The following is a 144,179-nucleotide window of genomic DNA, read 5'->3' as shown; positions in this document are numbered from 1 at the left end:
GGTATCAATTATAGACTCATAGAATCATTTTGGTTGGAAGAGACCCTCAGGATCATTGAGTCCAACCATAACTGAACTCTGGCACTAACCCATGTCCCTAAGAACCTCTTCTAAATGCCTTTTAAACCCCTCCAGGGATGGTGACCACACCACTGCCCTGGGCAGCCTGTTTCAATGCCGGACAGCCCTTTCTGGGAAGAATTTTTTCCTACTATCCAATCTAAACCTCCCCTGATGCAACTTGAGGCCATTTCCTCTTGTCTTATCACTTGCTATTTGGGAGAGAAGACCAACACCCTCCATAGTCCAACCTCCTTTCAGGCAGTTGTAGACAGCAAGAAGGTCTCTCCTCAGCCTCCTGTTCTCCAGGCTGAACAGCCCCAGTTCCCTTAACCACTCCTAATAAGACTTGTGCTCACTCTTTATTTTAGTTTCAGCTGTATTCGTATCTTTAAGCTAACCCTCTCCTCCTTTTTCTGGTGCCCAGAGAGATGCTCTTTCCCTCCCCTCTGGTTGCCAGGGTGACCGGGCATCCCTGACGCGGATGCTCCTGCCTTGGCTCCTCGCCATCCCTCTCCGAGACTGGAGCTCTGGCTTTCCCTCAGATGGGGAGGACTCCTGGTTGCTCTTCTGCCTGCTCAGGCAGCTTTTCTCCCTTCTAAACAGACCCGGCTTAGCAGCTGCTAAAAGGACAAGCGATTTCACATGCCTGCAGGGTGCGAACAGCCAAGCTTCTGAGTGAAGTGGAAGTCACCTTGTATTATTATTATTTTATTTTTTTTTTCCACTGATCCTTTTCCTTTAGCTGGAGTTCAGCCAGTTCTCAATCTCTTAATGTGGCTGTGATGATGAGAAAATGGACCCTAGAGTGGTACATATGCAGCAGAGGTAAAGCCTTTTTTATTTGTATTTCAGAATGGATAAATTCAATTCCCAGTGTTAATGACATTGGAAAACAGATCCTTGCAGTACTTGTAAGCACATTTGCACATAGAGATTTTGCCAAGCTTTAACTCAGAAATTAATAACCTTCAGGATAGGGCAACTTTGAATGCAGCTGTGGAATTACAAGTTGTTCAGAAACTTTATTGAAGGAATTTGCCTGTTTTCTGTCACTGAGCAAGCAGATGTTGTGTTATCTTTATGTTCAGCCTGAAGAGCCAAAATTTCAGATTCTGCATGTCTGTCCCAGGCTGCTGGTAAATATGGCCCCCTCACTTTCTTAGGTCAGCCAGGGAACTATTTTGAGTTACAAGTCAACGTAGAGTTGCAGTTTGCCTGGGTATGACTCAGCCACAACCAAAAAGTGGTGTTATTAGTCAATTAAGTTCTCAAAGTTGTTTGTCTAGCTCTAGCTAAAATGTTCTTTTGACATCCCAGTAAGAAAATCTTGGGTGTCGCAGGCTAAGGATTTAGGGATGGAAGAACTAGTGGTTCATATTCTATGCTTTTCCAGAAGGCATGAGTATTTTGTCTTGCACATTCCCCCATGTTTTCTCTGGCATAATTTTAAATGTTGCAGATAATAGGACTTTCAATATTTGATTCTGTGCTTCTGGGACACAGTGACAAAGTACATGAGACTGGTGCTGTAAGTGTAAATTATGCACTGTTTCTCATTATCTGGACAAATATGGTCTTTTGCTCAAGTTCATCCCTCATCCTCTCCCCTGCACTTTAAACGTTCCTACTTTTGAGCTTGTTTCAGTCTAATTTGTGTGCTTTTAAAGCAGTGATATACATGCAAATCTGTAAGTAGTAATGTCAGCTGTCTTTCATAGGAAATGCAGGAACAGCAACTACCAGATACACTTAGAACCCTCAACATGCTTCCCCCTCTAACATACGGTTAATTATTTTTAAAACACGCAACATATTCCATCTAGCTCAGCTCTGAAACATTTTGTCCTTGTTCTTTTGCATGAGAAGTATTTATAAAAGCTTTTTCTGCAGCGGTTGGGAAATTAAGGTAAAATGCATCCGGCTACTTCCATTAACAAAGTTAGTAGGAAGCACTTGCTGGAGCAGAGTTTCTAATGTTTTTATGTCTAGCTGTAAGAAGGATGTTCTATATTTGAAGCACTTCCTTGAAAGAAGCATTGGAACAGCGTTACAGTTTTTCCTGCCAAAAGTAATAGCTGTGGAAGGCTGCAAGAGCATCAGACTTAGTACTGAAAGGGAATAGTCTTCGTATGCAAATGTAAGTTAATATTCAAGGGTTTAAATGGAACAGGGAATTATCTTAAATTTCAGCCTTCTGTGCAGCCCTTAGTTTTATTAAAAGACATCAAATATCATAACATATTCCCACCATGACTGTGGTATTTTGAATTACTGCTTGAGCAATAAAATAAATACAGATTTTTGTATCGTGCATGCCATGCTGGGCTGTAAATTTAAAAATGGCTTTATTCATCACTATGCAATACTGTGAGGAGTGTCTTATCTTACAGCAGTGCTTGGGGCAGGGAGTTTATTTGACTTGGATATCCTCAACACTTTTAGAAGGGCAGTTTGCAAATGAAGTGGAGGATTCGTTAAAGAGATTAATGAAAAAGATTAATGAAGGTTTTTTGATAAATTTGGACATTACCACATCTGAAATAACTTTGCATTGTTAATTTCCTCTGTTTTATTATATTTCATCTGTTTTATTATTATCTTCACAATGATGTTATAGAGAAGATCCTTTGTGTATGAATCAGGTTTGATTTATTTGCCCTGAATGAATGTGTATGACTTACTTGAAAAAGACTTAAATGCAGTTAGCAGTTCAGCTGGTATTTGGAATTACACCTACAATATATACATACATATGTAGGCAAAATCAGAATTCTGTAAGCATAGAATTATGATTTTTGAAGGCGCTGCTTTAAGTATCAATATCTCTGAAATAGTCCCTGTATCTCATCCTTTAATCCTTATGCAACTATTGAAATGCAACAGTATTCTGGAGGGAAAATTAATGCCCATTTCTTCCTCTTTAAAGATTTGACTTTGTTAACACAAGGGAAGATATCCAGTTATATTTAAAAGTAAAGAAGCCAGAGGAAAATATTTATCTAGCTGATACATCCAAACGAGAGATTGTTTATAACTAGAGCACGTTGAAGAGAAAACTCCACACTATTTGAGAGTCTCAGTACGAACAAGTTAATAGGACTTAGACCAGCTTCTTAGACTGCTTCTTCATAAGGAAAAACAATGCTGCATTAGAGAGCTGCAGTATCTTTCCTGCCCAGAAGCTCTTTCCTGTATTTTAGCTGACGATAGTAAAATATTTTGTTCACGTTATTCTTGAGTATCTCTTTGATAGGAGTAATTTAAGCCATTCTTGCATTTTCTGTTACAGACCATTTCATTACCAGTGACAGTTTTGAACCTCATGCCTGTGCCTTTTCTCTATCTTTATCTTATTAACCATTTATGCCTAGCAAAATAAACAACTATCTTTTAATTCTGTAGTTAGACCAGTTAAAAAGGACTTACTTACCCTGTCTTCTTCAGCTCTTAAGTCTGGCATTGTGCTGACACAAAGGCTTATAGCTGTGGTGGCCACAAAGAGAATGGAGAGACAAGCAAAGACTTTGCCTGGGAGTCCCGACTGGGGATTTTCTACCATATCTCTGAGACTGTTCATAAACTGTCCAAATTTGGTTTTGTTGTCCAAGACACACGTAGCTTCTTTGCTCCTCCGAAGCTCCTCTTCTTTGCGTACCTCGGCCAACTCCTGCAGTTTCTGAAAGAGTTTTCGAAAGCAGCAGTTCTCCAGGTTGGATTCCTCAATGCCCCAGTATCTCAGCTCCTCCTGAAAAGACAAGGCACACATGTCTCGTAAGAGCATCAGCTTCCCTGCTGCTAGAAAGCTGACAATCATCCCAAAAGCATTGGGGTTCCTGTCAAAGAAGAACTCATGGGTGTCTTCATCATAATCGTCACACAGCTGAATTATTTCTTCATAGCTGCTGCAAAACTTAAGTTTGCTCAGTCTGGTCAGGGGAAATTCATCTAAAGTACTCCAAGGTAGCAGGTACTTGATGCCTCCAACGTTTATCATGATCTCTGTCTTTAGATCGACTGCAGAGACTTGATCTGGATGGTAAATCCTCCTGGCTCTTTGGTAGTGGACCCCTTTGGCAGAAGGGGTTTCAACGGAGACAGGGAAGAAGTGGCTCAAGGAATTACAAGAAGTGTAGCTAATATTACTATAGTCTTGGTCGCTGCCTCCGGAGAGAATAGGCATCTCTAAGAGTTCTCACTGGGACATCCGAAATGGCATCAGAGCAGGGTTATCTGGCAGCCGAAAGACAAAGGAAGGAGGAGAAAACATAGTAGAGGTTATTGCAAGTGAAAAGATGTCTCAGACTACTTTCCTAAATCACAACAATGATGAGTGCCTGATTTGTACGTTAAAAGTCATCTCTGTTCTTCTTCCCGAGATCTGCAGCCTGTGAATGCGATTTGCTTTGCAGCCTCATTGGTTGTCTGGCAACACACCGACACGGAGGAGAGTTAAAGCCTCATTCACAATTATTGCGAAGGGTCAGATGCCTGCAAATCCACATGTGAACAGATCACTCTCTTCCCTAAGAATCTCTCTCATTGTTAGATCATTGCATTTTCCCATGGTTGTCGCTTTGCTTTCTTATTTCTTTAAACCTTTAAATACATGGTAACGCAACTAAGCTGCTTAATAGTTATTAGAGTTCGGGTGGTCAATTACCTGCCATCAGCTCGATGCAAGGTTCCTAATTGCTTTAACTTGAATGCTCAAATTGCAATTCCTTTCACTGCACGCCTGTTTTGCTGCCTCGCGGGGGTACTGCGAGGATTAGCTAGCGGATATTTGTAAAATGCCTGAAGAGGTAAAGTGCTGTATAGATGACTATTCTTCTCAACCCGGTCTTACATCACTGCAAATTGCCGAGGAGATATGGGGAACGTTTGCCCACCTTGGAGAAAACTTTGTTGCACAAACAGAAAAAGTATTTTATCAGCTTGGGGATGGGGGGAAAGCAATTGAAAGACGCCCTCCTTTCCTTCCCCTGTTCAGGAACAACCCCCCTTTTTTGTTTGTAATATTTAAAGATTCAAAGGCATTTATGACCCCAAGTCAATGAACTGCAAAAATTGCACGGAAACTTCCCCAAAGTTACTCACCGCCGCGCCACGGGCAGCTGCCCGGTGCCTGGCTTCCCTGCAGCTGAGCTCCTCATGCCGCAAACTGCTCGCTGTCCTCAGAGTGACAGTCCAGCTGACGGACCTGGGGTTATTTTGCGGTATCGATTACATGAAAAATCCCTATTGCACTCTGGAGATCGCAGCCTCTTCCCTCTTTCTCTCCTTTCCTGGAAGTGGAGAATATTTGTATGTGTTCATGTAATGTGTTGTACTAATAGATCCTTTGCAAAGGAGACAGTGTCCTGAGTGGCAGCTCTTCTTCTGGACTCCTGGGGCTTCCCAGTGAAATGTGCTGAGAGCCGGTGGATCCTGCCCACTCCCTGTCTCTCCTCTCGTTTCCCTTGGGACTGTCAGTGTGGTCCTGGAAGAGGAGGGGAGAGAGAAGGGGGAAGGGCTTAGAAATAATCTCTCCAGCATCCCTCTGTCTATTCAGCAGGCAGCAACTGGGTAAGAACATGGAGTACAAGGACAGGCTCCGACTAATGAGGTTTAATAATAAGTAAATTCTGGCAAAGCTACTTAATAAAACAATTTCAATGTCTATTAACTCTTTCCGTTGTAGTCACACCACAGTTGCTTGCTCTGGAGATACCAGTCAGATTCCCCAGGAGCAGTTTCCATGTCCTGTGTCCCTCTAGAAACTGGGGTTTGCTTTCCCTTAGTGGGGAAGGAAGTTTGTTGGGTCCACGGATGCTGGGCCTCAGCATTCCTTTGCCTACAAGGGACGCACTTTCCTCCCGTAAAATAAAGGGTCTCTGGCTTGCAAATAATAGGTGCTGAACACTCTTTTTTTCCAGATCTGCACTGCTTTTCCAACAACCCAGAACTTTCTCCTCTCTTTTTTACAGGTGATGGGAAATCAAACATAACCCTTTTCTCATACTTGGCTGTAGAGGGGGTGAGCTTACTGTCTTGTTTTTGGGTCTGTACTGCCAGCAGGTTTTGGGGTGTGTCACTCTGAAATTAGGATTACAGGGATTTGACCCATTTTCTACTTGCTTGGACTCATTCAGGGGTTCAAGAAGCCCAAGGTTAGATCCTAGTGACAAGTGCACTCTGTGGTACCCCCAAAAGCAGTAAGGAACAGCTTGTGTCTGTACCCAGCATGGCTGCAAACCCCAAACCTGAATCCTGTTCCTAGAGAGGTGTGTGAATCTGTAGGGTTTACACATCCCACTGTGAGTACGAAGGTCGAGTGGAGAAGTGTTACAAGTTTAGATTGCAGATCTGCTTTTCTGCCCCCAGCACAGTGGGTAGAAGGTGCAGGTGATGCCTTTTGCTTGCACGATGCTACGTACCCTGTAATGTATGTGAGACTTGAGTGCGGCTGAACTGATGGTGTTGCAGCTGTTATTTGGTACTGGCACAACCCGGGGCAGGAATCCTTTGCTAATTGGACTTTTTGGCACGTCTCTCTTGCCCCACTTGGTGCCCAGAAGATTAACTTCTTATCAGGCTTCACCACTGGGGTTTTCATTCAAGTCCTAATTATGCCATCCACAGAGAAAAAGCAGATAGATGCCTGAAGGCAATGGAGTTCTGGAAGCATAGCTCAAAATCACTTAAATCCTACCACCTTTGTGCAAGATGCAGTTTGTTCTGCCTATCAGTCTTTCTTATGGATTATTTCTGTGAAGAAAAGCAAACTTATTCTAATTAACTTTGGGTGGATTGTTTCACAAAAGGCTAAAACCAATTAGCATTTCCTTCTTACCTTGTGGAGACCTTGTGTGGTGTTGTTAAAGATTATATATTTCTGAAACAAGCTGACAAGAAGGTGAATAAATCCAAAGCAATGAGTAAATATTGTACATAATTTAGTAATTTGAGTGCTATAGTTATTTATCAAGAAATACATATGTTCAGGACTTCAAATCTAGTACTAGATACTGTAATATTTGCTTTTTTGGAGATCTGCGGCTGTGTCTGTAGCTAGATCAGGACCTCATTGCCAGCTAGACCCATACAGGTATCTGTCAGTTCTTAAGAGTCATCTGTCTTCATAAATGAGGCAGGGAAAGGGTAGGAATATTTTTATCTTAATTTTATTAACAGGAGATGAAGGCACAGGAATGGAAAATAATTTGTCTGAGGGAGCCAGGCCCTAAACCCAGCTTTGAAGATCTTAAACCTGCAGCCCACGCCCAAAGTTGTCCTTCCACCCTGGCCAGTCTCTGTCTTCTGCTGTTCTGGGCCATACTGTTCTTAGAATCATAGAATGGTTTGGGTTGGAAAGGACCTTTAAAGGTCATCTAGTCCAACCCCCTGCAGTGAACAGGGACATCTTCAACTAGATCAGGTCACTGTTCTGTATTTCCCTTACAGTTCCTCTGTTTCCTAGATTTTTGGTAGATGATGGACGTGGGGGCTGCAGATGTTCTTCTGCTGAGAAACCTGAGGAGGGTGGACTTGGCTCTACTAGTTTGGTCACGTGTTTCTGGGTTGATCATGCACGACTTACCTGACAGTATTTCTCTGTCAGAACACTGAAAAAGAGCTGAGGATGAAACTCTGATTATATATGTATGGGCATGTCTATTTATTCACAACTAATAATGTCTATATATAATGGGCAATCTCACAAAGGGCAGACTGTACACTCTGAAATCGTATGGGCTTGCAGGTCTTCCAATCGTTCTGCCAGGAGCAGGCATGTAATTTAATAAAGGCACAATTGTCATTCTTCCTTCCTTCCCAACTGGGCTTTATGTAATGCTTAAATATAATATAAAGATAATTACTTTGCCTGACATCTATGTCAGAAGATGTTGGGTTTGTAAAGTCAGAAAGAAAACAAAAATGTAAATCAAAATAATTATTTAAGGAAATATGAATGCACTGAGAAAGAGGAGAAACAATAAGAACAAAATAAATTAATTTTAGAAACCTGTACTGTCTTCATTCTTTAGAAATGAGCCCAGTGCTGAACCTTCAGTTGGTGCAATTTCATCACAAAAATATTGGGTGTTGTTTCTTTTCTCCATTGAGTATACAGCCTTTGGGCTGCAGGGGGCTGATTCTTCTCTGAGCCTCAGCCCCTGTAGAGCCCTGACCTTTCCCAGGGTCTTCTTCCTGTTTGTGCCATGTGAACTCTTATGATAAAATAATTTTTCATTTGTTTAGAAAAGAATTGACGTGGGATTGAAAGGAGAATTTGAACACTCAAAAATTAGTTTAAATGCTTCCATTGTGTTCCCAGGTGGTTAACACTTCTGGAAGTAATTGGATTTTGATAGCTTTGTTACATGGAAATTCAACATATTTTCTTATCCTTATGTTACTCATTAGGCATAAAGAATAGCTTTCCCTTCTTTTCATAGTTTAATTATGACATTACACATTGCAAGGTAAACTTTCAGGATTTATGCCAATATTTTATTCAGTCCAGCTTCATGTTCCTGTTTATTTCCTCATAATTTGTCTTTATGGAGCAATAGAGATCCCCTTTCTTGCCAAATGCCTAGTTTGTGTGGATAATTAAATTGACAGTAAAGGGCGAGATTCACCTCTTCGTTATTCAGGTCTTTCCGAGTTGCAGCATTATTGATTCCAGTAGAATAATGCTGCCATTGCCTGGGAATATGTGGTAAATCAGGCAATGGGCGCCCTTGATTTGTTAAGCGCTTTTATGAAATATTGCTAGTTCATCCCAGCCCTCAGAAGCCCCAGTCGTGATCTGTGCCTCTGTTGTACCACAAATTGTCTTGGAAGACTGAGTCACATATTGTTGGCTGTGTTTTATTCTTTATTTCCATCCTTATCTTGGTAAAAGTTGTTTCTTTTTTCACTGTTGAGTTTGATGAAAGCCAAAAGTGGCCACTTCTCATTAGGTGAAATACCACTAAAGCAAATGAACTGTTTAGAGCATTTCTTTGCTACGGAAATGTAAAATAATGTTCATAATACATAATGCATACATTTCTGTGTCCTTTCACTCTTTTCCATGCTTGAAGACTGAGCCTAGGAATTAACTTAGATAAGTTTCCCAAAGCTTTCTGTGTTCATTTGCTTTGGGCTGCCTAGAAAATTATACCTGTTAATGGACAGTACTCAAGGAAACTAATTTCAAATGGATAATCATTCTGATGTCGATCCACGTGAATTTTACATAAGGGCTGAACCACTTATGTTTAAAAGGTTTTAGGGAATTAGAATATGTGGCATGGGCAGAAGAAAGAGCTGAGTGCTATTATCTCTCCGCCTAGCAAGAGACTGATGAAGTGAGATATACCCAAGTAATGTCAGTGTCATGCTTTAGAGGAGGACAGTCTCAAGTCTTTCATGACCTGTTCTGGAGAATAATTCTCTCCTGGTTGTGGTTCTGGTGATCAGTCTCATCCTGAGCACTACACACACATTGCGCATTTGACAAAGAAGTTTTTCTACCATCTCTGAGCAGTGGTCCATTCAGAGGTGCCAGGACTTTTTTATGGAAAACACATGTAACCTTCCCTTCCTTGAGTCCAAACCAAAGGGCACATCTGTGCGTGCACATCAGGAAAAAAAAAACAAAAAAAGGTTGGCATTTTTGACCTCATTGAGAACCTCACAACAGAGGGAATTAAAACAGAGTCCCTGGATATAATCAGCATGAGGCTGTTGCTGATAAATGTGAGTTTTCGTCAAGAGGACAAACTTCCATTATTCTCTCTTACTCTGCAGGCAGATTTGGATTGTGCATTTTGATTTTGCTATCAAAGTTAAAAACATCTTGACAGCATAAAACCTTTGGTGAGATGAAAATTGGAAATGATATAAAAATTTTTCTCAACGAGTGCTTTTCATTTCAAAATTCCAAAGCATTTATGAATCACGTCATTTAGATGACTTGTATTAAAAGAGTCATTTCAGTGATCCACCTCGGGATTACTGAAGCACTACAAATACCCAATTTATAGTATTGGATACAACTATACGCATATAACTTTGACTATTTCTAAAGACCCTCTGAAACCTAATATTTGCCATTTGAGTCTCTAGGATGTTTTGTTTTGGTTTTTTTACCAGTTTTATGCATTTCTGCTGTTGCTAACAAGAGATGTGCTTAAGAAAGAGAAACCTTTGCTTCAAGAGAAGCTGTCTGAAAGGTGTCTGCAAAGGGATAGGTAACTGTGAAATTGTGCCACCGTGTGATAGGGAAAAATAACACCTATTTCAGAATTTGAAGAGGGAAATGGGCAGAAGGTGGTGTTGCCAATTTCCTAGGAAGAAAAACTGAGGAAACACTTATTAATCAGATGTTTCAAGCACCACAAACACTGTTTTTTGGTGCTGAGAACGCTCACGTGGGGGATGTGCATGTCTATATGTACCCTTGATTTTGGAGATGACAGAGTAGTGGGTATCTCTCTGTTTACATGGACACACACGCGGCTGACTGTGCACACCGAAATGTCTGCAGTATTGAAAGAGAAAAGGTAACATTGTGGTTACAATCCAGAAGCTCTTCGTTTATCTCTTACTATTGTAAAATTCTTTCTTATCCCAACCATATTACTTCATATCTCTGTGCCTTGGTTTCCTTGTAATAAATCAAATAAATATAACTATCATGGTCTTGTAAGGAGAACTGTTTATGTTACTAAGATATGACAGCAAGGTGCCATTTGTGAAGCAGGACAGAAGGTATTAAAACATTGATCTTCAACTAACTATGCTGGAGAAGACTATTTTTTAGTAGGTTTAAAGTTACTAGTAAGACTGATTATCTAAGGTTATGTAGCTCAAGAATAAAACATAGCAATGCTTTTGGTTTTCAAACAGAAAGCAGAAACAGTGTTAAAATTACATTAGCTACTGTGACGAACTGCCAGATTAAAATGTGAATTGCCAAGCAGGTGAGGTGGGTTTGAATACTGAATGGTGTTGATATTTTTTTTTTTCCCCCCTCTGCTGTTAGGATTTATTTCTCAAATCATTTCAAACTTGCAAAGGAAGGTCTGAGAATTTTTTTTATAGTTGTTACCAGTGAGATTGATTACTTAATCTTGTTTGCCTAATACCATACTGTTCAAGTGAATTACCATGCAAATCCAGTTCTCCATTTATGATGCATTAAATGTCAAAGAAAGAATCATTCCGATTATATTTATTCCCAAATCTTGAAACCTTGTGTTAAAAAGCAATATACATAAAAGGCATTGTTGTGTATATAGTACCACCCAGTTGTTTAAAAGTCCTCTTAAGCTCTGATTAATAACTTAGCTAGTTCCTCATTGAGATTGTATCTGTTTTAATTGATGAAATGTTAGCCTTATTCAGGATGAAATAGAAAGATATTATGATTTGATCACGGAAGTATGAAACTAGTAGGAAGAGACTCTGTTCTTGCATTGCAGTCTCTGCAAATCCATGGGAAGATCCCAACCCCTGGATAACTGTTTCACTTTTCCCTTTGAGACAAGAGAAGTTTTCCTCTTTGTGCTGGTTCTGGGAGTCCCACCACCTGCTTGGGGGACAACTTTATGAGGCCAACACTGAATGTTTTTTAAAAGCACACCATCAGGTGGAAACCAGGCTCTTCTCTTCAACCCCCTCGTCAGACCCATTTTTCAACCCACCTGACAACACCTACTCTTTGCAGCTTCATATTTCAAAAGTCAATTAAGAGCTGCAGAGCCGTTTTCAAAAGTAAGCCCTTGGTTTGCCCTTTTCTCCCTGCAAACTTGTTCCCTGTTTGTTTGGGAATTCTCATTAGCAACCTGGGGACAGACCCCTCTTGGCACACAGGGCTGCAGAGCTCCAGTGCTGCAAAACCTCAAGTTCCTGACCTGCTCTTAAGAGGTTTTTGGCCACTTTTCCCTGATCTCTGGCTGCTTCATCAGCCCTTCATGTAGAGGAACTTCTGCATTGCTTTAAAATACACTAGAGACCTGGCTCAGCATGCAGTGGCATGAGGATGAGGAAGGTCCAAGTGCCCTTTGTGAGCTTCCCCATCTGGAGCCACCATTCTGGGCCAGTGTCCTATGCAAACTGGTCACTCTCTTCTCAATCTCTGGTGGCTGTTAGAGTCACCATCCATGGCGGGGCTTAACAGATATACAAATGAGGTTCTTAGGGACATGGTTTAGTCCTGGATTTAGGTTATGGTTGGACTCGATGATCTTAAGGATCTCTTCACGCTAAAATGATTCTATGATTCCCTACCTCCTCCAGTTCTACAAAGTCAGGAGGACTTATCAGCTACATGTGCTAAAATACTGGACGGGAATAATAATTGTTCACTGTAATCTTAAAATTATCAGCATACTGATTTGGAAAAGGTCTTAGGCTGCGTGGCAAAGCAATGAATGGATATGTGATTCACATTTATAACCAAGTTTTTGTTGTAAATGCTTCAAAGATGCATTAATTAATGATAAAATCATGGGAAATTTCTTGCAGGATAGATAAAGAAGGAGCTGGAGAGATTGGAGCAAATGGTAGGCATTGATGAAGTTAGGCTGAACCTGTGGAAAATCAGGCTAATATGTCCACTGTGGTGGACTAATCTAAAGAAAAACAGCTGTAAAGTAGGAAGAGAGATGAATGCAATGAAAAGCAAGTGTCTGGAAAGCAGAAATGCTCTTTGGTTTTATAATATGATGGGGTAGCATAAAACAAAACATAAAATTACTCCAGTCATGTAGTCTATCCAGAAAACTAATCAAAAGATGCCTGTAGAGATGTTATAAAAGATGATGCTATGGATCATGGATTAAATGGAAGTAGTGTTTTCTGTTCCTGTGGCTTTGGATTTCATTGTTTGAGAAAGTTTTGCAGAATTTGAAAGGAGTAGGGTTGGAAAAGTCATTTGAAGACATGAGTTTTGTCTTATGGAGAAAAAAATAAAATAAAAAATGAGAACTTCAAGTATTATCAGTGACTTGATAACCAACCATGGGGAAATATTGCTCTGAATGATTCAGGTAAAGACACAAAATTTCAGTTTGGATGCCTGGATATTCCCCCAGTGTTGGACCTCCCCATGCTGCAGAAAGATAAGTTGTGTGGGACCTCAGACACCCCCTGCTCTCTATTAAGCCATGCAAACACCAGTCAGAGCTTTTTTCACATCCACTGTTCTCATTTGTGCTTTAAAAACCTCTTGCTTGGAGCTCAAATGACAGATACTCCTGTTTCTGCAATGCTTTCTTCCTAGTCCCTTTCAATAATTTATATTCATCTACACCTCATTCCTCTGCTCCTTTTCATTGCTCCTTTGATAATTAAACAACAGGACATGAAAGGTATGTGAGATGCTGAGATATTACCCTGGCTCAAAATACACCTGACGTTTGAGTGAGGTAACTTAATTACCATTCGGTCTCTTATTGCTTGCCTGGGAAATAACCAGGCAGTTGTGTTACATATAAATGTGTGGCAGCCAGCGAGAGAGACAAGAGATTTTGAAGGCTCATTGTGGCTGTAATATTTCTTTATGTGTTGAAGTCAGAATTCCTGTAGTTCATTTTAACCATTTCATGTGGAAAAGCACAATAAACACGTCTCCATGCGCCCCTTTTCTAGAGGTAAGCAGAAATTATCATATTTTAAGTGTTTTTACCCTCAGTAAAAACTCCTTGGCTTAGACATGGGCTGCATGGTAATTTTACATTAGTGTTCACATTTTATTCACAGACTGTGCCCAGGACAAATTCTGTCTCCAAGATGTTGCTGTTCAGATCTTCCTTTTCTAACAGTGTTGTAGAAGGAATTAAGTAAAGGGCAACACTTGGCATAGATCCATCTCACTTAACGAAGGAGACCAATTTGAAATAAATTCATTCTAGGCTATTTATTTGACAGCAGAAAATAAGAAACTACTTGGGGCTTTGATAGAGTTCTCAGAAAGGCTGCCTCCTGTTGCTTGTCCTTCTATGGTAGATAGGAATCTGGCCAAAAGTGACTGTCTTTTGACCTGAATGACCTCAAATAGACAATGAAACTCAATGGATGAGTCCAAGCTTTGTGCGTGGGTGTCAATTTTCCTTCTACCAATATTTAATCTGCTGAAGGGATTAGAAATAGGAAAAGATTTTGATAAGAATGAAATTACCTGAATCGTCATAAGCTCATAAAGTAATATAGGCAGCAGAAATATCAGTAAGCTTTCCGTGATATCGTTCTTGATGGACTCCTTCAATTCCCTGGTTCCTATTCATATACCCAATGAGTTTTCATAACCCTGCACACATTGTCCTTTCACCAGCCTGTTTCCTCTCAGAGGTCATCTTGGTGTATCAGTCCATGTTGATGGAACAAGGCAATATAGTGCATTTATTTATTATTTTTTTTTAATTACTTATGTGACAGAACAGCATATTATTGCTTGTGTTCTCCAAGCACTGCTGATCACATGCTACTGCAAAATCTTCTAAAATCAGTGCAGATGTTTATTTCTTTCATCTGTAAACGCATCAGCAGATAAAACCAGGGAGAACACTTGAGGTGATGGGGTCTAAGCACAAGATTAGCACAGGGCATCAGTTGAAAGCACAATCTACTCTGAACAATGACTAAGGAAAAAACTGTGCTGCTCTTCTCAGCACCTCCCATTCCCTACTGGAACTCAGGCAGAACTGCTGCTGATACCAGCGATGCTGCTCTCCTCCAACTTTGGGGAAATAATCTTGAGCAGCTAAATCATCTTCCCTTTTATATATTGTCAACAGAACTGGTCACCAAGTTCAGGCAGAGTTCAGTGATGATCAAGAGCTAAAATGGACCCAAGGGCACGGAGGGCATAGCTTGGACTGTCAGTTCTTCATTACTGATGATATGAGAAGGAAAGAGCTGAAGCTGGTGGGAAAAAAATAAGACAGAAGTGGTAAAATGTTTTCCTGGTTCTAGGACTGAGACCTTGATTTTAATAAACAGCTTTGTGAAGCTTCATATTCCAACACATTTTGGCTGGCTGTATGGCTTTGGAAGGAATAGTAGATTCTGGAGTCACATTCTGGTACTGCTCATAATTAGTCTACTGTTACAGAAGTGTTGTTATTTTCATTTGAAATATAAATTAGGGGATGGTATCAGTTTAACTCAAATGAAGAAGTGTTTCAGGATGTTGGAATACCACCACCTCTGCACATCTACATTGCCCTGTACTTTCTGTGAGGTTTTTGCTGTATTACAACTCTGTGATTTCCAGTGAAACCCAGTGTTTTGTTACATGAATATTGTCTAGAAATCAGTGCTGGCTCTCTGGTATCTGAAACAAGATTGTTTTTGCTATTACTTGGTCATTAGTGGTTTTGCAGCAGAGCTTAAGAATCCAAGGAACAGAGTTGAACACTCTCTTGTTTGGTAAAAACACAGGACAAACAGATGGTGGTTGTCGCAGAAAGCTCACCCTTGAAATAGATGAAACAGCCTAAGCCAGGCACTGTGAGTTTATTTGGACTTCAGCATTGTATGAAAACATTTACCATTTTCAAGGCAAAATTTGGTCTCTGGTTTCACTGAGAAACTCTCAAGTGAGCCTCCACAATTGTCATTAACTGGCCAGTTGCCTGATACGTATAATTTAAGGTCCAAATCCTGTTCGCCTCAGTCCCAGGATTACTCTGTTCGTTTTAGTCATACTGAATGTTGTCCTGTTAATTGCAAGTAGAAAATGTTCATATGGACGTGACAAGCAAAATCTGTCAGCGCTTGTTCGAGAAAAAGAAGGACCATATGCTTGCAGGCCAAGGCCAAAGCTGAATGATTTAGACTCCAGTAAAGAAATGCTGAGCTGTAGAGCTTATGTCTGTAGAGAAGTGTTAGTATTACTTGTATCTTCAACTTTAAATTAACTTCAGGCTACAAGAGTCTTTGGCTGATATTAGCACATCTTAAGCTAATAAAACCTTTGAATTGTAGTCCCTTCCAGAATGTACTTGCAGTGGACTTAATTGGCTGATGTTTATATGTTTGAACTTCATCCTTTAATAATAAATTCCTCTGATAATTCTTTGCTTTTCTGAAGCTTTCTCCTCTTATATTCACACCATGGATCTCTCCTAGGGTGTCTTTACAGAAAGAGCGGATTGCACTTGTCTAGTCAGAAGCTACACACCTTTATAAAAGATTCAGTAGTCTTCAAAATACCTTGTTTTTAAAAGATTTTAATTTCATTACTTTTACAGCTCTAATAAAAAGTTACATGCAACACTGTGTTCAATAAGTGCTTTAGTTTTATGTGCCCAGTTTATGGAAGGTGGAGTGAATTTATTAAAAGGGTCAAACTCTTCTGGTTGGAGGTGCAATATGGAGATACAAGCATTCCCATATACTTGTATTTCCATTAAATTCAAGTTTTTAAAAATCAATTTTTAATTACTGATCCCAGGCATGACCAGAATACAGAAAGCTGATTTACTAATGGCCCTTTTAGTGTTGTTGGCATAGCAAAGTGCTTACGACCACCCCACCCAGCCCTACTCCTGAATTCAAGATTGTCCTTTGTCACGAGGTTGTGGGGGACATGTCACAACACCAGCAAATGTTTTCCTTCTTTTTCCAGACATACTCAGTTACGGTTAAGTTTGTTTAGGCTGACTTAAAGATGAAAATAGAACCTATCCATCCTTTTCATTTTACTAAGAGTTATATCATCTTTTAGTATGAATGTGGATTCTTCAAAAACACAGTCTCATGACTAACTCATCTGCCATGCTATATTCATGAGAGAGCCCCAAAAAGTGCCAGTTGGCTTATTATTAACATTCTTGTGACATTACTCAGAAAAAAAATTCCAAAGCAGTTTTTTTATTATTGTGTTTGATCATTTTTATGCAGAAACTATAAACTCAGTTGCCTCACAGTTCAATACCTAATTGACAGGAAAGTGATTTTATCACTATTCCTTGTAGCATTTCTTTCAAATTAAGACAATTCATTTATGGATAGATTAGATTTGAAAATACATGAGATGATTCCCATAGTTTCGTCTTCTTAAAGCAGTTCCATATTATGCAGTTTATTTGTCCTGTTCGACACATTCAAGGAGACCTGATTTTAATCCTTCAGCGCTTCATCTATGCCATAGTTTTCCCTTGTTACCTGAGAATATCAACATGTTTGGACCTAATCTCATTTTTGCTTCCCAAGGCTCCTGCTCTGCCAGGCTTGCACTTAAATGAAGATCTGACCCTTTGTGCTTTTGTTTCCAAGCTGTAGACTGCTGGTGTTTCCTCTCTCTCTAGATTTAAAGCCTTTGGGAGATGATCTATCTCTCTGTATGTGTCTGCACAAGACCTAGTATGTAAGGAGTAAGTTCTACTAAGAAACTCTAGGAGTTCCACAACAAAGAAATAAGAAGAAAATAAGTTTTGGAGGAAACTCTGTAATATTTATGAAATGGGGGGACTTGGTACCTCTGAACTTGTCCAGGACAGCAGTATGATAAACCAATTAAAGCAATATGCAGTTAGATGTAATGCAGTTTATTTGATTAAGGTCTTCTCTTGGGTCATGAGCAGCGAGAGAGCATCGCTAAAACCAGTGATGCGGTCATGGAAAGAATCATTCTGGGAGAGATGAGATTTAGAAGTCTGTTGTCAAAGAGCCCATCTCTTCAGGGGTATTGTGTTTGTTCTGAAATCAGTCTGTTTGGTGTTGTTTGCCTGGCAGATGATCTTGCTTGTCTTCTTGCCCTGTTGTCCCTCCTGTCTGCCTTTGTACCCCGAACAATGCTGAAACCCGAGGCCAGGGCGTCCTTCGCACCCTGTCAGCCGCTCGAGGTGTCAGATCACAGCCGCTCGCTTTGTGGGATTTGGTAACAGTCACAAAATACACCCAAAGACAACATTTGAAGAAGCATTTTGTTAGGAATGGAAGTATTTTTTCCTGCATTGGCAAGGATCAGTTATTTACTGAGAGAGGAACATGACAAATACTCACATTATGTCGTTTCAAAAGCATTTTATTTTCATGCAGTGTTTATGCAGAAGATGATAAATAAAGAACATTTCCTCACAGCCATTTTTGTATGGATCACTTTCATGCATGTTTTATAAGAATCGTTGTTTACGTCTACTGTGTCATGCTGCATGACTTGATTTTCTTACTTCTTATTACTTGTGTTGAACGTATTTGTATGCATGTGTAAATAAATACATACATGTGCACCTACTGTAGGACATAGACATGTCACAAATGATGAATGATATATCATACCTGGTTTTGAGAAGTTCAGGAGGCAAAATCACTGCTCTGACTCCTTTAAGAAATCTTTGGGCTCTCACGAGGCAGAAACGGGGATTTTCCTCTTTAGCATTTCTTCAGGATTGATTCGCAAAATGCAGAAATCAGTTTTTGCAGAACTTCTCAGCATTATATTTTCCTCTAAAGAGATTTAACATACGTCACAACATTTTCTATTTCATTATAATTGTTTTGAGAGAGTTAAGGCTTTTATTAGCTAGAGAAATCAGGGGGAAGTTATTTAAATAGCTGATGGATAATTCACACTGGTTTGTCTGGTGCCAGCAGTCAAAAGGGTTGTACTGACTGTGGACTCAAAGCTCACAAGCAGCACATTTTAGGCCCAGTCCTAATTTTGTCCTTTCAACTTCCATGTTCAGCAAAGAGTTCAAAGTTCCTTGCAAAAATTATGTCTGAACTTGGCTCATTTATACACACAAGCCACTGTAATTGGTGAGGCTGTGGCTTGCTACACTAATATTAATGTCACATTTACTAATTATCTTATGAAACAGGCAGATTAAGCAATCATATGGCCACACAGATGCAGAGCGCTGTCATGTGGGTGACATTGGCAGATTGTGCTCATAATAAGTGTTTTGTCTAAGGAAAGGTGAGGAAAGGCAGCAATGTAACATGGCTTCTCACCCTTTTTGCTTCTCTGTGTTAAGCATCTCTGGGGCAGTCTGTGGAAAGGTTTTGAAAACTGCATAGAGAGCACTAGTGACTGAACTAAGTGTGTAAAAGCTAAAGCTTATCTTTGGTAGAGAAGGAGGGAGAGATTGTTGTCTAGAAATGACATTCTTCCAGTCTAAGATGCTTGTCTGGATCCGTTATCACAGGATCCGACTGAAAATGAAAACTGAGATGTGGGGGATGGTTGGTGGATGATGGAATTACAATCCTAAAAGCTCACACTCCATTTCCATGCCCATTTGGAGGTGGCTGCTCTCTGTAGCTACTTGATTTCTGAAGTCCCCTGAGGAGATCAATGCTTTGCTTCTGCTTCTTTACCCCCTGCCAAAATCCAGTGGGGACCCAGCAAGAGATGCACCTTCCACATGCCTCTATACAGAGAATTTCTGGGTTCAAAACATGAAGTTCAAACCCATCACAAAGTGTAAGGGTGGGAATAATTCCGCCCCCATTTTTTTTGTGGTTATATTGATGCTAACCAGCTGTGTTGGGAGGCAAAGCCATGTCCAATGGTCTGGGTTCCGTAGGGTCACAGATGAACGTGTGGCTCCTTGCCATAGAGTTGCTTTTCGGGATGCTGCTTATCCCATCAGCTTTTTCAAAGATCAGTCTGTTGTTTGGCAAAAGCTGATTTCCTGCCTACGCCCTACTGATCAGAGCAAAGTCAGTTCCAGCAGACCGAATTAAGCAAAAGAGCAAAAAAGCTTCGTGTAGGCACGAATAGTGAGTGTGGCACCACAGGGCTGTGCAGAGAAAAAAAAATACAACCATATTCAAAGTGACTGTGTCTACATACATATCTTAGACAGTTGTATAAATGTGGTACTCTAAGCATTTCATAAAATACATGTATTTTAAATTGCTAAATATTTAGATTTAAGAGTTCATAATGAAATTTCCAAGAATCATATATCATGTTTATATAAAATCTTAAAAATGAAATGATCCCTGAAATGTCATAGCTTGAGGCAGTTTGCCGTCAGAGTTCAAATTCTGAGAACTGTATTTCTAAATGATTCTGGAAAATTACTTACTCTTGATTAATTCTTCCCTATGAGCTCTGAATTCTTGTTGCTGATCACAGCATGAGTAATAGCACAAATTTTTGGTATTGCAATGAAGTGACCTGGTGCTGTGGTTACAGCTGTATCAAGGTGAAGAAACCCTTGAAAATCTAAAAGATTAAAGTACTTCAGATGCCCCAGAATTGCAGAAAAGAGCATAGGAGAAAGAAATAAGGAATGAAAACTTGTATTCAAAGGCCTAATGTTGGACCAGAGCCTTTCAAATGTGACCTATATATTAATTCAGCATCATTCTTGTGGCTGGAAAAGAAAGAAATGCTCCATTTGTTTTGAATGTTTTGGGTTTACATTTGAAAGCCAAACTTTCAAGGTTAAAGTATCCTTTTATTTGCTTGGCTTTTTGTGTGTCTTTCTGTTTTCAGAGTCAGATAAACTTTATTGCTTTTGCTTTAATAACATATCTGGAAGATGTTTGCTCATGTGTTTTTTATATTCAGCATACTGACAAACATTTTTCTGTGGATTTGTGGATAATTCTGGCTCATATGTTTCTGGAAGACATAAAGACTGACCAGTAAAAACCAAGTGTGAGAGGGGATCTGAATGTCTCAGTTAATAAGTAGCTAAAGAGGTGAATTTGGACTCAATATAGTGGTTCTTAAACCATATTTAATGAAGTATTCCCTGTTGATAGGTTAATCCATCAAGACTTGAGAATATCCCTCTTTGTTGAGTGAGGGGCAATTCCCTTTATGACCAGATACTCCCTGATCTGACACCCCACATATTTTCTGAAGCCTGTTCCTTGGAAATTCCCATCCAGGAGGATTTTCTGTATCTGGGTTCCCCAGTAGCATCTGGTTTCAATGCCTTGTCTCTCACCTCTATCTCTCTTCTCTACTTTCTATGTATAAGTTGTCAAATAAAAAGGGAAAACTATCTCACCTGAGGATCTGTAGCTTTATATTTCAATAGGTCTACCTTGTAAAAACGCAAATGTGACTGGCCAGTTGCCTGTTTATGAGTTTAACTAATGCCTTCCATCTCCACACTTGGATTTGGATTCCAAGAAAGAAAAGTATGTGTTGTTAATAAAATACAGGAGGGCTCTGGCATATGACTGTGTTACCCCAAAGTCTGAAGAGCTCTAGAGTAAAATGTGGGTCTAAATTTTAAATCTAACTTTCAAGGTCTGTAAAATGAGCTGACCCTGACTTAGTTCTCTATACAGTGAGAAAGGTAATTTCTTATTGTCATGGTTTTGTAATATATTTATCTCTACTTCATAAGGAATGCTTTATCACTATTCAACTAAAGCTGTTATTTCCCAAATACTCACCTCTGTTTGCTGAACACACATTTTTTGCTGTTTAGCTTTTTATTTTTTTTTTTGCATATGTTAGAACTCTCTTTTTTCCTCCTTTTTTGTTGAATGTAGAAGTATCCAGGACAGCAGGGTGGAAGAATTTAAATATGTAGTATCATGAATATTTTAGTATCTTCAGGATTATTTTTGAGTCTGAAAAGAATGAAAAGGAACATGTACTTCTGCTCATCTCTTAGACTGTCATGAGCCTGGGTCTGGCAGCTACAGCCTCGATTAGCAAAATAATCACAGCATTTTAGAGATTATACTGTTAGGTGATGTTTGTTTGGGAGTTTTAGTCATGCAAGCCTTAGTGTCTAAGATTACGTGATAATGCATATGTCACATATGTGAATGTGTTACGTATAGCTGTATTTTTTAAAGCATTAGCCTGGTAAAGCCAATGCAAAACTTGTATTGACTTCAGGACCACTGAGAAACTGGAGGTGACTTTGTGGTGCTTTTGGATGGGTTTTCTTGGCTAGGGCACAGTCTCATTTTGTGCTTGTGTTCTTGCCATTTGTTGCCCCATCATCTCAAATGTGTGGAAGAAGATATTTCACTTTCCAGGTGTCGTTCCCACCACAGTTAGCAGAAGCCCAGGGCTTCACCAGGTTGAAGAGATGCTTTTTGGTGTGTTCCTCTTGCTCGGTCCCTACCAGGGACCTCTGGAAATGCTCTGAGCATGTCGTGGTCACCACACTAGCACCTGCAGGACCTTGTGCTGCAGATCCAGCACTGATCAGAACAAAAAACATTTTGAGGAATTTTAAAATATTCTCAGTTGTTTTTATTATGTGGCTTTTGTAGCTGTCTCTCTTTTAAGATTCTGGACAAATTTGTCACAGGTCTTAAATTTTAAAATAACTTCAGTAACTTCTTTAATAAAAAATGTGTCATCTGACATAACATTCTCTGATTCTGTGATTATCATTTTGAGGGCTAGAAGCAAGTTAATTACTGTGTAGTCCAGTAAAAAAAAAACCTCTGTTCATCTAAAGCGGTTTGTTCAACCAAAGGAGGACTGTAATATTGAGACACGTCAGAGACAGGTTGCTGTTCCAAGTGTGAATATTAGTCAAGCTGCTATCCTCCTAAGTGGATATTTCTTAGTGTTCAGAGGAGAAGAACACTTTCCTGGTGCATTTGTTCTGATTTATAGCCCTCAGAGATTTCTAGTGATGCTAGCGGTCCCAGGAGCAGCAGAATAATGAGCAAGGCAGAAGTTAATTAATTAAATTACTCTGTTTGACAAGTTCAGCAAACTGGTACAACTGTCACATCTCTCTTACAATAAGTGACATAATGAAAGTTTCTGGTCTGAAGTCAGAGTTCTGCTCAGCATTGCAGTCTGTATATGTGGTAGCTAGAATACTCTGCATTTACAATAAGTTAGGAATGCATTTTATTTCTTGTTGTTTTTTGTCTGAAATCAGGATAAGGGATTACATTTTTAACTGTTATTGTCTGCTTAAGGAAAGATCTGTGAAGGAAAAGGGAAAAGCAGATGTATGAGCAAACTCTAGCTATCTAAGCAGTTCTCTGCCATAATAAAATAGAAAAGCATTTGTTTCGATGGCAAGGAATAATAAGTGTTCCCAGGCATTCACGTGCAGTTCAGCATATCCACAGGCAACACTTACTGTAGTTTTTGAATGGAGGAGTCATGTGACTACAGTTTACTCCAAGTAGTATAATGAGTTACTAAGAAGTGTAATTGCATCTGATACCTGATTATGCCACTCTCTTACTGTCAACAGGATTCAGCAGAGCATGATTCAGCCATCACTTTTCCTCTCAAACACGTGGTATTCTTGCAACATACTAGAATTTAAATACTGACAATACAGAGAATGAGTGTCTCCCAGCATTAGCACTATTTCAGGCATCTATCCTGCTCTGTCCTCTGTGTGTACGTGAATACCAGAGAGAGTTTTGTAACCCGAGTGATCTATAACTTCTATTCTGATCTGTGTAACAGGGTGACAAAACTGATTCCATTGGTCTGGTGACAATCCCAGTAGATTGTGACCACCCAAAGCTTTCGCTCCTCTTGCTGCAGGTTTGCTCAGTGGTTTTCTCACTGCTATAGATCTCCCCTTGGATTTTATTGTGTCTACTCTTGTATTTTATCAAGGGTAAATAATGAAATTGTAGAAAGAAAGAAGCAGGTAGATCAAGAGTGCAGTGTCTGCTCCAGTGATGGGTTCCACATAAGAAATAATAGTTTATTTCTTTTTCTCCCTTCTTTGGATGTCTTTCTAAATTAATTGACATAATGGAGCAAAATGAAATACCTAGATTATACTTTCAGCCTAACGTGAATATCTCAGATGGACGGAACGAGGGGAATGTGGTAAATTTTGGAACACCAGCAGCCTGACAAGTACCCAGATCATAAGCTACACACTAGCAAAAAATACACATGCTGGGGAAGAAAGTGCATGTTTTTTTCATTAAGTGGAGGACAGTTTGACTGTGGAGGGTTATAAACATCAAGTGGGACTGAAAATTATTTGTGGATTTGAATAAGTAGGAGACAAGTCTAATTGTAAAGCATTTTAGTTTTAGACTGTCCTACGGACCTCTGAGTACCTAACAGTTTGCTTTTTCCACAACCATTTTTGTTAAGAGACCAAGGGAGGAGGTACTTAATGCTGCACTTTACATGAATTACTTTCTGGAGGAACACAGGAGTAGTTAACAGAACCCATATATCCCCTGTTGCTGGGTGAGAATCTCCTTGGGAGAAATGCTGTTGCCTTTGAGGAATTGCAAAATTACCTGTGCCCAGGGGGGGCTGCAGAAATCTTCTAGCTAAACTTGATACAGAGTAAGAAAAAAAAGGGAGGGAAAGAATTTCTACAGCCTTAAAGGCTTCAACTACTTCTATCCCATTTCTAACAGATCCTTGCATAAGCTGGTCCCCTTGCTGTCCATTCCCCCCACTCTTGCCCTAAAGGCAAACTGAGAATATCCCATGTTGATCCATTCCTGTGCTGCCAGTGCTGAACTCTGACAGCAGCAGGACAGTTGTTGGGTTTTTTTTTCTAATTTTCAAAGTCCCTTCTGCAATTCAAGCCTGTTCTTTCTTGCCCATTGACAGTGGATATGGAGAACTGCAAAGAGAACATCAGTCAGCAAAGTAATCTTGTGTAGCTTCAGGCTGTTCTAACTAATTTTAGTGTCTGGATTAAATATTCCCAGTTCCATTCTTTCCTTGTAAGTGATGTTTTCCAGCTCTCCTATCAGCTTTATTGCTCTCTTATTTCAAGAGATTTGCTGTAATATTCTTTACACCCCCAGGCTACAGTGTGTTTCTTTCCCCACAGACACCAACATAGTTCAGAGTGTTAAGATGGGAACTTGGGGTGTTTGCAGCCCCTTACTTATCAGTCTGATTGGGGAACCACAAAGCTAGAGCTTTACCCTGCACTTTCAGAAATAATGGAAATTTTGGTACCAACTCAGGAAAGGCTCAAACTCCTGAGGATGTTTGCATAGTATTTGCAGCAGCTCAGGCAACCCTGTTAATGTGCTGAGCCTGCAAGGCGCAGGGCTTGGCTTGCATGATGCTTTATTGCGGTTAGGAATAGATGTAATAATTTTTGAACGCGGAATAGCTGGCAGGAAAACACCTGGATTGTAAATGATCTTTATTAAATTAACCGACCCCAGTTCTGTCAAGGGTGTATGTTGTGGCTGTGTTTGGAAGCACTCTCAGGGGTGCTCTTACTTCTCACTTTCCCAGCCTCAAAGACGTTAACCTGCATATTGTTGCTGAGTATCGTGTATGGCAGACAACATAAAGCATCATTCATTCATTTCATATGTCAACACAACTCTAATGTGAGCACTGGAGGAAGATTTAGAGTCATCCTGTCTGGAAATATAGCAGAGGAACTGAACTATAAAGCTTTTCATTTATAGTGTACGATTTTTAGACTGAAAATGAGTTAAAACCAGCAGAAGACTTCAGAAATTAGAAACCAGGGTTTCATGCCAGTAACTTGTGTAGATGTTACTCTGCATCAAGGTGACTTAACACACATTTTAGTCCTGTTAGATTATTAAAAGAAATTGAACTAACATTTCAGATAGGAATGTTAATATGAGTTAGTTACTGCATTGCCCTGCTGCAGTACTTTATATTATCAATGGAACATATTTTTGAGTAATAAGATGTCATAATACCTCTGTTTTTTGCAGAAAAAAAGTTATTCTTTCCACCTATAAACATTGTACTGCCTCCAGCAGTATGTGGTATGACCAGTTCACATATAGAGTATGACATGGTTACCCAGAGAAAGCAAATACTTCAGTGAGCTGAAGATGTAAGTTAAATTCAAGGAGCATCAACGCCAAACACGATCCTGCCTTGCCAAATTTGGGGCACTCGATTACACAGATGCTTTTACACATGTAGCTCTGCATCTTTGCAAAGATCCCAACTGACCCCTCCTGTATGGACAGGGCAACAAACATCACAGCAGCAACTTTCTGTCTCATTCTTATTAAGTTTTAGGATATGAAAATTACCCAATGTGTGTGCTCTATCAGAGCACAGGTTATTCTTTCAATATCTCTATTTTGGGAATGGAGGCATTTTTATTTAATCATGGACTAAACCACTGCAGTGACATTTTTAGGTTTTCTTTCTGCAGAGGTGTTGAAAGGTTTTGTGAAAAACCTGTTACTGATCAGAGATGCTAAATCACAAAGCTAAGGCAGGGCTGAATTTATTTTTCTGTCATTTTTATTTCAATAATATGAAAGTTAGAAGAAAACTTGGCTCTAGGCCTGTATTTAATGAGAGGTACCAAGGCACTAAAATGTTGACAGCTGATTGCCTGTCTACATATTATTTTTGTATCACAGCTTTTCATCTACACATTCAGATGCAAGAAGCCCATAATATCTCTTTAAATATGTACTATCATTTGTTGCTACTTTTATAATACTACTTATATGTGTAGGGTCAATTGTTTATTTTGTCATGGAGCAGAATGTGTCCACTCATTGCCAATGCTGATCGAAATGTCCTTCAATATTTAATTAAAAATGTGATGCTATCGTAACCTGACTAGACCAGTGACTTTCATCCTTCTGTCATGTGCTGCATCGTGACTGTTTTCACATCTCTCCACAATTTCATCTCCATTTGAGGTATGAGCAGCAGTACACGTGGCAACCACAAATAGCCTGACTAACTTCCAGCAAAATGTCAGTCACCCAATAAAGCTAATATTAAAGCTAATAATAAAAAGCCCAGTAACTCACTTTTCCTGCAGTTTCTGTCTTACACGTCAGGAGAATGTACGTCCAAGGCTGTAGGACTGGCCATCTGTTCTGCTTACACAGCCCTGGTACTTGGGAGTGCTGAATTACTCAGATGTTCTACTTTTTATAGACATCTGGAACTGGTGGCCGTCTATTAAAAAAAAAATGCAACAGCATAGAAAAAATGAAATTGTGCTGAGTGCCCTCCCCATGGGATCGTGAGGAGTTGCAGAACCAGCATTTCCTGGTGCCATCAGCCTGCCTGGTGGTGTGATAAACATGCAGCATAGTCACTTGGGTATTTTTTATAAGAAAGAAAAGTTTTGTCTCAGAGTACACCTCGAGGCAGCTTCTCAACATTTCAGAGAAATTCAACATTATTTTTAATTGCGGGGAAATTAAATATAAAGCCAGAGGGGGTGACATCAAATTCATTTTTAATTTTTTTTTTATTTAACATGAGCTAAGAATCTCAGAACCAGCAACTGGCTAGACCTGAAACTTAAAGAAAGAGGGGAGAGCACCAAAGAGTAGAAAATGAAGTAGAAAATACTGCCTATGTGGGTTATTCTTCTGTATTGCTGCTGTGAAACCTTAAAGCATATATTCTATACAATGATGCTGCAAAGAAAATGCTATTTGCAGGCCAGGCAGGTAGTTTACACCTGTGGAGCTGATGATTTCTGGCTTTTTCCTTTATTTAGCAGCAATGGCTTTAGCTGGAACATTTTACACAAAGCTGCCCCCCATGAAAAGAACGTGAACACCTGGATAGTAACCCGAGAGACCTCAAGAAATGGGATTTTATGTTTCAGAATGGACATTTCTTCAGCTACATTTCTGTGCAGAGCCAATGCTTACATGGGAGCTCATGAACCTCAAGGATGTCAAATCACGTTTTATGAGTAACATTGCTTGTGAGGTCTGCTAAAATAATCATATTAGATGTTCATGTCCAATCTTTTCTCTAAATTACCATAATTTTATTGCTTCAGGTTTAAATATTAACTGTTGTAAAGTAATACAGGCTATCTCTACCTACTGCAGGATATTATTCCTAATAGTGTAAATTTGAAATGGCTCATCACTTGCTTTACTTAAGGAGGTGCTTGTTCACATATATATTAGATATTTGGTTGAGGTTTTTGGCTTTATTGTAGCAAAGTAGTTAAGTACAGGCTTAATTTTCATTATGTGAATTGTTTCTTGGGCTTTGTTGCTCCTGCCCATGTTTAAAACAAAACATTCGCTCCCATGCTTTGCTGGATCCGGGCTAAGGTGCCTTTGTAGAACCCTCAGTGAGCAAACCACAGATGGCGATTTGTGCCAGAATATACAGGTTTATTATTTAACATCTCAGATGGCTATTTAATTTGTTACCACTTTTGGCTGGAAAATTAGCTGTTAATGTAATCAAACGCCTGCTTTCTGTCAGGCCCAAGGCATTTATTTTCATTACTGTGGTTGCCTCAAACAAACCAGAGGACAAGTGTTGGAATTAGCATTGTTGGGGATCTGTGTGTCCATCTGGTGGGGCAGTTTGGAATAAATAATTTCTCCATTGTGGAAACAGGGTCTGATGCATCCTTAAGGATGAGGGATGCTTAATAATAGTCAGGGGAAAGTCACCTGAGTACCATAAGATTTAACTCAATTTAAAAAGATCTTAAGGGAGTGAGGAGTCCCAGAGGCACTGAAACCCGGTTTCCCTGGTTATAATTTTTGCTCTGTTTTCAGATGTTCGCAGTGTGTGTGTTTCTCAAGGCTCCTGTCCCGCACAGTCCTGGGTTGGATTGCCCACCTCTTGTTTCCCAGCACACGGCCGCAGGACTCCCATCCCTCCTGCTTTTTTCCTGGCTGCAGCTGCAGGGGTTTGAAAAACAAAAGCAGCTGGATGGACTGGGGGTGTTGCAGGGCACCTGCAGCTTGAGACAAAGGGGGACGATAAGGAAGACAGAAAATCAAAGGAAAATGAGTAAAATAAGAAGAGGAAGGGGAAAAAATCACATAGAGAAAATTAAGGGAAAAAAATGAATATTGTAAGTGTCTGAGGAAGCAGAAATCTTCATGCAACATCTTTTCTATAAGGCACTGAGTAAGGTATGGCTGATCAGGGAAGGAAAAACAGGACAAGGGAAAGAAAACCTATTAAAATATTTACTTCTTAGCTGGAAATGTAATTCAGTGACATTATTGTAAATAACCCAATTAAAAAGCATTAAAAAATTAGTTTGGATAGAAGCAAGGGAGAGATCAGCTGTTTGCCTAAGGGTGCAAAAGCCTGCAGTCATCCAAGTTCAACAAGGCAATGTTAAAAAACAGAAGACAAAATGCAGACAGGACACGGGAAAAAAAGGTAAATGTGAACACAAAGTCAGCGGTGGCTGGGAGAAAACATTTTCAAATGGTTTCTTTAGGGAACAGCGTGTATTGGGTGCCAAGTATCTGCCACACAGGCACTGACTTTGTCCTTTCCTGGAGGACACCAGGAGCCTGGGATTTGTCACCAGATATTAAGGTTCACACCTGTATCAGCATGTCCTAAACTGAAGATGAGTTGCCTTTTTTTATTTATTTTCTTCCATCCAAACATGGACAGACAGTTTTGCATTTTTCATCTAGAGCAATGACTAGAAGGCAGGGGCAGCTGATGTGAGGAATGCCGGTTTGTAAATGGGAACAGTAGAAGTATCTGCTCCTCTATTATTTCACACGCTTACCTAGAAGAGAGTGAGAGTTACTTCGGTAAATCCAATCTGTAACATATGTAAATAGACCTTCTTTTAAAAAGAATCAGCCTCTGAAAAAACAGCAGGAAAAATGTCCTCCTTCCACAACTGATGCCGCTCAACTACCACAGAAACACACAATAAGAGATGAAATAGAGACGAAACACATCCCTGTTGCCCTCTAAATCTTCCCATGAGACTCGTGCTAACTTTGCATTTCCTTTATCTCTGACCACAAAGATGAAAGAAGATTAAACCCGAGCTGGACAAGCCAAGGACTGTGTTAGAACAGGGATCAAGCTGTTTCGTGCCATAGTTCACTACCTTATTGCTATTTGTTGACATGTTCTGTGTAATTTAAGAAACCGCCTGGTTTCTCTGGCAGTAAAGTCATATGGGTGTCTGGGATTTTCTGTCCCATACTTGATTATTTCTTCTGTCTACACAGTAGGAGTCCAATCTGTCACTGGATTACATAAATTTACTTAGCAGAGAGATTTTAAGACTGAAAAACTGCGCGAGAACTATCTGCAGAAATCCTAAGGCCCTTAGGTCTGTGAAGGTGAAATTTTGTTGGGGAAGTTGAATAACATATTCTGCACAACACAGCCAATACACAAGAAACAAAACAGCGAAGGCAAGTGACTCGTTCCTTTCTCTCTTTTTCTATCATGTGTTTTATTTTTAACTCAATGTATAGGTAACAGGGATTTTTTTTTTTCAGACGACAATTTGCTGAGGAGTTTCTCTGGATTGTTTTTCTTTTTACAGTATAATGCACATTGTTATTTTTTTAGGTCTCTTATTGGCAAAAGTTTCTGGAAAATGAAAACACTGGTGTCCAGAATGAATGTTTGAGGCTGAACTAAAATGCTGAGGAAAATCTTTGGCCAGTTAGGGCAAAGGGTCTTCCATAACCCCAAAAGTAGTCTATGGTGCTACCTGTTGCACTTGCCTATGAGTTTCACTGGGATTGGAGCCTGACTGGGAAGGTCAGGAAATATCATTCATTCTCCAAATCCATAACATTTATAACAGCACAGCTGGATGCAGCCAGAAAAAAGCTTCTGATGGATCTTCTATAGTTTATTTTCTTTCACAGTAGACAAACAGGCAAGGAGACAATATGAACATACTGACATATTCAGCAGCTGGGGTTGCTATTACTTCATAGTATGGACTCACAGTCAGTCTTCCCTCATCCCCCTCTTAGCTTGGGAAAGTCAATTAGTTTCCTCCAAATATGTCCCCTATTGTCATGATCCTTTGGAGGACAAAGTGTAGCAAATAGCACAGATGTTTCTGGGATGACTCCACAGCCAAAGCTTCTCCAATTACACTCATATTTGTGTAGGTGGCTGTGAGTAACTCCATGGATATTTTGACCTACCAGGTGATGTGACGTCTTCCACTGAGCTCTGGCTTTGGTCCTGCTCTACCTCCGAGTCATTCTATGGATTTTCTTGTTCTTGAAGGTTGTTAGTAGAGGCACAGAAGATGGAAAGTGCAAGACCTTGGCAACAGATGGTGGCTTCTTCATTGTGATACACCCAGGAGTTTAGTGAAACTAAACTGGATGGTGATGCAGCAGATGTTTATGGCTATTTCTCATTTTAAATCAGATTACAGTGATGTAGTGATTCAGTCCATTAGAGATTGTTCTAAAGGATATTATACATGATAGCTCATTCAGACAGCACCGTAAGAAGTGTTGTGGCGTCTGCTTTCAGCCCTTCCCAAGCCAGACATGCTAAGCAGGCACTGATTGCACACCCATAATCTCTTACTGCATCTCATAATTGCTTGTTCCAGCCTTTGTTCAAATGCCATTAAATGTAAAGTATGGAAAACCGTTTTAGTTGACCTTTCTAAATTAACTAAATGTTTTAAAAAATGCATGAGTTAAAAAATTCTCCAGCTCTGTAATGTAGAGAGAATCAAGGATGAAGCTCACAGAGCAATCTTGTTGCTTTCAGCTGTGTGATTTGTGGTAGTTGGTACCTACATGCCATAGGTTTGAGATCTCTTGCAATCATTAAAACATGATAATAACAAAGCCTGAACTTTCATCCAGCAGCCCAGGATTTCTGAAAAAATATCTCAGGTTAATCATGTATAGAAAGGTTGAAGCACTGGTCTAGAAGGTCAAGAGATCAAAGGTTGATCTCCAGTCCTGCCAGCAGCCTTTGCTATATCTTTGCCCAAGTGCCACGAACTGTGATGTAGCTTTAAAAATATGGGTGAAAGTAAAATGAGGATTTTTCCCCAATTAGAGAGTCAAAATGAAAAAGAAAAAAAAAAATAATTGAGACCAAATTAAATCTAGTGGATGTAGTTAAATCACGACATGAACTATTTTCATCAGCTCTGCATGTCAAACCTCTACAGCAGCAGCGGGAGGTCGCTGCAGAAATACTTGGTAGGACAGAGAAGAAAAGAAGGTGTGAGGAACAGACGTGGTACAGGTGTAGTCAAGAAATCACAGAAATGTTTTCTGTTTTCAAATACAAAAGTGACACCCAGACACATACATTTCATTAATGCTTCTCTTAATGAAATCCCTTGGTTCTTACACTTCTCACAACCTATCAGGTGGGTGTTTTAAAGTAATGTATTTTAGAAAGGTTGTAAAGAAAAGATCCCACTTTCTTCTAGATTGAAACTTTCAAGAGTAACAGGAAAAGCCAAAAACATTACACTCAAAATGGGGACAGCTTTTGTCTCTGTAAACTTCTGATTTCCATAAAATTATGTAGCATTATTTTCCTTAATTAAACTATGAGGAATACTTAATATTTGTAAGATTCCTGGGTAGAAACATATGTCTGCTTCATTAAACAGATAACACAGCGGCTGCCCTCCACTGTTCCCTTTCTTCCCCTGGATATTGCACTGGTAACACAATGCCAAGCTATCGTAGTTCTCCCTGGCTCTTATTCAAGTTGTCTATTTTAATTCAGACACTATAATGCAGGCAACCCAGTCCACAGACCTACTGATTCCTCAAGAAACAGTCACCCTGAGAAATACTGCCTAAAATTAATAGAATTTTTCTTTTGGTAAATGACAAATTTTTGAAGTAATTTTTGGGCTTAGTTCTTCATTACTTTTAAGATCATTTTCGAAACAAGAAACTTCATGTTTTTCTAGATGGCATTAATTTTTCATTTCAGTATTTTGGATAATATCTCCAGCTTAAAAAATTCAAATGCTTCAAATAGGAACAAAATGTTTTCAAATTGCGGGAATGGAACTTTCAGCTGCACAGAACTGATGACAAGAAATCTGATTTCTGTTTCCTGAAGATTTTCAAAGTGTTGATAGATTGTCCATGAAACATTTCCAAAATCTTACAGTTCTTCAGGGAACAGGAAAAAATCTTCCCACTCAGTTCTTGTCGCAACGGAGGTATTTCATATTGAACTTTAAAAACACTGACAGATTTCTTCCTTCAGTCACAGGAAGGCAGTGTGAGTTTATATGTTTCAAAGAAAATGGATATTCTGGCAGACAACATTAATGTCTATGTGTGTGCCTTTCAAAATGCGGTTGTCATCCGATGCAGTTGCGCTGTGAATCACGTCCTGAGAAGTTATATAAGGTTTGGGCTACAATTAAAAAGTAGGGGTTTTTTCCAAGTAAAATTTGAATGTAGTGAAAAGCTACATCTATTGTTATTTGAGGTTTAGTTGCAACAATTACTGAAAAGCAGAACGCCCTAAAATTAGGAGCCTAGTTACCTGAGTTCAGTAGATTGTATTTATGAATGGATAAATATCAGTGGATGGTGGGGGAGTTTAGAGAACAACTTTTCTGGCCTAAATTTAGACAACACTTGATTCTGATGAGAACTAAGAAAGCTCCCCTGGGTTATGTAAGAAGAGGGAAGCGTCTCGCTGAATAATCCCGACGGATTATACAGTCCCAGTGAAATTCCAGCATTAGCCCCCAGCCAATAGCTTCACATCTGGAATCAGGAGCCCAAAATCAGATAGTGGGTGGCACTCATTAAAAATAGATCTGCTGAACAGTTAAGACGATTATTGGTCCTGATTTGCAGGATTTGACACGGGGAGCAGTCTGTCAGGCTATTTCTTCACTTGTCTGCACAAAAAGCTTCTCCAGGGCTTGGATGGAAATGGATTATGTGGCCAGATTTCTGTAGGGAGGGGAGGGGGAAGAATTTGGAGGAGGCAAGAAAAGACCTTCCCTCTGCTTGTCTGTATTTCTGCTCCCTTGGCACGGTGATGGTCGGAGCCAAAGCTGAGCACATAATCAGTCCTGCAGAGATTTATGAGGCTTAAACACCGTAGATGTAAATTATTAACATTATCTCCCTGCCTGTGAAAGCTTTGCAGCTGGATTTAAATTGAGTTTATTGGTATACCAGGTGTAACGGGAAATTTGCAGGTGTACAAAGAAATTTTCAGGTTTGTTTCTTGGACAATGAGGATGACTGAGGGGAAGAACTATCTGGATACATAAGACAGACTGAGAATAGTGGATGCAATTCATAGTTTGAAATGCGAAGTGTCAGCAGGACTGCCCGGTGTAATGGCTAGCTGAACAGAAATAAAACTGTGTGATAATCTGACTGTGAAACGCTGGTTTTGCTTGTTACTGCTGCTTCTTTATGCTTATTTGCAAAAGTGTTCTGTTTTGGAAGAAAGCACTAAAGAAATATTGCAGGGGAAGAATAGATTTCTATTCAGGAACAGGAAATTATTCACTTTTTGTGACTAAACATACAGATTGAATAACGACAGGTATTTATTTCCTAAAAATCCATTTCCCTTCATTTGCTGAGGCAATGATGGAACAAACCATTTCAAATAATGGGCACATTCAGAAAAATTACAACATGTGCCCACTACCAAGGAGGAAAAGTTTCATTCCTCAAAGAAATTACTACACGTAGTTTGCCCAGATCTTTCTGATTTAAATAGGCACAAGTGATTTCTCATTTAACTCCTGTTGTGTGCGTTAATCAATGGGAAATGAATATTCTGTTGAATCATTTCAGCACGGAACTTTCAACTGGCCATTAATTTAACTGCCGGACAATCAGACCTGTACCTCAGAAATGCAGATTCAGCCAGTTTATTTGGTAATTGTTTCATAAACAGTTCCTGCTGAATTTTGTTTTACCTGGGGTTGTGTCTTACAGTTCAGACTAACCCTTCAGCTCAAGCGGGTATTAAAAATGGACTTCTCTAATTGAGTTTTTAATGCTCCCATCTCTGCCTTGGAGAAAATGATTGAAGATGCTTTTCCACCTTCATTCGGATACTCTCTTCTGACTGGTGGGTGTTGCTCAAAAAGACCTCACCATTGACAACAGTTGATTCTCTATGGCAGAGGCAGGTGGATGTGACGGGGACCCACATCTCAGGAGCACTGATAATTAAAGAGAAACCAGCAAACCCAGTTACTGAAGCCATTCCGGGCAACAGCACTTGCTAAGCCTAATGGCTGCACCCAGCCTGCGATTTGGAGACAATCTCACTCAGTGCTTTCCCCTGTAAATAATAATAAGATACAATGGATCTGTGGGAATTAAGTTCTTAGGAGGCAGTGATGTCATCTCTGCAGATTCAGGGCACTATTCACTTGCTTTTGGGAAACATTTTATAGTTATATAATATTCCTCAATTCACGTTATGGGTCAGCTTTGTTCCATCAGGCTTTTCTCATTACTCTAATGACTTCTGTCCCCAGCTTCACAAGTTTATTTGAAATATGCAAATGGATTAAAAAAAAAAATAGAAAAAAAGAAAAAGCCAGGAAGCCAGCATCTTCTAAAGCACAACCATTGCTCACATGGAGATAAAGAACAGGGGCTGTTTAACTGTGGGCAGCTTATTTCTTATCTGCAGAAATATTAATGCCCTCCCTGTTATCTAATTCAGCATAATGTAAGGGGATTTAGTGCAGATTAAGAGACAAAGTGGGAGAAGGATTTATATTCTTTTGGCCCATACTTGTGTTCCCATGAGTTTTGGCATCACTTCCATTAGAAGAGGTGATTGCTCTCTGAGAAGTTAAAAAGAATTGGAAAGTAGAATCATGCTCTTACACTGGAGTGAAAAAGTCCTGCGGAAAAAAAAGCAGCAGCTGTTTAAGTTTCAGACTCCCCACCCTGCTGCTGGAGGGAAACATCTCTGTTTTCAGACCGTGATCCTGAGAAAAGGCCGGTACACCCACGGCACTTAATTTTTAACAGCTCTGTTCCTCTGCTTGGAACAGAAATAGGCTCTGCAGAGGTTCATTCCCTCCGAATCGTACAGCCTGGCCAGGCAGTGACAGAGTATAAACTATAATATAATATTATCCAATCCGTAAAATTATATATACAGCTCCGTAGGGTGCTCCAGGTTCTGGGAAAGAGAAAGGCTGTAATACATACAAGCTATATATTCAACATTCCCCGAGTGAATGGATTAAGGTTTATGAATATGTATGAATTTTATACAGGGAGAAACTTTATCTGTATACGGGGGTGCATTCTCAGAAGTATGTTTCTATTTGTCCTGAACAGTTTGATGTGATTTTGTGGTGTATCAAAGGATCAAATCCTCAAATTTACCTTTACAGCCAAGAATTCAGGGACGGTTGCGTACCAGACTGCTTCTTTCTAGTAACAGGAAATATTAGAATAATGTTTCTATGATTCTATTATTCTAATGTTTGCTTGGCTGCTCATCAGTCTCAGAGGGTAAAATATCACATTGTTTTCTGAAAGTTGCATATTTCCAGAAGCATTTTGAAGAAGTGAGATGAGTCTTTTCATTGCAAACTTATTCTTGATAAGTGTTTCTTAATCAGAAAAAGGCTTACATGAGGTCAACCACTATTCTGTGTCATTAGTGAGATTTCAGCTAACGCAAATAACAGACTTGTGTAAATTGTATGGGAGCCTGATTGTGTTAAATGCCCTCCACAGTTTTCTCTAGCATCACTGAGCATCTCAAATTGTGTGTAAAATGCAAAGTCGACTTCTTCTCCCCATGGATGTGACATTGGTAGGTATGCACAATTATACCTTGATGAGGATGAAAATATGATACCTTCAAGGCAAAATTAAAGCACTTGGCTATTTATGACATTGGATCTTACGGTTAGGCTGAATGTCATTGTTCATTTTGGTTTTAACTGAGTAAAAGCAGGCTAGAAACTCAATACTTCTTGTTTTAGGCTGTATAGTGAAATGAATGCTATCTTTCTACCCGCCCCCCCCCAGATACAGCAAAGGATGTTTGAAGGGCAGCAACAATCTTAAAATGTGAATTTTCTCTGAGAAAGGCTGCCCATACAGTTATCCCTCTGTATCCTGTTAGTGTCTGTCCTTCCTGGGACTGCAGCAGACTTCTGGCTATGGTTCGTTATCTCTGTCATTTGTGACCAGGGATAATGAAAATCAGCGGTTTTGAAGCAGGTTGGGGGGAAATCCATCCAAATCACTGGGTTTTACAGCCTACTCATTTTTATTGCTTATTATTCAAAGCAAAAGTAGTAATCCTCTGGGAAGTGAAATGGAAAATGGCCCTGGATAAAATAATATAGCTGTAGCGAGGCTGTTCACTCGTTTGCATTCACAAGTGGAATCTATTGTATATTGTAAAAGTGAAGGTTGTGGCCATTCTCTGGTCAGCTTAATCCAGACAGTGATCCCATAATCCGTGTTACATTTGCTGGCTTCCCCTTCTAATCACTTCAGAGTCGGCATGATTTCTTCCAAATGTTAATGAAAACCAGGGAGCACTTTACTCAGGAAAGAAAATGGAAATAAAATCCACATTTCCACCCATTATTATGGCTAGTGGCTGACTTCGGTTTTGCGTCGCAGTATTACATCCAGTCTTTGTTCTTTTTTGACCTGGAATATTAGAGGAGTTTGACGTGACCAAGAAAATTCTTGCTTAGGAAATCAAAGAAACAGTTTCCTATGGAATCCTCAAATATAAACAAACTTGGCTTGTGTTTTCTTTCCAATAAACATGAAAATTATGTGCCAGATTTCTGAACTTCCTCTGCTTCTCAGCCCACTTTCCCTCTTCTCCGAATGCGTCTTCTTGTGCTTATCCCATGTGCATCTTTCATACCAGCCCCACTCTGCTAGGATTTATTGCTTCCCTAGTGTGTGGACATCCCTGCACGGGATCCACTAAGTGGATTCTCACCAGAATCCCTCTTCTGGAACAACCACTGCTGTAACTCCAGTGTTATTGCAGCTCAGTGTCAGCAGATGGGTGAGATAAGTCTTCTGTTCATTTTCTAATACCCGGAGGTCCTCAGAGCAGAAGTCTGGCAAACTCAGTAAGAGAGGTGGGAATTCAGTGTTGTGATAAAGGAATATAAGGCTTCTGTGGGTCTTGTCTTGAGGCCAGAGACACATTTCTGGTGTGCTCAGAGCTGGGATTTTCTGAGGGGTGCTCATTTCCCAGGAGCACAACCTCATTTGATTCAGCTCAGGACACTGTTGGCAAGAAGTCTGTGTTCATTAACCTGATGGAAGAAAAGAGGTGTTTGCTTCTTAACTAATTTCCTCTTGATGTGTTTTTCATCTGAGGGCATGTTCATGGTTGACTGGTGGTTAATTTGTAATCTTCTGTAAAGTACCATATGTGAAATAATCTGACTTTCGTCGAATCTGAAATGAAAACCCTAAATCAGGCCTCTGTTTCAGTCATCTGCAGCAGGTTTCTTCAACACCACCTCACTTTAGTCCTTCCTGACTGAATTATGTGTGGAGACGCTGAGTTTAATTGTGTTATTCCTGGCAAAGAAGGGGGAAAAAAGCAGAGGAAAACTAGTTCTAACAATCCAATTTGTGAATTATAACTGTACACTCTAATCTAATCATGTTTCTCTTTCCCCAGATGTGGAGAATTTTTAGAGTGCCTCATTACCAACCACTAATTAAATCTAATGTGAAAGAAATGTTGGATGAAATCTTGCCAGTGTTGAAGTTTCTGGCAAAGTTCCCATTGACTTCAGTGGAACTCAAATTTTGCTTTTTGGGCAATGATCTTAAGATCATTGTAATTATTTATTATCTGGTAGCATTTGTGATCTCCAGTTAAAGCTCAGGCCTGGTAGCACTGGGCAGGTGAAGTGGCTGTTTGTTTTTTAGATCATTACACAAAATGTGACAAGCAGAAGGAGCTGTTGAATGCAACAGCAAGGCAAGGTGGGGAGAAGGAGCTGACCTCGAGACTAACAAAGTTTGTCGTAACAGTAAATAGTTTATTGGAAAATAAAGTATAGTGCTTTCCTTTTGCCATGGCTAAAATGTTCAGCAGTGCCTGGCTATAACCAAATGATCTATTCCTGGGGCCAGCCAGCCCTTGTTGAAGACAGAGTCTTTTAAGACTATGTGTTTGGGTCTGATGAAAAGAATTATCAGCCCCAAATGAGAAAGGCTCAGTGGTTCATACCAAAGCCAGACATCCCAGACAGTCATGGCTGGGGTTAAAAAATGTAGGTGTTATCCACCTCTGTGGATGTTATGACAGGAGAGGGGGCTCAGGCAGGAGGGATCACTAATACCATCTGTAACACATACAAGAATTGAGTAAAGAATGTGGGGTCTGGCTTGAAGGGTATGATCTGCTCAGACATCTCTAAGAGCTGCTGCAGTAGATGTGAAAATCCATTATATTGTACTCAGATCTGTGATGTTTACAACTGTGTCCTGGCTTGACTCCAACTTTCCTAATTCCTTCCTAAAACTAATTTAAATTCCTCACTGGTTTGTTTTTCTCTTCCCCGTAGCACTCCTTGATCTATGTAGTTCAATTAAAAGGCAGCATGAGGGCAGTATCTACAAGAAGTTTTTTATTTCTGCACTTAGTTGCAAACAGAAGTTCTCTAAATGCTCAGCTTCTAAAGCAACATATTTTCCACTTCTTTTTATTTCTCTCTCCTCTAAGCTGCTAAAACTTTGCTTTAAAACTGCAGTGTGGATCAAATGTCTGTCCAAATGCCTGCCTGGTGGTATGAACTGCATTTTCCATTAGTGACAGCTCACATGATGTGTCAGACTAATAGGGCAGATACAGAGCACATCAAATTTGGTTTCTTGTTTTTCCACTTTACTCAGAGCAGCACTGAGATGAAGGAGGTTTTTCTAGTTGTGTTTTACCTTTCTTTCAGCAGTTTTGGAGTAGACACCTTCTTGTTCATTCCATAAGATTAATTGCAAAAGAAAAATGATACAATAATGTATGTTTGCTGCCTTCGTTGGATTTTTGTGTAGAGGTTTCAATGTGTCCTTATCAGCTGCTCTGGTGTTGTACTTGAAGATGAAGGTCTCAGGCAGCATCTCCTTGCAGTTATGAGGTAACCTTGCAGAAGCAGGGAACCATTAGTTTGGAGAGTGGATGTCTTAGGCTAGGACTAAATTCAAGAATATTCTTGGAAAGCCCCTGACCAGCACCAAGGAGCTCGTAAAAGGGTATTTGTTTCCTTGGTGACATCTCCCACCAGTAGGTTTCTCTGAGATTTAGTAAATATTTCGTTTTGTACGAGCCCTTTCTGAAGTGCTTTTCCCGTATTTAGTGTACATCATGATTTTTTTTTTTTCCTATTAAGCTTTAAATATAATTGAGTGCTTATTTACGTCATCACTTGAAGGAATATGTGTGCCCTTAACCTGTCGTGCTTAGTCTGGCAAATTACAAACCTGTTCAGTGATTTCTTTTTATTTGTACCAATTGTATATATGTCTAAAGAAAGATTGCTTAACGTGACAGCACTTGAAACCCTCAACTGTGGAACATCACTGTGTGATGATCGGAAGAACAGCCCTTTAGTTTCAACCAAAGTGCGACTACTTCGTGACAAGGGGATACGGCTGTTGTAGAAATTTATCCTAAGTGGGTTTTTGTGATATTGTGTTAATGCAGTAGCTGTAACTGCAATAGGTGTAGTGTGTCTGGTTATCAGTGAAATATGGATAGATATTTCTTTTAGTTTAGGAGAGGTCATGCAATTTTCTGGGAGAAAGTCCTTTGTCTTAAGCAGTTCATAAATCCAGCTGATGTTAAGAGGTCCCTTAATGTCTGTGTACTGTCTTCTCAGTTGGATATTCAGTGGTAAAAGTGGCAATACATCAATATCAGGTTATACATTTAGAAGAGCCAATATGCGATAAAAATAAAAAATCCCATTGCCTTTCATCTGTCCCATTTTCTTCTGTAGAACATGTGGTTTATGTCTCAGGAGACAAATCTGAATCAGACCTTGTCAATGGGATGTGAAAGTCAGTGGAAAGCTTTTAGCTGACATTGATTAATGCTGTAAAAGGCAAAAAAACAGATGGTCTCCCAGGTACCTCATAGTGTCTGCACTATGAGTAGTGTCTGCACTATGAGTAGTGCAGCAAAATAGGAACCAATCTGTAGAGCTGAGTTGTGGCTACGGACCCAGATGTTGCTGAGGGCCCAGACATTATGTATCAAGCGCCACTTGGAAGCAGAGGTTCTCAGGTAGCTCAATCTCAGCTCGCATATCCAGATATTTTCACAAGTCATTACATGGGCAGCTGTATTCAAGCATCAAAGACTGTACATCTCCTTCCTCCTATTAAGAAAGCATCATACACGTCAACATAGAGTCACACAATCATTTTGGTTGGAAAAGACATTTAAGATGATTGAGTATCTTAATTAAAAAAAAATAATAATAATTAAAAAAAATAATCTGTATTTTGATTGGAACAGTTGCATTCTTAAAAAATGCCTAAGACACTCTTAAATGTCTCAGCAAAGGCATCTCCCAGTCTAATTCTAAAGCAGGTCTGAGTCCCAGGCCAGTCCCAGTTTGCAGTGCTGTACTTTCAGAAGGTGAAGGATCCTTGTATTCTGGAGCAAGGCTGTTTCTATTATGACATTTTGTGCACAGTAAAAACACTCATCCTTTCAAGTTAAATCAACTGTTGTAGCAAAATGGCTAACAGAATTGCAGTCAGATTCTCAATTGCCTTTAAAAGAAGAGAAAATGCTATGACATTTGAGGATGACACTAACAGCACCACTAAAATAAATTAAATGAATGTTATCTATTTTTCTGAGTGGCTTTTAGAGTCTTTAGAATGCTTTTTGGATTGTTACTGCCGAATATTATCAACAAAGTACCAAAAATCTATTTCCGTGTAATTCATCTTTTGCACTATTTGATAGGCCTGAAGTAATGGAAGAGTCAATAGTAGCTGGAAATGGAAGAAATGAAGCATCAGAAGAGATAGGTTGCTATCAAATAAGAAAGTAAACAAGTTTCTGAAATTAGAAAATGTGAGTTTGCAGCTGCCAGTACCTTACTCAAAGAGGTCTGATAATGCTGTGTGGGGTTGTAAGAGATTTATCCATAGCTATTAAGCTGCAAAGAGCTTGTGTAAATTGATTTAATTTCCAAACAAAATCAGACCTCACTCAAAATGAACACTATATTCATCCTCAAGTGGCAAATTTCTCCAGAAAGTTTGAGCCTTGACTTCCAGGCTCCCACTGCGGAAGCTTATGGTTTACACTTGCAGAAAGCAAGCCTGGCTTTAGGTTTAAGGCTGGAATCTCAGAGCAGGTGGATTTCAGGAAATTTAAGGATTTCTTTTAACCTTTGTTTAACAATCTGGGGTACTCTTTAAAAAACAAACAAAAAATCAACAGGAGAAAAATATGTATTTTGTTTTATGAACAAGATTAAAAGCTAGAGATGATGTAAATCATGAATAATTGTTTTGAGGAAGGGTTTGATTCTCCAGATGTGCTGTTCTCAGTCTCCAGTGGCAGAAAGTGAAATAACTTCAGTGGTTGCCTTTGACTAAAGAGAGTACACAAGCCCTTGCCCTTCTTCATTGGTCAGACTGTGACACCATGGAGGTACCACAGCATCCAGCATCCCTGCGATGCTGTAGGGCACATTTTGGTCTCTTCGGTTGGGCCTTTCATATATTCAACAGCAACACGATCAGGAGCTCAGGCTCTGAGCAACCTGGTCTGGGTGAAGATGTCCCTGCTCATGGCAGGGGCTGGACTGGATAAGTTTTGAAGGTCCCTTCCAACCTAAACTATTCTGTGATTCTATGAAACAGAGTCTAATGCTAAAATCCTGCCTCAGTTCACTAATCCAAGCTGCAGCAGCCATTCTCGCCCTGTTTTATACACAATGGTATAATGCAACATTTTTCAGCTTCTGATGAGGTCTCAGAAGTCCCCTGAATGAAGTCCCAGTGAGGGACGAACTCCAGCCCTTACAATCAAGGCAAAAGGGTCCCCCAAAAGATCCTGTTTGTGGAATCGCTGCATTACAATTAGCTCAGCTCAATCCCTTGGTGAGGAATTACAGGACCTTATTTGGAACATCTGTCAAAATAATTGCACCTCTCAGTAATTGTTATCTCTCTATTCCTTATTTTAAATGTATTTATTAATTAAATGCCTCCGCTTGTTTCAACATGGCCCTGAACTGAAATGAGCAGTGCATCATACCCGTTATCCTCTGAGCATATTGCTTTGAACTCGCACAGATGAGAAGGCTTTCTGTCTGCTCATCCTCTTTCTTTGTGCATTTTGTATTTCTTCACTTGTTCTTTCTCTGGAGAAGATACCTTAAGTTAAAAGGTTGAATGTTACCTGTTGTGTTGTAGGTGACAGGAAAGCACCAGTGCATCAGAGGATCAGAATTGCAGAGGTTTGGGCACATGAGGTGTCCAGAGGTTTGGAAACAGGTGGAGTTTGAACTCACACAGAGAAAAGACTGGGGTGAGTTAGGGAACAGGCAGATGAACAAAATCGAAATAATCTGCAAAGAAGCAGTAATTGAGGGATATTTTAATGCAGTAGTTTTAATGGCTTCCTATTTCCTGCAAGGGAAATGTGTAACTAATTAAGACTATGACATTCTTTTAACTCAATCAATAAAAAGTGCTTAATGGCATCAGAAGTATTTACTAAACATATATTTTTCTGATGGGGGGAGGGGAGACTTTGCAAATAAAACAGGAAAATGTCTAGTTATCCTCTCTCTGAATTCCAGATAAGGCTCTTGTTAACACTGATTAAGACTAGTGGCATTGATTTGTACTAGTGTCTGCAGTAGCAGGACTTCTTTGAGACTAGGAAATAATATTTGTTTTAAGGTGACAACTCATGTTTGAATCTAGTCAAGGGAATAAGTCTCATACCTCCAATACCAGATCTTGGAGAAGTGTGTGCTTACTAGCTCTGTTGCTCACTTGCATCATGAGAAGAGACCTCAAAATACTGCAGGACTGAGTGGGAGGATTGCTGGGATTCTCCGATGCTGTAAAACAAATAATCTGTTACTTATTTCTGCAGTGACATTTTATGTGAGGGCTGAATACAAAATTACAGAAAAAAATAATAATAAAAAAAAGGTAGTACGTAGTTCTGGAAGCCTGAGAATAAATAGTCCAAGAATTACAGCAGAGTCTAGGATTAAACTGGGATCGTCCCATTAAACACTCAGAACAACAGCTCTGTGAACCAGCCTCAATTACAGATGCATCATCCTGCCCCTTTGCAACCGGAATAACTCAGCATCATTTCTGTGCAGAGGAGCTGCTGCCTCACCTATCTTGTTCTGCTTTGGACAAGGAGATGCTTCTGTGCCACTTGTTGCCCTTGAGTACTGATAACGCCAATATCTCAGCGAGGAAATTGTTGTGACTTTGCAGAAGGAGGCAACTGTTTTCCACAGAGCCAGCAGAAAACAGGGCACTGCCGGTGTTTGCCCTCAGGACAGTCCCTGCTTTTGTGCAAAGCCGAGGAATTTGCTTGGTGTCTCATCGCATTGCAAGGCAAGTGTGCCAAGAATTTGACACGTACCCTTCACTGCTGGCCACGTCACATACCTCCCAGTAAATCTCATCATGTCTAGTGATGCAGAGTGGCAGGAGACCCTCGAGTGCATGTTTTGCTTAGTCTGCCCATTTAGCTTCGGTGCTCAGTGCTACCTGATTTGTGTCTGGTTTCCCAGCAGAATCCATTGTGTCCAATTGGAGATTATTCCAACTGTCACAACAGCGACCAAATCTGACAGCTCAGCTGAGCACTGAAGTAATGAGTTAAATAATGCACCTCGGAAAAGTTAATCCTTGAAAATCCGTTAGATGTATCTTGTTTTCCAGGTCAAAGCAGAACTATATTTAACCTTTTAGAGGAATTTAGGATTTTGGGGGTGGGGGACAAGCAAGGGACAGAGCAGTTATTCTGTGGAGTGTGCCATCTCATCTCACAGTGCAAAACAGATTTGTTCATATCATGGAAGACACAACAAAAATTGGATTTTGTTTCACTTCTCCCAGATCTTGTCCCAGCAGATGACAGCCAGACACAGAAATAAAACATAGTACCATATTGAAGAGAGATTAAATCCTGCTGCCAACAATTGGTTTCATTTTTCTAGTTATTGATTGCTGTCAAGGTCCTGTCTGGGGAAGGATACAGAATCCTGGTTTATGACAGCTCACGGAAACACCGAGTCTTCAAATTCTTGCTCTGAGCACATTTCAATCTTGTCACTTAAATTCTCCCACAAACACTGTTACTTTATTCCCGAGAACAAGTGGTCCAGGTAGGCACAAAGTGAAACCCTTTGTCCTGTGGGACAAGAAGGCTGATGGAGATGCCACGCTGGTCAGGGTGTGTCATGTGGAGTTCATGCTGCTGTGACCCCTTTGCGCAAGGAACAGCCCAGCATGTTCCATGCCTACAGCAGAGGCACTCCAAGCAGTTCAGAACCCTCAAAGCCAGCTTTTTTCTTTACTCTTTGATTTCAACAGCCACCTCAGAGAGCCACACAACTCGTCACCTCATTCTCTAAGCCCTTTGGATTTCCCTATGCCATATATAAGATACAGATGTGAATATAAAACCCATCCCATCCTCTCCCATCTGGAATCACTTCTGCTGAACCACTTCTCCTGGGAAGCCGAAAGAACCCATTTTCTTCAAGGAGGTGAAAGAAGTTGGCAGCAAACTACTCAGGCCAGTAGTTGTAGGAGTTTTGGGGGGTTGTCTCAAGCAGTCACAAGACAGCAAAAAAATTCCTGCATTCCCCAGTCCTTGCTCCGAGCCAACAGGCAGAGTCTCTTTACCAAGTGTAGGAGATCTTTCACAGATTGAAGCCCCATTCATTGTTTTCTTACATTTATGCCATTTTTCTCCATCTATTTCACACGCAGAGACACATGCAAGCCTTGTGTACAACTGTTCCTTTGATCTGTGCACCAAGAAGTCTCTATCAAGTCAGCTGCACATTTCTAAGGAGATTAAATTTGCCCTTGCGGTTCATCTGAAGTCTGGCAGTTCTCCTTTGTGTGTTTTGTGGTCCAGGATCCCAAACCAGCAAAACCCTGCAGCCCATCTGTAATTTTTAGCATATGAGCCCTCCTTCAATGGGACTTACTCATTTCAGGTTAGGCATATGCTTAAAGCCTTGTGCAAATGGAATGTTCTGCTTTTATACACTTATGAGTAACCTTCACCTGAAGATTACTGAGATGTTCTGGGCTTGTCATTTGATGTTTTTCTTGGGACTGCTTTAGAAAAGTGAAAAAAAGCCTGTAGTCTTCACATGAAGAGGTGGAGGCCCTTTGGTGTTTATGTGTGATGGAGACATAAGGACCTAAGGTAGTACATCAGTTCAAAAGGCAAGACAAGGACATAGCTCAGAGTTACTGAGAAAGTTGTAAGAAATTGTGTGTGGCACAGGATCTTTGGCTCCATGAGCCTACAGGTTCATTTTCTCATTCCATGGCTCAGCCTAAGTTTAAAGGAAGTTTTGCAGCCAAGAAAGGGACCTGAGGTGCAGGAAGGTGCAAGGACTTGAGGGAGAACATTACCAAGGTTTGAAGTGAGTTGAAGTTGTGGCTGCAAGCAAAAAAGATGGCTTTTCCCACCAGTAATTGGGGAAGGCCCATTTTGGGGATCTAACACCTACCCCTGGGTTCCAGGAAGCGACTTTACCATGAAAACAAGTCTAGATCTACCAGGCTCAGATCCCTCCCATAACTCACAACAGAAATGTGCTGTTCTCTTCCAGATCTGAGCTATTTGCCCATATGGCAAGGGAAAGAACTAGAGAGACCATGTGATGTTACCATCCAGTTGTCACCGTCATGAGACTCTGTTTATCAGCTGATTTGTCCAGACTTTTTCTTGATTGGAAAACGAAGCTGAAAGGCTTGACATGCCTGGTGAAATTGATGTCTTAGTACTTTTTTTTTTAATATAAAAATGCCTTTTTTTGCTTTGGTTTCCTATATTTAGCCAAGCATATCCTGCAAGCTGTGTTTGAGTGTCATTCACAGTTGAAAATGCTCTTGTGAGGTCAGTAGCCAAAGGCAGAAGGGAACCACCCTCAGTATTCTGCTGGGCTGTGCACATCCTCTCTCATCAATGGAAATATTCCCATTGTGCTGCACATCATTTGTCTGTTAAATGGCAAATGTCAAGATAAAAGATGATGAAAGGAGTATGCGCAAGAGGAAACTGAGCCTAGTTTTCCTCTCCTTTTGCAGTGCTTCACAGCTTTTTTTAAAGCTGAAACTTTTCAAAAATGTGTTTTCTCAGAATAAATTGCATGTTTATTTATGGTTTCTGATGAGAATCTAAGCCACTGATAGCTTTGATTTGCATATTCATTTGTTTTTTGCAAGAAAAATAGAGAGCGGTTGCTTGTGTGAATCTGAAATCTATTACAAGCATCCCAATTCTTGGGGAAGATACCTTATCTGAAAAATGAATTGCTCCTTCTAATCTTTTCAACCTACCAGCCTACCAGGAAAAAAGAAAAATAAAAATAAAAAAGAAAAGCTAGAAATCAGTTTGATTGAAATGGTACTGAGGAAAATATAAAGCGATGGGGGAAAATTCTGGTTGATGTTATTTGTGGGATCTGCAGCCTGGGAAAGCTGAGGGAGATAATCTTAAGTGGGCATTGTTTTATTTGGATCCTAAGACTGAGGATAAAGGGAGCTTTCTGCTAACGTAAAGATAGGAATGAGCAAGGAGTCTATATTATTTTGATGATGTTGATAAAGCCATTTTGAGTTCTTGTGCCAGTGACTTTAATTGCTGGAGTAGGACGGCCCAGAGGGCTCTGCTAATGCATTGCCTTCAACATCGATCCAGCCCTGATCCTTCAAAACCCAAAAGTAACCTCCCCATCATCTTTCTGTGCCTCCACCTCCGTATTTATTCCCTGTGCAGAAGTAAATGGCACTGTAGCTCTGAGGAACCAGGAGATTTGTGCGTGTTGCCATCGTGACTACGTTTGGTATTTAATCTTCAGCCCATAAAAGTTGCAACCCCTACTTCTAAAATCCACTCACAGAAGCTGAACTGATTGAGCCACGGCTGCTGCACATAGCTGGAAAGGAAGAGAGGCAAGTTGCCTTGTTTTTTCAACCCTTCCTCATAAACAGCCTTTGCTTTGATGTTTCAGATGGCCTTAACATCCATCAACAGTTACAGCCCTCAATAGCTTATTCAGTAAGCTGATGTTTGTAAATAAACTGGAGGTTTTAATCCAGCATAGCAAAAGGTCAGTTTGAAAAGGAGGGATGATTTACGCTTGGACTCTGTCTATTCTCTCACAGAACTGGGCAGCATCTCAGACTGTAAAAGTCCCAAACGTTGGTTTGCACAAAATTGGAAAAGATCGAATGAAGATGGTGGCACACTGCAGTGATATCAAGGAAGCAAAGTTGAGGAGGAATTTCTGGCAATTTGAGTTCTCTTTTTAATAAAGCATCTTTTGTAAACTACTCCCATGGTCTTTATTCACAAACCTTTCAAACTCTGGGAGCCCTCCTCATCCCCAGCTGTCTCTGCCTTTGCTCGGTGACCTCCACGTGGGATCTGGCTCCAGCACCAAATTCCCATTTTTCCTCAGTGATTCCCTGCAGAGGTGGGGTCACGGCAGCTGCCTTTGCTTTCCTGGAGCTACAAGCTCTTTGCTGACAGTTTTCTAGTTTTTGTGATCTCTGGAATTCATCACTTTCCGCACAAAACCAGCATCTGGACAGGAAACATGTCCTTGGTAGCTCGGCGTTGAAGGTCTGTGTTCACATAAATTGCAGATAACCACAATAAGCGACCCAGAGCTTTTCTCCAGGTCTAACACTGACGACAGGAAAGGGAAATCTCCCATAAATAACAGTTGTGCTTCTGAAAGTTTCTTAAGGAAACAGCCATGAACCTCCTTTGTTCTTCACATGGGACCTGCTGTCTCCCCAAAAACAAGTGAGGAAAAGGGAAATAGCAAACTTTCTTAAAACAAGCTATTTAGGAAAAAAAGGCTGCAGTTTGCAAGAAGCTGGTTCGTGAGCCCAGTGTTCTGCTGGCAAGTTCAGGAAGGTTTGCCTGGCTTCGTAAAGCAGCACAGGGCAGCTGAAGGAGCCATGAGCTCCCAGGTTTTATGCCAGCTATGTCTCCATAATGTCCTCAAAGCCCTTGCAACTGATGGTGCAACGGGTACCCAGGTCTGCCCCGTTGTTTCTTTATCCTTGTACGTCTGGCAGCAACCATTTCACTGCTGGTAGTGAATGGTGAGGAACAGCATAAAGCTGTTTTGCTCCCAGAAACTGCTGCAATCATGATTTACCCAGTTCTGAAGCACAGGAGCTGAAGGGCCAGATCCCAGCCACACCACAGACGCTGATGTTACAACACATCCCCAGAGCTTTCTTCTTTGTCAAAGAGGAAAATGCCCGAGTGTTGGCTGCTGAGCCCATTAAAAAATATAATAATTTTAAAAAATCATTATTTTAAGCAGTGGTTATTTCATTACTGTGGTAAAAGGGATTGTGGCCATTTAAAGGAGCATGATAAAGCCTGTAATATAATTAGATGATCCTGAAAAAGCAATACTGGAATTCAATCACTCTGAGCAATCCACATGTGCTTCCTGAGGGTAATCAATCCCTGGGTCAAAGGAAGCCCATTGTCCTCCATCCCCCAGGGTCTCCTTCTCCCACAGTGTACAAAGGGCTTTTTTGTCAGGACCAACAAATCAACTTCCCCAGCTTAGCTAAAGATAAGAAAACAATGCCTGAACTATCTGAACAATTTGTCTTTCTTTAGGCACTTTGCTTTTCTCTTTCTAGGTTTCACTGTTTCCCTGTTTTGGAAATTGCTGACGTACAACTGATAATACTTTCCCTGGGGTAAGACTCTGCTGATCTTTTTCACTGATTTTCACAGTTTTACACTGGTGTAAATCTGTGTTCAGCACAAAGTACTGAAGGGCAGCACTCCCATCCCTAATTATAGGGCTCATACGGAATTGACAAAAAGTTATTACAAGTACAAGCCAGCATCCAGGCTCCTCCTTTGGTGGCCCTAATGTAGAATTAGGCTTTTTATTGTCCTTTCCCACCTGTGCACTGTGAGATGTGATTTGTAAACACTGGCCCAGGATTCAGCATTCATTCATTAATTCTACCAAGAATGTTCTGTTTTGTAACCAGAAAATTGAATTACTTCCTCTAGTTAATTTCAGTACTTTCCACCTTTTAGCTGGGAAATTGAATTATCCTGGTTCCTTTTCTTTTTCCACTGTGTAGCAATGTGCAAATCTTCTTTGTTAAAACATATATGATGTCCTTCCAGCAGGTTAAATTCCACCTAGTTCATACCTGTCTGAGCTTGTTGAGGTTAATAGGAGGTAAAGCCAGAATTGAGTCAGTATCTTTCTTCTGTGCAAAGTCTCTGGGGCTCAGACAAACTGGGAGAAGTGAAGTGTCCAATTCAGTGAAGCTGCCATTAGTTAATGGTTCTTGGTTGCCATTGATGCAGTTTTTCTAAAGGGAAAACTTTCTATAAGAATCTCCCCAGCAGCAGTGAGAACCCCATTGGCACCCTCCAGAAACACGCAGCAGTCAGAAGAGATTAATGGCATTTCCCCAAGGCTTCCCAGTGGAATCAATGCTTGCTAATCTCTAGAAAATTACACTAACAAGCTCCAGGCCTGAACCGCAGGAGTTCGGTGCACCAGGCTCTGAAATCACGCACAGACCATTAATGTATCAAGGCTTTAATGAACCGGAAAATCTCTGCTAAGCAGAGGCCAGAGGGATGCTTTGAGGTTCCCACCTCTCCTAAGCTGGTCTTATGATAGACAGTCAACTCTGGATGCAAAAATGCTACTTTTGGGACTGATCCAGTTGATCCAGCCCCAAGTCCTCACAGGTACTTAAGCTTTGAAGTCCATACAAGTGATGATTAGCAGTTCTTGAAAAATCTTAAAGCTGCAAGTTCAGGAAAGACTACTGGTTGTTGGGCTAGAGATACTGTGTGTACTTTAAGGAAAAAAACATTTTTTCTCCTCTTTCAAACCAACAGGCAGAACTAGGAGGTGTAGCTGGCCAAAATGCAACTGCTAGAGAGGCTGCTGACTTGAAAAGAAATGAAATCTTGCTATAGCCTGCATTAAAAAAAAACAGTATTTTTTTCTATCAGTCATAGAATCTACTTATTTCCTGAGCAATGTTCTAATTTGCTTGATGCTTATGAGATTGCCTGTTTTCTAGCCAATTTCCTATTGGGCAGTCTGCAAGGTTGTCTAATCTCTAAAATAAATATGCATCTGTTTCCTTCATGGTCTATGACTTAAGGTAATTATACTCCTATTATACTCTTACACAACATAGCCTTGAGAAAATAAGAACAACCAGTGCTGCTTTTTTTTTTTTTTTCTTGAAAGACATTTTAATTTGCAATCCAAGAGGGATGCATGTTGGATTCTTTAAAAGAAACAGCCTGCAAACTTTTGTCCCAAATCCAGGGAAGAGGTGGGTGAGCCAGCTTCATGTCATTGCCATGGAGCAGGTGTTGGTGTCTTTGCAGAACTGGCACCCAAGGGACTCCTGATTTTAAACTTCTCCCGGCTGGTGCATCCCGGTCAATCCTGACGCACCAGCAGTTTGAGCTGCCCCGGGGCTGAATTTTCAATGGAAGGGAAAGTGACTAAAAAGCAGAAGGAAAAAGCAAGATATTGGGAAAAGGACAGAGTGCAGGAGGCAAGGTTTTGGAGCTAATCACATCACCCTGTGGAGACAGGCAAGGTATAATATTTTCTTTCACTTCCCCATATTTTGAAACACTTCCCTGCATATGTTGGCGCTGACAATGGATGGCCCATCAGAGGTTTTTGCAGAGCATCAATAGGTAGACTACAATGTCTCCTCATCAAGAAAGCCACATGAACCTGCATCTTTATGTGTGGTCCTTATATTTGCAGTAATTAAAATAACATAACATCTTTATGGTTTTTTTTTTCTTTGGGGTCAAGTATTTGACTCTTGAATCCCTAGGGGTCAGTTCCTCCCAAACAAAAGGCACTCGGTGTCTCTGCTGACCTAAGCTGGAGTCTCAGTTCCATTTTTGTTCTTAGATGTGGGGTTTTCTTCATCCCTATCAGCAGCCAGTTTTCATTCTGCAAACCCGGTCACTTAAAAGGCTCAAACAAAGCAACTTTCCCTTTCAGAGAAAAACAGCCAGACGTACATCTTAAGTATTTCTGTTTTCCAGAGCTCCTTAACCTCCGTGACCTCACTCCTCAGGTTTTAATAAGAAATCTTTTGTCATTTTTTTCATATTGCTGGTTCTGACATGGTGTAAGTATTAACTTAAGTTTGGCTCCATATTAAGAATGTTGCAGAACCAGCATTTTTTTAATGCAGTCCTTGAACAATTGGAAGGTTTCCTTGCATAAAATCCTCAATGAAAACTGTGTCTGAAGCCAATATTTGCTCCCCTGCAGAGTGTGAAACCCACAGATTTCAGCACAGATGCTGCAATCCCTGTGCTATGAGAATCAATAGCAGCTTCACTTGCAATGGGAACAGGATTTTGTCCTAAAATACAGTTGTCCCAGGGCAGTTTACCCAAGCTGAGGATTTGCTGCTAAGTGGGAAATTTAAAGCAGGAGGGACATAAATGTAAACCTTGACACTTGATAAAAAAATCAATTAGAAATAGTTTCAGGTTCTTTTTTCCCTGTTGTCAGTTTTCTGACATTACACTTCCCACATTTCTACTTTATAGGCTCAGGGTTTTGCTTTTCTCTGTTGTCTTCTGTAACATGCACCCAAACAGCAGAGTCAATCAGTCACACATGAGAATCAATCCCCAAATATTCCCATGCACGAAGACAAAGGCCAAGCACAAACGGATCAATATAGAGCTCTCTGATGAAGTTTGGTTTCTATAAACTAGAATTTGACTCATGCTCCCTGTCCTGGGTGGGATGGGGTGGGTTTGTTCTATGTTTCAGAGTGCCTGGACCCAGAGAAGCCCTTAGAGGTTGTAAACACCAGCTCTGCTCATCCTTGACTCTTGCAAATACTCATCTGCTGTCAACACTACTTTGCTGTCAACCATCACTGCTCATCTGGCCTTTCACTGTTCCCTTTCTACCAGTCCATGACCCTAGTGAAGATCAAAACTTGCAGACCTGGGAACACAGGATAACTGCAGCTCCAAGAATTAATCGTGCTTTGGGTTGGGGACCATCTTGTGTTCATTTTGTATGGTAGCTGGAATGACAAACTCTTGCTCTGCAGTGAGACCTCCCCAGCGTTACACTCATACTTGTAATGCCAGCAGATAAAACATTTTCCCAGGGATGCATTTTGGGCTGTACCTTGGTACTGCTATCCGTTAATTCTCAGCGTCCAGGCTGACTGAAACATAAAAACCATCTGCTTTATTTGAACTGTTTGTGTTAATGTTTTTCCTTGCCTCATTCCAGACCTAGTCGTAAAACCATCTCTCGGTTTTTCTTCTTTCCTTGAATAGGAGTTTCATCCCCTCTGAGGAGCAGCCGCGAATTCCAGGATTTGCCCTCGTCTCCAGACCTTGGGCTCCCAGCGCAGTGGGAGGGAGGCGGCGTGTGCCGTACAAGGACAAACAGCAGCAGCAATGGGGCCGATCCACCCCCACTTCGTTCGATGGAAAAGCTCCAGCTGGCTCCAGTGGGAGCTGGATCAGTCCCATACTGGGCCGGGTAATGATCTGGCCATTTAGCCTGGCATTTGTTAGAGCAGAGCAGCAGCAGAAGTGCAGACATGACTCGCGTCCCGAGATATGCAGGGCTTAGGCCAAGATTTCTTGTGGATCTGCAGGCTCAGTGGGGCTCCTTGGGGCTCTTTGTGTGGTTTTACCAGTAACCCCTCATCTTCTGGGCACCCGCTTGTCTCTCATCCACAAACTCCTCTTTCCATGGTGGCCCCAAACCCCTGATCTGGAAGGAACTAGTTTACAAAGCCCTCAGTCAAAAATATGCTGCTCATGTTTCAGAGAAACCAGGAATTATTCTTTACATCTGTTCTCCACTGAGTATGTAAATTTAAAACACTTTGAGCTGGTATATAATGAGGAGGAGGTGAAACCAGCTGAAATGTCTCTTGGTGAAATGGGTCACACATTCTCAGCCTTTCTATTTCAAATTCCCATTCCAGTCAAATAGAGTTGAAGTTCATAGGATGTTCTTTTTTTTTTTCTGAAAATTTGGAAACCGATGAAATATATCGGCATGTGGGTTCGTCATACACCTGGGAAACTGATTTTTACTAAGAGTGAGTATTACTACCTCAATTATATGTCATTAGGTGGTCACTTTATCCGTAGTGACAAGTTAGAATAATTACTCCCCTTTTGGGGGGAAAAGCCATTAGTTATTCCTGTGTTGGACAGAATTTTTCCATGTTTCCAGAAGCTGCTTTGTTTAATGAATCACTGTAGATGTATTGTGTCTAACGTGTTTGCTTATGCATTCCTGAGACTTCACATTTGTCCCAGCAGCCGCTTGCGAATTGCTGATTGCGACTCTCACCAGCAGGCTGCTCTTGCAAATACTCACTTGAAGGAAGCTGCATATATTCTCAGTTGTTATCTGTTCTAATCTCTTAGCAAACGCTATCAGGATGATACCATGTTATGTGTAAATCTAAGTTGATGTAGAGGAGGGAGAGCGTTTTCTTCCTAAGAGAGAGAGCAAGACTGGAGGAACTTGGCTGCTGTGCCAGATTATGTGTGACCTGTGTGTAAGTTGTGGCATTTCTGACCTAAATTCCAAAGTTTTCTCATGGATATAATGGTGCTTTCCTATAGCATAGGCTGAAGGAGTGTTTTATTAGTCTCCATTCACCCTTCACCTCCATTCACTTCTATTGATTCAAGCAACATTTAAATCTGTTCTCCTTGATAGTTCTCTGAGAATGAGGAGTTTGTAATAACTCACCATTATTGTATATAAACTGATTATCGAGATGTTTAAATATGTCAGTTTAGGTTAATGACAGCAGTGTGAAAAACAGCCTGTATGGGACTTCAAGACCACAGCTCCAAACAAGACGTCTCCCTCCTGGAGGCAGCTCAGCAATGAATCCCAAGCATTGGTTTGGAAGATCCCACTGCAGCCAAGTTTTGCAGCTTGCTTTGTCAGTGTTGACGCAGAGAATGAAGGGTCCTCTCCTCAAACAGTTGTTGGGAAGATGTTTGAAGGAGGCAGAAGTTTCTAGGAGCAGGACTACCCAGTGATCCAGCTGGTAATTATGCAATAAAGAGCTATGCAGAGGGTGCTAATTGTTACTCACCCTTTGGAACCTTACGTTAAAATTAATTGATATTTTGATTTGCAAAGGCTGCCTTGGATTTATGACTGACAACAAGCTGCCAAAGGAAAGAGCTAGAGGAATAGCAACCTAGATGGAGCTAGATAGGTTTTCTACAAAGCTAATTTGGGACAAGTATGTTTTCAGCCCTTGAGACAAAGCCAGGAGGCCTCACATCTGAGGGGCATCTGTCCAGAAATGAAGAGACACAACCAACACTCTGCTATTATATTTCAGTTAAGAGTCTGGAAAAGCTCAGCTCTAAATGCCATAACTTTCAGTCTGAAACAGCTGCTTAAATCTGCAGAGAAAAGTAAATCTGCCTGGCTGCAAACAGCATGTCCTGGTTTTCTTTGGCAGAAGTGTTGAGTTAATCGAGACAGAAAGTTTGTAATAACTGCAGGTTCTGCTGAAATTAAGCCCCAGATGAAAGAGGTTGTACAGCGTTTGTCTCCATTATCTATCATGAGAAGGATTTTCCCTCTCCAGATGCATATGTGCTCAGCAAAATATGGATGTGTGGCTTGCAAACCTCAGTCCCCAAAAATCCTCCAGCAGACTCATTGCTCCAACACTTGACTTTCAGCATCGTGATGCATCCTCCTTACAAGGACCCTTTCCATGCCCACAGCTGCTTCAAGGAGCCATGGGAAGTGTCCTTCAGTCATCACCTGGATTAGCTGTGCCACTTTGTCACTGAAGGACTTGACGGAATAAGACGTGCTTTGAATCCTCTGTCTCACTTAGTCCCAACACATGGACTTTAGTCTGAAGGGCAAAAATTGTCCCGGGGAAGAGGGGTTTACTCTGTGTGGAAGAAATGAAGTTCAGGGCACCCAAATGTATGTGGCCAATAAAGGAGTTGGTATTTAACCACACAAGAAGTTATGATTAAATTAATCCACTATTCTCCTTTTTGCAGCTCTTTGGGGGAATTAGATCAAGAAAGTAACAAAGGAATGCCACAGTCTGCCAATAATGTAATTAAGGAGTCAAGCCTCATCTGAGCTTTCTCTTGCCAAAGAGCTTGCCGGATGGAAGTTGGAAAAAAAAAATCAAATTCAAGACTTTAAAGAAAAGATGGAGAGGTATTGTGAAAAAGTATTTGAATATCCACCTACTCACTTCTTTAAGTTCCCTTAACACTCTGAGAATGCAGGAAATATGAATGATGAAATAATGCAGCTACTTCTGGGAAGGCCAGCCAGAAAAAAGGGATTTGTTAGGGCTGGTTACACTTAAGAATACATTAATGGTTTTGAAAGACAGGTAGTCTTGGAGGGGGATCTGAAACTCATGCCAAATCAACTGCAAATGTTTATCCCATACTATAAAAACATGCTACAAGAATGGTCCAAACAAACCAGATGTTCTAGTCTGGCCTGGACACTTCTCTAGTGTCCTGATAATAGTTTGGAGTGTCTTGGTTTTTCCTGCAAAACTTGAGCGTAAATCTGAATTCAAACTCTGGCAAGCCCTGTACCCACTCTGCAGGTATTAAGTAGCCTGTATTAGGAATGTTATGATGTTCATCCATTACTCTTTGAAGGGGCATGAACAAACAAGGAACGTGAGATTAAAGTTTATGTATATGTAAACACATATAATTATAGAGAAATATATACAAAATTTATAGAACATATATAGTGTTATATAATATTTAAGTAGAACATTGAACCAAAGCCAAAATAAATATTTTCCAGCATATAAAATTTGCGTGGTGAATGTTACAAAAGCAGCTGTGTCAGGCAGAGCTGTGAGTGTATTCTCATGAGGGTCAGAGGTGTGACCATCTTCTGTAGCCACAGTCAGCACTAATGACAAAACCCAGGTCCATCATACAGCCTGGGTTTTAGCCCTGCTTTTAATCTCTGCCTGGTGCTAATAGGGTGTTTAGAGAGTTTTTGTTTGTGCTCAGCTAATAACATCCAGATTGTTTTGCTGCACAAGTAGGGAAAGCCCATTGCTGAAGTCTCCGTGCAATATCCAAAACATTGACTTTGTAACAGAGATGTCACCATTTCTCATGCCTTTGTTCTCCCATAATGCAAACACCCTTCTCTGTTCTTCTTTCTCTGCCTTGTCCAAGTGTTTTACTGCGGCTGCATGACAGCAGAGCGAACTGAACGTGCAGTGAACTGAACGTGGCAGTGAACACAAAGCATCGGTTGCGGCTGCAGCCAAAGTACCTTCATGTTTCCCCTTTATGTTCGGAATGGGAAACACTCTAATAGGCAACATGTGTGGCAAAATGCAAGTTACTGTCATCCTGAAAATGAGTGGCTCACTGGAGGACAATAACTTTCTCATTTAAAGAGACTCTATTCAGATGGAAAGTTTTGTGCTGAGATAAAAGGTGGAAACTCTCCATGTGTCTTTCCCAGACTGCTGAACGATTCAGAAGGAATTCAGCTGGAATACTAAACCTTGCTGTTCAGGACCTCACACAGAGACACAAGGGGCAGAAACCCCTTCTATAACACTTTCAGCACCTTCAAAAAATTGCAGTTTGACTGCTAAGAGAAGTTCTGTGCCCAGCTGAGGAATGAAACTGGGCAAGATATAAGCTATGAGATGCACCCTCTTAATTAGGGGTATATACATCAAAAAAGGACACTGCCTGAGGTCTCTCATGTTTTCCCGACACACAAAGCTTGTAAAAGCTGTCCATCTGCCCAGGGGGCTTTTGGAGAGGGCTCAGCCCCAGGTGTTCAAGGGCATGTGTGCATGTCAGCAAGCAGTTTTTGGAACTTCCTTGCAGGAAGTTTTTGCTTTGCAATACCAGTTTTGCATCTCTTGGTTTCTGGTTTTGCAATGACATTTAATTGTATTTCATGCCCACGCCAAGAGAGGATTCAAAACAACGCCTAGGGAGCGTCCAAGGATGGAAGCCAGAGCCTGAGCTCCATCTGGGCACCAGAAGTTGGTGGTGAATGGGATCCAGCCCACTCAGAGCTGTTGGACAGGAGAGAGCCTGCATGACCCCTTCAGACCAGGTAGATGATGGAAACATATGTACTGACTTCCAGACACTCTGCTGAGGGACATAAAAGGGAACACTCCCAGATAAGCCCAGTCTGCAACAGCTCAAAATACTGCTGTCTATCTTCACCCAGCTTCAGATAAGACTTTTATCAAGAGGTCAAAGGCAAGTGGGATTTTCTATAGTGTGTTTAACCCTGGTCCTTGGATAAGAGAAGAAAAACTCTCTGCCTTCTCAGCAAACTGCTTAAGAGCAATGGGATGATACAGCAAATGTGACTCTCAGGCTCCAAAATCCTTGGATCTCTTCTAAGAAATTCTGAAACAACATTACTGACTGCAAGTCTTAATATCCCTAATGATGCTCCCTGTCCTGCCAGGTCACTGCCTGGTTGCTGGATCTGCAGGGTGCTGAGACTGTGCTGGGGTACAAGCACAGCTCCAGGTGCACATCACCCACTGTTCTGGACAGCACTGACATCCTCAGAGCTGACGTCAGGAGCTGAATTATTTTCAGAGCTCTGAAGACATTTTGCATTGTGCTTGGAGCTGGGAAATCACTCCATGTCCTTGCCAAAGTTCCCATTGCTTCAGAGCAGCCACAGCAAAGACTGGGGGAGTTCCCGTGTAATAGTGTGTGGGAAGGGGAGGTTAAAGGTTTCATAAAGGAAATCATATGAGAGCACAATGCTGATGGATATCTGGCACTTCATCTGCCTTGTTCAGTGTTTGCAGGTGCCACTGACAGGCACTTTATTTATTAAGCTGCTATTTCGGGATGTAGGCAGGACACTTTGTTATGGGAAACCATCTGTCTCTGCAGCTACAGGCAGGGAGATTTCAAACTCGGAGGGGTGCAACCCCCAAACCAAACGGCTTGGCCCTGGCCAAGTCTTTGTGGGTCTGTGCAGGGAATCAGCCACTGAATAACCCCCGTTTCAGTGTCACATGTAAAATTGTGAATTTTCCAGCAGTATGTGCCTTTTACATGGTTTTATTAGTGTCTGTGCTGACATGACTGCGTGGTCCCTTGCTCTGACTCATGCCTTACCATTGTACAAGAAAGATATTGTGTGTTCCATGCTTCTTTCAGACCCCCCAAAAACACAACTCTGCTTTTTTAGGGCCAGGACTCCCTGAGTGCAGTGTTGATGCCCCCAGGGAATTAAATCTGGCTATGCGGTGCAGAACAAGGTAAAGGGCTGCAGATTTGCTATAAAATCCCTGTGAATCCACAGACTTAACTCACCATGTCTTTCATTTTAGGGTGAAATCTGTCCTCTGAGGAGATTCCACTGAGGTTTCCAGCCCATGACTCGGCTTCTCTCGGCAGTCACAGTGTAACAGCTTCACAGTACATCCCCCTGCATCCAAAACATGCAGCAAACCCCACTGACTTGAGAGGGTAAAGGTCCCCACTCCAACCCAGCCCCTCCAACCTCCTCTCCCACCTCCCTGCGGGATACCAGCTGCTCACAGAGGCCTCTTTGCAGACAAAAGACTTAGGGACAAGAATGCCCCGGAGAGAACTGGCACAAGGCGGCATGTGGGCAAGGACCACAGCTCGGGTGGTCCCGCCCAGAGGAATTATTTGGGATTCCCAGTCGTTTCCTCGGAGCACACAGCGTCACAGCGGATGCACAGCTGCACGCTGCACCCCAAAGGCAAACCTCCCCCCCAGACTAAGTACCGTTCTGCCTCCTAATTAATACAATTTGATCATATATTTGAAGACTTCCTGCTAATATTTTTAGCGGGATGCAGCATTCATAAGAGTGCTTCTCTAATAACATTCATCTGTTTAATTTATATCTCATATGCAATAAAGCTAGTTAAAAGTAGAGACACTCCATATTCTTTTTATAGGCCTTTCCAAATGGTCAAGGGCCACTTAACATTGACCTCTGCCAGGCTTTGTGAGGGCTTGATGCCAGATGCTTAAAGAGAATCACCTGTCTGTGTTTCGAATTGCTTTTGATCTTTTATTTCATCCTATAAATTCCCAGTGGAGATCATTGGTAGCAAACATCTGGCACAGATACCACAGCCCACTTTTCCTGCTCAGAGAAGGAATGAATCCATACTGGAAACCCAGATTTGGTGTCTTCCTATAGGGCTGGCCATAAAATAACCCCCTGGGTGAGGGGATGTATCATGTGCACTGTGTCATCCCTGAAGAGATGCTGCAGTTTATTTTTGATTATCACACGAGTGGGCATAGGTAAGGGACTCCCTTCCTGCTGGTCCATGCAGTGAGCAATCCCAGTCACTGGCTGGGCTCTTAGGCAAGAAAAAAAAATTAAAAAATATAATATTGCTGCTTTAGGATATCCTACACAAAACACAGGTTAGAGAGGTGACCATACAGATAAAAGTGATGTCATCTGTCATTGCTGGGGAGCCCAAAACTTCCTATAGGTTTCCGTGAATTTCATGTGACACATATAGCTGAGGAAAGCTAAATCAGGGCTATAGTTTTTCTGTGCTCATATTCACAACAAAACCACTCTGGATTTACTTGGTTTTGCTGGTTTCCTAAACCTGAGTCTAAATCTGACTGGTAAGTCCCCAGTGCTGAGCATTAACAAGGCAGCTGAGAGGAGCAGGGAGGAGCTTGATCTTGTTTTATTTGTCACTGTGATCAGTGGAGTTGTTCTCCTGATGGACCTGACACCTAAGAAGCCCTGGGAAGTGTCTGTCACCCTTTTCTGATCCCAGCGCACACCTGCAGGTCTCCCCCAAGCCACAAAAACTCCTGTTCCCACAGTGGTACATCAGGCAAGACCCCTTGGATGGGCCACCAGCACCTGGATGTGCAGGAGATGTGGGAGGCAGAGCAGCTGTAACTGTCTTCCAGCTGGAAAATATAATCTCAATGATCTCCACCCTGCTTGACCCCAGAAAACCATCACCCTTTGCTATTGGCAGCAGAATGTGGAGAGGAAAGAGCAGGCCGGTAAGTGCCACAGATAAGGAATTGCAGCAACCCCTGGCATGAAGGTTCTGTGATTATATCAAGCTAAAATGAGTCACCTTGTGCTGCTGGAGTCATGTGCTCTGAGGAAATTCTCTCTTTGACATAAACTTTCCTTAAAAGTCAGATCTTTCCTCTGGGAAAGTGGAAATCTTGGCTTAGGCTGACCTACCTCACTTGGTTTTGGCTGGAGCAAGACATTTTTCCTTGGTTGTACAAACACCCCGTGACTTTCACTCAGAACCTCCCCAAGAACATTTTTTAAAAACATTATTTAATTCATTCTAATCAGGCAGCAAGAATCCTGGTTCCAGAAGTGATTTTTTTCTCCTAGCCCAATAAAATGCCCATCCTTTTATTCAGTTACATCTTCCTTGCTGTAACAAATGATGCTGAAGGTTTCACAGGTCCTGGGGAGATGCTCAAGTCTCAACCACATTCCCTCGCTATCATCTGACAGCAATTTATGTTACTGCAGAATTTGCCTTATTGAAACCATTTGTGGAATGGAAATTCACACAGATTCATGCACAGAAGACGACTCTTTGCTTAGCGATGATGTATGGAGCGATCTCATTTAACATCCTTGAAGGCAGCAGGAATTTTGTGCGAGAAACTGTACCACAAATCTTGAACCAGAAGAATCTTGACTTAGTGATGTACTGTGTATTCCCTGGACAAGCACAGAGAAAATAATCATTTTATTACGAGTGGAACAACTGTGCACACTGTGAACTTCCACTAGTAGAAAATTTGCTTGCTGCTTGGTTCATGCATGTTTTACACCTGGCCAGATGTGCTGGTTGGCATGTGGCTTTTCCCTTTAACGCTTTCCCTGGGCTGATCGCTCAGTGTGGATATAATTATATACGTTTCTATAGTTGTTGCTTTTCTCCAGCTGTCAGTCTAACTGCCTGCTCAATGCCCAAGATTTCAGACAAGCTGAAACTAAATTTAGCCAAGACATTATAATAATACAAGAATGTCTTATACTAGCATCACTAATTCCACTTTGCATAGGATATCCATACGGCAACTTGATCCAGATGTAGCCAGCACCAGAGGGAGTTGCTCCACTTAATGTAAATGACTGTGGTCCAACTGTTATGTCTAGATAAGATGTAGTTTAAGAGAAAGTAGCAGTTAATTTTCTCACTTTCTTGTAATAATAGCTTTTAAAACATCACACATCATCAAATACCTAGGATTTAAAGTCACTCAGAAATCTGCTTAGCAGTGAATTTTAGATTTCTAATTATTGCTGGTGGCTGTTTGCTGAAGATTTGTGCCTGATTCCTATAATTACTTCACAAGCTGCTAAGAATGCCTTATACTAATAGTTGGAGCCACAAACTTGCCACGAACTGCTTTGTTAAACAAGAAATTCTTCAGAAAGTTGAAGCTGCTTCTCTTGTTTTTTCTCTTTTTTTTTTTTTTGTCCTTTTTTTTCTTTTTAATTTTTTTTCTCCTTTTCTGAATGGGCCATTCAAAACTGTCCTTGATAAGACACGAACTGCTCTGTAGCAGGAGCAAGGAGCCTCCATAACTGAGTGGACTAAAGTCTCTCTTGGTTTAGGTGTGCACTGGGATCCAAGTGGAAGGAGAACATGGATATGAAATGGGGTCCTGCACTTGTCCTGTGATGACACAGCCCTGCCAGGGACTACCAAGAAGAAGACTATCCAGAAAAGGTGAGAAATAACATTCTTTCCAATGTTGCCATCTAAAGCTATTTTTATTAATGCTATTAAAATGTAAAATCCCTTGCCTACTTTCCAAGACAGACTGGAGGTAGAACATTGTGAGGAACGGAAATGAGTGGCATCAAGAATTTCCTATTGAGTGTGAGTACAGAGCCCTGGCTGAGGCTGAGCTGTTCCAACTCTAGCAGATGGAAGAAGGTCTAATTTCAGCAAATCACCCACCCTGTGCCTCAGTTTCCCCAGTTGATAGTAGGAATAACCCAGCCCAGGCATTGCATGCAGTGTTTTGGGAAGTTAAGGTGAGATGGTTGTGTGCAGGTGGCCTAAGTGTTATAACGCCAACATTCCTTTTTGTGTAAAGACCATGACCAGCTGTCGAGGTTTGGTCCTGCAGGAGAATTCTCATTTCTTTGGTATATAGTCCATGAACTGTAATGCACAGACCCTACTTTCTCCTGGGTAAACATCGAAGCCGTATATCTGCCGAAAGAAAGGCCAGTAAATGGTGTCTGAGGTAGCTATTAATCTTTAGAATTAGTCGCTCCAAGTCCGGATTGCAAGTATACGAAGCAAACAACAAAAATGAAATTAAATTAGGGAGATTTATCGTGAACAGTTGTTGTTTCACGCTGGTTTGGGTTCTAGCAAGAGGACAGACAAGTGAAATATCAGCACAAAGACATAAATTATGTAGGAATACTCTAAGAAAAAATCTTGTTTATTCTGAGCAGCCAGCCATGTCATTTGTCACCTTATGACACTGGAGTCAGGACATTTGTGGGAGCTCCTGGTTGTGCCTGAAAGGCACTTTATCAAGGTGCAGGTATTAATATTGCAACAAACAGGAGATTTGTTTTTAAAAGGAATTAGAAGCATCCTCTTGTGTCAGAAAAAGCTCTCTGAGCAATAACAAATAAAGCCACAAGCAGAAGTCTTATGGTAATGATATATTTCTCTCTGGATGTACTGAAGGCGGCTGAGCGTGCTTTTGATTAACTCTGGCACAGCTGCTGATTTCAGCTGACGTTATATTCAGCTCCTGTTGTTGTAGGAGCGATAACCTATGGATCAAGCTGTGCTGAAAGTTCTACAAACACAGAGCAATATATGGTCATTGCATCTGCCTCGAGATCCTCTCCAAGACGTTTGCGATCAGAGCTCTTTAGGAGTCCAGAAACTCAAGGCAGCCCCTTATATCATTGCAGCTGTGAAGGAGGGGACCTTTCCCAACTTAACTTTCCATTTTCTTTCCTCACTCTAGCCCCTGCTTGGCTTTTCTTACCAGCTGAATTCCCTGGCATGAACGAATATGTTGTGTTGCTAAGGGCTTTCCACAGCAGTAAAAATGTGGACAGGACTGTCCCAAACACAGTTACTGCTAGAAGCCCTATAAACCTCTCATCTCTAAACAAACTAAATGCATTCAGTTCAATACAGAGCTTCTAAAACCCACACCTCATTCATTCTTCAGGTTCACATCACCATATTCTGGCAAGCTTGGAGATGAAATCCTTTGGCTACCACCTACATGTGGCTATTGACACTTAGGCATGAATCAAAGTGACTTGCCACAGCTTTCTAATATAAGGAAGAATTAAAAGACTTTTTTTGCATTTGTCCACAAGGTCTTACACTCCTGTGCAGACACATTTTACAGCAGATATACAGTAAATCCAATGGTCTGTGTAAATGGAAGATACACAGGACTCAGTGTTTGTATCTCAACCAACTTTGTGGTTCCATTTTCTCCTTCATTCCACGTGGAGGCTGTATAAGTTGCTAGAGGAGGTATACATGGAGGATTATAAAATAAACAGCCCTCACATTTGGTTCAGGAAGCCCTGGACAACATTACTGAAGGTTGTGAAACTGTATGCATGCATACATATACATGTACAGGTATCTATACTCATCTATATGGAACAGCTGCCTTGTTCTCGTAGTTTTTCTTTGGCACCTGCCTCTGTCCCATCCCAGGCAGGATGCTGGGCTGCTTTCAGCCTGATTTCAGAAGTCCATTCTTGTCCTTCAGTCATGTCCATGTAGGTGTTTCACACCCCACATCCAACCTCTCTGTCTCTCCCATTGTCAGGCACAGGCTGACTCACGTCCCCTTCCTCACTTTCCGTTTGGTCTTGTAATTTCTAAACCACCTTCCTTCCCTATTCCCCACCCATGCGTATGAATTCCTTTTTCCTCAATGGCCACGTCTTCCTTGAAATCATTTGCAGAAAGATAACATCAACTTGGTTTAACTAAATCCCCTGCATGTTTATCACATCTTTAAATCATTTCCTTCGAGCAATCTTCGTATGAAGTTATCACTTTGTCAAAACGTGATCCATAACCACAGCTCAGGGCACAGTGGGAAGCACACAAGAGGGGAGCTGAGTAGTTTGGGGAGTTTGGGTGAGCTGTTTGCTGGAAGCTGCCAAGCCCACCCCTCCTAGACCTTCATTTCCCCCTGCGGCAGCTGTCATCTGATCCCACGCTTTGGCTTTGAATGGGGCTCTCTGAGGATGCCAGATGTTGGGAACAAAGGTCTAAAAATAATCTTTCCAAGTAATCTTCCCATCTATAATTCAATGAGAACATGTGCTTTGTGTGAACATGTGAGCTGAGAACCTGATCTAACTTTGAGTAAAGAAGTTCAACGGCAGCTCCTGGCTTCTGCTTGTGGGCTCTTTTTTATTTTTTTTCCCCTTTCCTTTCCCAGACACTGCGCGGCGAAAAGCGGCTCTCACCGGCGATCAGCCCTCACTCTCCCTCCTCCCCGTCTCCCTCCCACCCTGCCAAGACTCTGAATCGTCCGGATCCCAAAAGCCGGGCTCCTTATTTCATCTCTCCTTGGGAAAATGGAATCCAGGGCACTGTCAGAGATGCATTTCTGTAAAAAGATCTTCACCGCAGCCTTGTGTGTCTTAGTTTTGCTGCCAGATTCAGGCTGTGCAAGGACTCTCTGGAAACGCGCTCTACATCTGAAAATGACGGAGAAATATGATGTGAGTAAAGTGCGGTGGCGTGATTTTGGGGGAGCTGGGTCTGCTCACCGTGAAAGGGGAGTTTTCCTTACGTATGTGTATTGTTTTTAGAATAAGAATTATTTGAATCCGCAGGCTGTCTCTTTATAAAAGGGTTGCATTAAGTTTCCCAGCCTGTACGAAACTTTTGCCACCTAGCTGCTGTGATGGGAAGCGTGTAAAGCACGCTGGGGTCGGTGAGGGGACATGGGGACAGCAGCGGTCACTGCTTGTCCTAGAAGCTTCACAGGGCAGCAAGGGAAGCATGAATAAGGAAAGGGGAGTGCAAAACCTATATGTCTGAGGACAAACATAGTGAAGATAACGTTATTCATTGCTTAGAGCAGAGAGGAGGTTTCCCTGCCCAGTTCCTCCACTGCCTTTTGGGGTAATTTGGGGTAAATGTCTTCAACTCCTAGTGATAATGTGTGCTAGAGGGATGATGGCATTGCCTTGGGTTTTGTAAATCACTGGAGCAGAGACCTCCAGATCAGAGTAACGTGCCCATCGCACATTAAGCTACTTTCTTATCCTCAAGCCATCTCAAGTAAGAACAAACCAGAGAAGGGCAGGAGACTTGTAAGAAAACAGCACAGAGCTGCAGATTGTCCCCTGTGTACCCAGGGAGCACTTGCTGTTCCTGCCCAGTGTGTTAGAGGGGAAAAAAAAACATGTGGTTATTCACCAGTGGGGTACTGAGTGCAAACAACATTTCCAAATCTGCAGTGGTACTTAGGAGAGCACTGGAATTGAAACTGGAGCAGCAGAAAGTTACTGTGAGTAGAGAAAAGGATGGTGCTGGGTCTTGTTCTGGTGTCTGAGCCACACACCACTCTGTGGTAGAGACAACCATGGAGGAAATTTTTTTTTATTAAATAAAAAAAAGGAAAATAATTTGATAGCTTGACTTTCAGGACCTGGTGTTTAGAAAGAAAAAAAAAAATAATTTGAAATTTTGCCTTATTCCATTAAAGTGCCCTTAAAAGCCAGCACTGACCCAAGGTTTCTGCCCCCTGAATCTCTTGTGTGGAAGCCCCTGTTCTCTCATGCTCAGGTTTCTCAGGTCTCTCATGCTCATCTTCCAGCCACTGCATGTGCATAAGCAGCTCCTTGGTGTCAGGGAGGGATCCCTCCACCTGTTTCTGCAGCCACGTTTAAAAGCTTTTAATATAAAATGGATGCTTTTTTTGCCCCTGACATCTAGAGTGATGTTTGCGGACAGTGACGTTTGGTTTGTGCAATTGCTGACTCAGAAGCATGACACTTCTGTTGCTTGTGCTGAGTGAATTGAAATAGAGTGTTCTTGTCTCCTTGAAAGTTTGCAGAAAACATTGTGCTCATATTTGAAAGGCACCCCTGTATTTTACAAGAAATTTTCTTCATTGTAGCCTCCCTTGGGACAGGGTATCATTTAGTTTGCACTTTAATTAGAAAATGGTGACATGAAGAGCTACTGGAAAGTGTATTTATTAGTATGTTCTTTTGTCATATTTCAATACAAAGCTCAAATTTAATAGGAGCTATGAAGTAAGTGACCCGGAGAGATAGGACAAGAGTAGAACAGGAATTTACATGTTGATCTTCAGATAACATGCTTTGCAGAGGCACAGAGCCCAGTCCCCTGAAGATATATCCTCTTCTTTCAACCTGCAGTTCTTCAAAGGACTGTTTTTCCTGGCATTTGTGAATCCAGGTGCTACCAATCTGGCAGGCTCAGCTAGAATTGCTCATATTGACAGAAACATCTTATCTAGGGAAAACAGAAAATGCTTTTCCTTTTTCTTCTCAAAGCCTTGTAAGGAGAAAGGCGTCCGCTCTCCATCCTCTTATCCACCCAAAGTCTGTTTTGGCAGCTCCTCTTGTTTCCCAGAGAGAGGCTTTCTTGTCTACCAAATGCTGTATGTTCCCTGCAGTTTGAAAATCAGAGGCTGTGGGTGGGACAGCTGATTTGTGAGTCACTTGGAGAGGGGGGTGACAGATGGAGATGTTCACAGCAACGTGCAGCCCTACAGGAGATGGGCCAGAGACACCCCTGTGGGACCTCCAGAAGGACACGGGCAAGGTCTGTTGGAGGAAAAGGTGGTGAGGAGGAGGGAGTTTACCGTTTGAGTCCAAAAAATCTTGAGTCCACAGTAGGAGCAATTCATCCACCCAACTGCCGGCTGCAGAATTGACAAGCAGGTGTTTGTGAGGAACTGGGTTGAGCTCTGTCCAGGAGTTTTTCCATTCAGGACTCTGAGGAAGGGTGTTGGTTGGCAAGGAGGGGTCAAGTGGGAATGGAGAAGGGAGAAAGAGGAGAGGAAATACAATGAGAAGAAAAAACTGGCAGCACAGTGGGAATGGAGGAGCTGGGCTTCCAGCTCTTGGCAAATCCATATATTTCACAGCCAGAGGGACACTCCTCAGGTTTAGTGATTTCCAGCTGTTTTAGCAGGGCCTGTTAGGACAAGGCAAGGGGTGATGGTTTTAAACTGAAAGAGGGGAGATTCAGGCCGGATACGAGGAGGAAATTCGTAATAATGAGGATGGTGAGAGCCTGGCCCAGGTTGGCCAGAGAGGTGGTAGATGAACCATCCCTGGAGACATCCCAGGCCAGGCTGGACGGGGCTCTGAGCAACCTGAGCTGGTGAACATATCCCTGCTCATGGCAGGGCTGGCACTGGGGGAGCTTTGAAGGTCCCTTCCAACCCAAACTGTTCCATGATTCTGCAGCCCCTTTACAGGCTGGGACTGTTCCCCAGGGTCAGAAGGAGGGAGCTACCTGGGGATGCTCTTCAGTTCATTAGCAAGACACCCACATGTCTATTGAAAAAACCTGGGGCAGCCCTGATGTTATTCCAGCATCAACTGCAGGAAGCATTGTAGAAAAAAAAACAAAACAGCCTTCTTGTGAAGAATTCCAGAAATGAAGAATTCCTCGCAGCTGCTGTAATATTCTTCCAACAATGTACATACCCTCCAGCTAGCTGTCATAAATCAACACTGAGATACCCTTTTTTTCTACCAGATGAGCACATCTCCCATGGGAACTCTAATTGCTGTCGTGCATCTTCGTTGAGCCCACTCTACTTTTGCCACAATCTTCCAGTACTGCAGACATTAGAACTACTAATCCAGGGTAAAGAGCAGGAGAATATTATTCCTCTTGTTCTCGTCTTGTCATTCAGGTTATTCAACCCTCCTTTAGTCTGATATTTGCCACTTTTCAGAGGAAAGGTGTTTTATGGTCAGTGTCTGGAAATACCTGCCAGGGGCAAGACCTCGTGACCAGAGGCTGAGAATAAACCTCACGTGTGGTCTCGGAGGTGGCTGTGCTCAGTATGAACTGGCAGAGAATTGTGCTTTGACACAATCCCAGGGTCCAGTTTTAGACACAAATAATACAACGTATGTAGGTTTTTGTTGGAGGCAGACTGCATCCCACAGCTCCTATGGAAAGTATGGGTTGGGAGTGAGTGATTGCTTTCAGGTTTTTCCTCATCATCTTTACTGACCTCCAGGGTTGCTCAGCTGAACTCTGAACTTTTCCCCTTACTTTGATTCTGTGTATCTCTAAGAAAAATATTGTCATTAAAATGATTTAATAAGCCTCCATGGGAAACAGCACTTTGCCTCCTGCATTGTAAAAAAATTCCTGAAGAAATTTTGACCGCTGTCACAATCTGTAAAAATAATAAATCTGAGCTATGTTCAGAGCCAAACTGTGAATCCTGGGAGAGTTTTTAAAAAGACCTTGTAACCCATACCTGGAGACATCCTTAACCAGGCTATTTTGTGAATGAGGGAATCCTGTTTCCCACCAGGATTTTAACATACGTAAACCAGTGGTGATGGTTCTATTAGATCAAATTTGCCAGAAAATATTTTTGACCATGAGGTTTTGAAAGGAAGGGGTTCAGAGCAATAGGTGAAGAAATAAAATGGGCAGGGAGGTCATGAGGTACAAAGTTACTCAGCTAAAAATGTTATATTGTTCCCAAACGGAAATCTCAGTCATTGAGCCAACTGTTCATTGTAATTTTGGCTTTTTGGTTTCTGAATCATCTGTGAAGCAACTGCAGTAATTGTTCAGTGTGGGTTTTTTCATGTGTTCATTATTTGCAAGTATTATTTTGGTCACTACATTTCAGTCTGCAGCTAACATTTCACATAATAGAATAGTAAACTGTAAGCATCCAGGATGAATGCTCCCTCAAACAAGGAGACCTGTTAGGTGTTTGGAACTGTGTAGATTTACTGTTAGATGCCATCTTATATCCCAAAATTTACTTGGTCCAAGCATTATCTCTATTTAAAATCCAACAGCAGCAAAAAAAGTTGAATTTTAACTATATTCAGTTCAAAAGCACATTATTTCAAAGATGGTGTTTTTTCAGCTTTTTTGAGGAGTGGGATGATGCATTAAACTTACACCCTTCAACATGGAAAACATAATTCAAAATTATTATTATTGTTGGGTTTTTTTTTCTTCCAAACCTATATTGTGATTCAAACAGCTCAGCAATTAATGGGAAAACAACCTCATGGAAGTGGTTTTGAGGAGTTTCTTGTTTACTGGGTAGAAACAACTAAGGAAAAAGCAAAAGAAAATTGTTTCTTGATATTCAGACCAAGGCAGGCTCATTCTGGGAACATGGCAGGAGGCTGTTGTTTATGGAAATATTAGGAATTCTCAGTCTCTCACACACAGACACACACACATGTTATTTAACCAAGTATAGATATAACCAGGATATGGATTTTCCTTAATGCTCACCTTGTACCAGAAATTAAAACCTTTCATCATCTTGACTTTTCTTTATGCTTCTGCATTGACTGAAACTCCATCTCCACACAACCAGGCAGAGAGAAACTTTGCTGCTCTCTGTTTCCACCTACCTATGGCTCAAGGAACAGACAAAAGTGGTAAAAACCACCACTTTATCAATATGATTCTACACACGGCAGAACTTAGAATTAAAACTTCACATATCAGTAGTGCGTTATTTCTTTTGGTGTCCCTTGGGGTTGCCTTCATTCTCAGCATTGCAAATTGTCCCAAGGGAATGAAGATGACGTTGTTTTCACCATTAGTGATGATGAATTACTGTTCGGTCACACGTCACAGCAGAGTCCCCAGGGCAATGGATCTCCTGGGGCCTCTGCTGGGACATTTTTTGGTCGGTACATCTGGGGTCACGCTATTTCGCAAAGTCACACGTGCTGCACAGAAGCTGTTGGAAGGTTTCAGCAAGGAGGACGTAGCAGCATAGAGATAACGAGGGATATTTAGTCTCACCCCAAATTTCTCCATGGCTTGATGGTGAAATTTCCTGGAGACCCCTCAGGGACAGTTGCACCATGTTGTTTCTTGGAATAACAACTCCAGTTGTTCAGCACTGATTTCGAAACACAACAGCGATGGGCCAAGGATATACAGGACTTTTAAACTCAGAAGCCTGCTAGCTAGTGCATGGCAGTATTCACCTCATACATTTGCCTAGATGCTGAGCTCTTCTAAAACTACAAATCCAGAATCCATTTTTTCATTTGACTAGAGCTTATTAATGTGTGTTAATTAATCTGAGAACTGTTTGACCTTTGTGGGTACTTTATGCTGCTCTGGGGAGCTGAGCTCAAGCCCAGAGGTGAATAGTTTAGCCACAGGTGAGAAAGGAGTGGGCTTGGGTGATTCACCTCTCCCAAGGGAGTTGGCTTCTTGCTAAAATGCTGCCAGTGTGAATAATATCTAAATGCCGCCTCTTATAAACGTTTCTGGTAAAATCCGGTGCCTGTTAATCCACTTTAAATCTCCCCTGTCCCTTCGGTGTGCAATGAGCAGCTGGGTTCCTTGCTGCTGTAGTCAAACACGGCTGCATTTTCTTTGGGATTAAGCTGCCATCACCCACACAGGTCTCACCCAGATCATCTCATGTTCTAGAAATGGTCTCTAAGTTAACAACTCAGGATCCCACAGTGGGTAAGATCAAAAGACTTTGTACCACTTCCCTAGAAGTTCTGGTCCAGAAGAAGGTGATGAAGATAGAAGGAGCCTATTAAGGAGGTAGATGCTACCTGGGACATTAGTTCCAGGTCCCTTTGGGGACATAACCTTAAAGCAATGCAAGGTCATCATTTCCACTGCTTTACTATCAGAGTGTTTTGCTGTGCTCATCACAATGATACCTGGAGTCTTTTGTTTCCTAGACAAGTATAAAAGACTTTAAGGGATTTTTTTTTTACCATCTCATGGTCATTACAATAACGTTAATTATAAAATGAGCTGCACAGGGTAACTTGGTGGTTTAGTGTTTCCAAAGCAGTGTGCTAAGGTGATCATATAGCTCTGTCTTCAGTGAGCTAAACAGTTCACTCTCCTGCCTCATGAATACTTGAAAACCTCTTTGAAAATCCCTTTTCTGTTTCAACCGATGTTTGGTATCCACCTTATGCCAAACCTTTGTTTCCTTTTCTTTTCTTTGCAAGGATTATGAGTACCCTCTTCATTCTCACAGTTCCCACTACCAGAAGAACGACCGCTGCCCCCCGCCCCCCCAGACTTTGCCAGACCGAGCCTGCGAGGTGCCCAGCTGCCGCTCGGACTCCGAGTGCGAAAGGCACAAGCGCTGCTGCTACAATGGGTGCATCTACGCCTGCCTGGAGTCTGTGCAGCCACCGCCAGGTAGAGTGGACCCAGCGATCAAATTGTGGTGGAGAGAAGCAAGAAGAAATGATGGTGGTTATCCCCACGTGCTTTGGGTCTCAGGTGGGAGGCACGGGTTGGGTATGAGGTGAGGATAAAGCTTTGGTTCCACACTTTGGGTTGCTGAATCGAAAAATTACCTAAGGCCATCTGGTGTTGCAAGATTTTCACCAGTACCCATGGCAGAAATCACTCAAGGCCAGTTCTTTTCTTGGGATTATATATGCAGGAAAAGAAGTATTCCCAATCTGAATTAGAGCTCACAGAAGCCAGGCAGCTGTCTCATCTGATCCATGCCATGGGGTAGGAAACAACAGTGTCTTTGGCCTTTATGGCACCAGGTTCTTGGGGCCCTGGGTAACACCCATGGCTCTCTCACCACTGGGACACGAGCATGAACATAAGTATCTTCCTGAAAATTCAAATCCATCATTTGGGAGCCTGGCACCCTCATCACTGGCTGTTAGAGGAAATCTGTGATGTTCCATAACTGTGTGCCCTGTCACTGCTGCACTTTGACTCTGTGGTTTCTTGTTTCTGTCTTTTACAGTTTTAGACTGGTTGGTTCAGCCCAAACCCCGCTGGCTGGGAGGAAATGGGTGGCTTTTGGATGGCCCAGAGGAAGTCCTACAAGGTACAGTATGTTTTGCTGTCTTCTCTGCTGTAGCAGGAATTATACAAAGGCACTAAATAATATTTTCATCATACACAGGGCTTGCCAGGGATGTAGGGGTCCTGGGGCTGCTGGTATGTGTCTGGAGTTTCCATAGGAATAACACTGTCTGATGTTGGGGGCTAGTTTCTGGTGCAGTAAATCAGTTTATTTTTATGGATATGTCTTATCCAGCAGAGCACTAGGAATGCTCCAAGGAATTGGACTTGTATCCATTCTTGGAATAAGTAGAAATATACAAATTTTTTTTTAGAAAAAGGCTTTGTCAGCATACGCATATTTTCTGCCAGCTTCCTAATAGACTGTGGGTGGACTCGGATTAGGAGCTTTTTAAATCCAAAGTGGCCTCATCACCCAAATGCCTTGGGCTGGGGCTGTGGCGGCTTTGAACAAGAGCCCTGGCAAACTGCTGCAAAGTTGTGTCAAGCTGACGTGGAGCTTGGAACATCTAAGCTTGAAGACTGCTAATGAGATTGGGCTTCTCAGGTTAATTCCATGAGGAAAGATCTTTTAATTATTTTTTTCCAGTACCTCACATTGAAACAAGGAGGGAATGGGGAGGTGAGAAGTTTTCTTCTTAAGGCATTCCCAGGTGTATGCATGCCTGAAGTTCTTTATTTCTTCATGGAAAGGCTATTCAAGCTTTTGATCAGCTTTAGTCAGACACAGGTAGTGCCAATAAATTACCCTCTTTGGTCTTACACAGATGATATCAAACTCATCAAACCTTGACTCTCATCTATTATGGAAACTCCTAGTTCTTCAAGAGAAAATTCTTCCTCCAGCTCAATGCAGTTGCACTGCTAGAAATAAGATAAAATAGGTTCCTCCTCATCCATCCTTGTCATACTTATATTATTTCTTCTTATCTTAACACCTTCATCTCAGCTTGAGGGAGTAATTAGTGAAATAATAGTCATCAGTCATGACATGAGAATTACAGCAGAGGTCCCTGAAACTAAAATCCTGGCAAATGAAAGGGTGGAGTGTCCCTGCATAGTCTGTACTTTTAATGGACACAAACACTGCCTGTGGGTCCTGCTTTACTTTCTCATTCTGGTCCATGCTTGCTGGCTATCCAGGGTCATGGCGATTAAAGCCTCCGTTTGTAACAGGGGGTGGTTCTGCCTTACTCCACAGTGAGTCACAGCTGAAGTTTAAATTCATCAGTAATTAATGGGTGCGGAGCAAAGAACAAAGCAGCAAACTGCCAGCTTCCCGGTCATGTTTCCTGATTCCTCACCCAGCCCGAAACACTGGCTGGAACAGACCTACGGCTGCTTGAAGGGAAAAGCCACGTGAAGGGACCACCCATCATGGTGAGCATGGTGGCAGTGGTGATGTGTCCTCACCGCTCTCCAGCCCTCGCTCGGACCCTGCACAACAGCCCATGTTGTTGGGTGTTGTTCCAGGCGATCAGGCCGACCTGCACTCCTCATCTTGAGCTGGACACAACAGTTTTTGTGTCAGGTGTGAGCGGGATCACCTGCTTTGCCAGGCTTCTTTGGAGGTGTCAGCTCCTTGCGTGGGAAGTAGTCTGAGATCCTGTCTGGGAGAAGATGCAAGAGGTGGCTGTGTGGTAGTATTTGGGTTACCTGTGGGTGTTAAAGCCATGATTTATGACCTGCGGGCTTCTTTTGCAGCTGAGGCCTGTAGTACCACGGAGGATGGAGACGAGCCTCTGCATTGCCCCACAGGCTATGAATGCCACATCATCAACCCGGGCAACACGGCTGAAGGAATCCCCAACCGGGGCCAGTGCATCAAGCTCCGTGGAAATCCAGGTCAGTTGACTGGAGATCTCCCTTCCTTTCTTGTTCTGTCGTGCAAACACCAGGAAGGACGGTGCATTTTCACTGTTTTTGAAGGAGACTTGGTGGTACATCTGCTCCCAGTGGCTTCCTGGGTTTTCTGGGCAGCCCAAGTCCCAGGTAGTGTGTGACAGTCCCCACCCTGCAACACTCTCAAGTCTCTAATGTCCTTGGTGTTGGCTGAGCTATGTCCCCAAAGCATGGGATACGCTTCTTGTTTGCTCTCTGTCCTCTGGGATTGTGTAAGCAGAGCAGGTAGTAACCTGCATATGTCGTCATTACGCAGCACAAAAATTAGAAATATTTACATACTACTACACACTTAACTAAGGAATATGAGTTTCAAATTCCAGGCCTGACTTCTGATTTTGATTTCTGTATTGAAAACATGTTCACTTTATTCTGAAGACACATTTGCCCAATAAAGGTATTTATGTACACCAAGCTATTTTTCAGGAAAACTCATAACATGTCTGGGTAGGTGGAACTCCATTGAATAGCAGGACATGTATGTCTGTACTGGTCTACAAGTCATCTCAGTGTAGAGACATGAGATGTCTGTTTTTCCACTTAGTCACTGTAAAAGCCGGGGGAAGCAGCAAATCAGATCTCTGAACTGCTCCCATAAAATGCTAAGATTTTTTTTCCAGGGCTTTTTAATCATCTCTTGTATTCTTTATATATGTCTTCAACGACATCTGTAGTAACTAATGTAATGTATAGCTATGTGGCTATGACATGAGTTATTCCTAAGAGCTTAAATAATTATATAATTGTTAAAAGAAAAACCTAACTGGAACCTGAGTTATTTAAAACACTAATAGATGGTATGAAATTTTCACCAAATTTTCTCTCATTTGAGAAAGTCTGTGATTCCTTGCCTCATAGCCACTGAAAATAACAACATGCTAGTGGCCAGCAGTTAACCAATCTCAGGGAAAGCGAGTTGTATCCACATAGTTCAGTAATTTAAACAGTTTTATAAGAGGTTTATAGCAGCCAACACTACTTCAGCTACAGAGATCTTTTATGTTCTTCTTTGTGAGGTTATGATTCCCATATCCATAATTTCTCCGTGCTGTACACAGAAGGCTGGAGTTTAACACAAAGAATAAAGGCTGACTGGTTATGTTCTCATTATGTACCTTCTTTTTCAGATGGACGCAACCTGAGGCATAAGTATTACAAGGAGTATTTTGGTAAGCCACTGGTGTAAAGTGTTTGCTACTATGAAGCTTTATGGTTATCGCATTGCTTACAAGGAATTTGCTGAGTTTGAAATGAAGGTCTGTATGTGGCAAAAAGAGATTCTTCAACCTCAGCTCTCCGTGCCTTGGTCAAAAATCTTATTTTAAGGTTTGCAGTGCCCTGACTGTGGACTCTTGAGAATCAGCATCTCCAGCTGTGACACAGTGTGTTCAGTGGTGGACCCTTCTGCCAGGGGTTCCCACACAAGGCTTGAGAAACACTCACTCTGATAACCTTTTGTTATTTTTAAGTATATTTTTGGAGCTTTACTCATGGCCCAGGACTCCTTGCAGATGAACACAGAACTCTATCAAAAGCACAGGGTCTTTTGCCAAGAGCTTGTATTGTGGTATGTGATAAGAGATGCATCAGTCCCTTGTTTTTATCTGCAACCACAAGAGTTGTCAGGTCCCTTGCACAAATTGATAGATATGTGTCTCAAAGAAAGCAGGAGGATCTTCCAGAAAATCTCTTTTTTTGCGGCTTCAAAGCTCCTGGTTTCTGCTGACTCTTGGATGTAGAGGGGGACAGTCATATCTGATTGGAAGTGATATTCAGATATAACTAGACAACATCTTTGATATTATAAGATTTATGAACAGCCAAATTTGGCCAGTTTATCTGATAAAACTGTAAAAGATTTCCTTTCCTCCACCCAGTGGGCTGTCACAGCTCTCCAAGAGAACTGCTAACTAATGAGACCAGCAAAACTGTGCCACTTAGAGAATCTTGAGAAAACCTGTGCCACGGACTAACTTAAAATCTAACTTCGCTAATATTTGTTTTACAGGGAGCAATTCCAACAATGTGGTCGGCTACGTGAAAAACCAGCAGAAGCATTTAGGCTAATCGAAGGTGTGTCTGGGTAAGTATGCTCTGGAGGAAGGGAAAGCTGGGTGAAAATAGTTGGTGCTTAGAATACAATTATTTAAGGAAATGATTGTTTGAGGGTGAAATTATGTCTCGTCAAGATGCCAGTATAATGAAGTACCTTAAAACTATGTTCAGGTGCATACCTCAGGCTCCGTGAAACGCCCTTTGCTGACAAACAGACAGTGCTGTAAAAATATCCTGAGAACCTGCGGCACTGGAGATTGAGCTCTGCAAACTGTCCATGGAGAAGCTAATGTCTTTCACAACTCTTATTCTCCATCTCCCACATTTTATTCTGATATGACAAGATGCATCTGATTTCTTTGAGGAACCTTTGCCTTGTGGGTGTTTAGAGGATGAAGTTATTTTTCAGGATGAAAAATAAATGCTGCAAAACTTGGTGTGCCTTAGGACTTTAAACTTTCTGTTGAGAGGCTTCTTCTAACTCAGATGTAACTGCTCCTGCAAGACAAATTAAAAAGCTGGACTGAGTGAAATACGGGTCAGTCTTGCAAACACTTAGGCACATGGGTGATTTTGTGGGGTAACTTTATGTGTGTGAAAAGTTGAACACTGGGACCCACTCATGTGAGTATATGTCTGTGGCCAGAGCAAAGCCAACTGAAAAAGGTCCAATCATTTTATCAGGTTTTGAATTAGGCAAGAATGAAAATGTTTATTATACCAAAGGTTCTGTCCCGAGATGGTTTTCTCAGCACTTTCAGCTTCACTTGAGCTTAACTGGCAGTTAGGAAAACAAAGCAGTTCAGTGTCTTTTGTGTACCTACGTCAGGCTGACTGCTCACATTACACAGCTACATAAGGACAAGTTCTGTGCAAACATCCCAGGAAGGATAAATATTTTAATTCCTCTTTTTTTTGTTTGATTTTCACCCAGCTGGACCACTCTGTCAAGGAATGCTTTACCCAACAGTTTTCTCTTTTGGAAGATCTCTGGTCCCAAATCTCCACGCCCACGTCTCCAGCGTTACCCTGATCCCTGCCCATCGGTGATAAAAGACTTTGCTATTCCAGGAACAGGATGAGTTTAGATTTTAAGCCTACCAGGAGGGGCAGAAATGCGATCCCTGGAAGAAACCACACCGCTGATGAGCTGCCCTGCCACAAGTGAAATGCAAATACCTCCAAGCAGATCTCTAGAAGCCACAGCCCCTTTATCGGGCTGCTGAAATAGCGCACCCTTTATGTGCGTATTATGTGACCGGTTCAAATTTCATGACCGTGAACATAACTCAGTATTATAAAAATGAAGTGACGTCAGAGTTGTACCTAAATATCACATCTCAGTTGCGTTAAAATAGGCAAGACTCTAAGACTAAAGGAGGCCTCTGGATCAAATCCAGTGCCTGCCTATCTCAAAAAACTACTTTAAATATGCCTTTTCATAAGTTTGAAGAAGCCCAAAGGTTTCTTCTTTTCCTGTTTATACCTAGGGTTCACCAAGTTTGACATCCAGTCTACAAGCCTAAACCTGAAATCTTAAGAATTTGAGGAACTCTGATTGAGGAGCAAAACAGGTTTTAGAAATGTTGTTTATTTTTTTAAGTTACTTTCCTTTAGGTGCTCAGTCTGGTGAGCTGCAGATTGAGAGTTAATGATGGATTAGATTTCTTTCTGCAATATCTAAGCACACGCACATGCGTGCCAGTCTTTTTACGTTGTTGCTTTTAGCCAGCACAGTTAATACTCACAGAATGTAAATCTGTGTTTCTGTACCTGCAAAACCTCAGCAAGGGGACTGAAGTCTGGATTATTTGTTGAACATAAGAGAAAAGCAAAAGGAGGATGAATTTTTGTGATTAAAAGGCTTGTCTGGCAGATGGGCAACTGCTCTTAGGAAGTCCCGTACCTTTATGTTGGCTTCTATAAATCCCTAAGGTCGAGTTATTTGTATTTGGGCCTTACAGCTTCTTTTGCCTGTTTAGCATTATGAAATGGAAAACACATTTTGATTAATGTTTTCCTCTTCTGTGGCAGTCCTAAAGGGACAGTTGCATTTCATTTTGACAAATCTGCCAGAATTGCTAGGCAAAAGAAGCCACGTTTGTTCCCTTGTTTAGTACATGTCCCCATCTACATGCATAAAATTAGCATTTTAATACGCAGAGTTGTAGCGGTGCATATAAATACCCAATTCACAAATACAAGTGCCTGCTTCCACCCACAAACTATGGGATTTTTTTCCACTCACCAAATGGCTTAAGCCAGAGCTAAGATACCTATAGAACCCTTGATACTTTGCATATGACATTTGCAGCTGGAGAGATGAAAGATGCCAAACTGCTCTTCTGTTTCCTATGATAAACAGGGACACTCCTCGATGCTTCATCAAGCAGAGGAACAGATGAGCATTTTCCTAAGTATCTTCATCTGTTTAACTCCATTCACTTCTTTGTGCCTTTGTTCCAAGTTCAAGGTATGAAATGCAACTCCATGTTTGAACAGATCTATTTCTACAATTTTATCATATACGATTTTATGCAATGATATCTTAATTCCTGATGAGAGAGAGGAGTCCATCCATATTTTATCCTTCCAATTTCAGTTTAGGCCAGAAACTTGCTGCTTTGCTGTTGACGTTACTTGACAACTTAAAGCAACAAAGCTCATAATGAAAGTCTAAATGCAGCCTTGCTCCTTGGTGCTGCTCAGTGAGATGGACTGGGTTTTTACAGCATTACTTTTTGCAGAAAAATCAACTTCCGATTAAATGAGCAAAGCCCTTCAGTGATTACTGCTAAGCCCCAAAGAGTAAATTCCAAATTGTTCTACTTTAAAATAAAAGATTCCGTGCCTAAAAACCTGTGAGGATCTAGCTGAAAAATTTGTGTTGGGCATCAACAAATTTACAAGATTAAAACTTCAGATCACAACCTGATCTTGCAAAGCATCGAAAAATATGCTTAATGTGAGTGGACACATTCACTTCAGTGGCTGCTTTTTTATGGCTAATAAAGCACATACCTGCCCACCTTGCTGGATGGGATGCTAAAGATATATTCTACTTCCAAAAGGAATTTTTTAAAAAGAAAACTGACAAATTAATAATTTGTTGCTGAATTTCTGTTTACTTTGTGTTATCAAAGACATCACCCTTCCTCATGGTGCTATAATGCTTGGGGTTTTTTTTTAAGTTAATTCTTTTCAAGTTATTGATTATCAAACTCAGAGACAAAAGCCACAGGAGAGACTCAGCCAAATGCTGGTTTCAACCCTGACATCCATCACACCTTGAAAGGAAAACACAGACCAAAGAAGTTGTCTCCTTTCCAAAGACAAACGGCTTAACAACGGTCTTGTGAAGCGCAGTAGGAAATCACTAATGTTGGTTGGTTTTAAAATTCCTGTGTACACTTTAAAGCATGTTTGGTGCTATAATAAGTTTTCCATGTATCACTGTGTGCTAGCAATGCTCACGGCCTTCCGGATTCTTGAGCGCTGCCCCAGGCAGCCCCATCCCGGTTTGTGCCCCTGGTGCTTGGACATATACAGGTTCTGCCACTTTGGTGCTCAATAAAAAGTGACCAGGATATTTTTCAACTCTGCCTGTTTTCAGTTGTGTGTTCTTGACATACGCTTGGCTTCAAATTGTGAAAAACAGGACAAATCTTTTTAATTTTAGTTGTCGGGAGAGCTCAGAAAATATAGGTGCAGGGAGGCAAAAGTCAGACACCAAAACGCATCTGCCACCAGTGTGCACTTTCAGAGGGGCCACCTTTGTGGGTCAGATGCTTGCTCAGTTCGTGACACCTTCATTTCTGTTGCCTAAAGAGGAGCAGATGGACAGTGCTGTAAAGAGGATAGTGATGGTGACCTGAGTAGAAGGTAACCCTTCTATTTGACCAGGCATTTTCCTTGTTGATTCAGAGCTGGTTTTTGCTGCTGATTGGGTGGTTTCAGCTGCCAGCTCAGGTGGTTTGTGCTGCACATGATGCTGCTCAGGTGGTTTTGCAGGAGGCCAAGGCTTGTGCAAAAGGTGGACAAATAAACCAAGTCAGAGGCCAGCATTGGGCTGTGTCCACTGCAGGATACTGGAGCTGGAAGAAGAGCCTGGTGCTGGGAGATTGGGCTGCTGAGCACCACATTTCCAGGAACAGATGAGATTTCACCATCCAACCAGCTCCACCCACATTGGCCTTGCTCTACCTGCTTGTCATGACTGGGCAGGAGTCCTTCTGCTTCACTTCCCTTCTGCCTTGGAACTACAACAGAGGAGTCGCAGAGAGAGACACTGCCTGTAATTTAGCCAAGGAGAGGACAGCAGGGGGGTTTGTTGCTTTGGAAGGGTTTTTTCTGGGGTATGACACCAGCAAGCACTGGGTTCCAGGGTAGCCCTTCAGTCTAATGGTGAAGTGGTGAAGTTATCCTTGGCATCTCTTGAACTTCTCATCTGGCCTGTTTGGATGGGGAGATTATGGGATGTGTGTACATAACTCGTCCCTCCTGCTGTGAAGTGGCAGGTGGACTATGTACCTTGGCTTTCGAGAGAAGGATCTGTTTGGTGAACACCACAAAATTATGTTTTGATTTCAAGTTGTTTCCATGTTAACACAATCAAATATAGTTTCTGCTGATGGAGCTGGCTAATGTTTTTGGTGGAAAAAAGCATTGTGTGAGCTAAGGCATCATATGCAGGTGACACTGAAATGTTATCAGTGCATCCGCGACCTGGAACCAACAGATGGACAAATGGAAGAGATCTTCAAGAAGTCAAGGGGCTGCATTAAAACCACAGCCTGCATCTCTAGGTCAGCAATCTGCAGAAGTTGTAAAGGTAAGAATAATAATTAAAAACCAAAGCTGTGATTTTTGGCATGCCTAGTTCAGAGCTTCATTAAGCTTTATGGTGCAGAAGTATTTTGGTCGCCTTCAGGAAGCTGTTCCTTAGTTCCATGAGCACTGAAGAAACCCACGAGACTGAGACAATCCATTGAAGAGTCTTTGGAGACTGACAGCGTCTCTTTGCCCACTGCAGAGCAGGGATTTGTTCACGCAGGGGGGTGGTTACTTCTCCCACCTCACATGATCTATGCAGACTAGATTGTTCTCTGGAGCTGTTGTCAGGTGAACACTGGTTGTCTGTCCATGGCAAAAGGATTTATAGCACCATTGAGCGTCCTTTAAAGATGAATAAAAAAGCCATATTTTGCTGGTGAGTCTACAGAGGTAAGTCCTATTTCTTTCTATTATTTTCTCCTTCTTGTCACCTTTCTTTGTAGGCAAAGTAGCGAGAACCATGGGACATCTGGTGACACACCTAGGGACAGACCTAAGGATTTTACCTGCCCTTTACCTGTAGCATTGACAAGACAAACTGTGGCCGAAATCTTTGTTCTTTGCTTTTATAACCAGTAGCGGAGGATGTTCCGTCCAGGGGCCTGTGAAAAACCTGACCTGAAAGCAGAATATTTGGATTTTTGGGTAGCAGCAAATTCACTAAATTCTACCCATGCACCAGAGGTTTTTTCCCTCAAGGTGGCACAAGAGGAACAAAAGTGTGATGAGCCCTGGTTGTGGTGAGGGAAGCAGGTGAAGGAGCTGTGAGTGCTTTGCTGTATTCATCTTCATAGGAGCTATTTTCTAGTAAAAAAAAATAGTTTCCCAAATAACTTACTTAAAACTGGAGTCTGATCCTGAGCTTTATTAGCCAATTAAATAGGAAATACTATAAAGGTACCATAATTGGGCTGTGTGTTATTTTTTTATAGCACGAAAATTATGTCTTATACCAGAATGTAGAAATATAACTTGTATTACTGTTGTTTTCTTTACATTATAGCCTTAATTCAGTTTATTCCCAGCATTTTCTGAGCCATGAGATTGCAATATACTTGAATTTTCCATTTTATTTCTTAACAGGCAGAAATAAAAAGCAGCAAGAAAACGAAACTTCAGTCCATTCAGCAGTTTTGAAGAATGTGTGGCAAATAGTCAGCAACAACTGTGTTTTCTTTCTGCATTTATTCAATTTCATTGGTGCTCAAATGTAATTTCATGTTACAGGACTGAATGGACAGGAAGATGACAGATGTGGGCCATGGTCCTGAGCCCCAGCAAGACTGTTTCTCACGAGCTGTAGGTCTGCTGGATAATGAACCACAACACACCAATTACTGTGGTGCATTACTATGTTCATCAACCCCTATTTATCTCTTTCTATGTCTTGTTTGTCTTGGTATTTTTATCGTAGCCCTCACTGAGCCCTAACTAAGGCTGGGAGGGAGTCCCTCCACCTCAGCCCAGGATGTGGCATCTTGGCCTGTCTCCACATCACATAGATTCTGGATTTTGCCCTTCTCCAGGTTGTGTACACAGCGTGTACACGCGTTTCCACAAGCAGCGGCTTTGTGCCAAGAGGAAGAAGTTAAATTAAGAATCCGTCAGCGAGAGCCTATTGCTTAATTAGCCGGATTGTCAGTGGCACTTGGCTAACGAGACCCGCGCTGGGGACTGCATGTACATCCACATTGCAGACAATAGAGCCTCAGAAGGATGCCTGGGCTCCTGGCTGGCAGCACCTCCCCTTGGTGAGGTTGTGGGATGAGAAAAACAGCAACAAAACCAAAGAAATTATTTTCCTGCCTACCTAGAGAGGGAGAAGATGTTTTTCACCACTTTTCTATCAGAGACATGAACAACAATTCAGCACGATCCCACGGCTGTGACTGTTAGGAACATGCTCAGGTGAACAGAGGAATGTGTTTCCCTGCCAGGCAGCGCCTGCTTTGCTGGATCAGGATGTGGCAGAGCCAGCTGGCCACGCTCCATGTCCTTACAACAGCATGTGTGAGCTCGGAGGTGTTTTACCACGTAATTCCCATACGTTTTGATAAGGTGTAAATCCCTGTATACCTCTTGGAGCCTGGGCTGCCTTTGAGCCCTGGCTAAGCCCCTTATTTAAACCCTGGGCAGGGCCTGGATGGGAGCTGCCTGGAAAGCAGTGCCCGGCATCACCCCTGGCTGTTTTCCCAGGGGAAGGAGGGATGTTGCAGTGATGCAGGAACTTCCTTCATCTGCCTGACACATCCAGTTCGGGTCATTAAGAAAGCATTTCTCAATCAGGAGCTGAGGGAGTTAAGAAGCTCCAGCTGTGTTTTACGAGAACTCGGCTCCTTGCAGGGTATTTCCCAATCGCTCTGTTTTCTCCTCGGTCTGGAAAGAAGCCGTCCCTCCCCACCGCTCCAGTGGGATACAGGGTGTTACCTGTAGCCGCATGGTGCTGCTGGGGTGTCCCATGGGGCTCCTCACCTTTTGCTGGAGCTGGTAGGACCTGGGAGATGCGAACAGGCGACACTGAAGTGTTCCATGGGAAAACACCAGTTTGATGGAAGTTGGCCAGATTTTGGCTACCGTGGGCTGTCAGGTGAGAATCTGGGGTCTTGGCCCCATTGTAGCCCAGGTGTCACCACCGCTGCTGTTCCAGAGCTCTGACGTTGGCACCTGGATGCCCTAGGAGAAAACTATTCTCCTGCAGAAAATTGCACATATGTTTTTCTCTGGCTGGGAATGACGTTTATTTCCTCAATGCAATTTTTACTGTCAAAGGAGGATCTTAATCTCATAGTTTACACTTTAGACACAATTTAAGCCTAAGTGGATCCTGTAGTCACAATGCCTGGAGGAGGAGGTGGTTGTCCTGGTACAAACCAGAGCACGGTGCTCCCTGACAGGTGGCTCTAAATCTTCAGAAAGGATGTGACTGGTTAACTTTAGCCATGTATTGAGATCCACCATGAACAGCACTCCCCTCTAGTGTTCTCTTTTAATAAATGAGTGTCGCAAATTCACACATCACACGTCTCCCTGATGTAAATACTTATAAATACCAGCGTTATGCTGACTGCAGCATTTCTCAAGAAGGATTTCCCCAGCCTGGAAATTTACACACACGCTGGGCAGTATGCGTAACCTGTCCTGCCTCGGCAGAAAACCCTTCCCGAGCCTGCCCGAGATGTGGCACTCGCCAACGCTCCTCCCGCAATGACTTTTTCAGAGGGTGGAGGAAAACAGAGCTGCGAAACCTCAACCTGCTCTACAGGTGCCGGCTGTGCACACACGTAGCGGCCACCTCACTCATCCATCAGCCACGGCTGTACACAGGGACGGGCTTCCCTGGGTTTTGTGGGCGAAGCACTCGCGTCGCTGCTCCAAGGGTACACAGCCTCCCTCCCTCTGGCACCCGTGGCCAAAGGCGTGACTTGGCGGCAGGTAAACGCTGCCTGCCTCTGCCTGCAACCTGCCTGCAACCTGCCTGCAACCACAGCCCCGGCTGCCCGGGCAATTTGAGCCAGCGCTGCCAGCAGCGGGCGGCACCGGCCCCGTCCCGGTGGCCCCCAGGGACACTTCCCACCCCTGCGCTGCGAAGATGGTAGAAGGAGGTTTCACCAAACTCTTCCAGAAAAGGTCTTTTTTACATTTGGCGCAGAAATATCAGCCCCTTGGAAGCGGCGAGCAGGAAGAGAAGGTGAGGATTGCCTGTACCTCTTGCCTGGACCTGCTGAAATAGTTAGTGTAATTTGGGTTAAATTTGTCTGCTTTGTCCCACGGGTAACTTGATATTGCTGCTGCTGCTGCTGCACTCTCCTCTCTCTGCGCAACAGGGGACGACATTAACGATGTTTACCAGGCAGCGGGGTGAGATGTTTCTATGCGATACTCCCAGGACGTATAGCTCAGGCCAAAGTCCCGGTGTGCCTAGGAGGTTCAGAATTAACAAAACTCATAGCAAAGCGATGGTCGTGCAGGCCATGGGTGCTGTGTGAGGCTTGCACAAAATGCAAACGCTGTCTCAGCAGAAGGGCTCACCCTTTAAAGAACGAGGCTGACCCTGTCCTGGAGGTACCCACTATCACCAATGCCAGTCGCTTGTGGATGGGCTGTGATTCCTTGTCTGTCTGTCCCGTTGCTGCCATCATTACTGGTAACAAATGGTTGAGAAGAGCTTTAGCTCAGACCTGCAGACTCCACTTTGAAATAATGCTTTCTTTTGGTGAAAAATGCTGATGTATGAACACTGATTTTTCCCTTCCCTTTCCCTACCTCTCCTCAGTGCAAATGGAGTGGCCATCAGTGGTTTAGGTGTCACATTTGCTATTCTCTTTGGGTTTTGCCACAAACCCTTCAGGTCTGGGATTATCTTATTATCATGTTTGCCTAGCACAGGAATTTCCGTTGCTCAAGCCCCATTTTTTAATCCCGCACCACAGACTGGTTGGATGTGCTCCCACATAAACCTGGTTTGTCTAATTCATTCAGCTTGCAGGGTTAGCCCTTAGTCCCATCCCAATGAGCATCATCTGCACACTTAGAAATATTCATGTTCTTTTCTGTGACTGTCTGACGAAGGTCTTTTCTCAGATGTCATTTCAGCTGATCCTCCCCTCTCGTCTGAGTCTCGTCTTTCCAGTATGGGGGTTGTTCAGTGCTATGGAGAGAAAAAAACAAGATATTGAACTCTTACTCTGTGCACAATGCAGTGTGTCATGGGATGCTGCTCTAGACTATTTAAACATAGCTCAAAATCCCAGGAAAGGAACATCTTTGTGAGATTACAGCAAGTGTCTGTAATCTCACTTTGATGGGAAGCTGAGATTCCTGATCATACAGAGGCAGGAGGCCACTGGCAATTAGTCTGGCTTGTTCTTTGGCAATACCATTTCTGTTGTGCCAAATAAATAATTATACAAATTATGATACCAAATTTTCTTGAATTTTAGCTCTAGTCCATGCAGTGCAATACATTTGTAGCAGGGCAGGGAAATGACCAGCTTTCTGTTGCAGGTGTAGAAAGTAGGCAGCAATGCAAAACGGCAACAAAAACGTGGTAAATCAAGAACATATTCTCAGCTTATGGTTTAGGCTGGTAAATGACTCGGGATGGCATTTTGCTTCTTTATTTGAAAACAGAACACTTTCAGTGCTATAGATCTTAAATATTTTGGTCAAAGGGTTGTCCTGGGCCTTAATGGTGTGAGTGCATGTGATGTGATGGAACTTGAGCCAGAATAAATACACAAATTGTGGAGGAAAAACCTGTGCTGGTATCTGCGAGGTGATGTCCAGCTCGCAGGCTCTGGCAATGGTGTTACCTGGAGAGGACAGAACACTGAACTCTCACATCAAAGCACAAGCGCAGCCCCTGTCTGGAGTTTGCTGTGTACAATTTAATCGCTTTTTCTACAGTGGCTCATTCAGAATCACAGGGGATTTTTGTGGTACTGATTTGAGGTTTATGAAAACCGTGTGTTTCCTGCAGCAATCTGAAGAAAATCTAAAGATTTTTCTTCTGAGCATCCAAGCGTGTGTGTGTGTGTGTACCTGTGTGTCTATGTGTGTTTGAAAGTGAAAAAAAACCCTATGCACTGTGTGGGTCATGTCTCCTTTTTCTTTGCAAAGGGGTTTTAAGAGAATGGTTCGATTTATTTCTTTTAGTAAGGATGAAGAATATACAAGAAGAGGGATTCTGCTTAATGTTTTAAAGGGCTTCTTGTTAGACTAAATAACCCAGCCCACTTTTGACCAGATCATGATACACTAGCTGGTTCAAAGTCACCTGAGACAAGAGGAAAAAATATGCAAAACCTCAGTAAAGGCAGAAGGCAGGGGGAAATCCCGAGAACTGATCTTTTGAGCTCTTTGCCAGGGTATACAAAAAGGGCTATGTACTCTGCAGAAAGGCCCACGCTTTCTTCTTTCCTGCATGGGCTGCTCAGAGCAACAATTGACAGGTTGTTTTGGGGCGAGGGATGCGGAGGCAGCGGCGCAGGTACCGGCAGCGCTGCGGTGCTGGGCCAGGCTGCTGTGCAACTCCCACCCACCACCAGCTGCTTTTTACACCCTCCCCTATCTCCTGATCTTGCAAAGTAATACATAAACTACTATTTTTATTTTTTTTTTAACTTCTTCTTGCCCTGCTGTATGGAATTGCGCACTCTCATGCTTGAGTTATACCTAAAGGACAAAGGTTAAAAATGTAAATGCATAAATGTTGATAGCCAACATCTGTTTTACAACGTGAATAGAGGAATAACACACAAAGAGAGGTTGTTTTATGAAGAGCTTTGCTCAGGAGACCACCTGGCGTCACAGAGTGGGATGTGTCTAGGGGTGAAGGGGCTCAGTACCGCCAGCATTTTGCAGAGGAGGGAGACAGGGCTCCAGTGATGCATTTCCAACTTGTGCATTGCTGGAGCTGTTTATCTGGTAGGAAGAGCTGTGCTGTGTTCATCCAGGAGAAATCACTTCCAGGTGTAAGCTAATCAATGCAAATTAGCTGAACCCAATAAAGCTGTTCATTTCACAACAGCCCCTGATTGTAAGGAGCACAGAGCTGCCAGAATTTCTCTTGATCTGAAGCCGGTGCTGGCTGGGTACAGCTCTGCACATCTATAGGCTTTTGTCATTTGTTTCCTCCACGCCTTTTCAAAGGTAAATATTAGCAATAGAGCTGGGCCCTGGCTTCTTGGGAACTGTAGGCATGTTACCCTCGTGCCCCAGTCTCTTCCTGCCCTCCTGCTCCTTTAATTAAAATTTAAACTCCTTTGAGGCAATGCTGTGCCTTGATACCTGTGTGTACCACTGGCAGCACAGAGAAGCCTGTAAAAACCTCATTAATCAAATCAGCTCAGTAATGAACGTAAGTCATGTTTCTATATGTGGCAACCCAGTATTTCCTTCCCAGCAAGTCCTTCTGTCTCAGATGCATGAGTGGCTTTTGGTCTTGCAGGGTCTGGAAGTCAACAAAGTTATATGAAACTGATAAATTTGCACAAGTAGGATGCACAACCAGGAATAAATCATCAGTTTTAAACATGGAAGGATATTTTTGTTCCTTCTAGGGATATCTGTTAAGGAAATGCTGAAATAAGGGTGCTGCTTGGTGCTAGTAGACCTTGAAACAGGGGAGAAACAGTGCAGGTTCTTTGGGCAAAATGTGGTCACCAGCGTGAGGGACACATGAAAGCAGGAAAATCCTTGGAAATCCTGGGCAAATTACTGGGGTTTTGGAAAGCTGTGTTGTTCCTGGGGGCAAATGGATTCTAAAAGAGCACTGCTTATACCAAGGGATCACAGCAAACTCTTCTGCGTTTCTGCCAGGAGCAGGTCGATGCTGGTAACTCGTGTGTTACCTGCTGTGGGTCAGTAAACAGCGATAAAAAGAGGGCTGTAATGTACGAAAGTGGAAAAAGCCTTTTTATGGAGCAGGGCTTAGAGGTGCTCCTATCTCATCTTCTACGAGCTCTCCAGAGCCACGAGACAGAAACCAATTCTGCCAAAGAGGTTTTCTGCATTTATCTCAGGCTTTAGATTGTAAAACACTGGCTGTTCCTAATAACCTCCTGAATATTCATAGAAGGGCTAATTCTCCAAATACCACTTCAGATACCTCTGAAGTCCTTGAAACCCTGGCTGAGGTGTTGCTATGAGCCAGACCTGAATGTTTCCCCCAGCAAACACCCCAGGGTGCTGGTAGCGGAGAGCTGGTGCCAAATTCCTTGCTGAGCAAGAGGTGACTGCAGGGCTGAGCTCTCCCAGGATCGCTCTCTTAATGAACATGCACTCTTGTGCTTTATGAATGAAAGCAAATGGGAACAGATTTTTTCCTGTCCCTTGGGAAGGATGAGATTTCTGTCTCTGTACTTACCTGCAATAGCAGCCACATCTCCTCCAACGTGTGCCTGGCTGAGGTTTCAGGTGAGGCTGCTGCTCTGGAATGAGCATTCTGGAAAAGGAAATGAGGGATCTTGGAAGGAAGAGAGGTCGGGGTGCTGAGCCCCTGGGTGCTGGGAGCTCAGCACAGCCCTCAGGCTGCCTGGAAGGGGCAGGAAGGGTTTTGCCTGCTCAGAGACATTTGCAGAGCCAGTGGTGGAAGAAAAAAGTAGTGGAGATGAGAGCAGACTTCTTTTTCCCACTGGCTCAGAGTTTTTCCTAGCTCACCTTTTTTTGTTCATTTTTTATGTCTCTAACAAGGGAAAAAAGGGCTCTCCTTACTTAGTGCAGTGGGCTCTGGGACACTGGCATGGAAAAATGCTCATCTCGGGCAGGGTACTGTACATAGCAGAGCCTGGCACACTTTCCTGACCACAGCAATGGTGTGTGCTTCTCTTTTTTGGTAATCCAGCTCCTAATAGACTTTACTCCACTATAAGAATGTGCACCTGTCTTTGGGGCTGTAATAAGGATTAATTAATGAATGGCTGTGATTTAGGAAGTGTTTCAGCGGACTGTGGCAAGGTAAGGGAATGGGATTAAGGGAAGCAGCAAAGAGATGCTGGAATGGTTTTATTAACTGTGCTCTCACCTAACAACTGCTTTATCTCATTTACTCAGACCCATGAGGAGTGTGAGCTGAAAATAATTGAGCAGGAGAAGGAGGTGACAGTTCTGCTCCCAAAGGATGCGTGTAAATGCCATAAAGAAGAATTGGCCAAAGCTTTGAACGTAAGCAGATTTTATGGGTCTTTGTGAACGTAGCAACACAGTCTGTGTAACCTGAGTGTGGGAAGAAGGTGAACTGGGTTTTGGTTTCACATGCAAAGTCCTGGAGCACCCAATTCCTCTGCCTTTCTGTGGGATGAATCCTCGCCTTGGCTGTGCCTGAGGCTCAGCTTTGGGCATTTGTGCTTTGCTTTGTCCTGGAGGAGGATTCCACCAAAGTCAGCTGCAGGTGAAAGAACTCGATTGTCCAGCCTGGAACCCACAGCCCTGGCAGGGCTCTGCACAGTTCATCCCCTTCAGTTATCAGCAGCTCCTATGAAAACGTTGTGCAACTGCATACAGCGCTTTTCCCCTGCTTTTCATAGTGGGTTTCATTTCAGAGGCAAAACTCCTCACGTTTATGTGATTTGTTCTCAAAGGCTTGCTCGCAGCTGGAATTGTTAGATATTAATTCACCTCGCTGTCCCTACCCCAGGCAAACAGCGGAGCTGTAGCCATTGTCCTGGCAGGGACGTTTGCAGTGACAGGGACATTTGTGGTGGCAGGACCAGTTTGCCCCAGTCCCACTCCAGCATCCCCACAGCCCTGGCCAGGATGCAGCTGAGGGATGGACGGATACTGGGGGTCAGGAAGGAAACTCCAGTTACTGGGTCTGCACTGGAGTTTGCCCCTGAGAAAAGACACAACTGATGATATAACTCAAACTTAACCGCATGTTTGAAAAACAGATGAAAAAAAAGAAAGGCTGACTCCCACAACCAGGGAAAGCTATAATGCTTAGTGATATTTTGCTGTCTGACCTTGCAATTTTTTTTTTTTTAATCCAGGCAAAACAGATCTTATCCCTTCTTCATTTGTTCCCTTTGAATTTTGTCAGGCTATTCTTATTTATATTTTCTTTAACTGTACAGTGAAACCAGAAATCAATTGTTTACTATTTTACAATCCTAATTTGTTGTCTATTACATGGTTTCTCACTCGTGGAAACTTTTTAATTAACTCATGCTTACTTTATGGGTTCCTGTGATGGCTGGTGGTAACGTTTTATAGTTCAACAAAAATAAAGACCTAACCAGAAAAACAGTGGATAGAATTGTAGGTTTTTGTGGGGGGTGAAGGACGAACATCTTGCCCAGTCTACTTGCTGGTTTTTTAATATAACTTTACCTTAAGAAGTTTTCTAAAGCTATTCTGTAATATGTAATATTTGTTTTGGTTGGTTTATTTATTTGTTTTGTTTTATTTCCCTCTAGGTTGACTTACAAACTGGCCTCTCTGAGTTTTCTGTGCTACAGCGCAGGTTAAAACATGGATGGAACGAATTTTCAGTAGAGAATACAGAGCCAATATGGAAGAAATATCTAGACCAGGTAAGGATTTTTTCCACAGATTCTCATTTCCTGGCAAAAACCCCTGGCTGGCTTGGCCAAGCGTGTCTCTACATTGAAATATTCAGGGTTTCTAATTCCACAGATTCAGCCTCGGAACAAATTTTGCCCGCGATACAGAAACTGCTCCCCTGGGAAATCCATTGTGAGATTGAGATTGTGGGGTCATTTAATGTAAAGATAACACCTTAAAATAAAAAAAATAAACCTTTTTACCTCTACAAAGGCCACAGATCAGTGACCTGATTTCTGCAGCATATTTATTCCCTTCAGGGCAAGTGATAAACTCAGGAAAGCTTTGAGGAAAACCACTGGTAGCTGAAAGCCACTCTGATTTCAGTTACCCCACTGAAGAAAACATTTTCTTCTTGCTTAGCTAGATCATGAAGATTTTAGTTGCTTTGAAATACTTTCTTTATATTTTATGTGTTATCTCTTTTTTCCCCATGTGATCAATATTGTTTACATACTTTGTAGTCATCACTAAATCTCTTCAAGGATTCTTTTATTCTTAAAAAAAGTGAGATCGTGCCTTTTTTTTTTTTTTTTTCCTGTTCATCCTTAACAAGTGTTGGTTGGTTGGTTGGTTGTTTCCTACAGGGACACCAAACAAACTCCTTGGTGCATCTCTGATCCTTCCCCAACCTGTCGTTCTCTCTGGAAGAGCTGCTTGCCATCCCACACCGTTCCCAGCCGTGCACCTGAGCACTGTCCCTCAGCAGACACTTGATGTGGTTTCTTCCAGCTGCTATTTTTGTAAAACACCCTCTTCAGCCCAGTCTTTCTAAAGAGAAACGAAGGGGACTTTCACCTTTGGCTTCAGTAGGGAATAAATTTAAACCTTGACTTTCCTATCCTGTATCACCGTGCTCTTTTTACCCAAAACAGGCAGGTGTGTCTTTGCCTGGCTTAATTCCTTTACATTGATTCCCACATTAGCTAAACAGAGCTTTACCTTTCCCAGGTAGGAGAAAAGTCCTTAAAATCTATGCTTAAAATAGAAAAAAGTGAGGATTTGACTCCCGTAGTGCTGGGTACAGCGCAGAGTTTAGCAGATTAATTAAAGGAAAGAAAGAAAAGAGGATTTCTGGTTTCACATTCTAAAGATAATAAACTTTTTGTTTGTTCCCATTATGCCTCCAAGGAGCTTTTAGAGTCAGCCCTGCCCTGTGTGTCTGCAACGGTGAGACTTGCTTGTGCAAGCAGAGGGGAAGCTTGTGTCTCTTGGTGTGAGCCTCTGCCTCATCCGTCTGTCCCCTGCTGCTGTCTGTCCCTTGTATGGGTGCAAGACCCAGCTTCAGCCCAACCTCAGGTGCTGCACCTGCTCTGTCACTAGCAAGGAGGGTCCCTGCAACCAAACCTCATGTCTAATCCTTTCTGATGAGATCCAAGGCCATCTCAGCTTCAGCAACTTCATATTTAATTTGATACCGCAATTTGGTTTTATTTTTTTTCAGTTTAAAAATCCCCTCATTCTCTTGTTGCTGGCTTCTGCTTTGGTAAGCGTCATCACGAAAGAGTACGAGGACGCCGCAAGCATCGCCATGGTAGGTGGAACCTCTCCTGCACCCCAACCCTTCACTCTCAAAACCTGGGGTGCCCACATCTGTAACATCTCTTTGTCTGCAGGCCGTGCTCATCGTGGTCACCGTGGCCTTCATCCAGGTATGTCAACCAGAGCTCAGCTCCCCAGCCAGGGCTGTCATGAGCTCTCGTGTAACTTGGATTTCTTCTCCTTTCTCATTTAAAAGGAATATCGCTCAGAAAAATCTCTGGAAGAACTTAACAAGCTGGTGCCCCCTGAGTGCAACTGGTGAGGCATGACTGCGGTGGTGGGTTATAGCAGGGTTTGGGTTATGAGGGCAGAGCCGATCAGCAAAATAAAATTATTAATGCTTCAGGTTGTCATGCACGTAATGGGTCTCTGGAGGGTCAGCACCGGACATGGGTGCAGCTGTAAGTCACAGTGAAAGAGGATGAAATAACTCTGATTTTTAAAGTAGACACCCAGAGGAATTGAATAAGTGCTGGGAGACAGGAGGGTCCCAGAAATGCCCAACTCCACACTGCACATAAGGGTCCCCACAGCTTCTTGTGTGTCACTGATCCCCGTGCAGGAAAAACCTTACCTGTGTATTTTTTCAGCTTTAAGGTAGTTTTGCACCTGAGAATTGGCACAAAATGGCTCATGAGGGAGGTTTCATTGCCCATGCCTGCCTGTTGCTATATGTACAATCTGGGCACGGGCTCACCAGGTGTTTCGGTGCAGATCAGCCACAGTCACACCGATGCCCATGGAGCAGTTGTGGGGGGTATCAGATACAGCTGCCCTGACTGCTTTGATGTTTGCTATCAGTGCTTTAGATTATAGAAAACACTTTCCATATTTATGTCTTTGCAAGTCAGTTTCATCATGGCCAACACAAATAAGCTGCGCAGCTCAGAGAAACCTTGCACTGCAAAATCAGCGTGGGCTTTTCTTCTGCTCCAAAGTTCAGCCAGGCTTGGATTTTACAAATGCCACTGTTTGTTCTTCATTCATTTATTTATTATATGACATCATAAGCACCTAACCACTTGAAAGGCTGTACTTTTAATACAATATTAAAATGCCAGGGGTAATTCTAGCTTTAAAAAACACCTGCTTTTTAGGTTAAATAATCTGCATTTCATTATTTAAAGTGTGAGCCACAGAAAAAGGTCTTGTCACTCCTAGCTACTATAGAATTACCGTTTATATAATTCATTGCTGAAATGTAAGTCTTCCATAACTTGCCTGGCTGTTTATGAATTAAAGCTGAGTATGAAGTAAAACTGAGCCCAAAATCATCTCTCCTCATTGTTATGAAGATTTTACATTCTTATTTACATTGTAAGCTCTTAGGGGCAGGGCTCTTGCTTTCTTGCCAGTGACATTCCCAAGCCTGCAGAAGGAATAAAAACCTCACAGGCTGTTTTCCACTCTTCTTTTTCTGCTTGTCTCATGTAGCCTAAGGGAAGGAAAACTGCAGCATCTTCTAGCGCGAGAGCTTGTGCCTGGAGACATCATTTATCTGTCTGTTGGTGACAGGGTTCCTGCAGACCTCAGGCTCATAGAGGTAAATACAGCTACACATACAAGAACCTGTTTGAGAAATTTCTTGCCTTAATGATGCCAGGAATGCATCTTTTTAATTAGGTTACAGATCTGCTAGTGGATGAATCCAGTTTTACTGGAGAAGCTGAGCCTTGCAACAAGACTGACAGTGTATTGCTGGAAGCTGGAGACATCACCACACTGAGCAATGTTGTTTTCATGGGGACCCTGGTGCGATATGGGAAGGGAAAAGTGAGTCCTGTCAGCCTTGATCTTTTCCTCAATGTCAAGTACAGAATCTGTAGGGTTTTTTTCATCTTCCTCTGTCTTTTTTTTCCATCTTTTCAGGGTGTAGTTATTGGGACAGGTGAAAATTCACAGTTCGGAGAGGTGTTCAAAATGATGCAAGCTGAAGAGGTAAAGAAATCTCTGTGTGTCTCTGGAAATGTTGGATGTTCTGGATGAAAGTTTGTGAGAAAGAGCAGTTCCAAGAGTTAATGCACTCACTTCATTTCTCTGTCTGCTGCAAAATCCCTGTGTGACTGAGGGAAACCAAGGTGCTGTATCCAAAAAAGAAGGCTATAAGCAGGATTTAGGCTTCTAAATTCAGACTCATGATGCTCAGCTTGTGTTTAACTTGGTAGTCACCTAAACATAATGGTTTCTTCTTTCCCTTTCCCCCAATACTTTCCACTACGTTTATAAAATTTTACTTCTATACATGCCAAAATTTCGTGGGCCAGAGCTCTGAGCTAACACAAATGAGGGTCTAGAAACTAGTTAACTTTTGAGCCACCAACTCAAGAAATTGCAGAAAAGCAGAAGTAGAAATTTTTGGATAATGTATGTGCAAAATCTCTGGGACAGGGATGGGCATCCAGACTTTTTATCCCTGTCCCAGAGGATTTGCACACACATTATCCAGTCCTGGACTTGATCTCAAAGGTCCTTTCCAGATTTAGCCCTTGGTCTCACTCTATGCTGGCTCCCCAGCTGTAAATAAATAGAATTTGTCTCTTCTCACACTTTTTTGCCTGTCTTGTCTGTGCCCAACAGACACCAGTGGGGATTTGGAGTGGGTAAGCATGGGGGTATATCAGAGACCACAGTGATGATAACCAGGACTGTGTGGGTCACTCATTCTGACCTGACCATCATCTTCTCATCTCGCGTAACAAGCAAAGAAAAACAGCTATTTTCTAATATTTCCAGACTCCCAAAACACCTCTCCAGAAGAGCATGGACAGACTGGGAAAGCAACTGACTCTTTTCTCCTTTGGCATAATCGGTGAGTTGAACACCATGGCTGCTCAGGGCAGTGGTGGAGTCACCATCCCTGGAGATGTTTTTAAAGACATGTAGATGAGGTTCTTGGGGACACGGTTTAGAGGTGGACTTGGCAGTGTTGGGTTAATGGTTGGACTGAATGATCTTAAAGGTCTTTTCCAAGCAAAATTATTCTATGATTCTATGCTTGCATGGTCATGTGGGAAAGCCCTCTGTGCTCCAGGGCCACTTTTTCAAAAGTACTGGTTGATGTGGGTTACCTGGACCTTTGGGGTGCAATCAGAAACACCTCTGAAGGAAATATTTGGGGACCTCATTGCGTACTCAATTCTCCAACAGCTGAAGCAGGTTAGAGGTTTATTAATTTCTTGAAGTTTTGTTTAATCAGATGGTTTTCCCCCACCAGGTTTAATAATGCTCATTGGCTGGTTACAAGGAAAACATCTCCTCAGCATGTTCACAATTGGAGTTAGGTGAGGACTGGAGACCACCTTTCTCTTTGATTTCTAATGAAATGTGCCTCAGGGAATTCCCTGTTCATAACAATAGACATTTCATAAAAGATAACTTAAGTAAAACCCTCATAAATGCATATTGATCTTGCGCTGGTGAAATTAACATGAGCTTTACAACAGAGTACAGGAGGAAGAAAAAAGTTTGAGGGTTTATTCAGTTTTGGAAATTGGTATTTTGAAAATCTTCACTGACATTTCCATGTCACCCAGCTGCGAATGTACTTTCCTATCTGTACTATGAATTTAGTGGGAATATAGTAATAGCAAATATTAGCCTTTGCTGTTCTTACTAGATTTACATCTAAAGATAGGAATATATGTTTTCTGTGGTGTAAAAAGCATGCACAACCTCTTAATCAAACATAATAAACCATGTGGGTTTAGGAGTACCTATAAAACCTATTGCTTTGTGTTGTCATGGCTCTAAAATAAATCATTTCTTATTTAAAGAAGAAAAAGAAAAGGAGTTTTCTATGGAAACGAAAATAAAACCACAGCTGAGGAGATAACAGAGTAGTCATACTGCCTCAGTGCCCACCCTCCTGTCTCCTGGGGTGATGTAGTGGCAAAGAAAAGTGGTTAAGTCTGAGTTTTGGAGAGTAGCCTGTGGTTTAGAATGTCCTTCTTGGTTTCTTTTTGCACATTCCTAGAAGTGTTCAGAGTTACCCAGGCAATAACTAAGAGACAGATACAGACTGTGTCTGGATTTTCTACCACATCAGGTGTTCCAGGTTTTGATGTTGCTCTGATTTGGTGTGTGCAGCATGGGGACCTCTGGGGAGCCGATTCTGTCCCGCTGTAGTTTGTACCCACATGTAATAGAGAAAATGAGGGGCTGGGTGTGAGATGTGATGTCAAGAAATATTCAAGTTCCATCCTCAGATGGTTAAATAAATGAAATGAAATCCAACTCCTAGTCCTTACTTAGCCAGAAATTAATGCTCTTTGGCAATGCAAAGAAGGAAAGTAATTGCTCTGTCAAAATCATCCAGAAAAAGGCTGGAGGATTGGATGACTCCTGCTTTTGTATTTATACTGTGCCAGGACTCCCAGTGATTAGCACTGCACACTAATACACAGATACACACGTATAAACAGGAAAACTGCTCCCATGGAAATGACCCTTGGGCACATTTTGGTCGGTCCCTGTGTTTTGAGCTCTATGGTGAAGCTGTCGTGTCTCTGCTGTCCCAGCCTGGCAGTGGCCGCCATCCCAGAGGGCCTTCCCATCGTGGTCACCGTGACTCTGGTGCTGGGCGTTCTCCGGATGGCCAAGAAGAGGGTGATTGTGAAGAAGCTGCCCATAGTAGAAACCTTGGGTAAGGCTGCAAAGGGGCCACACAGCCAGGCTTCAAAATCTGAATAGAATAGCAATGGGCTGGCAGAGTGAGCCTCGCTCTGATTTAAAAAAAGAAAAATAATAATTTGGAATATGCTTACTGGGTCAGAGCAACCCACTCACACTTAAATACATTTTCTACCCTTTGTTTCTCACCCTTTTCTCTTATTTTGGTACTGATATTAACACAGGCAGGAAACAGGAATGGTTCTTCCACCTTCTCTTTTCTTCAAGTTTGCCTTGTCCTGAGGCCATTCTAATCCAGGCTTTGCTACTCTGACCTTGGTCAGTATGGCCATTGTATAGAGAAGACGTTGTGCATTTGGTACCACATTAAAAAATACATTTAATGCCAAGCCTGGCCCATGCAGTTGCACAAATCTGCTGCACAGCCAGATCCTTCAGCTAAAATCCAACGTCCTTGGAAATGCTGCTATTGTTTGAACCGCCCTTGTTTGTTCTGTGGTTAAGGAATCTTATCACCTGTATTTTATTGTATCTGCTGTGACCCAGGACATCTGAAATGGCCTTATCTCATGAAGAATTTCATTCTGGTAGGGCTGTGCCCAAATAGGCGTAACTGCCAGATGCCCGAGGACTCTGCAAGACAGTCTAAACACAGCAAAACCTGTTCTCTCCCACGCATTAAATGTGCCATGTCTGTAAAACTTCTGAAAAGGAAGAAAATAATCCTTCTTTTTTTATCTGATTCTTTCATTGTAAATAACTAAAAAATATTGAAGGTGATAGCTTTGCTCTGTGCTAATCCTTCAAAACTGTAATTCATTTAATTGAAGCCCAATCTGCTTTATTGGCTCCAGGCTTTTGTCTGGTGATCATCATGCTGACAGGGTCTGTGCCCAAGCTGTGTGGTCATCTCCAGAGCCAGGGAAGATATTCAGATATGGAAGGAAGCTGAAGCCTTTTTTGCATTAAAGTCATTTTTCCCCTTTTTGGAAACCACCCTGAATATGGTGACTCTGCCAATTCACCCCTTTGCTGTATTGTGGTGTAAATGGGCCCTGGAAGAAATGTCCTTTACTGAAGCAGAATTGTCACAAAGCAGAGCACAAGTGGGGCTGCTCCTCCTGCAGTTTTTTTTAAGGTGTTTTTAATAAGTCTTTAACACATCTACACTCGCAATTCGTCAGCAGGGCAGGGAAGGGCTGTTATTCCTGATATAGAGAGGCAAAGGGTTAAATGGCCCATCTGAGGAAGCATGTGACAGAGTGAGAATTTGATATGTCCTTTCAGAATACAACAGCTGTTCTGTTGTGTGATATTGCAGCTGGGAAACATTAATTGACTCCCAGGAGATCAGTACCTTTTCTGACTGCCCACCATATGATGCTCCACACAATGTGGCCCTCTCCTGACATTTCCTACCACATCTCACATCCAAATTATGTGCACAATACCCTGATGTGCACTCAAACCCTTTCCTTACAAGGCTCTGTTAGGAAATGCATCCATTTCTCAGTATTTTCTCCCTTTTCTCACTGGTACAGTTTGAGTAACATTAGGAAAACACTTTCTCCCTCTTCTGGGGCCCTGAAGCTCGTTGTTCAGTTGCATTATTTATTAGTTCTGATTAAAAACTTTCCTGCATCAGGTTGCTGCAATGTCATCTGCTCAGATAAGACGGGGACTCTGACAGCCAACGAGATGACGGTGACTCAGCTCGTGACCTCGGATGGGTTCCAGGCAGAGGTATGGCTGAGGCCATAACGCGGACTTTCCAGCAAGGCCAATTTGGTTTTAGTTCATCGAGGTCCAAACGAGGGCTCCTGAGCCAGTCCCAAACCAAGCAGTTTCTTGCACATCACCAGTTCCATTAAAGAGACTTTTGAGGTACTGGAGACAGGTAGAGGTGGGGCTGAGTGTACAAAAGCTGCTCAGATGCCATAAACAAAGATGTTCATTGACATCATCTGCTGTTCTCTGCAAACATTGTGGATGCTGATCCGCTTGGCTCATTTACTTGTGTGCAAAGTGGGTGAAGAATGCGAGCATGCAAAATGTAGGGCAGTGGAGACATGGCCAGTCATCAGCAGGGTAAAAACAGTGACCCCACTGCTACCAAAGGGCTGTATCTCTTGACTGAGCTGCAAGAGGTTTCTGAACTCAGGATGGACAAGTTCTTTATAAGACAAGCTGATTCTATTTGTTCCTATGCAGCTATTGTAATATAAACTTTCATTATCTGCAGCCTTTCCTATAAGAATTGTTTTGAGCTGGAAAGAATAATCCCAGTGTGACTTCAAAATCAGAACTTTGCCCAAGTGCAGCCCATAGTATACAGATGCAATATAGTCCTGCTGGCACTGGGAAATTTGCTTTTTCTGTCTCTCCCTTCCTCAGGTCAGTGGGGTGGGCTACAATGGAGATGGAAATGTTTATCTTCTGCCATCAAAGGAGATTCTTAAAGAATTTTCCAATGTCTCAGTTGGGAATCTAGTAGAGGTACGTATAAATTATGAACCAACTTTTCTTTGTTACATTCAGTTTCCATTTGCACAGATCACTTTGGGTAATGAGTGTGGAAAAAACAGCCACTTTTGTAACTCTAAAATGAACTGTCTTGTTTAAGAATTCTAGTGGAAATCTCTGAATAATTGTGATATAATACCTGAAGCTTATGGGCGAAAGGCAGCAATCGTAACACATGCAGGGAGAGACCAGAGGCAGAAGCTTAAAGTGTCAGTGACATTTTGGATAAAAAGACAGTTCTGGCAGAGGAGAGATCAATTAATTTTACCACATTAAGGTGTTTAATGTGGACAGATTATAGGCTTTTGCTAGCTACATAGTCAATTTATAAATGTCCTATGATGGTCTCTGGGTTTCATGTTAGCATTAAATAAAATCTTGCGCATTTAACTGTAAGCTAAAGTGGAGTCTGTGGGTAGTGAAATGATCTGAGCTGGAATCTCAAATGGAGATGAAGTCTGATTTCATCCACAGTGCTTGTTAGCAGCAGTAGTAGGAGAGATTAAGTTTTCATTTTCATGATTAATCAAGCTTGTTAGATATATGTAAGCTTTTGCTGTATGTTAATTTATCCAAAACATAATATTTTAACAAAATATTATTGTATCATATGTATTAAGGAGGTTTAGAAAGCATGAGGACTGATCTCAAGAGATGCTGCTATGGGGAATAGCACATCTCCTGGGATGTGACTGCTTTCATCCTCCAATATTCCATTATTTCATTTAAAGAGATGGAAAAACTATTAAATTAGTTATGAAAAAAAATAAACCATGTAAATATGTCCCTTTCTCTAGGCTGGTTGTGTAGTCAATAATGCCATTATCAGGAAAAACAGCGTGATGGGTCAGCCCACAGAAGGAGCTCTCATTGCCCTTGCGATGAAGGTAAGATTGTTAAGATTTAAAAGTTTCCAGAAACCAAAAAAGAAGAAGAAGAGCTGGAATTGTTAGGTCTGACAGCAGTGATCAGACATCTTTAAAGTCCCCAGACTGGTTTAAATCTTGTCTCTTCTCCCTAAGGTCATAGGTGTGCACCTCTACCATGCAAACCTCTTGTCATGGACAAACACTTTTCCTGAGCTTCTGTGCTAACAGCAATAATTGTTTTGTTAGGCCAGTTTCCTTAAATATGCTACATAATGGATTTATTTTGGGCTCGCACTGGACTGCCCTTTTCATATTTTCTGCACATATCAATTAAGAGTTCAGGAGGAAGACAAAGAGTGAAAAATGAGCAAAACTAGGCCATACTAGAAAGCACGGCAGAGGGTCATTCTCAATTTGGGTCATCTCCTAGCCTTTGCTTTTTTTCTACTCATGATTATGTAAACCAAGATGTTTTTATGAATATTGCATTCATGCTTACAGGCAGAAGGCTGTAAAATGCCTCAAGGTATCATCTAATCGATGTTACGCAGCCTGGTCCATGGACCTCAGGTGGGCTGTAAAGCACAGAAGGTGCCTGATTAAATGATGAACTTGCAAACATCTGTGCTTACCTCTTATTTGTAAAGCTTGTAACTATAACAGTGAAATCATGTGGTTTTGGGTTTTTTTGGTAAAACAGTGACATTTTACTTCCCCAGTTTTCCAAGTTGGGTGGCTGGGAAATAAGTAAAGTGGAGGAGCCTGAGCTTGGGCAGCAATAAATCTGCTTTCCCCATTGCTTGGCTGTAGGTTTAAGGGAAGGACCCGAACCTCCTTCAACCCAAAGCCCCCGAGACAACAGTGCAGCTCCCAAGTTCTTGCAAAGTCAACAGGGATCAAGCATCAAAATCCAGTTTAATTTATCCCATATCAGGCACCAAAAGGAAAAGGTGGATTTGAAGTATGAGTTTCACTCTCCCCCTGTTTTCTCTTGAGCTCTGTGGTATGTGACTGCCTGGAAGAACAGTCAACAGTCAATGTTTGTAATATGGAAAATATATACAAGCTTTGGCATTGTTGGGCATGACAGTGCTCTTTTTCTTTTACCTTGCTTTAGATGGAATTAGCTGACATAAAAGATATTTATGTAAGAAAGAAGGAAATTCCGTTTAGCTCTGAACAAAAGTGGATGGCTGTGAAATGCACGCTGAAAAACCAGGTAAAGCAAACAGTGGTGTTGGCTGGTTTCATGTTTCTAATCATGCTCCTCAACAATGGACATGGAACGGTATCTCTTTAGCAAATAATGTTTTCAGAAGTTAACTATGTCAGGAGAAAACTGAACAAACCTCAAAATTCCCAACTTGGGCGTAATTTTAGCTTATAAAGCTGTGTTTAAACAGGAGAAGATAATACTTTTTGTGTAGTGGTCTGAGCAGGAAAACAAAAGCCTTTCAGAGGTAATTGACAGGGGAAGAAAGATACGATGTCTGGAAGAAAATGTTGGCCATTTTTCCCTTAGTGGTTAAGGAGCTCATTTTGGCTGATATTGTACTTCCATTTAAAAGCTCACCAACATTTTCATTGCCATTCTGCCTGAGACAGCTGAACAAGAAAAATGGCAAGAGCAAAAATATCACATCTGATAAATAATACATGCACCTGGGCATTTTACAAACCAGGTAAAAGAGCAAACAAAAGATCCTTTTTGCCTAACATGTAAAGCCTTATGCATTATCAGTATTTTTAAAATGTCCTCTTTTCTTTTTTTTTTTTTTGTTTGATAAAGTATGTTATCTCCTTACTTTAAAGGACCAGGAAGATATTTACTTTATGAAAGGAGCATTTGAAGAAGTTCTCCAATATTGCACTCTGTATAACAGTGGTGGCATCTCGTTATCGCTCACACCCCAGCAGAAAGCCTTCTACCAGCAGGAGGAAAAACGAATGGGCTCCTCGGGTCTGCGTGGTCAGTCATTACTCTCTGTGTCCCTTAAGCTTAAGCCCTAATGCTTTCCTTGTCCGTTTTGGTTAGGATGGACAGTGCCTCGGTCCTCAGCATCACTTGTGTGATCTCTTCATAATACTTATGAGAGTTTGCCAAGGGCCATGTCTTTGGTCTGCTGGCTGCTTGCTTTCTGCTAATCTTTTTTTTTTTTTAATTATTTCTGGGTTTAAATAAGTGAGATTGAAAGGAGCACTGGAAATGGTGAATGTTTTTCTTGCAGGGAGCGTTGCGATTGCCTGGGATATGGTCTGAGTGTTGCATGGAAAAGCTTTGTGCAGAACCCAATCCAAGGATTCTTGGCTGCTCTGCCAAGTTTTGCTTTTGGAGAAGTTGTTTCAAGGGCAACGAAAGGGAAGTTTGAAAGGGATTCAGAACATGGATTTGGGCACTGAGATTTTTATTTGAAGTTTGGTTTAATTCTTTATTAGGACCAGGTCTAACGATCTCCTTTTGATCCTGACTGCATGTCAGTGCACAGACCACGCAAGTGTTTATATGCATGTCGTTTCCTTCATCGCTCAAACATCCTTTCAGAAATGTCTGACTTTCACGCAATAACAAAGACACCATCTCCTCTGCATGTTCCCAGGTTGTATGGAGATGAGAACAAGTTTTGGCAGTCAGGTCTGGAAGATGGTATAGTTAACATACATATTCTCCAGCCCTCTGTCTTGCGGTTGGTAATTCATGCACAGAGCTTGCTTTACCATATCTGAATCATCTGTTACTGTGAATGGCAAATTAGCACTCTGAAAAAACGTGATTAGTTCAGGCAGCTGCTGCGACCTTGTGATTCAATCATCAAAGCAACACTGACGCGAAGCCCTGGTAAAATATCCCCAAGTGATTTAAGAACGATTTAATGATATGGTTAGGCACCAAGAACAGAGACAAAACGTTCAGAGTCTTGATGTTTACACTATGGAAGTTTCATTGGTTTAGCTGAATTTACATTTCACATTTTTAGATTTTTAAAAAAGTTGTAAGTTGTTACAGAAGCGCTATTGTTTAACATAGTAGTTTAACAGTGTCTAACTTTGCTCTGTACCAGTTTAATCCACCTGCATTTAGGAAAGACTCGGTAGGCAGCTTTAAATTAGAAAGAGATAAACCCTGAGAGAAATGTGTGAAACAGAAATGCTCTGATTTAGATAAACTGGTATTATTTGAGTGGACCAAACTTTTGTGTCTATACAAGATCTGAATATAATGACTAATTATCTGATTTAAGTGACTTTTTCTGCTGAAAAACTGCAACTTAACATCTCCTCTAAATATTCATTTTAATGTATGGAAACGCATTATTAATAATTTAGTTTTTTCTTCTTTTTTTCCCCTCTGTTTCTAGTACTTGCTTTGGCTTCAGGTCCAGAACTTGGCAAACTAACATTTTTAGGTCTGGTTGGAATAATTGATCCCCCAAGGGCAGGAGTGAGAGAAGCTGTTCAAGTCCTTTTTGAATCTGGCGTATCGGTGAAGATGATCACTGGAGATGCTCTGGAAACTGCTGTGGCCATAGGTAGCAAACTTCACTTCTTTTCTGTGGGTCTATATTATGTCTGTCAGATGAGTCAAATGTTATGTCACCTAATAATCAACTTTATCATTCTTTTTGTGTGTGCAATAGAGGTTTTAAATGCCACTGAGTTCTTGCTTTTCCATTGAAACAAACCATGTTAAATGCAGTAATAGAGCAGCTATGACCTATGGGCCAAATTCCAGTAACTTAATTCCATTATTTTAATGCCAGAAATGGCAAAATCTCAGTGTAAGATCCTTAAATGAGGCAGATGGCATTGTTTGGTTTATAGACTCCACTAATATTTGGAGTGGGAGGATCTCTGCTTTTTGCGCTGGGTGCCCTGTCAGATGCTCCAGGTTCAGACATATTTCCCAGTAAATTCTTTAATTGCCACTTCTGTTCTTTTGAGTCAGGAAATAGTTGGTTTTTTTTCCAGAGCTGACGGGCAGATCTCATTTGGGCTTTTCTTTGCAGGACAGAATATTGGTCTCTGCAATGGGAAGGTGAAAGCCATGTCTGGGGAAGAGCTGGACCAATTGCCAGAGGCAGAGCTATCGTCCGCTGTCAAAAATGTAATGGTTTTGATTACAAAAACAAGGCCTATTTCCAATAGCATCCTTCTAATACAAGGTTGTATATATATTTTTTTTATTATTTTTCAGGTTTCCATTTTCTTCAGAACAAGTCCAAAGCACAAACTGAAAATCATAAAGGTACGAAGAGCCTCTCAAATCCATTGTATGCCTCACAAAAACAAGATATAAGGGGAGGGGTGGGTGCTCAGTCCTCTAGACCACCTGGCCTTCCAAGGCAGGATCAGCTCAAACTAAAGGACTGTAAAACCCAAGATAGAACATTGGCACTATTTACACTGAAGGTATTAGCATTTCTCTTGCAGATCTGGCCTGGGTCATTTGGAAGACGCTAGTGAGGTATTAGCAATAGTAAGATCAGGAGAATGATTTCTGAGGACTTTACTCCCCTCTTCTAACTCCTGCTGGAGTTGTGAGATTTCTTTACACTCCTGAAAATCCAGTCTCTTAATTCTTGGTCTAAGTTTTGTCCTCAGTGGGCTGCTGAGTCTGGCTTACCCTCAAAGTCACATACCCCGTTTCCCTGAAAATAAGACAGGGTCTTATATTAATTTTTGCTCCGAAAGATGCTTACTTTTTCACATGTGTAGCTGCTTGGACACTATTTAAATTGACTTTCTAATGACTGTAACTAGGGCTTATTTTTGGAGTAGGGCTTATATTTCGAGCATCCTCAAAAATCCTGAAAAATCATGCTAGAACTTATTTTTGGGGTAGGGTTTATTTTTGGGGAAATAGGGTAGCACTTCTTCTCTTTCAATTTTATGTGCAAATCCTGTGACTGTCAACTTAATTATCTTCTCTTGGCTTCAGAACTCTCATGTCTCCACTCTCACAGGCTTTGCAGAGGACTGGTGCTGTTGTGTCAATGACAGGAGATGGTGTTAATGACGCCGTGGCCCTTAAATCTGCCGATATCGGAATCGCAATGGGAAAAGCTGGTACAGATGTCAGCAAAGAGGCTGCCAACATGATCCTTGTGGACGATGACTTCTCCACAGTAATGTAGGTTTAGTGACTTTCTTGCTGTCAGACACTTTCTCACTTCAGCTGCTTTCTGGCTGTCCATTGGAACAAGTGTGCTGTGACTAGAAATAACACAAGACACAGGACATGGAACCCAACGGGCAGTAAGTGGAGATACCCAGTGTGGGTCTGGCTCGTTTTCAGCTGCATACATGGGAATGACTCTTTTTGTTTCCAGCAGTGGGGACAAAGCCACCTTTCATCTAAAACCCCTGGTTTCTCATTGCTGTAGCTAACCGGGGATTTGAAAGCGCCTTGAAGTCTGGGTAGGTCATAACTTGTGCTCTCTGCTTCATCCAAGAAGCTCAGAGGAGAGACATAATTTGCAATGCTCTGTTGGTTCGTAACAGAGAGAGTAGGCAGAGTGAGGATATAAATAGGTTCACATGCCTGCTTTGTGAGCCAAGACCTGGCCATACAAACCAGGCTTTTCAGATCTACTAGTCCTGATAAAGTAATTTTAACTGAGAAGCTGCATTGATGTACTCCTCAAGCTGAGTCTGAATTTCAACTGAAAGAAGGGCTAGAGAAGACAACTCGTCTTTTAAGTGTTACAGGGACCTAAACGTAAAATAGCGTGAGTGCTAGTTAATAAACTCTTCTCTCCCTTTCAGGAGTGCAATAGAAGAAGGAAAGGGAATATTTTACAACATAAAAAATTTTGTCCGATTCCAGTTGAGCACGTAAGTTCCTGTTTCCTTCAATTCCAATGAAAGAACCTTTTGGGTGAGGCCATGCAGAATAATGTCTTTTTTTGTCCTTTGTAGGAGCATTTCGGCTTTGAGCCTAATTACTCTGTCAACAGTGCTCAACCTACCAAATCCACTCAATGCTATGCAGATTTTATGGATCAACATCATCATGGACGGGCCACCAGCCCAGAGGTATGGAAGAATTAAATAAGCAAAATATTATTGGTTTTAATATGTCTGAATTTGGTTTAGGAACACAAGCTGTTATGATTTCTTATCCATGTGCCAATCATTTGGTGGTTAGATAAGACAAGTTGTGCTTTTGTTCCCTCAGTCCCTGCAAAAGCATTTACTTCAGGTTTACTTGAGGTTTTACTAATTCCTGTTTTATGCTGGAATCCCTTAATCATTCCAGTTTCTGAGAACGAATGGTCTTTTGTCTTGAGTGCACCACTGGCTAGTAGCCCTCCAGATCTGACTGCCAAGGGAACACTGGGTACCTAAGGGGGTATATGCCCCAAAATCACGAGACTTGGGAAGCTCATCCACCTGCTAATTACAGATACTGATAATTACAATTACTACTTCCAAAGCATGGAAGGGTTGTTGGCCACAATCTCACAGCTAGCTGTCCGTCTGGGATGGGCTACCGCTATGATACACCATGGTAGTCTAATAGATTATTTTCACAGCTTGTTATGTGAAAAAAAGAGCCTTGCCTTAAGTCTCGCTGGCAAATTTGGGGCCCTGCCAGAATACTGGTGTCTCTCATGCTGTACTTCAAATAATTTCATCCTCCAGATGCATCCTGGTCAATCTGCAGTACCATTTCAGGATGATCTGCATTGTCTAAACATGTCCCTGTGCTTCTCTTTGGGGCAGCTTGGGAGTTGAACCTGTTGATAAGGACACCATCAAGCAGCCACCCCGATGTGTCACTGACACTATACTCAGCAAATCGTTGATCCTGAAAATCTTCATGTCAGCTGTAATTATCATCAGTGGAACCCTCTTTGTCTTCTGGAAGGAGGTGAGGAAATCTGCCGTTCTATCTTGTTCTCCTCAGGGTGCAGAACAAAGTGAAGGGCAATTTCTGAAGTGCATGGGAAGGATGTTGTAAAATACATCCAGAGGGTTAAAAAAACAGCATCAGCTCCTACCTCTGCTTCTGGCATCTTGCGTTGCCTCCAATTTTCTATCTGAAATGGGAAAACTATTACTTGATATGGTACCAGTGCTTTAAGGTACTTTTCACCTCTAGACTTCCATAGAAGTAGAAATGCCAAGTACATTAGTACTATAGATTGCTGTTTGTAAATAAGGACTGTTCCTATAACAGTTTAAGTGACTTAATTTAGAATAGTCTTTCCTCATATTCCCCTTTAAAACATGGTTGATAAGATAATAAACTCAACAATTAGCAGAGAGAAATTAATGCTATCTCTAATAGATTTATTCCTTTGCTTTACTACACTTCAAATTGACTGAGGTCATTAAGGAGAATATTTAATTCACCCGTTGAACTGATGTATATTTGTAAGGCTTAACTGACCCCTGAATTTTGACATGTGCTTTCAGAATCCAAAAAGTGGCATAACTCCTCGAACCACAACAATGACTTTTACCTGTTTTGTGTTTTTTGACCTCTTCAATGCCCTGACGTGCCGCTCTCAGGTGAGATCGCTCTGTCAGCAAAACACTACCATTAGAATTCTAGTATTTTGCACAGGAAGGGTTTTTTTTTTTTAAATGTCATTTAAAGCAGCATGATCTTTATCTTCTTTATAAATAGTTGTCTGTCATAGTTCAACTGTAATTACACTTTCAATTATGTAGCTCTAAATTAGCATTCATGTAACTTCAAAAAGTGAAGAGTTTACATGCAAAGAAACAGTGTGACATTCAAGTACCAACAGGAGGGTGAGAAATGTTACTTTTCTTTTTTTTTTCTTTTTCTTATTTCTTTTTTTTTTTTCTCCCCTTCTCTAGACAAAGCTGATCTTTGAAATAGGGTTTTTTCGAAACCGCATGTTCTTGTATTCTGTGCTCGGGTCATTTTTGGGACAGCTGGCTGTTATATATGTCCCTCCTTTACAAAAAATCTTCCAGACAGAGAACTTAGCAGTGCTTGGTAAGTTGCAAAATAAACAACATATTTTTTCTTTAAAGCCACTTTAAAAAGCAGATGGGATTGCCAAACTGTTATATGATAGCTCCCAGCAGATTGCTGGTAGGGACAATCAATCAACAGCTCCCATACCTATACATATATATATATATATACACAAATAGTACTAGTATTTAACTATATTATCCTGCCCTAGGTTTTGAATTTTGATTTACCGCACATAAATGCATGTAAGTGCAGACATGCCAAGGTTTTCCACGAGCTCTGTGTGATGATATTTCTTTACATAAATCTATGTAGAACCATTGTGCAGTCAGTATATTTTGCAAAAGCGGGGTAAACGTTCCCCAGCTAAAGCACAATGCGCGTTTTACCATTTTAATCCAAGCAAACTCTACCACGCTGCTTTGTGTTGCATCTGCATCGGGCCCTTCGTTAGAAGCAGCGCTCGGTGATCCCAAATTATTGACATAGAGGTTACCACTCAAGTGGATGATTCCAGCAGCCTGTACGGCTACTCCTTGTTTACCGCCTTCATTTCTCTGATTTTACACCTGGCAAAAGCACAGCCAGGCCATGCTACGGAGTTACACCAGCACAAACATCACTTCGCTCTGTTTCCCCTCGGCAGACCTGCTGTTTCTCACCGGACTGGCTTCCTCCGTTTTCATCGTGTCCGAGCTCGTCAAACTCTGTGAGAAACGCTGCTGTGGAGCAAAGCACGCAAAGGGATGTTCTAACTGATGCAAAAGTCCCTCTAAGGATGCGCTTGGAACGGAGCCGTGATGCTGGATAATCCAAATGCACCGTTTTCTGACGCTGCGCATCCTTTTTGAAGATACTCAAGTGAATCTGTACCAACAATTCTTCCTGCTGTAGAGTTTGTTCCTTCTACACGGTCTACCTAAGCTGTCTGAGCTGCCTACAGAAAACTCTGGAGTGTCTCCTGTTTTAAACCAAGATCAGGTATATTTTTATAACATTGATCTATATGTCAAGAATGCTGTGACAGTCCCAGATAAAATAACGCAGTTTCATACCTGTACAGAAAAAGCTATTGTGCATAAATTCCAATTTTATTTATTTAAATCAAAATGATTTTTACTAATAAAATCTACATTTTTAAAATGTTACTGACGAGTGTATGAATGAAAGTCTTGATTTAGACCCGTCCTTTAATATTAAGTCAGAATGGAAAAGACCTCACTAGTAGTTCTTTTCCTAGAGTCAGTTATAGCGTTTCTAGATTCCCAGATATCCAGCCTCGATTCAGCCAGATGGTCAAGGAAGCTGTGGGGAGACATCACACAAAGTGTGAGGAGCTGAAGTGCCAAACCTTATTTATTTTATGTCAAAGAAAACCTGGCCATTGAAATATTTTTGGTGAAGAGTAGCTTTGTGCAACTCACCTGCCTCACATATACACTGCAAAGGTGGCTGCTCACCCTGATTTTTAAAAATCCGTGCAAAATGTTTCAGCCCTCAAAGAAAAGTCCCTGCCTTGTAATAGAAGGAAAATAAATTCTAGTTGCTTATTTTATGTGTAACTGCAGAATTCAACTGTCTCATGTCTGTATGTCTTCCGCTTCAAATATTTAGTATTCTTAGTGCCTAAGTGAAGAAAATCCCTGAGACTTATGGCGGGAGTTTGAGAATGTTAAAACAAAAGCATCACCCACTTACAGAGCATCAGGTACTTGCTGCCTATATAGCACTCCCTAATTTGAACCATTTAAAATACTTATCACAATACACAGAGAAGAAAATAATACAGAAGTATCAGTGTAATTGTTTTAATGCTTGCATTTGTTTCTGCGTGTTACAAACTTGGGAGACTATTTGGTTTATTTAAGCAAATACAAAGACATTAGCTCAGGCCTTTCACAGCATACTCTGTACTGGAACAAACAGCATATATGCCCCAATAATTAGTAGAGGCAGCATACAAAATTTACAGTTGAGTTCTAGGATGTCAGGCTGGATTGATTTCTTCATGCTCTCCTTTCAAGGCTAAATTCATATTCTTTAATAAATTTTTTTAAAATGGGATCTACATTAAGGCACAAGTGCAGATTATTCAGAATATTCAAATTCAGTTCTCAATGAAAAACACCATGTAGAGGAAAAAAAAAGAAATAATTTGAAGGAAGGCTACATGATGTGTAATCACAGTAATTTTATAGACTGTAACAGCATATTTTTTGCTCTAAGCTGCACAGAAGACGAACTGATGTCAGGACAAAGGGGACTTGACACAGTCCTGCTCCTTAGGAGGAGAAAGACTGACAATCATACAGACTAATAACCAAAAACTGCTGAGCTAGAAATTACAGTCCCTGGTAGAAATTAGGGTTATTTTTTTACACATAGAATTAGCAACGTCAAATAATTACTGAGAGTAATTAGAAAAAGTAGAAAAAGCCCTGAGTACAAGAGCCCTGACAAAACTGGTGCTGACTGGTGAACCCAACAAACCAGAGCAAACCCGAAATCCAACAGATACATTTCACATCGAGGGCATTTTTTTCCATAATACAGTAATGACTGTGTGGAAACAAAATGTACAGCAGCCTTCTTTAAACATGTTACAGACATAACATGATGATCTTTTTTTTACAAGATGCCTGCAGATACTGTTCCAAATTAACTGTGGATGCTTCTTTCTTAACCCTTCTTTACAGCCTGATCTTTTACTCGAGTCTCTAGTGAGGCTACTGAAGAAGTTACATTCCCTAAAGAACTTCTGCTGGAGGTTATGGCCCATTCTTAGGATAAATACATCTGAATGACTCCCAGTGGCTCTGTTCGTCTAAGCAATAGGCAAATTTCTGCAGGAATCTTTTAAATGAAATGCACTAAGGTGTAATGTGACATTATAAAACTGTCTACTTAGCGTTTTGTACATCTCACAGTCCATATAGAGTAACATGCTGAAAATATGACTTAGAAAACAAGACATTTAATGCTTCGACTGGAGCAATGCAAATTAATAGCATTCTTCATACAGAAACACATGGAGTATTCTATGTTTAGCAACGTAAAACATCATTACAATTTGCAAGCTTCACTGACTAATTCCATTGCATGCAAATAAATATGTACAGTTGAGGTATAAAAACCTTAATCAGTTTCTTGAACAGGCTTTAGATAAATACATATAAATTCTCCAAGTCAGTAAGCCGTAACGTCAAAAGCTACATCATCTGGTTTTAATTCTGTATGCAGATCTATCAGGAATGCTAGCAAATTCATATTCAGCTAGAACTTAGAGATGTCTAATGATTAGGTATTAAGTTAATTTTTCAGTTCTCCCCAAACCAAACCTTTCAGCCAGGATATTGTATTGCACCTAAATATTACATAAGTACAAGGCTTGAGCTTCATCCAAGAATGTAAATGTAAGGATTAAAAAATGAGGGAAAAATACCCTGCCCAAGGAACATTAACATCCAGGATTGACAAAAAAAAAAAACACAAAAAGGTTTTCATGTTACTGTGGTTCTTTCAGTTTTCTTTCAGTTGTCATCATCATCATCCTCTCCAGTAGGTTCTCGCAGACCTTCGCTGTGACGACTTCTTCCAGTCATTTCTAATAAGGCCTGAGCCTCAGGGTCTGCATCCAGGATAGTCTTCTTACCTTTTGTCTTCAAAACAGAAGAAAGTATAGTCAATTTAAAATGTCATTATGAATGAATCAATATCAGGTTAAAAGACAGCGACAGATTCAAAAGTCCACAAGTAACCTGGTTTGCAAGGTCGTCACAATGACGCATATGCACTTTCCAAGTAAAGCATTTAAGATTCACTGGGATACATCAAACAACTTTCATTGCAGTTACTCAAAATAGTCACAAAATTTTCCTAAGATGACAGTGAACTATTTCAAGTCCATTCAGGTTACAAGCCAGTCAGAACATCCTGGTTAACTTGACCTCAGCTTCAAGTGCAGATGTGGTTTTTTTTATAAAGAAGCGATTTGAGTGCAATTCAACATTGTTTGTAAACAATTTGTTCTGTTTCTATTTAGAGCTATGTGTCCTCTGAACAGACAGAGCACATGAATTTAGTATGAAAAGAAATAAACTAAAAACAAACAAGCCAACCCACAAACCACCACTAAAACAGGCAGACCAGATAGTTTAATAAGATAATAAATTACAGGGACAAAGGACACTGGAAAGAGGTCTCCTACTTATTCCCAGAAATAAACCAGGTGCACAAAGACTAGCATAAATCTATTGACATAAATTTACTGTAAAACTATAGTAAATTCAAAGTTACTGATAAATAAATACTTTCCTGAACTACAGAGAACTATGTATTTACTTTTGAGCTTCCAGTGCTTGCTTTGTGTTTTACAAATACTGGGTTTTAATGAACCCCTCCAAGGAGGTTCCTTGTGGAGACCATTCCTCAATATCAGACAAGCCTTTTGAAATTCAGAACAAAGTACGGCTCTTATGACTGTACCATTTCACAGCTCCTGATGTTATTTCTTGTTGACAGCCTCAATAATTCCACTAGTTTTGCCATTTACTTGCTACAAAATATATGGCATCACAGGACCAGTTAAAGAAAATATTCATTCCAATGGAGAGATAACATTTAATCAGAAAGCTGCCACTGCAAGTTTTGCGTTTGCATTTCCCGTTCCAATCAGGACACAATTTCACAGGTTTCAGGTTTGTTCACCTACCCCTGCACTTTCAGGGACGTCTCCCACTGCCCAAACTTCCATGGCATCCAGTGTAAAATCCTCTTTGGCTGCCAGCTGTGGGCTGTTGTAGGTGGTACATCGAGGTTTGGCTTTGCTGTGTCCCTTCCCGTAGTCACTGTCTATCCAGAGTCCGAAGTAACCGTGTTGTCCCCCCATCCCCTGAGAACAAAAGCCACACACTAAACACTTGCAGCACACACAAAGCAGTCTGAGCAAGTTTTGAAACCTAGAGTATAAATCACTATTTTCAATATCCATGCCACACTTCTATGGGTAGGTGGAAAAGGGTTTGCTGAGTGAACCTGGGCTTCCGTACCAAAATCCAGGATTCCTGAAGACCAGAATTTACCTGAGTGATACTGCCCTCCCTCTGTGCTTTACAGAATACCATCTGCAAGTAATTCAGCCAGAAATTTAGCTCACTGGCTTTCATTTATTGACTAATCTTTCCATTTTAAACAGGGTGAAAGTGCCCAGTTTTGCTGCCTCTTTTCCGTTTAAAAGTACCTACAGAAACAAATAATATAATGCTATTTGCTTTCTTTAGAGCAAGTTTACTCCAGACTACTGCAATTCTCAAAGTTATGGGCATATAATGCCACAAAACTGTACAGCACTTTCCAAAACAGGCAACGTGTTGTAGCTCTGTGGAAACTCCTCTGCATCTGGAGAGCTCATTTGTGGGCTTGAATAAAAGGAGCTTCTGCCATTGTCATTACACAGCAGCAGCCACCTACATGCAATTCTTTAATTCTGTCGGGCTTTCTCAGCCTTCCATAATTTAAAAAGCTGTTAGTGTAGCAGTGAGAATAGCCAGTGGAAGGATCTCTAATTACACAGATCAACCAGCTTGTGCTTCTTCAGTGATGTGGATACCTGCAGTCAGTTTTTCAGACAATAGAGACAACGGCCACAAAGGCTTCTGTGATAACCAGACTTGGCAAAAACATTTCTCCCCTGAACCTCCGTAAATCTAATCTACATAAAACCCACCTGCTAGAGTCAGACACAAATAAACTCTATGTTAGTTGATTCAGTACTTCACTATACATATCAACTGTAAAGAAAAGTATAGAGTCTAATCAGTATTGTAAGTGCTTATCCATGATTACCCATAGTTCACACTTTACACTGATGCTTTAATGCAAAAAACAGAAAAAAAAAAATCCTCCTACTAAAAGTGTGGCACAAATAGTGCAGAGAACAGATAAAAACTTCCTCAGAGAATAATAAGCGGAATAAATCTGCTCACAGTAATAGAAGCAAATAAAACAAAACACTTCCAAACACCAGCCATGAATTCAATTTCCATATTGTCATTTCTTAATACTTACAAGTCCATTTGGCATTGTTTGTTGGTGATGGTTCAAATACATGTAGTGGTCATTATACCCTGTGTATGTGTATACAGCAACAGAGGGGAAAATGGAAAACAGAAAGCACCTGTTGTCACCTGTAAACAGAAAAGTATCTGAGGTCAGACAACCAGCCAAGCAATAACTTGCCTACAAATAGGATAGGAAAAAAATATTGAAGAAGTGCAGCCGGATAAATCAAAGACAGCAGCTGCAATCTCAGAAAGCCAATACCTATCTCTCATCACGATCTAGACCTATTGTTTATTCTCAGTTAACTCTGTGCAAGGTCACAGAAATCAATGTGATTCTATGGCTGTGACCAGGGGCAGAGTCATAGGCATGACTAGTACATTATAATACAGTGTAAGGGTTCACCCATCACAGACTTGTGTTGTATCATCTAAAACCAGCCAACTGCTACACTCGTACAAACTGACACCCTTAGTTCTGACTATATTGGCATATGGATCAGTTTAGATTATTTAGAGCACAATTTTCATTATGCCGGGTTCGGTATTTAGAAAGACCCGTGGTATGATTGGCCAGTACGCTACATGTGTTATTCTAGCAGGAGAAAATACAAGTGTTGTGTAATCAATATAACCTAATATTATATTAACTAACTTGAGTGCTAATATCAAGTACTAAGTATAGGAATTGAATTTTTAATGTAGTAAAAGTGAGGATTCCCAGGAGCACAGATCATCCAGAGTCCATAATTTTTTTTCAGAAAGCCATCGCAGAAGTTCTTTCTGAAGAGTTACAAAAAAACCATTTCTTCTCCCCAGATGCTTCAAGGCAACAAAAAGTTTATCTTGTCCAAAGATACTGCTGGATTTTAAAAGGGAAACAAAGCCAGTGCAAAAATGTCAAGAGGCTTAACCTGGTGCTTGGCTCAGCTGTTCTGAGATGGAAGATTGCCATCTGCTGGACATCAATTTAAACTCTAATTCATCATCTATGCTGCATTTCCTTCATTTTCATTTTGTTTTCAACCTATGCAGCTACAGGGGTTGATAAGATTTCATTGAAAACTTGTTCCATGATAAGTAAGTCCAGCAATTTTAAAAGTCTTATCCAATAACAGACAAATTATAAACCTTAATCAGTAATACGCCCCACTGGTTACAAAGCAGAAAGAACTTGGCATGTGTATTTTTCAAAAATTAGTGTTATTTTTGCAACAGGAAAATACACTTGGAAGTATAAGAAATACTGTGTGTCACGAACATAAAATGACAGTATCCATTAAGTGGACAGAATAAATAATGTTTACCAGATCCATGAGATACTAGAAAAAGAGAAGTGAGTTTTACCTTGAAACTGTGGCTTCACCTCCCAGGAGTGAGATGCAAACCCACCAAAGATATAACCATCTGAGTCCTTTAAGACCACTATGCAAGGACCTTTGTTCACTATATGCGCACATAACTGTGAAAAGCTTTCTCCATGGAGCTTTGAAGAAAATAAAAGCTGCCACTTGTGCTGTAGCTCTGCAGACAGATGGGAGTTGATGTATATGATGGATGGGATGTCAAACAGACTCACAAGTCCTCTTCTCTTGATGCCTTTGCAGACTGGAAGCAGGTTGAGAATGTCTTTGGTTTGATCTGGGAGAGAATGCAGAACATGGAAGCCTTGCCTGATAACAACGCTGAGGAAAACTGAGATCTGTGGAACTCGGTACACCCAATCCTCAATGGCATTTTGATCAAAATGTGTCTCCATCAGCTGAGGACCCGCAGGTTTTGTCCCATCTAAATAATAAGATACACAGGAACAGTAGTTAATTCTCCCAGTATGGAAAATAATCAGTTGACTTTTAGGTGTAAACAGAATATTCCGTTATTTCAATGGACGTGAAACCGCATATGAAAGGAGCCAGTGACAGTAAAGTGTCAGCCGTATTAAGCAGATCTTAGAATCACAGAATGGTTTGGGCTGTCACAATTAAGGAACACGAACTCCCAGTTATAACTTGCGACATGTTCTTTCCAGGACAGTAACATCTATTATTACAACAGTGCAAAGATAAACCAACGCTTTGTAAAAGGACATGCAGTCATAAATACATGCACATGCATCTAAATGCCTGTCGTTTGCAAACCAGGTATTTGTAAAATAGACACGTTCTATGAAAAATAGTTTTGCATGTCAGCTTAAACTGCGACTTCAAACCAAAGCTCTCCTGAATTTAGAGGAGAAAGTTGGTAAGGTAAAATAAATAGAATTCCCCAGTCATTCGCAAAGCACTAGGTTTGAAATACTGGTCTCATCATTTAATTTCAAAGATGTGACCTGAAGAGAAAAATTCTTGTGAGATCATGAGCTCTCTGCTGTTCTGGGATACACGACATCAGTGCTGCTTACCTGCAAGCTTCAGTTCTGAAAGCAGCTGAGAAGCCAGAGCCTTTACGCCACTTGCAGAATCCCTGGTGTTCTCCAAATCCCAACCTTTCAGCTCCTTCCTGTAGTTCAGTACATGGACGACAGACATGATCAGATCCTCTGTGAACTGAAAAGGTTAAAACATTGTTTTGGCATTTCTTAAATAAAATTGCTAAGAGCTTCAAAGGATTTTCTGAAAATAAAGTCGAGTATTACTGATGCTGTACTAATTCCAATGGCAGAAGCATATTTTCTCAGAAGTAACAGAAATGCTCTTTCAGTGTCACAAGTCTTTAAAGGTATCCTTTTTCAAGATATTTTGCACATGTTACTTCAGAAAGTATCTCCATAAAATGTGGCATCAAAGAGGGAGGGGAGATCCAAATTTTGCAGTGGCGGGAGCTGACAGGAAATTACTGTTTTGTGAGAATCTGCTCTTCCACCTTGCAAGCTACGTATTTGATTCACACATCTCTGCTCCAGCTAAAGCTCTAGAAAGCATCTTGCTCACTTCCCAGAAGCACCAGCCACACCAAAGCCATTGCTGACTCTTAAATATAACCAGGCTCTGCACCCTTCGGTGACTCTGTAAACCACCAGACAAAAACCAGTCAGTGCCCTCCGCAAAATCCAGACCCTGATTCTCAAAGCAGGTGAGTCAGCAGGGAAAAGCCCGCAGCTGAAAGATAGCCTGGTTTGTCTACACTGTTTTTCCCAGATCAGAATTTAGTGGTAAAAGAGATTTTAAAAATACAAAATTCAGGAATCCCTGTGCTGAATCTTGCACTCTAAAAATTACCCAGCTCTGTTCTCTCACTGTCCCCCCAACACACTTTTAAGTGCCTGTTTACCTCTTGGATTTGTTTCCCCTTTACAGGCCCTTGTGTCTTGGAGATCATTCTCATTATTATGGTAATCTTTTCATCTGCATTCCCTTTTAAGAGGTTTGACATAAAAATTACAAACTGCTCCTTAGCAATGCGTTCACTCAGCCCGGATGATTTCCCAGTCAGGTCAATGCTTTTCATTCCATTGTATAACCGAACAGTCATTTGCTCTGGTATTGGCTCCCGCAGATAGTCCTGCAACGAGAAAAACGGCAAAGAACACATTTTACAAATGAAGAATAACTAATATATTCCAGTTAATCTGTGCTGAGATGTACTGCTGTGAATGAAGGATTGCAATAGCAAGTATCTACTATCAGCAACAAACTTATATCAAAGGACTGTTTTCCCAAGAGAAAAAAAAAACCTATTTTTATAGAATCTCCTTCCCAATCACTATTTAGCAATTTAAGTTGATACTGTTTTTCTACAAATGCCATGGACTTTTAAAAAAATGTAAAGTGTTAACAGAATATTAGCAAAGGATTTCCATATGTTAACTCCGTTGTAAAGGTTTACAACTCTGCCAATTCAACATTTAAAATTGTGTTTTAACTCTGCTTTTGATAGTGGAGCTCACAGATACTTAAAAACAAAGAGAAATTAAAGGTTTTTTCCATATCTCAGCTTTGGCCTCAAGACAATGCAGGCAATGTGTTTAACCCTATACGCACATGGAGAAACAATTCTCAGAAGTTTCCCTCTGCATAGCAACATCTAATTCAAGCACAGAACAAAAATGAGATCACCTGATTTTTATAAGGCATCCCTGATATTTCAACAGTCGAAATCAAAACTTGTTCATCCAAACTGCACGACTGGCCCTTTGAACTGAAATTGAACTGATATATTATACAGCATCATACATCAACAATGCTGTGGGAAAGATCTGACTCTGGATTCAAGAAACTTTCACAGTGTTCAAGATAATTATATGGTTTAAAAATAAATCATTTAAAATACATCCACACACTAAGAGATGATTACACAGTATCTTCACGGCACCAAGCACTGTCCATAAAACTAGACTTGACTCTGATATTGAGGAGTGTAACCCAGCGGGGATTATGCCAAAATCAACAGAGCTCCACCCACGTGCAAGCACTCCAGCTCTACTCAGTGGAGCTGCTACTACCAATCTATTGCTGGCTCAACATGGCTCCTGTTGGAGCCACTGGGGCCATTCCTATTCAATGTTAATGGCTGTTGCACTGCATATAGGGTGAGATCCAATATGCCAAGCTCTCTCATGCTTTTGTTGACGTCAGTGGTAAAACTCCCATTGATTTCAGTAGAAGCAGAATTAGTAGCCACAGTCTTGCACATCAGAGTGCTTCATTTTGAGGCAGGGATGGTCACAGGTGGTACAGCTGTCTTTTAGAGGCTTTCTGAAAGTGCTACATGATACTGAAGTGAGACAAGCAGCAGGGAACAATTAAAAACACTATTCTTGAGGGCTTTTTACTTCCCACTGCAGTATTACCCACCTATTCCATACCCACCACTAACTTCACTGCACTGTCTTGTTACAACTATTCCAATCAACAGACACAGGGTGCGAAAAAGGACTATAAAAAAGGAATCTTTAATAAATGTCTAACAGACTCACACCTCTGACAGTTTACAATCCTTGTCTTAAACGGCTCCAAGAAAGTATCTAGAGATACTGGCTCTACCTGCTTTCCAAGCTATGCAGGGCAGCCTGTTCTGGTCTAGAAGCCACGTGGTTTCCTTCTAGTAAAGCGCTGAGCCTAAGCAGAGTACATGAGGTTACGTTTGGGGCCTTGTCAACATCACCAGACTGTTGCTAGATCAAATCTGCCACATATCAGCCCAGCTCAGACATGAGCATAGACACCTACAGGGCAATAGTCCCTGCACTACAGGCAGCCTTTCGAAAGATTTTAATTTAAATTAGTAAACAAAAAGGCAGCAAGGGAAAAGACAAACGTTCAAACATTGCATTGATCTAGAGGTGAAGACAGAGAACTTCTTCCACGTCCCAGTCAACTAACAGACACCAAGGACCAGGTTCTTGGATGTATTACGGCTGAAAAGCTGAGCAGCAGCAGCACTGTTTCCAAACTGGTGATAGCTCATAAACGGCCCAGCTATAGAAAGGCTAAAGCTGGTCCGCATGCAGATGCATTGCTAAATACCTTAAAATAACCTGCTGCTTTCCTTGGGTTGTAATTTGATTCCATTAACTGTGTAACATATATAAAAATGAACTTTTAATACTACATTAATTTGGCCACTTGGTTCCTGCCTAACTGAAGTTACCAAGCATTGCAACAAATAACTTTCCTCTTCTTTCTTGATTAGAAAATGAATGCAAAGTTAATCAGAAAGCATAATGTATGTTAATTGCCTAAAACACGGAACTACACCTTAATCAAGCAAATTTGAGTTCTCTCTTTTTAATGCAAGTGAAAAGATTAGAGACAGTGATGTAATTGAGGGAGAGATACAACGAAATACAGATCAACTTTATGACAGCTTCTCAAGAAAATCTCTACACAATCACACACTATAGACTCTAGGGAGAAGAATATTCTTCCCATTTTTCAGGTGTCTGTACAAAATATTTTCACCCGTCCCAACTTAGTTCAGAATCAGGAAAGCTGTAAATTGACCTAACAGTGCAATTTAGGAGATAAACACCACACTGAAAGTCACTATGCATGTTAAGCTGTAAGAAAAAGTTAAATATCCATCCTGCCCCAAAATGTTAAGTATTAAATCCTTTAAAAGTAACCATTGCCACATCTTTAGATTCTTTCTGGAATTATGTTTAGTGCACCACATCCCAGATATATCAGGAATAATAAATTGTCTTGCCTGTAGTGCTGCCAGAGTGACAGTTTTCTTTGTAGCTTTGCCATTTTTTGCTCCAGCTGAGCCACTTGATCCTGATAAGGTATCAAATAATCCATCAATGTCAGACTGCTCCTCAGGAAGAAATCGGGAAAGGTGATTCTGATAGGCATTGCTTTCTGCATTCCCCATCTTTTCAACCTGAAGCAAAGGAAAAGGAATTTAAAAATAACAACAACAACAAAACAGTAAACACAAAAAAGGTATCACAATGGCCATGAAAAATATATCAAACAAGCTAACATACCAGTGGAAGTTTTACAAGAACAGCAAATTACCAGCCTTCAAGGAAACTATTAAAACTACTGTTTAGTCTCTGTACTCACTGAGACTTACTGAACTTGAAGAACATCCGTGAACAGTAACTATACTTTAAAAAATGATAGTCCACCAGCTCTTTGCTAAAACCACCCTGTCTACCAATTCAAACCTCATACAAGTCTTATAAAATGGAAAAACCAATATGATTGAATGATTAAATTAGCTTGTACAAAGTTAGCATGAGTCTGTCAGCCAGAATACATCAGTAACATGAAGGGAATAGCTGATTATGGATTATTTATGACATATTATGCCACATCCTTCTGAAGCATTAATGGACTGAAGCTCAGTCTGCCAATAATGTGGCATTAAAATACCATCACTGTAAAGTCTCTGACATGAGAATGTTTTTTATAAGGACACAGTACAAAAAAATCATTCAAAAAGCTGCCAAGAAACACAGTGACAAAAACATTTAGGAGGATGAACCAAGACATCTCAAAAACACAGGGCTTCACATGAAGTCAATAAATTGTTGAGAGCTGGTATCTGCAGCATTAAGGTTGGTGGGGGAGTACTTTGGGGTTTTGTTTGATTGTTTTTTTGTTTGTTTTACATATTTAATGGCACAACTATCATTTTTCTCACTGTCTCAGCATTCACCTGCATTGTGAAGATAATTTTTTAGTGTTATCTGGGCCACGGGCTCTGGTTTCTCCCTAGAGCAGCACAGCATGGACCCAACAGTGCCACAGCAGGGCCTGAAATCCCAAATTTTCACCATGACCACAGTGACAGTCAACCCTGTAAATAACCTTCCTATCCCTCTGGGGTAGCCACACGATGACAATATAAAAAATACAAGCAGAACGAAACACCCTTTTGTGGCTTTCTTTCCACATACTCCACATCATTTCAGGCCCGACTTTTGGTTCGGGATTCCCAGTTGCACAGAAATCTCCATCTGCAGCCAAGCCTGTCACACGGCCCTCCAGCAGCTTCAGAAGGGCTCTTTGTTTAACATAATCCAACCTTTCCGTCATTAACTGATGGTCAGTTTGATAAATAACTGCGCATAAGAGGCTGAGTTGGGGCTTCGTTACCTTCACTGAACAGTTCAGGCCCCAAAATCTTGTTTGCCTATGAGGAAGATGTGGATCGTGGGGTAAACACCGAAGGTGTAAGGAACATTTAACGAAGGAATGTTGTTTTTACAACTGATCTGGTACCTGACCCCAGTGGGGGAGAAGAACTGAGGGACATCAGACTATGAATCCTTAATGTAAAACACAGTCTCTTCAAACTAATCCCAGAGTGCAAACTGATTAGTGTATTTTAAAAGTTCAGCTAGGGGGAAGGGTAACCAAAGAGCCAGGAATCCATATTTTAAATAAATCAACAAGGGGAGGGGGTTGCTAGACGAATGAGATAGGTAAACTGAGGCATGGCTGGGTAGTCTGTAAACCCTGAAGTACCAACAGATGGGGAGCAGGGGGAGAATTTGTGGTCGGGGTTTCAAGGACATAAACAGGGGCTTTTTGCCTGCCTTTAGGTAGAACACCCGGTCTTGCAAAATGGTTAATAAAATATGCTTTGCTGGGTGATCCTGCCTGGGCCTATTATATTGGCAAGGTAATTGTTTCCTACAAGGAAGATGTGGATCGTGGGGTAAACACCAAAGGGTTAACAGAAACGGCTGTAACCTGGAAGACAAACTGTGGAGACATTATTAATTTTAGCGGCGAAACGCTTAGGAAAAGGGGTTTCTTGGCCGCTCTCAGCCCGGGGAAACACAAGCACAGGCGGGGCCAGGCGAGCTCTGTCCAGGGCCGCCGTTTGCCCGGTTTATTTCCCGGTATGCTCAGTCCCCTCCCTCCCATCCCCTTGGCAGCAGCCCTGGCATGTCCCTCCCCATCGCGACGACAAGGCAGAGCGTGAGGCCAGAGGCTCCGGTGCTTACCGGCAAGACCCCTCTCGCCCCCTGGATCGGCACTTGGATTTGTAACACCCGGGCCCGGCGCTGCAGGGCCGGCCGGCGGGGGCGGAGCGCGGCGGGGACGGCGCCCAGCGGTGCCCGCCCCTGGGGCGGTGGTTGGGGAGGGAGCGGCGGGAAGGGGAGAGGCGGCTGTGGAGGGAGGGGAGGAGGCGGCCTGCGAGCTCCTGAGCCAGGCGAGGCAAAGATACCTCTTCCCTGAGGAGCAGGGAATTGATCGTCTCCTTGTGCTCGGCGCTGGTGGGGCCGCACCTCAGAGACTGTGTTCAGTGTTGGGCCCCTCACGCCAAGAAAGCCCTTGAGGTGCTGGAGTGAGTTGAGAGAAGGGAACGGAGCTGGTGAGGAGCTGGAGCACAAGTGTGATGGGAGCTGCTGAGGGACCTGGGGGGTTCAGCTGGAGAACAGGAGCTGAGGGGAGACCTTCTGATCTCTGAACTGCCTGAAAGGAGGTTGTAGTGAGGAGAGGTCAGAGTCTTCTTATTGAGTAACAAGCGATAGGATGAGAGGAAATGGCCTCAGGTTGCACCAGGGGATGTTTAGGTTGGAAATGAGAAAAAAATTCTTCACAGAAAAGGTTGTGAACAGGCTGCCCAGGGCAGTGGTAGAGTCGCCATCCCTGGAAGGGTTTAAAAGATGAATAGATGAGGCTCTTAGGGACACGGTTTAGTGCTAGAGTTAGGTTACGGTTGGACTCAATCTTAAGGGTCTCTTCCAACCAAAATGATTCTGTCATTCTACGACCCTTCTCCCTGAGGGAACCTTTCTCTCTGAGACCACAAGGCCCTAAAACGTGGTTCCAAAAGGTGGTGAAAATTCAGAGTTGTAGCTGGGACAGACTGACCACCCTCAGCGGCCTTTGTCAGTGCTGAAGTGCCGGGGTGCCCGGTGCTGAAGCGGTTTTAAAAAGTGCCAGGCAGGTCCCAGAAAGGTCTGTGGGTGTAGGCATTGCTGGCTCTGGTTTGTGCTGGAAACAGCTGTTGGCTTTTGGGAAGGAAAAATGTGTGTGCCTGTGTGTAATGAATACACACACATACATGTCAATTTCAAGTCGGGGTCTGGTGAATTTCCATGGGAACAGGGAGTGAGTGAAGAGGAAACAGAAAAACTTGTCAATGAATAGGTTAAAATTCTCAATGAATAGGTTAAGCTCCTCAATGAATAGGTTAAACTTGTCAATGAGCGGGTTAAGCTTCGCAATGAATTCGTTAAAATTCTCAATGAATAGGTTAAGCTTCGCAATGAATTGGTTAAACTGGCTTGTGGCTGGCAAAATCACGCCAGTCTGCAGGCAGACAAGTAAAAATGCTGAGGGACAAGCGCAGGGTTACGGGACAGCGCTGAGGGAGCGGCCGTGCCTTCAGTCAGAGATGTAAATACTTAGGAGAAAAATTATAGCTTCAGTGGTTACAAAACTGGTCCCAGAACTCATATTTTCAGATCAACAACTTTCCATCTCAGTTGTGTTACTGCAGCAGCGCTCCCCTTGTACTTCCAGCTACAGGGTTTGATTTCTGTAATACATCAAGGCCTTTGCCTTCGTAGCAGTGACACTTTGTTTTAATGTGGTTCGTCTGACTCTGGTTGGTTTGTTTGCAGGCGCAGCTTGGTGTGAAGGCTAGAAAGCCAGGGGGAAGATACGCAGATTCCCAAAAAGCTGATGTTTGCGTCCCTGCAACCAGATACCATGGACCAGGTTAGCAGCTTTGATATTTAACTTTCAGTAATACTCTGATCAGTGTGTTTTCCATAGAAAGCATTTATGTTCTTTCATATGTGCAAAAGAAAGAAAATGAGCTGTACTAGCCATGGCAGAGCTCCCATTTTTTTCTCCCATTCTTTTGCACAAAGGAAAAATCCTGATAAAGTTCAAAAATATGCTTTTTTAAATTTTTTTTAAATCTTCATGATATGCAAAACTTCATAAAAACCTGTAGAATATTTTTCTTGTTGCCAGCTCAGAGTTAGAAACACATTGACCAGAATTCCAAGATGGTCACATTTGAATAAACAGATACTGATTCAGATTCGTTATGAGCATCATTAGAGCCACGGAATTCAACCAGCTTGTATCAGCAGGAGCAGGACAAGGTGGGTAAAGCCTGGGGAAATGAATGGGATGTCCATGTAGTGTGAACGCAAATTCAGCAAACCTCTGCTGGAAACTGCTTGAGACTTATTTGTCCACACGATGGCATCGTATGTTTAGAAAGTCAGATCTGGGGCCTGCCCTGCGTGCTCCAACACTGTTCAAAGCGCGTTTTGATTCCCATGTTTATAGGCTGCATGTGTGTAGAAGTAAAAGCTCTTATGAAAAATTAGCTTCATTCCTTGCCCATTAACTCTGCAAACATAATATGGACCACGAGGACAAAACTCTGTTCTTGGTGAAGCTCCTGGCCTGGGCTACGTAAACAGGTCCTGGAAAAAGTCTGCTGTGATGACTTGGTTTATATCAGTATTAATGAATATATGATGCCTGAGGAGAAATATGAAACATGCTGAATAAGAGAAGCAAAGATTTTAAATTTAAGTTAGGTTTTCTTTATTTTTAAAGGCTAGTATTTCTGTGGATGTATTGTTTCACATGCAATTGGATTATCTGGGGGGGTTTTTTAAGGCTTCCATTTCATACTGTAGCTTTGCCTGTAGGATGTTTTTCAGTCTGGAAATATAGGAGTAGAGATTCTGGTCTAACTGACCTTTTGCTGAGACTGCCGGCCAGCCAGCTAAGATTGACTGTCAGACTGGCTGCCCAGTATCATCTTCACAAACATATGGTGACTTCCTGACCTCTCTGTTAACTATTGAGCTCAGAACCAGTCAAAAGCTACTGAGGGGTAGCGGCCTTCCTTAGCTCCAAGGAGCCACTTTTGCAAAGAATGTGTGTGCTGCTTCACTGTCTTTAATTCGAGTCTTGCCCATTTGTAACAGAGGTGACTCTGCAAACTGAGGCTTTATTTGCCCCTGCCTGTCAATCTAAACAGAGCTTCCTGCTGCTGCTGGATGGGCTTTTGTCACTTGCCCGTAGCACAGGGCTGTAATCTGCAGGGTAGACTTACTCTTAAAGCCACAAGATGCTAACGCTAAATCACATAGATTATGCTCCTGCCGGGGAGGGAATTTCCAGGTCACAGGCTAACACCCTTTCATAGCCTTTTTGCACTGAGAGTGTAGAAAGTCAAGCTAGAAACCTGGTCCGTAAGGATAATAGTTTGCAACACTCTTTAAATGACTGGTCACTTCCTTGTGCTCAGATGCTCTAGCTGTACTAGTTTGGTGTCTCACTTTGTTTCTGCCAGTAAGAAAGAGAGAACACACTAAGAAGCCTTTTAAGGACATTGCAGATTAGACTTGTATATAAAAAAAAAAAGAGGAAGAAGGCACAAGAGGGTTCTGGAAACAATTGTGGCTAATTTTGTGAGCTACTGATAGATGTGTATTTCTTTGCAGAAGGAAAAAACCCACAAAGCCCCAAACTATTTTATTTAAAGCACTGTATACTTTTGACTTGCATAAAATGGACTAGGTTGTTTTATTAGTTTGCCAAGATTATAGAAAATCTAAATGGCCTTAGTTCTAGGTAATTCTAATAATGCACTGTTTCAGTTAAAGGACATTATTGCAAGGTAGCAACCTAGAATATAAATTATGGGCTGAGCAACTGTGTGTTTATATCAAGCACATCTGTCTTACTCAGGCTATCTTTAATTTTTTTTTTTCCTATCTTGACTTAGAGCAAAGAGAAATTTTGTGGCATTTTAGTTACACTATATTCCAGAATTCTGACCTTTGCAAAAGAGGTCAAACTCGACCTCGTGGAAACATCAGAGTTAAATTATAAAAGATCCTTGTTCATATTTTAGGGTCTAGTGAACACCAAAGTCATTGTACCTCTTCTTAATGCCGTTAGGCTCTGCGTTTCCTGTTTTGATTGTAGACTTGAATTTTTACAAGCCATCTACAGTCACAGAAAGAGAAATCCTGCAAAAATGTTGGTAATTTGATGAAACTACTTGTAGGCTGAGCCCACTGATCACCTTGTAGTGTGACCTCAGCACAAAATTCCTTTGACTTTAAAGGGTATAATCCAAACCTGCACTCTGATGCCCTTTTATATACGTATTATTCAGCTCTGCATTTAATTTGCTGCTGTGACAGCTGTAACCTTGAGGTTACTTACCTGATGTGTCTTCTGGTTTTTATGGGATTGCCATATATGGCTAAAAGAAAGAGTCTGACTGTAATCAGAACTGCGTCCTTAGGTAGTCACAAAGGAAGTTCTGGGTTTTGCAAGTCTCTGCACTTCCCTTTACAAAAACCTCTGCCTGCTAGTAACCAAATCCCTTCTATAAAAGGAGAAAGAAAGGGTGCAGTGAAGAGTTGAATCTGATTATGGGTAAAGATGGTAACATGCAGTATCTTAGAAAATGTACTTACAGTAGGATAAAAGCGTCCTGTCATAGCCTATTAACTGAAGGAAAGCATGTTGTCACCAAGATGCAGTCTCTGTCTAAAGCAAAACTGCAATGTCTGACTTTACTAAGCTAAATGGTAGTATGTCTTGCATGTATAGATCATAAAGATTACACTGGGCTGTGGACTAGATCCTGGTGACTGGAAGAAATGCAGGACCCATAGTGAGGGGAGAATATTAATTTCTTGCAGGCTGCCCGGCCTTGTCTTCCTTTCCATCCTGTATTATTCTATGATTCAGAGATGTTTCATGGGAAGATCTAGGGGCAATTATTACATGACTACATCACACAGTCAAAAGGTGGGATCATTTATGTGTGAAAACATTATAGGGCTTATGAATGGAGCACTAATGAAGGTCTGAGATGTCGACTATCCTGACTTATGGACTCCATAGTACTAAAAGAAATTAAAAACAAGCTCTCTGACATGAGGAGAAGAGATGCCTTTGTTGCTTCTACTTTGGGAGAATTTGGAGGAGGACGTCACTCTTTTGTTATCCAGATTTTCTTTATAAAAATCACTGCAAATAATCAGTTAGCCTAAATACATATATACTTTAACAATCAAAAATGTTGAATTAGGACCGACTTTATTGTTCTTAGAAGAGATTTACAGAAAGGAAAAGCTGGTTCCAATGTCTTTTACAAATCAGCTTGCTTTCAGTTTATTGAATATAGGAAGTGCAGGGCAACCGAAATATGAGAGAATATCGTTTGGGTCAGATGTTCACAAGATATATGCCTAGGCAGCATAGCTGTTTATATAGCTGCTCCTGCTGAGCTTACAATTGTGATTGTTCATGCAAACGAGAAATATGACTGTGCATCAAATTGGAAGAATATCCGTCTAATTCAGGCTGAGGGGGGATTCACTTGGCAGGGAGAATTTAGCCAGAAGGCTTGTCTGAAGTCCTGTCCACTTCTGCAGGTTGTGTGGTGAAACTATCAGGCCTTCACGTGCCCCAGGTTGTCAGGCTCGTGCTGCTCTGAAGCTGATACCAGTTGAAACTGGAGAGTTCCCAGTTGATCCAGTGATAAGACTAGCTGACAAGTTGTCCCAAACTCTGGCATTTCTCAGTTTTGGGGTGCTTATGTTGGCCATTTTAACATTCTTTTAATGTAGTTTGATATACAATACTTATTTTATAACAAGGCCTGTGGCTCAGGTTGGAGTATGAAATCTTATTACTTTAAGAAACCATCTGCTATAATCTTTGTATAAACTAGAGAAAATTTAACAGGGCAAATAAACCTTAACAAAGGGACCTTCTCCATGAAATATGCAATCTGTAATACTCAGAAACAGTACACAACCATATCTGGTTTTTTTCTGCTTAGCTCAGGCCTAGTTTGAATTAAATACACCAGATTATTTACTGCATTACCTAACTGGTTTGTATTGTTTGCAAAGGTTTGTAATCTGTGTTTAGTAAAACCTGTAGAGGAGCAGAGCAAGACTGTAACTGAATAAAGGAGTCAAATGGGAGAATTCCATCTCTGACTGAATATCAACAGCCCTTGTTTTTGTTTCTTTTTCGTTTGTTTTGCTTTTTAAACAGGCTGCTTTCCATGAAGAAATTTTAGAATTTGTTCAGGGTGTTTGTTCTAATAAGGAAGTTTTGTACAGAATCTGACAATTCATAACTTTAGCTGTTTCCATATATAGTACTTCTGGATGAAAAGCAGAGGATCCTTTTGCTCCAGATGGAAACAGAAGGTCTCATTTCCTCAAAGCACTGCATATATTTCATCTATTGCAGTTGTAACATGGGCAACACTTGGCACAGTAGCACTGTGGCCCAGATTTTTTGAACTGGACTCACGATGAGCTGTCACAATTGTGTTCTTATGGTCAGACTGTTGGGTCTACCGATCCAAAACCCTGGAAGTGTTAACATCAGCAAAGACAGTAAGATGAAAACACAGTGAAAAAAAAAGTAATCCAACTATTTCATAGCATTGTATCTGGCAAACAAAAAGTGTTTGAGTAGGAGATGGGAAAATCTCAGTAACATTCCCCTCACCCTTGTTCACCTCTTTAATGCACACAGACACTTTCTCCAAACAGTGGGAGAAAACCCTTACAAACATCTCAGATTTGTAGTTACTAGTGAAGGAGTCTTTTTCAGCAGGACAGCTGTGTTTTTTGGCAGCATACGCTATTTACACCCACTATGTAACAAGAAACCAGTGTTTTGTCATCTGTTGTATGGTGAACTCTCAGGTTTTGAAAAGAAGTGATGGAAACATGATCAGGGCTTGTGTGATTTTAAGAGCCATTAAGTAAACTAATAAATTTCTTGCCATTTTAGGGTGTTTGTGCAATTAGCATTGCACTGCTTTGATTGTTACTTGCAGCTTTTTTCCCCATATCACTAGCTTCTTCCCTACCACCTGGACTGTATTTTATCTATACATTTTGGTTTTGTGCAGTGCAATTTATTTTTCAATGCAGCTCATCTTTTTAACTGCTTCCCGTGTTTCCGTCCGGGTCAAATGGAGTGTGTCTATTAGAGTCTAAAGTCCTTGGCTTATCTTTCACTGAGTAAACACGTGCCCATGATGGGACAGTTATTGCCCACGGCGATACTGGCAAACCAGTGCAGATTATGGGAGCACCCAGTTGTTGCTGACTGCTCAGTGCTGGGATCTCTGCTCCGAGAGTGTGTGATACAAGGTGAGACACCAGATTCAAGTGAGAGAGATGAAGCTGTTCTTGCCTCATGCTTTTCCCAGAGGTCGCTGCCTCTGTGGCTGCAATGATAGCATGTACCCATGTCTTTGTACATCTCAGCACTGCCAGGTTACTCCATCAGTTAGGGTTTATTTGAGAACTTTGGGCTATAAAATCCAGGTTCTGGGGCATGTTCCTGTGTGGTCCTGCTGTCCTGGCTATAGGCTCCAGTAGGAAGGTGGGGCAGTAAATTGTATCCATCTCTGTGTTTATCCCATATGTGGGTAGTCCAGGAGCTTCACAAAACGAGTGTGGCCGATCTGTGTCTCATGGATACTTTCCAGAGCAGAACATACCAGCTTTCTCTTTGTTTTCTGTTTTCAAGTTGTACTTCACTACATATGGGTGAAACCATCATTAACAATAAATGGTCCTAAACTCTAAATCCAACTGTTTTCCACAGGACAATGAGCTGTCCTGAAGGTCAGGCTGGCTTTTTAAAGCTTGGGCCCTATTATGTATTACACAAACAAGAGAATAATGTACTTTTATAATGGATAAGGTACTGGTGAGATCAAGATGGTAACAGAGAGCTATGATAGCTTTGAAGAGCTGCCATGTAAGTCATCTGCTGTTAGAGCTGGCTCAGAGCGTGTGTCCCCAGACAGGGCTCAAGTTGCAGTTTAAAGCGGTGATTTCCAAGATTAAACAGGAGGTATGTCACAGATCAGAGTCCAAACCAACAAGCTCTGCCAGGCCTTGAGGTTGGACTCTCTGCTGGCAACCAATGTGGAGAAGAGGAAATTCAAGGTGTTTGGGGGAAAGAAGGTGAAGCAGTTAAATACTCTGTACAAATGGCTGGGAGCCATTGGGGAATCAAAGTAATCTCCTGAACTAAGAGGTGGGAAAACTCTGAGTGAAAAATAAAAAAATAACCCAACCCTTTCTTTTCCAAGGTCTGTCCTTGCCTTGCTGCATGGCCTCAGACAGGTTAGTTGTTCTCTTGTCTGTCTTTGTAGCTCCTGGAGTCATGCTGCCAGTGTGCTGTGGTGGAGATTGTCCATACAACTATTGAAAGAGCACAGGGCATAATGGCCCTGATTTTACTCAAGTGCCGTAGCAATACAACACAGGGAAAAAATTGCATTGTTGCTACAAGTACCCCTGGAACCACCTTTTATTCATCCTGCAGAAGGAATCCCCCCTCCCTTAGGTCCCTCCTTTCAGAGCCAGCACACCTGCCAAGCGCTGGAGTTACACACAATAAAACATGCTGCTTCCAGTGGCTTCAATTGCACCGAAAACCCCCTCACACTTTAAAGCAGCCACACAGCTGGCAGGAGCGTGAGGCCACCACCAAAACTGTGTGTTACAGACACTTTATGCCACTCAGGAAAAGCGGGCTGTTTCTATGGCTACTGCTACCTTTCACGCAAACATATGTACCGTTGGTTCTGATGAGATCATATGGGATTATATAAAATAATTACTCACGTACAGCTTTACACTGCATCATTTGTTGAGCTAGTAAATATATGACTTCCTATAATGAAGACATTTTCCACTTAATGCATTATTATAAATGGGTAGGATTTTCCTCATCTCTGATTTATAAATGCATCCAGTCTGGCCTCGAAAATCCTTGTTCTGGTTTCCATGACAACGAGTCTGATTTTTGAGGCTATTTCTTCCCCTAACTTCATGTTGGGTGGGAAAGAGTTGCTGTCCCCTTCCAGTAACAGTGTGATGGACAAGCAAAATGATTGCCTTGAAGGAAAAACTGCAGACCTGAAACCAGAAACTTCAGATGGTTTTTTGAAGCATGAATGAGAAACACATGAGAAGAATGAAACTGCAAACCTAGCGTGAGCGTAAATGGAATTTTTTGTACACAGAAAGGCAAGTGCAAATGTAACCCCAGGAAATATAGTCATATACCACACTGTGATGGACTTAAACTGATCTGGTCGCCCTGAAAAACACTATGCTGGCACATAGGACAAGAACCAAAGAGGATCCAGCTAGTCTGTTCATATGGTAACTTCATAGATGAGTTAATACTGAATGAACTTTATTGTTTGAAACAGACTCTCACTATCTATATTTTTTCCCTAAATAGATCCTATTTTCAGTAATGGACTGCTAGGTCTCTGTCTCATAGATCATTTGTGGATCAAGCATATTTCTTCAGTGTGAAACACTGCATTTGACACTGTGGGTGGCAAAGGCATCATAAATAAGCCACAGCTGCTTTGCAAAGATCTTTCTAGTGCTTTTTTGCATTTTTAACATTTCCAGGAAAAAAAGAAGATAGGCAGCTGCTGGCACTCTGTGGTACGAGTCGTTTAGTAGCTGCTGTTCTAAAGTGATAAAGAGGTGGTTTTTGCAAACTCCTCCAAAAATCCATGGACAGGGTCTTGGTTCCCTTTTCCTGCAGAGAAGACTCATGATGTACCTACATCTTTGTGGGTAATAAATACCTTCAAATATGCATTCCACTAAGGTTGCAGATGAAATGTTTTTCTTTTTCTTACCATAGAGTTCTTAATTTATGCGAATAAAAGACATGGAACCATAATATGTAAGGTATCATCGTATTATGGCATTATAATCCCATTTGCATTTGAGCTGGGAACAGCATGATAAATCATCTCACTGTTCCATAAACTAGTACAGGATTGCTCTAAGTGTTTAATCCAAATGCTGGAGTTTCCAGACCATCTTTTGGAGCAGAAGACCCAAGTGTAGGTTACATATTCTCCATTAAGAATGCAGGAATATCTCATTCTAGCCATACTGTTGTAACCTGTGCAAAGAGAGGTCATATCTGTAATTAATGTTAGAGGCTAATCTTTGAATCCTAAACAAAGAACACATAGGCCCTAAATATGCAATACCTAATGCATCTCATGGTGGGATGAGATTGCTGATCATACATACGCATCACTGAAAGCCGAGCACAGTTGAGAGGGAATCAATACCAGACACAACACAAAAGTGATTTAGTGATTGCCTTAAATAACCATGCACAGGTTTTCACTTTTGTCATGACTAAAACATGATGATCAGCCTTCTGTAACAGCAAGTCCCTTGGTGAGAATGAAGTCATAGCAGTACAATTTCTAGCCACACAGCCAACTAGAAACAATATAAACGTGCTTGTTTTCTGTGCCCTGCTGTTACATGGAGGGGATTAAAAAAGGGAGTCATTTGCTGGAAAACATACTGATCCTGTGGCAGTCGGATGACTCTTAAGAAAGCTCTTGCATTCTCTAAGGGCTGATTGTAAGAGCGGTGAGTGGTGAATTTGTGCTTTGATTGAAGCAAGGACACAGAAAGTAGACACAACTGAAAACAGGGAAACCTACACAGCTCCATATTGCACTTTCAACTTTTGCGATATCAACTTTTCCTTCTATAAATTGCGATCACACTTAGAACGCCTCTGTGGCATTGGAAAAGTCATGATTTGTACACATTTGGGTTTGTCTTCATTTCTCATGGTACATCTTCAAGCGATATTGCACCCCACAGAAATACTGTGCTGAATTTCTAAATTTTATTTGTGGCACTGTCTGAAAGCTCCTCCAAATAGTTGAGTCCTGCTTTTCGTGTAGCCCAGGGCAAATTTAGAGGAAATAAATGAAATTACATGAGTTAGTCATCCTTTAATAATAAAGCAGGGAGCTCTACATTAACAGCAGCCTGATAATACGCACTGCAGTGCTATCTCTAGTAAAGCTTTTTTCATCACTTGGAATTACTTTACGAGCTGTCATTTATTTGTTTGCTTTTTCTCAGCAGGAGAATTTACTGTCTGGTTGCTGAAGTGTCAATTATTCTTGTAAAATTGAAAAGTCCTGCCTTAGGATCACACACATAGAAGCTAACATAATTTGAGACACAATAAAAATTAATAAGATACCAACTATGTTAAGGCGTCTGTGACAGGTACTTTTTTGTGCTAGAGGATCACTCTTATGTTAGAAGAGCAGCAAAGAATGGGGTTAAAAAAAACAGCAGACTTGATTTAAGCCTGTAATTTTTTATTTTTGCAGGCTTCTGCTGTCAGACCATCTGCAGCTGTTGTCGGTCAACCGTTGATCTGACCTCTGTGAGGCAGAACCCCATTCTGTTCCCTAGCTGGTTGTTCAAGTCTTTTTATTCTAGCATTTAAATTGGATTTTATTCAATTTTATTTAAATCCATTGTATCAACACCTAATGAACAGAAGCCCTCCCACTCGGCTCTGTGGCACCCCATTGTATACCAGCATTTTATTCTTCTTTGTGTCCTATACATATTAATTTCCCTTAATCTTTCATGCTAATGTATGTTTCCCTTTCCCATTCTTTTTCTCTTCTTGATTATTATTAAATGCCTGGATGATACTTAAATGTCAGAAAAGCCCTGAGAAATGTCACATACTGGAGGAGAACACAATAGTTTATGTTTAAAAAGCCCTGAGCATGGTTGTATCTGCTTTTCAGGCTGTGGGGCTGTTCTAGCCGCCTCTCAGAAAAAAATAGATCTCTTGAGAGAAATAGCTTTATGTTGCTGATGGCGTTTTGATTTTGAACTTTGATACTGAAATTGGAGGTGCAGAAATAAATCCTGTCTTCTCTCTGGTTCATCTCTGCCCTGACATGATAATGGGTCACTTGGAAAATCAGCTGGTTTCATTTATTATTAATGCAAACACATGGCAAGAGCAATTTGGAGACTCACTGGATGTGTGTGGGTCTGTTACTGGAAATGGTAAGGGGGCAATTATCAATCTGAAAATAAATGGAGGTGGAAGCAGCAGAAGGCTTAGGTATAGCTGGAAGAATAAATAGATATTTTATTTTACAGTCAGATGCATATCTTAGGTTACATTAAAGTGAAAATTCCTAAAACAGGGCATGTAGTTCACATGAGTATTAGGTTTCTTGGCTGAACTGTGGTCTATGCAAATATGCATTTATAAACGTTCACAAGAATTTTGATACTCGCTGAGTGTATAGAAAAAGCAGTAAGCTGTTCACTATTAGGGAACTGTATACCTAGGCAAACAAGAATATAACTCTTGTCTATGCATTTTAGTAGCCTTCTTGTATATTTATGCTGAGTGGAGAAAATAGAAGTCTCGAGACCGTGGAATAAGAGCTGCTATATAACATGAGCACTATTTGAAGGTGACCTTTTATCTACACCACCCTAAGTAGACTAATGAAAAGCAATAGTTAGCATAGAAAAGGAACTGTATGAATTTGCCCTGAAGGGTGATACAATGGGAGGGTTATTCCTATGGATTCTCCCCCTGTTTGCAGCACAGATGCTCTGCGTCCTAACAGGAGCTTATGTTCTGATACATACAAATGGCTGAAAAAATCAAGAGCAGGAGTAGTTCTTTTTTTCTTTCTGCCAGGAGCTCTTTTTCTTTCTGTCTCCCCAAAGAAGACTTCGTTGACAAGCTTTGTGCACACATACACCATCTTATCTGAATGTCTTAAAGAGCAGCCCCTGAGCAAGCGGCATGTTCAGAGCCCCCGCCCCAGTCTGCGATGGATCGCCAAGGTCTACTGGCCTCCTCCAGATGTTGGCTGGATTCAGCTTCCAGGAGAGCGACCCCTTCTGATGCCACTGGCCCCATTGACAGCAGAGCCATCTGTGACACAGCTCCAGATCTGTCAACCCCGTTTTATTCTGCCTTTCCTAACCCCAGCGGCACTGAAGGGCAAGGCTGGAAAGGTCAACCACCGCCCCTGCCCCAGACCGCTAAGGACGGTTGGCGCAGGGGAGAAGAAAACACGAAGCGGCTTGTGCGATGCCACAGATTAATGAAACTCCAGACTGCCTGATGGAGCTTTTCCCACCGAGCGAAATATTAACTAAGGCAGTTGATTGCATTTTCATTTCTTGAGGCGGTGTGCAGCCCACACGTCGTGTCGTGTGTGATCACAAAGACACGTCTGCTGTAGCAATATTGTGTTATCTCACAGGTGCTTTGTGCTACATCTTGAGCTGTTGCAACTGATGTAAAAGGAAATGGAAATTCTTGCTCAGAAGACCTGCCTGACAAAGAAATAAATTCTTGTAAATTCGGTATCTGAAACTTAGGAAATTACAGTAGCTGCTGCTGAAAAAGATACTGTGATAAATCCCCATCCATCTGGAATGTTTCCGTAATCCACTACAGATTGCCAATTAATTGCACACTTAGTTCTATGTAATAAGGACGGATAATAGGCTGTATTAGTGTAAGTCTCCCAGAGGCAGTGGAAATACATCACAATATTCTTAAATAGCATATTTTTATTAAAGCAGTGCCTGCAAGCTTCTGTCTGGTACTAGAAACCTACTGCGCTAGGAACTGAAAGGCCAGATTTGCAGCACATAGTCCTATTTATTGAAGCACTTAATTGCTTACTTCAAGTACCAGTTTAAATAAACTGATCTAATCTATTTTCTAATTAAATGTGGGAAATTATAGTGTGGCTGGTTGGGACACAAAGTTTTTAAATCATCTTTGAGAGCAGGAGGAACTGTAAATAGTCTGTCTTATGCTGCTCAGATTAAAATGAGACGTGAGTCACGAAAAGATACCTTTGAACCATGGCATGTGAAATAACTAGGATTTTGCACACATAAATCACAGATTTTTTGCCAATTTATGGAGACTGTTTTGTGGCCAGTTTGGATAAAATTTCTATTAAACCAGATACATAATGGGAAGATGTAATCTTTAGAAATGTATATTTCATTTCATTTGGATTAATTAAGTTTTTCTGTTCACATATGTGAATGTGTTTGTAAAATAAATATACATTATAAACGCATATTTACACACTCGTGCACGCTGTATTTATACGTTGGATAGATATAATCTTTTTTCTTTGCTGTGTTGATGGATTACTTTCAAAACAGATACACCAAGTTCTCAGCCATATGAATTATTTGTGTCACACTGAAGTCCTGGCCCTTTATAGCACCCACATAGTTATGGGCCTGTGCTGTATAACCAAATGTTATATATATAGCTAACTGTTATATAGATAGCCAACTGTTATATAGGTAGCCAACTATATAACCAGGTGTTTGTGTTTCTCATGTACATTTGCTGAAATGTATTGTTCTGAAGAAACTTTATTGTTTTGATGCTACAACTAAGTAATAACAAGAACTGGTGAATCTTTTAGTATGTGTGTGTAGATCTGCTATGTATTTAACAAACAGAATTCTTTCCCCACCTCCACAAACACACTCTTGTAAATCTAAATCAAAGCCCATTCCGGACATTTCATTTTAAGTGGTTTCATCTTCCTGTAATTACCAAGCCACGTGAGGAGCAGCTAAACAATAGTCTGCACAACACTGGAGATGAAATAAAGATAGCCTCTAATTAATTCCATCTAGGTTATAATTAATTTTGACTGAGTTGCTCAGGACAATATCCTTAAGTCTCACAGACTTCTATATAGGGGACTGATCACCAGCTGCTGCTCGTTGATTTTTAAAGCAGATGGGGCTGTTTCCAGCTATTGCTTAAAAGGAAATGATGAGGATGAGGGTGGAGAGGGATTGATTTGCTTTAGGCAGGCCCTGGGGTAAGGCTGCTAGAAGGAAAGTAGCTTGTGACAATGTCTTTTAAAGGTTTTGGAGACATTCTGTTGCAATTTGTATTTAAATTTATAAGAACCCCTTTTTGCTTTATTAAGAGAAAGTAAAAAATCTGTGATAAGATGCTATGTCACTAAATATTTCGTTGTATGCTGTATGTTAAACCTGCTTTGGGTCATGGTGATGCTAAAGGCAACAATGAATACGAATGTTCCTGGTGTTTGTCATTTTGTAGAAACAAAATATGAAAAATATTTATTGGAGTGTTATCCTAGTTCTGTCTGTCAATGTAGAATTGTTCTCTGCTTCATTATGCAGGAAGCTTTGGTGAATAATTCATTAAAACTAATTTATATGAGAAATTCTGCCACTTCCTTTGTTTGCTGACAAATTGCAGAATTCTCAGATGGATTTGTTGTTAGAAATTTTTCATAAATTTCTGGAATAAATAAATCCCAGCTTGCTCGTAGGCTGTGCTCATTGGGAGTAATGGGTGTATAAACTGACAGTGTGGCAGTTTATCGAATCTCTCTCAGTATTTAGATTTCTTGATTGGATTGCTTGTGGAACTAGCTAATACCCAGTGTGTTCTTAGTTATGCATTTAGATGTATAACTTGGTGAAAACCAAGGTTGGATATTTGCTTTCTCCAATTATCTCTAGTAAAACACTTATGCAAAAAGAAAGCAGATATGTGACAACTCTCAAGATAAAACTTTCTAAGCTGAGAACCAGCTTGCTAGCAGTTTCCAGCCTCCCTGGACAACAGAAATAAATTGTCTTCTGAGATAATAATGTACTGAAGCAGCAGAGCTATGATTTTTAGCCTAATGCCTGTCCCCAGTAGAGTGTGTGAGTAATTCAGTCCTTTGTTTAAAATGAAAGATTCTTAAGTGACTCACACATTTGTTCCTTTTCTTCAAAGGATTCTTCCATGCTGGCAAGATCTCCCATGGCAAGTTCTAGAGAAAGTTCAAGGAAGATCTACAGTTTTGACAGTTTGCACTGCTGACTTCTGGCTTATTAAGGTATGTTGTTAAATTACCCAGAATTCTTCATTATCTACTCCGGGACTGCATGACAGGACCAGAAATCCCTTTCCATGTACTAACACACTGGCAGACTTTGCCAGTGACTCATAACTGAACAGGCACAGGAGGTCTCTACTTTTCCAGCAATTCTAAGATATTTCCTCATTAAACTCTTTAGCAGAAAGAGGAGGAATCTCTGAAATCCCTACCTGAGAGTTTTCAGAGCTAACATACACCTTTCGATTAGGCTGGGATGGAAAAATCTTAGTTAGAGGGCTTTATGTATATGTTTTAAGATGTTCTAAATGTTGTCCTGTTGAGAAAGAATTGTCTGCATGTGCTTGTTCTGGTTCAAGGCATTTGGTAGCACTCTCAAGATGAAATCTTCTGAGGCTGAGGGCACAAGCAGCTTTCCACAACTACCCATCATCAGTGTTAATACCAAATTCTGCCTAAGGCACAGTAATGTGATTTCTGTAGTGATTTTATTACTTGAATGGCTTTATTCAGTGGTAATGCCAGATTACTGTATTCCTGCCCTTCTAATTCCTTCTTCCATTTTCACTTGTCCCTGCTTTTGTCCTATGCTCAGTTTTGTCGAAAGAACTTGTTATACAGCAAAGTGGATCAGGGAACTGATCCAGCTTAAAAATCACCTGATTTTAAAGCCAGATCAGGTTGCTGGTGGGTTCACATTGAGGCCTCTTGGGCATCTATGAGGAAGAAAAGGGTGATATTACCATGAGCTGGTGATGTGTCGTGAAGTCTTTAGCCACCTAAATCCAGTCTGAGGGATGTGTTTGTGATGTTGGCTGAGCTTTTTGTACTGACCAGGGGAAAAAAATACTGCAACTCGTCTGAAAGCTTTGTTAATGTCTGGCTAAGAGGCCAGTCACAAAAAGGAAGCACAACCCTGAGATCAGTCTAACAAGGGCTGTTTGGTAGGAAGGTGCAGCTCTGTCTAGAGAAGCAATTTCTATTTTATGGAGAGAGGATGTGTGAACTCTGTCCACCCACCTTATTTTCATCTACCTTCCTGCTCTTTTGGGCTCTGACCTAATTTGTAGCAATGCCAAGTGTGTGTGATGCTGGGAGAGGAGTCTGGGAGCATCTCTTCTCAGAAATAGATTGTGTGATTTTATTGTGGGTTGACTTGTGCTTTAAGTTTGGTAAGGGACTCTCAGTTTGCACTGTTGTACCGGGATACTTGGTGCATATTGGACTCAGTGGGTTATGGATCTGACTTGGGGCCTCTGTAGTACCACTAACAGAGACTTGCTCCCTCGAAGGTTCTTAATCTGTCTCATAAAACCCTAGTTTTGAGGCAGTGATTCCTTTCTGCCATCCTTTGGGAACAGTTTCTACACTGAGCAAGTTCTTTCATTGTTGAGTAACAATTCCTATCTCATTCTCATGTTTCTAAACAGTATTTGCTCTTTGTTGCTTGTACTTCTATACTTTCAAGATGTTATCTGCTAATATGAAATAATTTTTTCCAGATTCTAATGTAGGAAACAAACAAATCTCAGTGTAATTCTGGCTACTATTTCCTACTTATCCTCTCCTTTCTAGACTTCATCTTCATGGTCAGTGTTGCAGCGTGGCCTCCACAAGCTGTAGTACCTCAAATTCAGTGGATGTCATGAGGGATCCAACAGAATTCTCCACTTTTAAGCTGGACCCCATCACAAAAGGCACTGGTTCAGATGTGAGAATGGCTTGTTCTGGAGTGGTTATGAGACCCCTCCATCAGCTTGCTGCCTGTCCTGCTCCTACCTTGGAAATTCTCACGGAAACTCTGGGCTCAGTCAAAATGGTTCTTAGGGGAATAGTAATAATTGACAAGAATAAAGATGCTTCAGTTTCTCGTCCTGTAAAGATAAGTTTTCAGGACTTGGGTCATAATCCTCCAAGATGATATTAGTGTGGATAATAGCAAGAGATGATTAGCTTTCTGACTTTTTCTTTTGGGAGCCAGGGAGAAGTGTTGGAGGAGAAACTGAGGCATACTGAAGCAAACAAGCTTGCCAGAGATGTTGTAGCCAGCTAGGAGGAGGCTAGTAGAACTGGGCGATAGAATCATGTCTCTGAATATCTTGCTTAGCTTTTTTTATTTTTTTTTTCCCAACCTCTATTCTGTTTGTGGAGCCTTGTTTAATAAATTTAGCAAGACAATGAGCTTGCTTTTTAGTTCCCTTCTCAGTCCCTTCAGAGTAATCTACAGACCTCTAGTGCTTTATGCACTACAGTTTAAAAATTCACCAAGCAATCTCGTATCCTGTTCTCTGACTTTGCTTTACTCTCCTTTCAACTATATCTCAGAAATGATTGCAACAGAAATAAGCAAAGCATGTGTCTCTAAAAACAGTTTAGTATTTGTGAGTTTCAAAAGTATATGGCCTGATTGCAGATGATTCTTCTGTAGCCAAGATCTTCACCAGCTCATAAGTTTACTATCTTTTTGTGATGTATTTCTGAGGTATGCAAAATAGATTCGTCTTTTCCCTGTGAATTTGTTTTTGTCATGGCTTCCAGTTAGTCTTGAAAAGGAACTTAGTCTGATCTTGAGAGATAAATGTAGACAGGAGAACTAAACAGCTGCTCCTGGTTTCCACACATCTCTGTATTTGTGCTTACTCTGCTTTTTGCAATCAGTGCCTCAATGTTTGTTAGTTCCCTCTTGGACACATAAAATGATACCAGGATGTCTTTTCAAGTTGCAGACACAGAAACCAAAGGCCTTTATATGGTGTCTCAGTTGTGTCTCCTTTGTCCACTTCAAACAGTGTTTTTTTTAAATATAAGAAGCTTACTTAACCCAGGCTTTAAAGCTATTTTTATCCAGTACAAAATATGCGTGGAGAGAAGGCATTTGGAGATAGAGGACAGCGCCGTTTGCTTTTCCTCAAGGTCTCGTTTCTGCTTGGGAGAGGAGAAACTATTTTCTGGAAAACCTAGATAATATTCAGATATACTGCACACTTACACTGTTTGGCTCAACTCTTTGAGGGACAAAAAGGCAGATTTGTTTGCAAAAGCCCACTGGTGTAGTGAACTTAAATCAACTGTAATTCCATTGCTCTGGATGGCACCAATTTCTACTGAGACTATGGATCATTACCTCTGAGATCTTATTGAGTCCTATCAAATACATGTGGTGATTTCTCCTTCCCAAACCACTGTTTGTAATAATAAATAAGAGCCCTCCTGTGTTCACCTCACTGATTAGGTACCAAAATTGCCACTATTGTAATAATATAAAATATAGGATCTTTTTAAAATGCAGATCCATAGCACAGTTTAGAGGTCAGCAGACCCTTTGTGCTTCAGGTCCCCTATATATATATTGGAACTGTTTATGTAGGTGCCAGGGAGGCGGGGGTGAGCTTTGCAGGATTAAAAATACTGGTGCAAAGATGACTGGTACAATTTTGCAGGTTTTACAAGAGCAGCCATGTCACTATGAGAAGACAGCTTCATTCCACCTTAAATGGAGAGGCACGTCTGCTGCCATTGTGAGCTTTTAATCACTCCAATTACAGTGCTTTTCCCATCCTGACAGCTGGTGTGCACAGGAGTCCCTTGTTAAGGTTTGCAGGAGAGGTGCATTTTATCTTTTTTCAGTCAAGTAAATGACCAGAGCACCGAGCACAGTCCCAACACCACCCAGCAATTTGCTCAGCTGGAGAGTTTGAGGATTTCACACAGCAGATGTTTAACGCAGTGCCCACTATAATGTGCACAATAACCACTCTTCCAGAGTACACAGGAACACAAAGCATTCTGAATTTAGGGGGTTATTAAAAAGCCACTACGCCAGATCTAACAGTAAACAAGAGCTCCTTTAAAAAAAAAAAAACCAAAAAACAAAACCTGTTATTGTAGCTGGGTGTTTAGCAACACAGGCTATTTGGCTTTAGAGTCAAAAGTGGGTAAACTCTATGGTAACAGAATAAAAATGCATGTGAATCTATAGAAGAAAACATATTCTGCAGTCCATGTAAAAAACTGGTGTTGTCTCAAGTGTTATGAGAAGTTCTAGTCTCAGCATCGCTCTTTTGCAGCTTCTCCTGAATGGCCACTCGATGCTGGCTCCTCAAGGAAGATTATGGTGGGGTTTTGGCTAAAGGAGATGAGCTCTTTCCCCTTCTGAGCATCACTACAAGTTCTGGCATTTTCACTGAGAATGGTACTTCCCAAGCACTTGATGAACAAAGAGACAAAATCCAGTTCCAGGTTGCACTGAGAGTTTTCACAGCAGTTGTAGTTTGCCTGTTTGATGTTTATATCTCAAATCCTGTTGCTCTTTTACAAATTGAGTACCAAACTGAAGAATGGCTGTGACAGACCCTTCACGAGGCCTGTCATGACTTGTGATGGGTCAAAGATTTAGTAACCAGCTAAAGACCAGAGAGCAAGTTTGGAATGTGTTTTTGTCTTAGTGGTAATGACAGCTTACGCAACTCTGAC

At 41.4% G+C, this 144,179-nt stretch overlaps 4 protein-coding genes across 4 annotated transcripts in view; 2 read left to right on the top strand and 2 right to left on the bottom strand.

Annotated features, from left to right (window-relative positions):
• KCNG4 (potassium voltage-gated channel modifier subfamily G member 4) overlaps positions 1-4,243 on the bottom strand; it is a gene marked incomplete at both ends in the record, with an annotated part of 14,714 nt that extends 10,471 nt beyond the window's left edge. The window contains one exon of the mRNA XM_080351999.1: positions 3,494-4,243. Coding sequence (XP_080208125.1) covers positions 3,494-4,243 — 750 coding nt within the window. The remainder of the gene's footprint in view (positions 1-3,493) is intronic.
• Positions 4,244-65,603: 61,360 nt separating this feature from the next.
• On the top strand, positions 65,604-77,031 carry WFDC1 (WAP four-disulfide core domain 1; the record flags this gene model as incomplete). Its single annotated transcript, XM_080352233.1, has 6 exons — positions 65,604-65,750; positions 72,234-72,429; positions 73,001-73,084; positions 74,767-74,907; positions 76,092-76,133; positions 76,973-77,031. The coding sequence occupies 6 exons, from the start codon at positions 65,604-65,606 to the stop codon at positions 77,029-77,031; spliced, it is 669 nt and encodes a 222-aa protein (XP_080208359.1).
• Positions 77,032-85,441: 8,410 nt separating this feature from the next.
• ATP2C2 (ATPase secretory pathway Ca2+ transporting 2) lies at positions 85,442-110,190 on the top strand (the record flags this gene model as incomplete). Its single annotated transcript, XM_080352197.1, has 27 exons — positions 85,442-85,540; positions 90,406-90,516; positions 91,767-91,883; positions 93,359-93,448; positions 93,531-93,566; positions 93,653-93,714; positions 94,891-94,999; positions 95,080-95,229; positions 95,326-95,394; positions 96,190-96,265; positions 96,671-96,737; positions 97,974-98,098; positions 99,731-99,828; positions 100,480-100,581; positions 101,406-101,495; positions 102,595-102,696; positions 103,290-103,446; positions 104,834-105,004; positions 105,482-105,579; positions 105,670-105,720; positions 106,439-106,605; positions 107,241-107,309; positions 107,394-107,510; positions 108,201-108,348; positions 108,897-108,992; positions 109,308-109,449; positions 110,078-110,190. 27 exons carry the CDS (start codon positions 85,442-85,444, stop codon positions 110,188-110,190), a joined length of 2,832 nt encoding a protein of 943 aa, XP_080208323.1.
• Positions 110,191-112,672: 2,482 nt separating this feature from the next.
• MEAK7 (MTOR associated protein, eak-7 homolog) lies at positions 112,673-123,930 on the bottom strand. The gene is made up of 8 exons (XM_080351921.1): positions 123,895-123,930; positions 121,638-121,814; positions 118,761-118,991; positions 117,892-118,036; positions 116,838-117,278; positions 115,498-115,616; positions 114,143-114,322; positions 112,673-113,090 (listed from the first exon to the last, which is right to left on the bottom strand). The coding sequence occupies exons 2-8, from the start codon at positions 121,803-121,805 to the stop codon at positions 112,962-112,964; spliced, it is 1,413 nt and encodes a 470-aa protein (XP_080208047.1). The 5' UTR covers positions 121,806-121,814; positions 123,895-123,930; the 3' UTR covers positions 112,673-112,961.
• Between the last annotated feature and the right edge of the window lie 20,249 nt (positions 123,931-144,179).

Source organism: Nesoenas mayeri (assembly GCF_963082525.1).
Source record: "Nesoenas mayeri genome assembly, chromosome: 12".
NCBI classification, from domain to species: Eukaryota; Metazoa; Chordata; class Aves; order Columbiformes; family Columbidae; genus Nesoenas; species Nesoenas mayeri.
This window is presented reverse-complemented; position numbering and strand designations above follow the sequence as displayed.

Coding starts and splice junctions, on each gene's coding strand:
- MEAK7 (XM_080351921.1), bottom strand. CDS start 121,805: ATGGGGAATGCAGAAAGCAATGCCTATCAGAATCACCTTTCCCGATTT. Junction 118,992..121,637: donor TCACTCTGGCAGCACTACAG/GCAAGACAATTT, acceptor TTCTCGTTGCAG/GACTATCTGCGGGAGCCAAT. Junction 117,279..117,891: donor TTCAGAACTGAAGCTTGCAG/GTAAGCAGCACT, acceptor CTTATTATTTAG/ATGGGACAAAACCTGCGGGT.